The sequence below is a fragment of the Phyllostomus discolor genome, chromosome 13 (assembly GCF_004126475.2).
Source record: "Phyllostomus discolor isolate MPI-MPIP mPhyDis1 chromosome 13, mPhyDis1.pri.v3, whole genome shotgun sequence".
Lineage (NCBI taxonomy): Eukaryota > Metazoa > Chordata > Mammalia > Chiroptera > Phyllostomidae > Phyllostomus > Phyllostomus discolor.
In genome coordinates this window covers 8,632,956-8,775,324 of record NC_040915.2, presented here as the reverse complement: position 1 = coordinate 8,775,324, position 142,369 = coordinate 8,632,956, and the positions used below count along the sequence as shown (strand labels likewise).

The following is a 142,369-nucleotide window of genomic DNA, read 5'->3' as shown; positions in this document are numbered from 1 at the left end:
TCCCTCTTTATAGAGTTATTTTTGCTGTGGAATTTTCACTGGCCTGTAAAATATTTTTATATTTATTACACGTTTAATGGGAGCTCCTAGAATCAACAGGGTGTAAATAATGAAAACTAGGGCAGTAAAGGCCTCAATAAACCTCGCACCAGCCCTTTGATGCTCTCTGGGAGCTCCGGTTTCTCCTTCCTCCCCAGGCCCCAGCCCCTTGTCCCAGAGCAAGCCCAGAAGGCCGGGGACCCTCCGCAAGCCCATCTTTGGCTCCCAGAAATTAGGCTGACCATTGGCAGCCAGGGCTGTGCCATTAGCAGATTCCGCTGAATATGCTGACTGAGAAAGGGCCTATATGTGCTCGGCCAATGCCAGCTCATGGGAGCTAGACCAGGAGAAGACCTGATGGGGGGCCCCTCCCCCATGGCCCCTGATGGCTCTTCTATGCCCAGGTCCCAACACCAGCCCCCTAATACAGAATCACACTGGAATGTCAGGTTTCCAAGGCCACTGAGTCCCAAGCCTCAAGAGAAAGTGTTCCATCTACAGATACTGACCTTGCATCCGCAGCACCCTGGCCCAGCATGCCTGCGTCCTGTGCCCAGGGAAGCTCCAGAGCCTCCGTCTGCACTCCACTCCCCAGGCCCCCTTGTACCACCAGGGCAAGGTGTGGAGGAAGCGGGACCTTATACCCGGTCCCAGTGGGAACACAGAGAGACACAGAGAAGGAAGAGGCGGACCCAGGGAGTGGGTGCCAGTTAGTGGCAGAGCCAAGACTAGCCTCGGGGCTAGGGACCCCAGGCCCAGGGAGAGAGACCCTGCCTGAGCCCCTCCCAGGAACTGTTCCCTGCACACGTCAGCAGCAGAGACCCTCCCTCTGCCTGCCAGGTACCCGGCGACCGGGGACTCGGTCCCTGACCACTCACCCCTCCCTTCTGGCCATCTGATTGCCAGCAGCTGTGACAATCCGTACTGAGCCCACCCCTGCCTCCCCAGAGCTCAGCCCTGCCGTCTGCTGCCTCCTCCATGCACACCTGGGCACAGGTAAGCACCCCTCCCCTATTCACTCCCAGATCTCAGAGCGCCCCCACATGACGAGGTGCCGGACTCCTTGTGGTGTCAGGGATCCCAGGCCTGGTACAATGAGGCACCCACCCCAGGTGGACACACCGTCCCCTCACCCAACAGGACACTAAACATCTATCCGTGCATTTGGAGGTTTTCATGGACATCTATTAAGCAGCCATAACACGTGACGAGCTGACTCCACTTTGCTGCCAGGATCCCTGCCACTGAGTCTGGTGTATCCCGCCACAGACGGAAACTGGGGACTGATTTCCTGAATCTAAGCCCGACACTGCGTCTGTCCTCAGTAAAGCCCCGCTCCCCGGCTGTGGCCACCTGGAGCGAGCCCAGGCCTCCTTGGAACCCATGTGGCCGCAAGCTGGCCCTTCCCGGCGCAAGACCACACAAGGTGCCTGTCCTGCTCCAACACTCACGGTGCTGCCCAGCCACATTGGACCCGGGTCACATCCACAGCCCTGCCCCAGACGGGGGAAATACCTGGGGGCCAGGGTCAGACAAGCCTCAGGTGAAGGGTGCGACCCCAGCAGCTCTGCAGACACGAGTCAGAAGCACTCCTCTCAGGGGGCAGGCTGGCCGGAGTCTCCGGCCCACAGCTGCTTCACCACCGGGAGATTCTTGTCTCTCAGCTCAGATAATTACAGTCCTCGGTGCTCGGTTAACACCCATGTCATTGCAGGGTGCCGGAGCACACAGGGGCTGAGCGAGGCAAGTTAAACAACAGCATTTGACAAGTGGGCCCTCCCCTGTGGCACCGTGCTGAGCCAGGCTGAAGGGACAGAGGCCAGGCCTTGCCGGCTACCCCCCCGGGAGGAGCCCTCTCCTCGAGGCAAGAGGCACATGATGAGTAAGACAGTAGCCTTCTTGGGAGAAGCCCAAAGTGGGTGAAGGGAAACCATCAGGGAGCCAGAAAGGGGGAGGGGTCGGGCAGGCCCCTGGTAGCCACAGGGGCGGGTTCAGGGGCACAGCCGCCCCAGAGCCGCCTGAGCAAGTGAGAAGCATCCTCCCTGGGTGTAAAGCAGCACCCCACTTCCCCGTGCCTGGGAGATGGTGAGGTCACAGAGGACTGTGCCCAGCACTTCCCACACCTCACTGCCTCGGCCCCTCTCAGCCTTCCCACACCCCAGGGAGCTGCACCCCAAGATATCAGTGCTGGGCCCCACATGCAGGGGCTGCTGAGGGGACACCACAGGCCACCGAGTCCCCAGCTGGCTTCATCACCAAGAATTCATCCCGCATCCCCTGCCCCAGGAAAGATTCCAGGTCTCATGGTCAACAAACAGTAGTGCGGAGCCAGAGCCCTGAGTCCACTTGCTGCAAACAGAGGGTCTGCAGAATCCTAGCACCAACCACTCACATGGTCCTGCATCTCATCACCTGCACCACACCGCGCCCACCCACCTCACCCCAGGACCAAACTCAGGCCTCCCACGGAGGCCCAGAGACACGGCACACTGAGCCGTGACCCAGCAAGGCTCACCACACATCAGTCGCCAGCCCCGTGCAGGCACCTGTGGCTGCTCCCATGTAACCTGCCTCACAGTTGTCGCACCTGTCCTATTTCATAGGTAGGAGGCTCACTGACTTGTGGGAAGTGGTAGATTCGGGATTTAAAGCCAAGTCTGACTTTCTCCACACCCCACAGGACATCTGAGGACAGTCCAAGCATCTTGTTGTTTTTGAGGGCAGTCCAAGGAGACCCCCAGCCAGCTCTCCCTGAGCCCCCCGTCCTCAGGGTAACCCCCAGCTGCTTGCTTACCCTCCTCCTGTGCCAAGGTAGGGGATGGGGACGGCTCCCCCAAATCCCACCCAAAGCGAGGTGCTGAACAGCCTTCAGCTTCCGGGCGCCCGCCGTGAGACAGAACACATGTTTCCTGAGCCCTCTCCCTCCTCAGCTCCCCCGGCATGCTGAGGATATTATTATTATTTATTGTTTGCTGAGTGCTGACAGTGTGCTGAGCATCAGGCCTGGGAGCCCCGGCCCCGCCCACGCAGCTTGCAGTCAGCTAGCCAGGGCGACAGAGCTTCTCAGCAACCCAGATGTGCCCCCGGCTGCCGGGCCTGGGTGCTCAGGACCCAGCCTCCCGGGGCCTCCTCTCCTGCCCGCCACCCCAGCAGCCCCTGCCCCTGGGCCTCTCACACACCCAGGAGGGAGATGTGTTTAGTCCAACCAGCCAGACGTTCCAGAGGCTGGGCCTCCAACCCCACAAGCAATGGGGAGATTCGAGGGGGGGGGGGGGGGGCAGGGCAAGAGAAACCCCTGCCATCAGCGCCTCCTTCCCAGCTCAGCCCTGCTGGTGACCTCGGCAGATCCTAAGGGAAACCAAGATGGCCACGTCACCAGCCCCTCCTCTCCTGCACACTCAGCTCACGTCCACCCTCTTCCTCCAGAGAGAGGACCAGAGGCCAGAGCGAGCCCCTGCAGGCGTGGAGGACTCTAGGACCCCACCCTTGAGGCGGGGCCAGGCCCAGAGGGAGGCAAGTGAGGCCCAAAATTTAAGAGACACAAAATGTAAGGAGTAAGGGGGACCAAAAACCACAGACCAAACTAACAATATTCCCATGCAATATTTTTAAAAAGCAAAATTAAGGTGAAAATCCATGATGAATAAAATAACAAAAATTTAAATGAAGACAGAACTGGTATTACTGATGTTTCCTTTGCCTCCAGCTCCGATATGGCTGGAAATGGCCACTCAGACCAGGGAGGGGCAGAGGGCTCCCTCCCGTCACTCCACTGCAATGTCTCCCTGGGTGAGAACTCACCAAGAAGATGTGCCCCGAGGGCCTTCCTGGAGGAGGAAGCGTCCAGAGGTCAGTGGGAACTGGCAGCATCTAGGGCTGGGACAGGGAGAAGATGTACCTTGGAGCACCTGGGCTGCTCCCCCGCCTCAGAAGCGGGTTCCCAGCCTGGGGCTCAGGAGCCACTGTCCTCTGCTGCTCAAGTGCCTGTATCATTTCAGCTTCCTTCCCCACCCCGTGCCCAGCCCCAGGCTCAGACGCACTGCAAAGAAAGCCAGAGGAGAAGCCCACCCGCGGGGTGGGACACGCCCGGGAGAGGCAGGCCTCACAGTCAGGACGGACGCTCCCACCGGACCCCTGTGGGTGGGGCCGTGTCCCAGCTGCCCAAAGCTCCCCCATGCGCACCACGCACTGCCTGAGGCCACGGGGACCGGCCCGAGGGAGGCCTTGCAGCCCTTCTCTCCTGCGGCCGGGCCCACCCACGCAGCTGGAAGGACCTCACGCGAACCAGCCACGGTCCCCACCCAGGGCAGCTGGCGGGACCAACCCACCCCTCCTCATCGTCATTCCAAACACCCCCAGCCTCATTTCTTTCTTTATTCCCTCTCTGCTGAATCATTCTTTTATTCATTTCTTTCAAAAAGCTCCTCAGTCACAGGCCCAGGGCCAGGCCCAAGCCGGCCTCAGAGGTGGAACAGGCCTGCCCCGCCTTCGGGGGCCCGCAGTCAGGTGGGGGAGGCAGGGACCAGCACAGGAGGCCCTGAGCACACGGCGGGGGGTGCCCCACCCCAGCCGGACTCAGAGGAGGAGACAGGGCAGCCTTCCAGGGGGCTTACCAGGGACACACCGGTTTCCACCAGCGCGGGGTGAGTGGGGAGTGGAAGGAAGAGGGGTCCAGGCAGAGCAAACGTGTATAAAGCCCAGAAGCAAAATGGAGCCTGGCAGGTGCAGGGAGCGGCAGGCAATGGGGTCTGGGCAGGGGCAGAGGGGCAGGGGAGGCAGGGGAGGTGGCCATCGGAGGAGAGGATCTGCCACGGTCCGGGGGGGGTTTATGAGGACCCCCCGCTGGGAAGCCAAAGAGAAGTCACATGCTCCCTCCTTCCTGGCTGTGGCGATCCCCAGGTCTCCATGGATGGCAGAGTGATGTCTACTGCACCCCAAAGATGTGCACCCCTAAACCTGCAATTACATCACTTCTGTGGCAAAGGGGGTTTCCACAGATGTAAGTTTAAGGGTCCTAAAATGGAGAGGTCTTCCGGGATGGCCTGGGTGGCCCCAATCTGATCACACAAGCCCTGAAAAGTGGGACCTGTTCCCCAGCCACAAGCAGAAAGAGGCATGACAGTGGGAGGGGGCCGGAGGAACGTGAACCTGGCCGGGAAGATCCAGGAAGGGGCTGCGAGCCAAGAAATGCAGGCAGCGGCCCCTAGAAGCTGGAAGAAGCTCGAAAGCAGATCCTCCCCAGAGCCTCCAGATGGAACCCGACGCTGCCAACACCTTGATCCTAACCCCATGAGACCCCGTCAGCATCTGACTTGCAGGATTGTAAGACGATGGGTTTGTGTTGTTTTAAGCCCCTAAATCTGTTGTAATTTGTTACAGCAGCCATAGAAAACTAATACTGCCCCAGGGCCCTCCACTGCCCTGCTGTCCACCTCCTTGTGCTTCTTCAAGGAAGGGCCCGCTCCCGGGAGGCTGCGTAAAGAGCTCAGCTCTGAGACGGATGCAGCCGCTCTCTGAGGGAGGGCTCTCTGAGGGAGGGCCGAACCCATGCATAGAGCAGGCCAAGCCCACAGCGAGCCTGGCCCCTCACCCACCTGTTCCCTGGAGCCTCTCAGCAAGCCTGTGCTCCACGGCAAAGCCCTCTCCCATCAGGCACCTCAGTCTCCTCACACCTGGCACCAGGCTGGCCCTGGACCCAGTTGTCTATCTGTAGGAGCCTGGATGACCCAGCCTGTCATCGCTGACACTGTCCCTCTCAGATGACCCCGCCACGTGCCCCTTCCTGGAACAGCAACTCCACGTCTCACCGCCCCGAGCTCCCCAGTGTCTGCAGCACTGACACCCAAACCAGGCTCCCAGAACCCCGGGGAGGCACTCGGATGGGTATCTGGTATGAAAGAAGGTCACTAGTAGCAAAGCTCAGCCTAGAGTCCCCCCCTCACACCCCGGCAGCATCAGGGCTTTTGTGTCTGCTGGTGTGACTTTGAGGTCACTTCTGTCTCCCTCTGTAGAGTGCGAGTTCCATGGGAGTGGGGACCATGTCAGCCCTGTCCCCCCCTCGGAACCACAGAGTCAAACATGGAGACTGGGGCTTCTGACCGACTAACTGGATGAATGAGTTGATGAGTTAGCAAATGCTCTCTGCACCTACCTGCCTACACACTCACACATACAGCGTAGCCTGAATCGCTTCCCCAGCCTCCCAGCACCTTGCCCATGGCGCACAGCTAACAGACAACTTTCCGGGACCCGTGGCAGCCACACTGGATCTGCTCTGGGGGTCTTGGAATGGAGAGAGCTGTGCTCATCTCCCCTCCTCAGAGCTTCCCCAGCTCAGCGCTGGCCCTGTCCGAGGTGCTAGCAACCCCAAGCGGGCGTCCACTGTCAGAGCCAATGTACAGGTGGGACCAGGGCTCCCCAGTGTGTGTCCACCACCCCCGCTCGGCATCCCGCCTACCTGCTGCTGCCGGCCTGCCCTTGCAGCATCCCCTCACAGCCCTGGGCTTGGCCACCGGTACGGGGTCCACATGCACTTCCACAGCATGGGCCACGGCGTTTACAATGGAGAGGCCAAGTCTCCCCTGAGCACCCGCCCTCCCCTAGTGCCCTGCTGGGCACAGGACCCCTCATGAGCTCTGAGCGTCTCCTACCCTCTGAGCCACCATGAAGGGATGGGGGAAGCCCTGGGGGGCCTCACGTGGGCTTGGTCTTAACATCGAAGGCTCCTACCCTGAGCCTTCATGCTCCTGGCAACAGACACCTATCGAACACCTACTACGCACCAGGCCCTCTCGACCCAGCCACGCCTGTGCACAGTAGGCACTCGATTCTCCTGCCTGCTGCAGCAGCTGCTCCCCAGAAAACTTCCCTGGGCCAGCTGAGTGTGAGTCTTTACCGGCACGCGCCTCCTCATGCGCCAGCCAGAGGCTCCGAGGGCCTGGGAGATAGCATCGGGGAGCCGTGATTCACAGCCAGAGACGTCCCTCCCGAGGCTACTGCGGAATTATCAGCCTCACCATCTTCAATTACGAGGCTTGTCACTCATCTCTGGCCATCAGAAGGAAGTGCGTGAGGAGATTAATGTGTTTTTAAAAACCACTTTCATCCCTTAAAAGGATTCCTCCACAGACACCATTTGCATTTCTAAGAGGAAGGGCTCCCCACCCCTCAGCCATCTTTGATCAGCCTGTCCCTCCCAAGGCCTTCCCAGGGCTGCGGGGCCTGGCAGGAAGCCCTTCACCGAGACCTGGGTGGGCTCCCGACCAGCACCTGCTTCCCCAGGTCCCAGCAGCCCCACCCCCACCCCCTAGCAGCAGAACCCCTCTGGACGCCTCTCAGGAGAAAGGGGGCAAGCCCACGAAGTGCCGAGTCCGGCAATTCTGCACAGCAGCTCCCAAGCCTTTCACTCAGGGAGTTTGTTATGAACCTAAACGTGCTCCCCAGGAAGACAAGTTGAAGCCCCAGGCCCCCAGCACCCCAGACTGTGAGCTTATTTGGAACAGGGCCATCACCAGTACAATCAGTTAAGATGAGGTCACTGAAGCGGGGAGCCCTTCCTCCACCGAGACTGGTGGCCTTAGAAGAAGAGGGGACCCTGGACGCAAACCCGGGAGGGAGAACGCCACATGCAGACAGGAGCAAAGGCCGGCGGGATGCGAAGACAAGCCAAGGGGGGCCGGGTGTCGCCAGAAGTGGACAGAGCAGCACGGCATGTGGCACAGTGTCCCCCTCGAAGCCCCTACAGTGAGCCAACCACGGGGGCGCCCGGGGCCAAACTCCTGACCTCCAGAACTGTGAGGGAACACGTTCCCATGGTTCTGAGCCACCTCATTTGCGGCACTTCACAATGGCAGCCCCAGGGGGCCAATACCAAGTCCACGGCCACTGCCACCCCCTTCCTCTAAGGTACCTCCACTCCAGCCACGTCGGGGAGTGGGCACTGAGAACCGAGTGCAGAGAGACTCGTGCGTGGTCTCGAAGGCCGGAAAGGCCCCTCCTGTCACCAACATGCTCCCAGCTACTCAGGTGGCCTCACTAAGAAACTACCGTCACCTCGGTGCCCTCCGCCACAGGGCTACATGTTCTCCAGAGGTTTAGTGCTGAGGGGGTCACCAAGCTCGAAGTCCAGCCGCCTGCTCAGTCCGCCCAGACACCATGCAAACAGGTAGAGGCCCAGACAGATGGAGGGTGAGGAGGGCCTGGTGTCCTCAGGAATGCCCAGGCCACCCCTCGGCTCAAGGGAAATGCAGGCGCCAGGCCTGCGATATAGGACGAGAGATCAAGTCCACACCAGCTGACCGGGCCATGCCCCACTGGGCAGGGGCCGCTGTGCCCCCAGTGCCCAGCAGAGGCTCAACCAGCAAGAAGAGCTCCCTAGGAGTGTAGAAAATGAAAGCATTTGCTGAAGGAGAGGCAGAGAAGACAGTACTCCTGTCTCCTGCATGGCAAATAGCATGGGAGGGAGAAGGAGACAGAAAAACGTGTCCGATGTGTCACTAAGACAGACTTGGAAAAGCCCCTGCCCACCGGCCATGCATTCATGCGAGGCTGCCAACAGCCTCTGACCCCAGGACCCACCAGGCGTGCAGCTGCCCTTCACTTACCAGCAGCCAAACACCTCCCTGCCTGGGAAGAAAGAAGCAATAATATGGAAGCTTGCGAGCCTGTGTGTATAGGTTCAAATCCCACCTCATCTGCTTACTTGCTGTGTGACCCGGAACAAGCGACTAGCCTTTGCTGTGCCTCAGTTCTCTCATCGGTGACATGGGAGGGTGAGCACGTCGGTCTCATGGATCGTGGGAGGGTTCAAGGGGCTAACACCTGGAAAGCGCGCCGTACAGCCTCTGGCACGTGGTGCATGCTTGGTGGGTGTAAGCCGACCCAATTCGCTATCCTCACCTCCGGGGAGTGGATCTTCCCACTTGTGTCGTTGGCTCTTCTCTGTATGACAACACCCAGCGGCTATTTCTGGAGAAGTATGCCCTGTGCCAGGAACACAAAGGAAAGTTACCAAGACCCAGTGGGAAAAGCAGACATGACGCTCTGAATTCAAGGCCACAACACATCGTCATCTGTGGAGAAAGAGTGGACTGGAGGTCACACTGGTGAGGCGTATCAGACCATGAGACATCTGGGCTTTGGAGGTTGAATAGGAGTTTCTCGGTGACTCTCCCCAACCCATAGCGGGTGTTCCATAAACACGAAGTAATTAAACAAGGCAGAGCGGAGCACGGGCATTCCAGCCTGAAGGAACTGAGGATTCACAGTGTGTTCAAGGATTGCTCAGGGACGGGGCATGGTTCAGCCAATGTAGGCAGCACGTGGGCAGAAAGGCAGAAAAGTAGGTCGAGGCCAAGTTGGGGAAAGGTCTTGAATGCCACACTTGGGGGCTTGGCTTTATGCACAGGCGCTGCAGAGCCCACTCAGAGGAAGGGGGACAAATCAGAGCTGGGTTTAGAAAGACGGCTCGACTCGCAAAGCAGGTGACACGAAAGACCGAAGACAGCAGACCAGGGAGGAGGTCATGGCAGCCCCGTCTTCCCCAGCTGAGCTCTGCTCTCCCTTTGCCCTTGAACTTTCTTCCTGGTAGAGATGTTCTCAAGTTCACACCCCCACAGACCCCACACTCTCAGCTGTTCTGGTGAAGGACACGGTGCCCAGAGCTGCCTGCTCTGGGAAGCGGCCATTGGCCAAGACCTTCTGGGGAGATGTTCGTGTCTCCAGGTAAATCCCCAGCTGACAGATGGCGCTGGGCTGAGAGACAAGTTCTCGCCATACACGGGAAGCCCCCGGTAGCAGGCTGGCTCCTGGAGGTCCGGAGGACGGACTTCCCAGCGCTAGGGCCTGCAGCCCTTCCTCTCCCTGGCCCCTCCAGGAGGCCCCTTCCCTTCCACTCAGCCCAGGGATCCTGGCCGCTGGATTTCTTCCCAAACGAAGGTGGTGATGTTCTCAGCCATGGACACTTGAGACTCCCCAGGGGCTCTGTGACCTATGCAGCACAGGTCCCAGGCTGCGCTCTGACCTTATCAGCCTGGCAGAGACGCTGCCAACACGGCCGACACCACCCCGACCGTCCGTCTGCCTGGCGACGGGGGCCGCACTGAGGCAGCTGCCCCGGCAGGCACTAAAATTAGGTGACCCATCAGACCTGGGACACAGGGCTCCTGGGCAGGCTGGCAGAGCTGCCCAGAGGGTCACTCCTCCCAGCCCAGGACTCAAGCCAGGGCCAAACGGCAGCAACCCGGCAGCCCCCCTACAGAAAGGGACACTGGGGCCTGGAGGAGAGCAGGGACCGCCTGGGGGGCGGAAACTCGGGGTTTTGTCTATTCCCTCGGGGACCATCCCTGAGGATGAAAAGTAATACACACCCTCTCACAGAAATGTAAAACAGATCCCACGAGGAGATAAGAGAATTAAACATAGTCCCGTCACCTGAGCCAACTCCACTTACACGCTAGTTTTACAAACAGAAAACACCCTTCACAGACTCGTAGAATGTTCCCTTCCACTACTTAGAATCGTTTTGACAAAATCATAACAATTCTTCATAACACTCCTGAAACACGTCACGTCAAGTTGCAGTCGCGTGGACTGTCCCACCGTGTGAGTGCGCCACAGTTCATGCAACAGAAACCCCTGCTGCCAAAGTCACCTCCCCTCTGCGCTGCCACGGATGGCACTGCGGTGCAGGCCCAGGCCCTGCGTCCCCGTCCGCATCCGTGACGGCCTCCTCGGAATGGGTGCCAGCGGCAGAGTAAAGGGGCCACATGAGAAGCGCACGCTAAGGTCCTGAACTTAGGCTGCCTCGTCGGTTTCCGAAAAGCCAGCCCACACGCAGCTCTGTGGCTCTGGCTCTGTCCCTGGCTCCTTCCACGCACAGCTCGCTCCTCCCCAAGATCATTTCTCTCCAAGGGGGTTCTGAGTCTGGAGCGCAGGCCTGTGCAGCATGGCGGACGGCGGACCAGTGCATCTTGTCATCGTGACACTCACCCAAAACTGACCCCCGTCCAGGAGACACGGGGAATGACCAGACCCCAGACCAGGGACTCACAAGAGCCACTGCTGCTGCTGCTGCATATGTGAGCTTTAACTTAGGGGTCCAAGGGAAACCCGTGGGGCAGGTCCCTTGAACAAGCCGAGCAGTGGCAGAGGCCACTCCCACTGACCCCGAGGCAGCCACCCAGGAAATGGCGGCCATGAGTGGAGCTGCCCTTCCCCGGCAAGGTGAACTGATGACCCAAATTATGACACCAGACCTAAGCCAGAGCCCATAAAGCAACTTGGCCGAGAATTGAATTGCCTCTGCGTTTCCCGGCAGAGAAACTAAACTCCGGGCTCTGTGTAAATAGGCTGTCTCGGCCCGACGTCAGCTCGCGGCCGGCGGGTTATGGATGGCGCTGCCGTCGCACTCGTCATAAATACAGCCCCTCGGCTAAACACAGCCGACAGTTTTGCACCAATAACCTCTGGACCACTCAAGCCCAGTGTCAACTGTATTTGTCTTCAAGCTGAAGTTTACTCTAGCCCGTTTGCTAGATCAGGGCTCATCTGTGGAGATAATTCAAATATATTACAGGCAGCAGGCAGATACGAGGCCTCCCCCGCATGGCCTCCCAGGGGTCTCCGCCACGGCTGCCTGCATGCCACGTGGCCCCCTCAACACTCGGCAGAAGAACAAGAAACAAGGGACAAGAAGTTTCAGGTGCCGAGGTCAGAGCGTCGCCCTGGCCCTGCCGCCAGCCCTCTGTGCCACCACCCCAGCCACGTGCCCTGGCCACGGACGGCCCGTTTCCCCCTGAGCAAAGCAAGTGCCCCGATCCTGAAACGAGCAGCGCCTGTTCTGGGAGGACTCTCACATATTGACTCAGCCCACGAGGCATCGGCTAAGGAAAGGGACAGCCCCGGAGGCACAAGTGCGGAGGGGCCCCCATGTGGAGACCGAAGCCCGCCAGTCTGCTGGGCTGAGGAACAGCCAGTGTGCGAAGGCTCTAGCCTGACTGGGGCGCGGGGCAAGGCGGGTGTTCTTCGCAGATATGATAAAATACACAGACACCTTTTAACTGAAACAGAACAGAAAGGAGGCCGCTCTGGCCAAGGCAGGTGCAGTCACCGTGGCAGCGCCAGGCTGGGCTAATTTGTGCAATTAGCATTTCCTGAGCGCCTGCTGTATGCTAAGCCTTGGGCTGCTGCCAAGCAAACAGGAACTCATGCAAGGTCCATGGACCCAAGCCAGGGCCCCCCCCCCCACTCCCTCGGACCACCCCCACCCACCACCTTGGAAATCTGGGGCCCTCTTGGCCATACCCAGAGTCCTCTGGGATGCCTCTCAGCATTTGGGGGGCTTTGCCCACCCCCAGCCACAAGCCGCCCCACTGGCAACAGCCCGACCACCCCCAGGAAAGGAGGGAGAAGGCCCAGGACCACCTCACTCTGCTTCCTTCCTTTCATGGCTGTGAAGCTGGTGGTGGGACTGGGGACCGGCCCAGGGCCAGGACGGGAGGTCTGGGAAGCTGAGGGCTGTGTTTAGATGATCTGCCGTGAACCTCTCTTGAGAATGGATGAGAAGACACTCAACAAGGCAACCTCTGCAAGGATTGCAAGGGGTGAAGAGAGAACTCAGCTGTGTGGTCATGAGCAGAGGCCCTCGCCTACGCCTGTGAGCACCCCAGTCCCCTTATCTGTAAAACAAAAATACCGTTCTTTGCCCAGAGTCACTGCAAAGATCAGACCCAACAGGCCGCCCCAGCCCCCCGCCCAAGAAACGTGCGGCACGCACGAGGAGAAGGGGTCATCGCCAATGCGGTGGGAAGTTAGAAGGCTGTGGCAGAGGAGCCACAGATCCTCATTCTGCTCCCGGTTCCGCCTCAAACTTGCTGCCAGACCTCAGGGAACCAGGAGAGACCATACAAGGCAACCTCGAAAGTCCTTTCGGCTCGGAGATGCAGGTCAAGCACCGAGGCCAGCCCACAGCAAGGTGTCTCCTGCCCATCAGTATCTCGGGAGTCGAGGGGAGGATGCTGGCAGGACCTGGGTCAGAGTTGTCACCATCACTCACCTCTCCGGAGCTGCTGGGAGCCCTCCGTGTCCAGGGCTCCTCTCTGCTGGCACCTGGGAGGAGGGAGCGCCGGCTGACCAGGGAGAGCGAGGCAGCAGCGCCTGTGCTGAGAGGGGAAGGCAGAGACATTTATAAATGACCCTCTTAGCTGTTTACGAGACACCTTCTGAGAGAAAGCAGAGGAGAAATAAACTTGAAGTAGGGAGACCTGGCCGGTGTCCGAGATGAGCTTTGATAAGCCGCTGCGCCAGCGTTTCTCCGGGTTTTATGGCCACCTTTAGGGCCCTGTGTTTGGGCTCTTTATCAGGGGCCGGAAGAAGACAACAAGCAAGATCCAAGGCAAAGAGCCTCCCCAGCAACTGCGCCAGCAGACGCCAGCAGACGCCGCCTCAGCTGGAGATCGAGATAACCCCCGTTTTTCTCCCAGTGCAGGCGGCTGTCCCCCAGATGCCCAGCTCTGGGCGGACAAGGAATTCCTGAGCCCGGCAGTAGCTCTGCAGAGCCAGGCACCCCTGAGTGGGCTTCAGCCACAAAGAAACGGGGCTGGGACGGGGGTTCTCCTCCAGCCAGTAAGCAGCCCCCATCAGGACACTCTGGACCTCCTGAAGCAGGTAGGGTGTCTCAGGGTGCCCTCCCCAGTGTGACCTACTGCTTCCTGCTGGGCCTGGGGGGTCACACCCAGGCTGGGGCTAGGACTCTACTGCCCCACCCCCCAAGTTTGCCAGGATTCTAAAACAGTCAAAAACATGGCTGGGTGGGACCAGGGAGCTCTTCCATCAACGCCAGGTCTGAATCCCAGCTCCTCCCTTGCTGCCTGGGGCAATAACACCATCTGGGCCTCAGTTTTCTCATCAGGAAAATGGCCTGTGGGCAGTCCCTAACCTGGCAGGGTGGGACACAGAAGGAGTGCAACGGACAGGGGCAGCTTTGCACCGGGTGACAGGGCCTCCCTGCAGCAAAAGGACCACAGACACCAGGCCTCGCTGCTCATTTGCCAGACCGGCCATGCCCCAGGAGCCTGACACCTTCATACCAGGCTCACCTGCAGGACGGTGATCCTATCCCCAGCCTCACAAGTACCGCAAACCTTCTTGGGCTCCCAACACAGGCCCCTGCGCTCATGGGTAAGGGGCAGTGTGACAGAAATGGAGAAAAGCATAGTCCCAACCCCCCTGGAGCCCCCCGTCTGCGGCCAAAAATAAGCCCATGAACACAGGAAATGCTAAGCACAAACTTAGGGGTTGTGCCCAGGGGCACGCCCTCAGATATAGGCAGGGTCGGAGGAGGGGCACGGGGAAGCTGCTCTGAAGAGGGGTCTGTGGGCTGGGCCTGGAAGACTGAGTGGGAGCCGGCCGGAAGGAAGAGGAGGAGGAGGAAGAAGCAATTCCCTGCAGTGAGTAAAGGCTGGTAGTGGTGGGTAGTTGGTGGCCCCCCGGAGCAGAAGCTCGGGCAGCTGGGACTGGCAGCAGAGGGTTCGAGGAATCGGTGGACAGGCATCCAATTAGCAAGAGCCTGAATGGAGGCGGGGCAGCCCCTGCCTGGGGCTGAGCATGCACGTGGGTCCAGGGCAGGGGGAGGCTGTGGAGCAAGATGGAGACATCAGTTCAGAGTGCTTTGGGGGAACTTCTCTTGGATCGCAGTGGTGGATGACGGGTAGGAGAGGATCCCAGGAGAGGAGACGAGGAAGCAGGTGACGCTGAGGCCCCAGCTGTGGGAATGCCCAGGAATCTGGCTGGAGCGTCAGCTGTGTGGGACCAGGGAGTCGGCCCTTCGGGAACTGCATGAGGCCAGACCACTCACCCGCTGCCTGCGCTCCTCCGACAGAGCTGCTTCTCAACCTGCTTCTCAGGGCGACTCTGAGGCATGCCACCCAGGCCCCACAGCAGTCACCTGCCGCTGGGCGGCCCAGGCACGGTGCAGCGCAGACTCCCTGCACATGCCTCTCATCTGCTCCACGACACCTACAGCCCTGGCTTTGAGATGCCTTTGGAGGCAAAAGTGCACGCCTCCTCCTGCCTGCTCTCCCTGGGCACAGCTCAGCCCAGCTGCCCCAGCTGCCCCCGGATCCGGCGGCAGCCAAGGGCCTGGATGGGCTCCGGCACAATCCACTGAGAACGTGCTCCTAGCTCCTAGCCCACAACCCTGGGTCTCCCTTCCGCCACAATGGCCCCCGAGCTCCTTCCTCTCCAGGGTCCCCCAACAGCTCCTACTGTCCTCTGTGGGGACGTGATCTCCACCCCCAAGCAGAGCCCCAAACCGACTCCAACGTTTTATTTTGAAATAATATAGCTTGACAGGAAGTCGCTAAGATAGTGCAGACAGGCCTGGGCGCCCTTCCCCCAGCGTCCCCCGAGGGTTACAGCGTCGTCCTGACTAGAGGACAGCACCCAGGAAGCTGACCGGGGTGTGAGGCGTGTGTTCAGTTCTGTCGTTTTATCACGTGTGTAGATTCATGGAATCGCCACCGAAACCAAGATACTGAACTGTCCCATCCACCCAGTATTTGAAATGGCCTTTTTTTGAGTATAACAATAAAACTAAAAACAAATCAATAAATCTGGAGAGAGAGTGGAAACTGAACTTGAGAGATGTAGCACTGGGCGCCCTGGTCAACCCGTCCGTGCCTGAGCGGGGGCGCGGGGGGCCTGCCTCCCTCTTCCCACTCCCCCGCTGCCCGGCCCCGCCCCCAGGCCCACCAGAAAATGAAGAGCAAACAGAGTTCGAAGAGGCAGTGGGGAACCCAGTCACGCGGGCCCAGGACCCGGCTTCACAAAGGCCAGGGCCTGCATTCCTCTACCCACACAACCCCCCACCCCGCCCGGCAACAGGGTGAGCCACCTGCTGTCTGGTGTCCCTGCCCCTTCCCCTGACGCAATCCCCTGCCATATGTACAGCTCAGATACTACCCAAGTCCCTTCTTCCCCTCCCTGAAGGCTGAGGGGGACTTATCTATTGCCTCACCATTGCCACTGGTGGACCCCCGGCCAGGTGGGGCCCCAAAGTTGCTGAATGAAGGTGCATACGTGACCTTGGGTGAGTCCTTTCCTGTGTTAAGCCCTGAGGCCCAGCCCCAACCCCAACCCTAAAGTGACATGCCCAGCCAGGGAAGCTTGGACAGTAACTCTTGGGGGGGCCCAGGCCGGGGCCCAGGAAGGCGAACAGCACCTAGCCTTTGTCTGCAGAGCCCTCTAGCCACCATCCCCATCCTGGGGGCCCCTGGGTGGGCTCCCTGCAGAACACTGGATGCACAGTCAGTGGGTAAGCACGGAGACAGCGCCCTGGCGTGGGGCCCGAGGGTCCAGAGGCCGGGGCTGCAGGCTGCCCCCACTCGGAAAGAAAGGAGCCCAGCCCAGTGACACAGGCCGGGTCAGGGAGGGAAGCCAGGTCTGGCCTCCCCCGGCCCTACCCCCGCTCAGTCCAGGGCCTCCCTCCCCAGCCCAGAGGCAGCAGGAGCAGAGGAGGAAGCCAGGGCCCCCTGCAGTCCACCTCCAGCCTCTCCCCTAGACCTGCCTCAGGGGGCCCTGGCACGCTCCCTATCATCCAAAGCAGAGCCCTGCTCAGGCCACTTTTCAGCCGGGCCACCGTCCACAATCCCCATCTCCCTGGGCGAATCCCTTGCCCTGGCATTCGGAGCCCAGACGTCCTCTCAGCCCAGCTCCCATCCACACCTCCTGAGCACCCAGGCTCAGCCACACCGAGGCCAACCCAACTCGCAGCCACTGGAACACGCCCCGAGCTCCCCTGGGGGCTCAGCTGTTCTGTGCACTGACCTAGATGGATGGCCCCCCCCATCTGATAGGAAGAAAGCCTTGCCCGTGTCCCAAGACTCAGTGCAAGAGGCAGCCCCTCCAGGAGCCCCTCCAATCCTCAGGCCAGCTTGGGCCCCTGATGCCCACAGGAGCGCTGGGGCAGGGGCTGGACAGGGATAAGCTGAGGAAACTGAGGCCCGAGGAGGGAAAGTGTCTCACCCTGACTGGTGTGGCTCGAAGAGCCGGGCCTTGTCCCACAAAGTGAAGGGTTGCCAGTTTGATCCCCCCTCTAGGTACATGCCCAGGGTTGCAGGTTCAATTCCTAGTCGGGGCACAAACAAGAGGCAATCAATCAATGTTTCTCTCTCACATTAATGTTTTTGTCTCTTTCCCCCTCCCATCCCCTCTCTCTAAAAATAAATAAATAAAATCTCTTTTTAAAAAAAGAAAGGGTCTCATCCTGCCACCCGGTACGTCTTCTGTTCTGTCCCCTTCCCATGAAGAAGCAGGTGGCCACGTCTGTCTGGACTGTGGGCAGAGACACAGCGCATCCTTGGGTGAAGGGGGGGAGGGGAGGCTCAGCCTGGGTACATCCAGGTGCCACAGGTCCCAGGGTCTAGTGCCAACCTAGCTCTGCCTCCTCGGGAGCTTTGCCACAGTGGACTGGAGCCAAACTTCCTTGTCCCCAGAGAAAGAAGGACCTTGGGCTGGACAGGGCACACTGGCTCCCAGTGCACCTAGCCCCTCGGCGGCCCAGCACCCAGCGGTTCCCAGGGAGACAAGGCTCGTGGTCCAGGCCCTCAGCCAGCAGGCCCAAAGCCTGTGGAGAGGATGAAGGAACCTTCAGCGGGGCCACCAGCCTGGGACAGGGTCCGTGCAGCCTCCAGCGGCCGCCCCTCCCACCTCGCTATTCATGGCCCTCTGGAGACTGCTCTCCCCTTTGTCAAAAAAGCCGGCTCCCGACCTCCAAGTCAGCCAGGGACTTGGCGACATGTGTCGAAACTCGTCCCTCGCTTTGTGTTTGTCTGCTCAGCAACCTGGGCTCTGTGCACGGACAAGCTTCGCCCCACAGGCTCCAGGTGCACCAGGGTGGGAGTCCCTCCCTCCACCCTGCCTGAAATGCCACCGACCTCAGCATGGCGCATGCCCCCCAGGGCCAGAGCCCCGTGCAGGCACTGTCAGTCACGTGATCACCCCTGGTCACACCTCCGTGGCAGTGAGTTTGGGGTGTTTGGGAGAGGGGAGGCGGGGGAACCACAAGGACTCAAGATGTGTGGTAGTGGGAGCTGAGTGTGAGAAACAGAGGGCAGGGGAGGCAGGAGCAGCCACCACTGGCTCCCACGCTCCCCCAGATCTGGCCTCCATGCATCCTGAACTCCTTAGGATGGTGCTACCCAGCCCGCCGAGGTCAGTGTGCCCTGGTCAAAGCTACCAGATGGGCAGACAGCACCCAGAAAGGCAGCTATTCTGCCAGACTCTGATCTCACAGTCAGCACCAGGGTGCAGACAGATGGAAGCCTGTGCCAGAGGGAGGCCCCAGAGGGCGAGATGTTCTGAGGTGAGTGGGTCTCTGGGCCTCAGTTTCCCTACATGCATAGTGGGAACAGAGGGGAGGGAGCTCATCCACCTGTAGCTGCCTCAGACCCTCAGACCCTCAGCACCGGGCAGGGCCAGGACAGAGGGAAAGGCCCGGGTAGGTGCAGGTCCAGGGTCCAGGCAGGTCCTCACGTCTCTGGGCCTGCACTTCGCAGATCCCCGGGGAGGGACCCAGCATCCGCTCTATAGGTTCGCCCTGAGAACTAGAGGAGCTGATGCGCAGATGTCAGCGGAGGCCTGGCACAGCCCGGTGCTCAGTCCACAGGAACAGGTGCTGTTGTTACTGTTATTCATCATCTTGGGCAAGTCCTGGAGCCCCTCCCAGCTCCCACTGGCTCCCACTGTGAGCCACCCTCACCTGTCACCCTGGGCCCCGCAGCAGGTTGTGACGAGGAAATGACCCGACACAAAGGGCCCCGCGCAAACCTAACCTACAGCTGGTGCTCAGAGGACCTTCGCCCATCCACATGCATCCAGTAGGTATTTAATATGTGCACATGGACTTGACTCACAAGCAGCTCCTGGGAAGTATAAAAGGAACAAGAAACAGGAAGCCCATGGCAGTCCTTCCACTGGGATGGCAAGGGGGCACCGTGGCCATCCTGAGTGCAGGACTCCCAGGGACTGGGGAGAGGCTCCTCACCCTGCGGCTTGCAGGCGGTGGCCCAGGGAGCCCTGGGGCTCACCAGGGCGCCTTAGGGCAAGAAGGGGGCCAGATGAGCTCACATCTACACCCTCAACCAGAGCTGCACAGTGTCTCGCCAGTACGGGTCCTGGTACAAGTTCCATTTGAAAAATGTGCCCTGCTGCTAGAAGTCATCCGATCTGTTTCTTGAGTGAGGAATATAAAGCCCAGAGAGGCCCTCAGGTGAGGGACCCCGCCTGTGGGAGCCACAGAAGCCCTTCCCCTTAGGGTGCTCCTCGTGACACCCAGTGAGGAGGACACGGGATGGGGGGTGAGGGGGGCATCCTCAGGCAACAGGGATATCCAGACTGAGCCTCCTTTCACTCGCTTTGTCCTGGTTCTGCCCCCACCCCGGCTGCAGAGCAAACTCCTGCTATCCCCACAGCTCAGGAAGGCCACTTCCTCCAGGAAGCCTGCCCTGACCCCCAGGTTAAGTTTGCTGCCCTGTTGTGTTTCCCACAGCTCCTGACCTGCCCCACTTCGAAAAGATGCATCATCTTCAGATCCAGCCCCTCAGGAAGGGTCGCCCTGGAATGGCCATCATCCCCAAGTCCCCGGCCCCACCAGTGCCAGAACACAGAGCAGAAGCCCAATAACTGCACCTGGAAACAAGGAATGAAGTACGGCCTCCATGTTCCTCTCTGTAAAATGGGTAAACACTACCTCCCAGGATAAGCAAGCCACTCATTGCTACTGGCAAGTCAAGGGCTCACACAGCAGCCATCTGGGGCAGGTTCTGAAGGCAGGAAGCCAGCAGCCATGACCCATCAGCTTCCTCGGCTGTGGCTGAGCCTCATCTCAATGAGCAGAGACCCAGGCCCATGATGCGGGTCCCTTACCCGAGCCCCCAGGGCACCTCACCCCGCAGAGGGCACTTCCAGGCCAGCACGCTTTCCCAGCACCAATGTTCATTTAGGATTGGCAGGGAAGGGGAAAACACAACGTACTTCAAAGCACTGTGCAGAGCAGAAAGGACCACAACGTGCAGGGCATCCAGGTCCCACAGCTGGCCCGGGGCTGGCCCAGGACCTATCAAGGGCTCTTCCTGATGGACTCTCGAGCCTGTGGCAGGGGCCAGGCCTGACGCAGCTGGGCACCCCTCTACCTCCCAGCCCTGCTGGGCAGGAACTCTCTCGGCAACTGCCCCCGCCCCTGCCCTGGCCCCCACTGAACAGCTGAGAACACAGGTTCACAAGGACGGGGGTGGAGCTGGGATTCCCACCCAGCCTGATCCAGACCAGCCTGAGGGCCAAAAAAGCTGGGAGCTGAATGTGAGCACGCATCTCAAGTCCCCAGGTTCTGTCCTGCTCAGCCCTGCAGTGGTGCGGGTCCCCAAGCCCCCCTCGCAACTCGACACAAAAACACTCCTGTCTCCTCACAGGGCAGCCAGCCTGGGGAGCCCCAGGGGAAACTGCAGTCACTCTGCAGCCACCAGCCCCATGCACCCACAGTTCCGGCTGAGGGGGAACAGCCCCATGACACCAAGCAAACATCAATATTTCATGGGCAGATGCCTCCTGGCCTCCAATTTTGTTTTCAATTGTCGTGAAACAATTCAGAGTTTCCGACTCGGGGCTAATAGGCTGCTGTCAGCCAGGCAGCCAGAGCAGGCAGGAGTAATTATTTTAAAAGCTTCCGACGGGGCTGCTCCCTGTGCTGGCTGCCCAAACTGTCCGTCTGCGGTAGTGGCTGTGCCCCTTGGCCCCAAGCACCCAGCAGGCAGACATCCGAAAGGCTGCCGAGGCATGGGCCACAGAACCTGAGAGGATGGGAGAGGCGGACCGGGCTCCCAGAAGGGTAAACTGAGGCCCCCTAAGGGGCATTTCTAGAAAGGCAGGGGCCATAACTTCTCACTTTTGTATTTCCCGTTCCAAGCTGTGGCCTCCTGTGCTCAGGGTGGATGGACGGACTGACAGACAAAGAAACAAATGGATGCAGTGGCTGAGCAAATCAGGTCGCAATACCCCGCTCCTCTCCCACCTCCTCAAATCCATCCTCCACTGGCCGGACAGGGCAGCCCTTCTGAAACACACCTCCGACCAGGTCTCTCGCTGTTTAAACCTTTGGCCTGCTCCTCTCTGCCTTCAGGATGACGTCCCCCCTCCTAACACAGATCTCGAAGCCCTGTAGTATCTGGTTCCCACTCAGTTCACCAACTTCCTCTTCGCCCATTCGCTGCCTCACCGCCCGCCCCAGGGCTCTCCCAAGGAGATGGGGTTGGGGGTAAAAAACCATCCCAGTCAAACTTAATGTCAGTCACAGCCCATCAGCACCAGCTGCCAATCTCCTCTCCAGCACTGCACTCCCACAATGTTTATGGGTTGATGTGTCTGCCTCCTTAACTCAGCCCAAAGAGCAGGGGCCAACCATCTTTGTATCTCCACCATCACAGGCACAAAATGTGTTCTCTCCAAGCTTCTGCTGACTTGATAGAGGCCAGTCCAGGAAGGCCCCCAACCAGGGCTCTTTCCACTATTCCAATGGAAAAAAAAAAAACTTGAGATACCCAAATGGTTTCCATTTTTGCTTTGGCTGCCAGGAAGCTCAGAGTGCAATATAAAAATGATTAAATAAATTAATACCTTACCGCATCCTAGGAGCTCCTCTCTAACTCTAGTGCTTCTAACTCCACAGATGAAAAAGGGAGTTCAAATAGATGCCCTTTCCTGCTCTATGGACCCATCCCCACAGGGAGCCAATTGTCCCTGCGCCACCACCCGGACTTATTGGTGACCCTCCACATCCCCCTCACAGATGAGTGCAGGACCAGTCCTGAAGGACTTCAGACTCTCCCAACAGAGCCAATGCCTCCCCGCCACTTTGGAGTGGACTCTCTCCCAACGCCTTCAGCAGTTCTCTGAGAACCTTCACAGAGCAGGGACCTCCCCGCAGGCCAACCCATCCCCTGCCACCAGCAGCCCAGGGGCCTTGCTCCAGGACAGCAGCCAGTGTTCCTGAGGGAGGGTGGTGAGTATTCCTTAAGATGGTGAAGCTCCCCTTTTACCCTTCTGAGGTGGAGCCTGTGACTCTAGCCTGGCCAACCACAGCCCTGAGCCACTCTTCCCCACAAAGTGATTGGTCTGCAGGAGGCAACTGAGTGACATCCAGCCAATCAGCATAACAAAATCCCTTTGCCCGCCCTAGAGAGGGTCGTGTGGTTGGCTACAGAGGCTCCAGGCCCTGCTATCCGACTTGCAAGTGATAGGAGTAACAGTGATTAATCAATTACTACACAAATATTGATTTCAATACTACTGCAATGAGCGCTGCGAAGGGAAAGGACGATCTCCCTACTTTTACTGGACATTGAGATAAAAACGCTGCTTGAAGAATTGTTATCCTTTCTGTGTTATCTATGGCTGAGGACATTTGCCCATTATGTTCCGTGTGAGCCCATGCCACAAATTCTCCTCGGGAGTCCTGTACCGGGGAGAGCAGCTGCTGGTGAGAGGAAGCAGGTCAGTTTGGAAGGAAAGATACAGCAAGTGTGCCCGCCAGTCTTGCTGGCCTTTCCTGATTAGGTACCTGGAGGCCAACACAACGTCCAGAACGCTGTCACCTCTGCTCCTCGTGGGTCCAGCTCCATTCTTCCCCTTCCTGCTGCCCAAGCTCGCTGCCTTCCAAGTGCAGATGGACGTGCCCAAGATGTCAGAATCTAAAGGGAAAGTACAAAAATTCTTTTCGAAAGAAGGAAAAAGAAGATCATAAAAAGCTTGGTTGCCCTCCTCCATTCACCAAGAACTTCCAGGCCTTCGGGCCCTGGTCCCACCCAGCCAGCCTGCCCAGCTTTCCTGCCCCGAAACCTCCTACTGGCTAACGGGATGAGGGCAGATCTACTAAACCAGAGGAGGAGGCTGCTACCTGCCCAAACTGCCTGACCACCCAGGGGAGAGGAGGAAAGGAAAATGAGAGCAAACTGTTTCAGGGAACAAAGCAGGCCGACAGGGGTTACCATGAACATTCGGCCTGGCTGCCCCCGCCCCCCCCCCAACACACACACACACACACACACACACGCAGGGCCACACCCCTTGCCTCCATCCTCTCTCAGATTCCTCAGTGCGGGGAGACTCTCATTATTCTCCCACTTCCCAGGCAGGGCAGCTGAGGCTGGGAGAGCTCATGCGACTTGCCCAAGGCCACACAGCTAATAACAGACACAGCAGCAGGATTCCGACTCTGTCTTCGGGTCTCAGAGGCAGCCCTCTGACCCCAGGGGACATGGGCATGCAGAGAATCACAGGCACACGCCCAGTCCCCGTTGGGAACAAAGCCGGGAAAATCGCTGGTGTGGTGAGGTAGGAAGATGCAATTTCCTAAAGCAAGCGCCAGAGTGAAAGCCACCCCAGAGAGCGACCTGCTGGGGCCTCCATACTTAGTAAGGGCCCAGCGGTTGTTTTTATGCCGGAACCGGCCTGGGCACCTGGGGTGGTCGGAAGTGGCTCAGCTTAGCAGCCCTCAGGGCCAGACACACCTACAGACCAGTTCCACACATAAAATAGCCCCTGTGGTAGTGCGGGGAGCAGAGGATAGAATTCCCAAAGCACAGGGTCCCAGCCCACATTGCTACCGCAGATCCAGGTCTGAAATCGCAAGCCTGGGGAACTCAGTCCTTCACCCTCCTGGTCCTGTGTGCGCCCAGCCGTACACGCCAGAGAGGTGGCTCTGCTGTTGAGAGCAGAAGGGAGGCTGTGGCATCCCCCAACATCAGGACAGGGTTCAGGGGCCACCCCTCAGGGTCTGAGCCCCACAGCCTCTCAGGCTTGGGTCAGGCCTCCTTCCGAATCTGGGTGTTCAGAGAGGGGTCCTGGGTTGCTGTGTTTTAGGTCATGGGCCCTGCAGTTGCTGGGGAGCTGGGCGCCTGCCCTACACGGGCTGGCGGCCTTCTGCCGCAGCAGCTGTCAGGGAGAAACAGGCAGGGAGGCGCCACCACTGACAGCACCTCATGAAACTCTGACGCCTGGCCACGGCACTGCCATCTCCTGGCACCTTGGGCCAAAGCCGCAGCCCCAGAGCCCTGAAGCTGCCTGTCCGTGGGCAGGCCCCCAGCTCGGTCCCTCCTAACCGAGAGGGGGGACCCTAAAGGATTGACCCACCAGACTGGTGTCTCACCCCAAGGCCCCTGCAGCAGCAGGCTCAGACTAGGCGCTTAGGGGAAGCAGGAGCCTGTTCAGCCACTTGGCTTCCCCCACGAGGCTTCCCTTCCAGGTTACCTGGCCATGGGCAACACTGGAGAACAGTCACCTGCAAATGGAACTCAATCTCCGCCAAGTCCTGCCCATCTCCCAGTGGCCACCAGCCAGGGAGAGGCCAATAAGGCCTCATGCATGGCTTCGTCCCCTGTGCCAGGGCCGAGAAGGGCCACTGCTGGACGGCGAGCAGGCGAGGAGCTGGACTAGGGGCCACAGAAGCATCTGTCCTTGTTGGGGCTTCTCCCAGTTCCTCCTCAGCCCAGCCCCTGAGAGGAGGGTGAGGGAGGGGGATCCTCCAGGCAGGGCAAGTCGGGTGGTTGCCCCTCCCCAATCGTACACACACCCTGGGGTCTGTCCTCAAACCTCCTAAGCTGCCGAGCTCTGTGCCAGCGACTCTCCCGGCCAACACGCAAGACCAGCTCCCTCCCGCAGGCTGAGCAGAAAGGGGAAAAGGTCGAATCGCAGAACATGGTCTTGACCGTCACCTGGCAGGACCCAAGGAAATTCTGACCAGACCCCGACTAAAGGGAACTCGCGGTCAGGTGGGAAACTGAGCCCCAGGGAGAGAACGTGCAACAGGTCAGGCCGGGACTCGTCTCGGCTTCGTCCGAATGCGGCCGGGCCCCTCCTCCGAGAGCCAGTTCCCAGGCTTGCTCCCGGGCCTCAGGTCCTGGCCACTGCCGCACAGACCCCTGCCTGCGCCCCGAGGGAGGCCCGGACCCCTAGCCCGCAGGACGGCACGCTGCCCCCTCCCCGCTAGTCCAGGCCAGCGCCTCGCTTCCCCTCCCCACTTCCCGCCTCCCCGCCCGTGTCCCCGCCTTCCCCGCGGGCGACGGGCGGCGGCAGCGGGAGGAGCGGGCCCAGCCGAGGCAGCCCCGACCTTGCACGCTGGGATGTAGCGAACCAGCGGGGGCGAAAGTGCGCGTGGAGCTGGAGGCGCAACTGGAGCTGGGGCCGCCGGAGTCGAAACCTGAGCCGGAGTCCCTGACGACCTGACGACCGCGCACAGAGCACACCAGCCGCACACACAGCGCATTCCGGGGTGGGGTAAGAGTCGCTGGGACGCGGGCTTTGGGTCTCCGCGGTATTGGAGCTGCGGGAGGTGGTGGGCGGGTTCCCCGCTGTCGGCGCCCGGCGTACGCGGGGCCCGGCGGGCGGCGGGACTACGCGCAGTGCTAGGAAGCCAGGCGCCATCGGGGCAGCGCAGGCAGCGGGTTTACGCGCCCAGCTCAGGGTCACAGCTGCCACTGCCCGCACTACCCCACCTAATTGGCGGACCCACCCCACGCTTCGGTCCCGGGCACCGCAAAAGGGCGGAAGCTTCGAGGGCACAGCCCCGGACGGCTTCCGCAGCCCCTCCTGGCGGCAGGGGCCGCTGGGGACCTCTAGGAGAAAGGGAGGGCGGCAGGGCCGCCTGCCCTCCCCGCTGCGGGAACGGGCCCCAGCACGAGGGGAAGCGATGGCCCCTCGGAACGCCGGGGACTTCGGCCTCAGGTTCGTGTCAAGAGGGTATTTTTCCTAAACGAAACTGCTTCGTTGGTTCGCTTGTTCGTTGGGGCAGCTACGCCACAGAAAAGCCACAGCCATCGGCCTCGGCTGCAGCGCTGCTCGCCGCGGACCCCGACGCCCCAGAGGCGCTCCCAGCCCCGCTGCCTGCCTCGCTGGCGCGGGTCGGGCTTTTTCTTACCCTGAGAGAAGCCCCAAATGCTCTTCGCAAAATTCAATAAAGACATTCCCGGGGCTTCTTCCAGGGTGTAGTTGTTGGCGCAGCGTTCCCGAGCACACAGCCGCTTCTCCAGACCCGGGTCTGGAGTCCCGAATTTGACCAGCCTTCTGAATCCGCGCGGATTCAGCGCGGGCCAAAGGAGAGCCCCGCAGAAATGGGAGCCCCAGGCTGGAAGCCTGGTTCCGAGGTCTTCCTCTTTAGGCATTCCCTTCCTCTTAAAATATTTAAGTTGACTTCTCTGAGAAACGGAGCTTCAGTATTCTCTTGGCATCCCACGGTCTCTGGCAGCCAGGAGCGCCAGAGGGAGGCAACCCGGGTTGCTGTCCACTGGGTGGAGGGTGCAGATTCTGAGGAAAGGCAAAAGCTACAGGCAGCAGGGGCGGCGCAGGAGGGGGCTTCCTGGGCCCCTGCCCCTTCTCCAGGCTTCTTGGGGACTCCTGATCTTTACCGGGAAAAGGAAAGAAGGCAGACTGGGACAGGGAGACCGGGCTCCTGGACTGTAGGACACAGAGGCGGCATTCGCTGACCTCCCAGCCAGGCTCAGAGTGCCCTTCTCCCTGCAAAGGAGATCCTGGGAAGAGGAGGCTGTGATACCGCAAAAACCGACCCTCTGCTCCCCAGTCACTCGACCAGCCACTGCCACTTTCCTGGCCTTCTCTCCTGCTCGGCTCAGCTGCTCTCAGGAATCAGATACCCACGGTGGAGTTGGGTGAGCCACGAGCAGGGACACCAAGGGGCCCTCACCAGCTGCTGGCAAGAGCTCTGAGTTCCAGGGTCCCACGGGCACCCCACCTAGCCATCCTGCCTGAATACACCCCAGCTCTCTCCCCACCAGGTCAGGCGGGGAAAGCCTAGTTGACAGGAAGCTTCAGGTCGGGGTCCCCTGAAGTCTCAAGAATGCAGTGAGATTGCTCCCAGCGCCTACCTGAGCGCCTCTTTCCCCCCTCACCCAGTAATTACATTCAAAGAAATAAAAGCTTTTATTGGGGAGGGGGTCTTAGACCAGGCGGAAGGCCGTAGGTGGTCCCGTCTGCACTCCCAAAAACTGGGTTTTCTAGTTTGAACTTCTCCATGGCCTAAGAGGCTTAGGGCTGGAATGTCCCGGAGAGCTGTGGATGGCCCTGGGGGCAAGCCCCGGCACATTCCTTCCCTTTTCCTAAAATCCCTCCATTCATATTTGAAGATTAGGGCAGGGCACCCCCATGAATGGGTGGAAGGATGCCCTCCGTGAGGACCCTCCAACCACCCTTCCCAAATAAAAGTACCAAACCATTCCTGGGAGCAGAGCCTGTCTCGAGGGAGCCCAGCCCCAGGAGGGGTCCCCGAGCAAGTACTTCGACCCCATGGCAGCCTGGCTCCTCTCTGCTCGGGCCCGGCCAGGACTCTAAGTCCCAGTTTCCCTGAAGTCACAAAGTCACTGATAGCTCTGTGTGGCCTGGAGGGTGGACAGCAGGGCACCTGGTTCCGACTCCAGAAAGCCCCCTTCCCTCCTCTCCTCATGTCCCATTGTCCAGTGCGCTGGAGGCGGAAGCAGCAGGCGGGGATGGCTGTGTCCCATTCGGACAGGGGAACTGAGGCACAGCACAGGCTGAACCTTGCCCAAGGTCACACATCAAAGCCAGGGAACACTGGACCCCCACATTTACTCCTGAAAGACAGCTGCCTCCTGTCCCGTTTGTGTGTGGGGGGGGGGAGATATCTGTGACAGTGAAAGAAAGAAGCCCCTGCCCTGCCTGGGGTATCGGCCTGCGGAGGGTGTGGCTGGGGACAGAGAGAGAGTTCGCCCAGGTCCCTTCTCTGCAACACCCGGGAGCAGGCCAGGGGCCCCTGCTGGTTCGGCACTGCCCGGATCCAGCAGAGCAGATTCGCCAGGGCAGTCCCCCAGAGGCTCAGCCCCTCTCTGGGGCTCAGGGCCCTGAACATATGAAGCATCGCCCATAGTAGCCCCAGGGCATTTCCATCCACAGAGCAGGCATCGATATCCCCAAATTTAGGGAGTATTTTGGCTGCCAGAGGCTTGGGAGCAGAGGGGCACACAGCAGGTGCTCAATAACTGCATTAAATCCATCAAGAGTGAGTGACGCAAGCCCCCAGAGTGAATAGTTAAAGCTGCAGAGTCACAAAACAGTCCCCATTCATGGAAGGCCTGACTCTTAAGACCCTCTGGGGAGTGGACAGGCTGTGACCCTCAACCCTGTGATACCCACAGGCAGACCATTTATCCCGGGTCCCCACCCAGAAGGCACTGTGCTTCCCACCTTGGCCTGAACGCACCTCCTTTCCCCTGCCGGCCAGGTTTTGTGCCAAACATCGTCGGCATTCTGGGACCCGAGGCCCGGTGGTGCATACACCTATGTGACTGTGCTCAGCAATCTGTGTGAGGATGCAGTGAGTACGTGTGTCTGTGGGTACACAGCACACTTGTATGTGTGTGCACCACGTAGGTGTGTGCGCACGCTCCTGTGCCCTGCCCGTGGCAAGCTGTCCAGTCCCAGTAAAAGCAGCCACAGCATAGTAGGTGAAGGGGCACTCCCGGGCGGGCGCGCAGCAGCACCTGGGGACTTCCAAGGTACCTGCTACCTCGGAGACTCAGCCGAGAACTGTGTGGTAAAAGACGGGGCTGATGACAAATGCTGAGCAACCATACCTCACCAAGTCCCCCTCCTACCTCGCCCCCACACATGCTGGAGGGGGGGGTGCTCAACTTAGAGAAACTTCCGTTCGGGAGGAAAGGGCAGGATCAACTGAGACTCCCCAACCCCAAGTGCGAGATGCTTCTGGCCTCTGCCTCAGACCCTGCCCCTGTCCTCATGCACAACCAGTGAGCGTGGGCCAGGCCCCGAGGAACTGTGCCTTCTCCCTGGGGTCCAGAGCTGCCGGCCTCAGGGTGAAACCAAGGGAGTCTGAGGCAGCCCGGTTCCATCCTGCGCCTATGCCTGCCCCTGCCCCTGCCCCTGCGGTCCTCACCAAGAGCTCAGCTTGGGGGAGGACCTCTGAGGGGAGCCAGGGTGAGGGCTCAAGGCAGTGCCTGCAGAGCACCCCAGAGGCTGACAGCTTGCACGTTCCCCCCAAGCAGGGACACCCCCCACCCAGGGGGAGACAAGGATGCACTGCGCCCTGGGGGAAGGCAGCGGGCCTGGAAGTAGGACCGTGTTTGTCCCCCGGCCAGTGTCCAGCCCCGCTCTGCTCCTGTCTGGGGGGCTGGTAAGCAGGCGAGGAGCGGAGGGCGGCCCAGGGTCCAGCTGTGGCCGGGAAAACAGGTCAGGGTCGCACCCTACCGCCCCAGCTGTCACCTGTTTACTCAAGACTCTGCGGACTCAGGGCCAGTTAACAATTGCTGAGCAAAATCCTTCAACAAACTCCACGGAAGGAGGAGGACTCCAGGAGGGGATCATTCCCGGGAGCAGGGAGGGGACCGTGCCCAAGAGAAGCTCCACTGGAGGCCTCCTGGCTGCGGCCGCGGTTGTGAAAGTGCCCTCACCTGGCCTCCTAGGCCTGCACGGGGAGGCCCCAGGCGGCAACGAGCCTGCCCTGAAGGGGGCAGAGGCCCACCCTGTGCTTGGTGGATTTGGCCAGACGGTTAAAGGTGCAAAACGAGGGGAGAGAGCCCCACGGAAGAGGCTGTGGAGCTCAGTGGGGTTCTGGGGGTCTCCTGCTGCACTCGCCAACGGCCTGGAGCCAACAGAAACGTTTCATCTGATTAGAAGCCATCAGTTCTATCCCAATCCCGGAAAATTGACTGCGGTGCAGAGGCGGGGGCCTAAGAAGCAGCCTCGGGGGGAGAGGGTCCAAGCTAATTAGGAGGCAGCATCCGGGGGCCCATTAGAGCGCAGGCTGCTGTCACTCAGCTGGGCTCCGGTCCCCGGAGAAGAGGCTGAGGAAGGAGGGGCCGGTGGCCCCTCGACGAGGACGCTGCTGGGAGCTGGCGGGACGGGCCCCGGGCTCTGCCCCTGCCCGGGCCCTGGCGCGGAGGCGCCCGCTCCGTGCGGTCCTGCTTAGTGAACGTGCACTCGTCCTGAGCTGTTCTCGCCCGGGGGCTGGGAACTTCTCGGCCCAGATAGGAGTCGATTCTGAGCGAACCAAGCCTTTCGGGGCTCGAGGTGGGCGCGAGACGTGCAGGCCAGACGCGTTTCTTTTGTGCGGCCCAGGGAGAACTCGGTGTGTCACCGGGGAAGGAGGGAGAGGCCGCGGGGGGTGGGGAGAGGGGGCGGGGAGGCGAGGGAAGGTGCCTGGGAGGAGGGCGCGGGCGAGGCGGGGAGGGAGGGCGGCAGAGAGGGCGCGCCGGCGGCGCGGGCGGCTCGAGGCTGGATTCCGCCCGCGCTCCCTCGCTAGCTCGCTCCCGCCTCCCAGCCCCCTCCCACCCGGGCCCACCCCACCCACCACCCCTGGCGCAGGGACTGCTGGAACCTGGCGGTACGCGCTGTCGCTTTAAGACAGATTCTGCCGGCGCCGGCCGGAGCCTTAGAAACCGGCCCCGGATCGGGTGCCGGAGCCGGGGCCGGGCGGGCGGCTGAGGCCCGAGCGGCGGGAGCGGAGCGCGAAGCCGGGCGCCGGGTCGCGAGGAACCGCTGCTGCTGCCGCCCGCCTGGCCCCGCAGCCCCAGGCGGCCCATGGGGCGGGCGCAAAGACGCTGCGGGCGCGGGCAGCCCTGGGGGTTGGCCGCTTAGGCACTGCGCTCTTGTCCCCTCAGGTCGCAGCCAGGGCGGCCGGGCGGCCCAGCCCCGGCCCCTGGAGCGCCCGCTGCGGTCCCCGCCTCCATGGACGCCTTCAAGGGGGGCATGAGCCTGGAGCGGCTGCCGGAAGGTCTGCGGCCACCGCAGCCACCGGCGCACGACATGGGGCCCGCCTTCCACTTGGCCCGCGCCGCCGACCCCCGCGAGCCGCTCGAGAACTCCGCCAGCGAGTCGTCCGACACGGAGCTGCCAGGTAAGCGCAGCTCCCGGGAGGCGCACACGGAACCCGCCCCGGCGCGCGGGGGACAGGCCTGGCTTCCACGCTTTGGGTCAGGACATTTCCTTCTCCCGTTCTCCATCTGCCCGCGAACGCGGATATTCACTCGCTCCGTGAAGCGGACGTTTAGTGCCGTTCGAAGGCGCTCCCACGCGGTCCCCACTCCCCCTGAGGCCAGCCGATGCGCGGACGGACCGCCCTGGAGGCGAACTGACAGCCCCCCTTGACCAGGAGCAGAGACCGGGGGAAAGCTAGGTTCGCGCAGCGGGCGCCGCGGGCCGCCGGGGCGAGGGGAGCAGATCGAGAAGGGAAGGGGGCGGCGAGCGACAGAAAAGCGCCCAGAGCGACACAGCGGGACAGACACGCCGGCCGTGGGTGACCGACGGAGAAGGGGACACCAAAGCGAGGGGGTGGCAGGAAGAGTCAGGAAAGCAAACTTGGGGGCGAGACGGGGCGACAACCTCAAGGAAAAGGAAAACAGGGGACAGTGAGGGACAGCGGGCCGCTGGGTGCCGCGGGGCTCGGGGCAGGACCCCTTAACCTAGGGATCCCGACCCCACATGTGTCGTGTCGCGTCGCGTCGCGTCGCGGGAGCCGGGGGCCGCCGGGCCGCCCAGCCAGGGCCCGGACTCTGCTCAGCCGCGTCTCCCTCGCCACTGCCCCACTGTTGGAAGTCCGCTCTTCTCCCCGGCCGAGCCGGCCCGGGGCGGGCAGTGTGAGCAGGCGCGGCCGATCCCTGCCGGCCTAACCGTCCGGGTCCCGCTCAGCTCCCGCTCAGCTCCCGCACTCGCCGCCCTGCCCCGGCGCCGCCTCGGAGCTCCCCACTGCCCGCGCCACCCGCCGCTCTGCGCTCATTCTTTCCTCCACCGCAGAGTGCTTCTCCGCGGGTTTTTAATCTCTATTTGTTTCTGTTTTGCATCCCTAAGTGACTTTCTCTGAGAGGTTCTGTTTGCTTGGTTTTGTAAAACAATGCTGAACTGTGCTTTTGTTTTCAAAAGTTTTAAGCGTGGCCTTTGCTTAGTTTTTATTTTTAAAGCCCAGAGAAACAGTTATAGGTTGTTTAAAAAAATGTACGAGGGGAAATTTAAATTTTTGACTGTTTTTCTATACAGAAAGAATTACCCTAATAGGCATATTTCTCTGGAATTTAAAATATCTACATGCAACATTGTTCTTCGGGAGGTTCTTAAAAGTCAATCCAAAATGGCGCGTTTCTCAGTAGTTTTTCAAAATCCATTTCAAAATCCGGTGTTAACTGGGGAATTTAAGTTCTCTAACTGTGGTGTTGTATTTCCCCGGGACTTGAATGCTGCCTCTGGACGGACGTTACTGAGACGGGGTTAGAATGCTCGCCCCATCCGCGCACTGGTTTTTAAGTCCCAGAGAAGTGAACGCCGCCCGCCTGGCGGCTGTGCACCACGCACTGTGTTTGGTCAGGGGTGCGTTTCTGGCGCCTTGCTTTGCATCTGCTCTGTGTTCCTACCGGACTCTCTTTAAGTTTGTGGCCCTTTCTATGCTTTTAGGCACAGAGCTGTGAACTTTTAGGGGCTTCTGTGTTTTGCCGAGTTCTTTTTTTATGTTTCGCTGTTTCTACGACTGCTTGCGTTTTGTGTAGCTACGAAGGAGAGGCCAGAAGAGCACCCAGGTCTCCTAGACAGAGTCTGTCCGCCTGGCTGCCTGAGCTGCAGCCTGAGAAATTTCCTGGGCCTTGGGACGAGAGGCCTGGAGCTGAGGCCCAGGACGGGGCTGCCTGCGTCTGCCTGCCTGCCTGCCCGCCCCGTGCGGCCCCCAGGCAGCCCTGGAGAGAAGAAAGTGGAGGGGCTGCGGGTCACGCTGCCCGGCTCGGGCTCCACCGACCCACTAGCTTCAGGCTAGAAAAATTTGATCCCAGTTCAGGAAAGCAGAGACTTCCTTCAAATTTAGACCAACTCTTGAAAATGGTACATTTGCGGTGACATCAGAAGTAGGGCTCAAGCCTAAGCCTGAGCCAAGCTGGGAGAGCAGGCCCTGCCCTGCCAGGAGCCCAGGCCCGCGGCGGGGCTGCTGGGCTGCCGGGCTGCCGGGCTGGGCTCTTCTCCAGGCACCCCAGACCAGAGGCGACTACTGACCAGAAGGCGCCTAGCGGGCTCTTCCCAGTGGAGACAATTCCAGGGCCCCCGGCAGGAGGGAGGGCGCTGATGGCGGGTCCTTCGATGGAGCCGGGATGGGATACACCAGGGCATAGGCACAAGGTGACCGGAGCCCCATTCTGCCTGCCTCAGAGAAGGAGCGCAGCGGGGAACCCAAGGGGCCGGAGGACGGTGGTGCTGGCGGCGCGGGCTGCGGAGGTGCGGAGGACCCCGCCAAGAAGAAGAAGCAGCGGCGGCAACGCACACACTTCACGAGCCAGCAGCTGCAAGAGCTGGAGGCCACCTTCCAAAGGAACCGCTACCCCGACATGAGCATGCGGGAGGAGATCGCCGTGTGGACCAACCTCACGGAGCCGCGCGTGAGGGTGAGCCGGGGCGCGCGCGCACACACACGGCTGCCGGCGCCTCGGCCGCAGCCCTCCGAAGCTAGACCCGCGCTCAAGCTTTCACTGTTCCTCATCACACAGACCTGCTCCCTCTTCCCAATGTAGCAGATTCCACCCTAGGCCGTGTCTGCCCTGCTACTGCCAGGCCCTTTGGCCGCTAGCACCCTCGGCTGCTGGCGTCTGGGATCCCTCTGACCCGCATCCTACAGACCCTCTGGCTCCACCGCAGCCCCAGCCCAAAGACCTGTGGCCCCAGGAAACTTTCCGTGCCCTATATGGCCCAGGGCCTTCCCCAGCGGGACCACCCTAGACAGCGCATGTGGTTCCCCACCGCTGGGGACCTCAGAGCTGCTGGTGCCCCACCCCACCCCCCAAAAAAGGGAAAGGCGGGTCCTGCCTGGTGGCCTGCCACAGGCCTGAAAGGTGGGGAGTCTCGGGGTCTCAAAAATTCCTGGACCGGTGGTCCCATCCATCCCAGCTTCTCCAAAATTGCTGGGCTTGTCTCCCTGACTCGTCCCTCACCATTCGGCCAGTCAGTAGCTGGGCCTTTTCCCTAATTCCATTTCCTGTAGGGATGGGGTCAGGTGTGGGGGATAGCTCTGGTGAGCGAGTGACTGCCAGGTCCAGTCCCTTTGGAGATACAAGGTTTCCTACCAATACCAAACGGCACCCTGCTTCTCCTCGCCCTTCCGTTCCCAGTGAGAGAGCAAGGCTCTCCTACCAACGCAGCAAGGGAATAATTTCGTCTCTGGTGCACAAATATTTAATCATATTGGGAGCACGTCTCAAACCAAACCCAAGTCCCACCTGGGCTCCCTGCTACAACCCCAGCTCCCACTCCTCCCCCCTCAGGCCTGCCAGCCTGGTGAAAGGCACTCCACAGTCCTGCCGTTTATGGCGGGGTGGGGGAGAACCAGGCAGCTCAGTGCTGGAGACTGAGGAAGGCTGAGCTACAGGGTCAGCCAGGCAGCTGCGGAAACACAGCCCAGGGCTGGAGGGCTGCCAGGGAGGGCAGAGGGCATGCAGGGGAAGATGGGCGAGGACCCACCAGATAGGTGTGGAAAGAAGGGTCCTGAATCAACTTTGTGGGAGAAAGTGGAGGGGGACATTAGAGAGCAACTAGTGAGGAGTGGAAGGAAATTAAATATTTGCAGAGAAACATATTTGGCATACACTTAGGTGGCAGAGATAAAATTAAATATTTAAGGGAGAAGCAAAAGAAACAAGTATTTGAGAAAATAAAGAATCAACTATTAAGAGAAATCGGTGAAGGTCAGATATTTGGAAAGGAAGGAAAACACTAAATATTTGGCGAGGAATCAAAAGCATCAAAATGGGGGTAACGAAGAAAATGGACTGTTTAAAAAAAAAAAGAAAGCGGTTCGGCTAGCGTGCGGACCAAACGAAAAAAAAAATTGGGAAAAGAAATGAGAATATCAAATATTGCAAATAAAGATGGAAACAGACCATATGAGGAATGGAAAGCAGGTTGGAGAGTGGGGAGGAGTCGGAAGATCCTAAGTTTCAGGGAAGAAAAACACCTTTTGTATTCGAGGGAGAAGAAACCAGACTGGCTGTTGAGGAGCTAGCTCGGGCCGGTTGGGGGAGAAAGTGAGAGACGGCCTGGTTGAGAGAGGAAGGAGAAAACGAATATTTGTTAAAACTAGAGGATCCATAGTAGTAGACAAAAAACGGATTTAATCTGGAGAAGAGGATAGAGATCAGGAATCGAGAAAGGCTAGTATCTTCTGGGGACAGGAAAGCGACCATTATGGAGAACAGGCAGGGGCGGAAATATCGAAGAAACTACGGTCAGAGCGAAGGAAGTGAGGGGGGGCAGGGGGCGCCTTCCCGCCCCGAGCAGCCCTGACCCCTGTCCTGCCCCGTTCCTCCAGGTCTGGTTCAAGAACCGGCGAGCCAAGTGGCGGAAGCGCGAGCGCAACCAGCAGCTGGACCTGTGCAAGGGCGGCTACGTGCCGCAGTTCAGCGGCTTGGTGCAGCCCTACGAGGACGTGTACGCAGCCGGCTACTCCTACAACAACTGGGCCGCCAAGAGCCTGGCGCCAGCGCCGCTCTCCACCAAGAGCTTCACCTTCTTCAACTCCATGAGCCCGCTGTCGTCGCAGTCCATGTTCTCGGCACCCAGCTCCATCTCCTCCATGACCATGCCCTCGAGCATGGGCCCGGGCGCAGTGCCCGGCATGCCCAACTCGGGCCTCAACAACATCAACAACCTCACCGGCTCCTCGCTTAACTCCGCCATGTCCCCGGGCGCCTGCCCGTACGGCACGCCCGCCTCGCCCTACAGCGTCTACCGGGACACGTGCAACTCGAGCCTAGCCAGCCTGCGGCTCAAGTCCAAGCAGCACTCGTCGTTCGGCTACGGCGGCCTGCAGGGCCCGGCCTCGGGCCTCAACGCCTGCCAGTACAACAGCTGACCGCCCGGCCGGGCCACGCGGGCCGCAGGGCGCAGGGGCGGAGGACGCACGCGGGGCCCAGCTAGCGGCTCCCGGCCGCGTGCCTGCGCCGCCCCCTCTTCCTTCACCCCACTCCGGGTTGGTTTTGTGTTTGCTTTTCTGGACCCCACTCTGCCCTCCAAAACCAGTCAAAACAAAAAGACGTCGGAGCGAAATGCCGCGAAAAAACGGATGAGTTGCAATTTCCCTCGGGATGGTGCGGAAGGTGTGTGCGTGCTCCCCTGGGCTTCAGCAGGCCCCTCCGCGCAGAGGACGTGGCGCGGGAGGCAGGCACTCAGGCCCGGAGGCCCGAGAGGAGGCCCTCGTAGCCCGCGTTCCTGCCGCGCTGGCCCCCGGCTGTGCCGCCGCGCCAGTGAACTGGACGCGCCCGGGACCCGGGATCCTGGCCCCGGCCCAAGTAGGAACCAAGATGCCCTCTCTGAGCTGGGCCTGGCCGAGCGAACCTTAGCTAGATCCGGATCCGAGTTGGAGCGGGCGTTCAGCCGGGGATGACGGTGTCTAGCCCGGGACCAGGACTCGCCCAGGAGCCTCACGCGGCCCTAGCGCACCCCGAGAACCATCGCCTGCCCGGCGCCCGGGAAAACTATTGTAAGGCTACGTAGCCGCAGCTGGCGGTGAGAGGATGGTGTGGGCTGGCTCCGAGCACCCCAGCGTCTCCGCAGACCCAGGCCCTCTGCTCCGCTCCCAGGCTAGGAGGTGGCCCCTCGGTCCCGGCGCAGAGCCTCCTCACCGCCCGCCGTGCAAGAGTCGAGCCGGGAGAGCTCGGGGCGCGGCCAGGGCCTCGCGCCGCGCCCACTTTGCACACCCGCTCTCCGGCCCGCTCCCCTGTTTACAGCGTCCCTGTGTATGTCGGACTGACTGTATAGAATTATAAATCTGTCTATATCGACTTGTCCATGTACGTCTATTAAAAACATAGTACCAGCGTGCTAACCACTGCCGAGCCCCGACTCTTTCTTTCATCTGAGGAGGGAGGCGGGTAGAAAGGGAAATTTGCCACCGGGGGCCCGAGGGTAGGAGGGAAGAACGGAGACGCACCCCGCCAGGGCCTGAGCCCCTACTTCCCCACCACCGTTCCAGACCTGTCTGCCCGGCTCCCGTGAGGGCGCTGCCGGGCACTCCAAGTTCCCAGTCTGCCGCGCTGGGCGCTCACCCGTGGGGCTACTCAGACTTGGCGCTGCTGACGCTGGCCGCCTTAACCGGGATCGCCTTAACCCGGACCGCCTCCCAGCCCCGCTCAAAACCCGGCCACCGGCCTCTGCAGGTTTTTCCTAGGCTGGCTCTGCAGTGACCCTCCAGGCTCTCGGGGTGTGCACGACCCTTGTCTGCCCAGCACGTAGGGGTGGGACTGCTGAGACCCTCTCTGGGTCTGGGGTTGCCTTTTCTCCTGTGGGCCCGGGTATCTCCACCTTGGAGCCCTGCCCTGGCTATTTGAGGGGGACTGTGAATGTTAGGTCCGCCAGTCTAGCTAGGGCCTCCCTCCTCCCCTCACCCGCCCTCAGTCCCATCCGGGGGTGTGTAGCTTTCCGCAGAAAGTGTCCAACACACCGAACTCATTTCTCACTTCCCTTCCATCCTAACTTATTGGAGGCTCCGGGCTGCCTCCACCTTCCCCCAGCATTTGGAAACTACTGAACAAGACCAGCCTGTAAACTGCCTGTAAAATTCTGCTTTCCTTAAGTCAGTCACCTCTAATGGCAAAACAAAATATTTGCAGCTGCAGCAGAGGGAAAGGAGTCGGTAATTCTGCTTCAGGATCACCTTGGGACTGGAAGTGGCACTGCCCCGGAGCTGGACAGAGGGAGGCCGGCCGGCCGCGCCGAGCTGGGAGTGGGCACACCCGCAGGCTTAGCCCCGAGCTAATGGCTGGAGAGCCCCGTTCACACGTTCTCAACCAGGTCGGCACCGCCTCTGAGGTCAGGAGTGTTGTCCCTGCTCCTCAGGTGACCCAACCGAATGGAGGCTCCGCTGCATGAGCCACATGATGTAACTGGGCCAAGCTCACACAGAGTCAAGTCTTTAGATCCCAAGCCAGGCACCTTTCCGCTGCTTTTCTCACCCTCGGATGAGGAACGAGGCAGGGTCCTTCCCAGGAGGATGGCCCAGCCTGGGGCTGCAGGACTTGGAGTGTGGGGTTCTGAGAGGAGCAGGGCCAGATACACAGGCTGGAGGAAGGAGGTGGGGGAGCGAAGGCAGGGGCAGGGGGCTAGAGCCAGACCACTCCTCCCCCAGCGGCTCCAGTCCAGAGCTCCGACCCCTCACTCTCTGGAAACATAAACACAATCACATCTGGACTCTGAGCGCCTTCCCCAGCCTCACACATCTGCCAAGGCCAAGGGGCCCTGGTCTCAGTTGAGGGCAGGAGGCAGGGAGACCTAGAAGGAGGTAGGACTGGAGGCAAGTGGGAGGCAGAGAAACTTCTCCAGAAAAGCCCTGCTCCAGGTGAGAGAGGGGCAAAGACGGGCTCTGATGGGGACTGGCTGTGGGCTCTGATGGGGACTCGCTGTGGCCGTGGGGCCACAGGCCAAACAGCTGCAGAAGGGCGGGGAGGTCGAAGCAGCCCCAGAAGGAGCCCATCACTCATCGAGGATCTCGGCCAGCAAGGTGAGTGTAAGACCCAGCCTCGGGCTCCATCCAGCTGCGCTGCCCCAGCTGCTATGTGGCTGGCACAGCAGATAGACTCCAGCCCTTTCCAGCTGCACCAGCTGCAGGTTCGGCTCTGGAGGAGGGGCTGAGGAACACTGAGGGCTCTGAAAGCCAAGTGCTCTGAGAAGAGGCAGAAAGTCCTACCCCTGCTCTGCCTGAAGAAGATGGGGGAGGGGTGCCAATCATTCAGCCAACATCTACTGTGTTCCTGCCCTTGGTGCTGGGGGTCGGGCGGTGAAAAACAGACACAGTTGCTGCTCTTGTGGACAAGTAAACAAACGTGTGTATAATTACAAACTGGGCTGAGTGCTCTTGAAGAAAAAGTGCTGAGAGTCAGAAAAAATGAGAGTCCTGCTTTAAACAGGGTGTCAGGGAAGGCTGTTCCAGGGAGGAGACTCCTCCTGTCCTCAGTGGCAAGCACGCTCACTCATTGAGCCCGTTTGTGGCCCAGGGTCCTGTGCTAAGTGTACACTCCTCACTGATGAGTCCCTTCACCTACACACCAACCCTATAAGGAAGGGTCCCCATTAACTCCTTTCCCTGATGAGGCCCCAAGACTTAAAGAGTGCAGGTCATTTGCCCAGGGTCACACAGCCAGAAGGAATGCAGTGGATTCAAACCCGGTCCGTGTCCACTCTCTGTACTGGGCTGCCCCAGGCCAAGCGCCATGGGCAACAGGGACTGTGGAGGATGACCTTGAAGTGACTGGCCCCCAGGAAACAGAAGCTCAGGTTTGTTTCTACCTGGTTCTGGCAAAGCCACTCCCAAAGGGCAGCTGCAGGTTTAGGGAGGCCATGAGTTAGGGGCAGGGGGGCAAGGGGCTGGCACCCGGCACTGTGGGCACTGCAGGCTCCGGGGGCACCACAGGAATGCCGGATTAGCCACTGTGCACAACGACCCACAGCCTGGTCACTCAGGGACAGGTACTGATGTCCTCCCCTAGCATGTGGCCCATCTTGGCTGCAGGACTCCCTGGGGCCACAGCATCCAAGGGGAAGCCACAGCTGGAAGACCTGCCTTGGAGGGAGCAACGCCCAGGGAGTCCAGGCCCTGGAGGGGTTCTGTGACGCCCTTCAGGTCCCCATGAGATAGCGGCAGGCCCTCGTCACCAAAAGGGTCAGTCTGGGAAATGAGAGTCAGGGAGGTTTTATGCCCCTTGACCTTCCCATTTTCTGGGCCAGTCACTTGGCTCTGATATCCACAGGAACCTCCGATGGGGTCTTCGAGACAGAGGGTTTAAGTCCTGGCTCCACCTCTGAGTTCCCTTGGGCAAGAGACTTAATGTTTCTGAGCCTCTGTTACCTCTTCCATAAAAGGGAATAACAACAATCACTTCACACAGTTGTTTAAGGATTAAATGAGATAATACATATAACACATTCATTGAGGTGCTGGTATAGTAAGTGCTCGATAAATGGTTACTATTAATGGTGCTGTTGTTATTATTAAATATCATTTGGGGTCCAATCTGGTTTCCTTGCTCCAGCTTTGTTGGGTGTATCATCAACGTGAGTCGTCGCTGACAGTCCTGCCCACTGACTTGCCCACTCCATCCAGGCTTCCCCTCCCCCCAGCCCTGGACCCGTCGCCCTCGACGTGTGCCCTCAGCAACCCATCCTGGGAGACCCAGAGGAACCAGGCCCAGTCTCTGCTGGGCACCCGGCCTGGGGGCAGGCAGGTCAGCAGCCAGTACGGGCTCTGCAACATAGGATGAAGGTGACCAAGTGCTTCTTTTTGTGTTGATCATTTCATCAATAGCTAACATCAGGCCCTTACTGAGCAAGAGCCAGGCTTCTTGCAAGCCCTTTATAAGAATTTCAACATTCGCTCCTCACGGGAGGGTGGGGCTTGTTATTCTTACACCGGAAGCAAGGGGGGCTTGCGGGGCAAGGCTAATTGGAAGAGTCGCTCTTCCTCTCTTCCTCGTGCTGCCTACACAGGTGGCAGCTGTCCCCTACTGGGCGCCAGGGCTGCCCTCAGACCCTTGTGAAGCCCGAGATGGTGGGAGAGAGGACCAAGGAGTTCCTCCGGCACCAGTCAGACTGGTACGTCAGACTTAAGCGTGACTGGCAGAGACCCAGAGGCAATGACAAAAGGGTGAGTAGCAGATTCAAGGGCCGGACCTTGAGCCCAGTGCTGGCTAGGAGAGCAACAGGAAAACAGAGCCCATGCTGCCCTGGGGGCTTGCGGAGGTTCCTGGTCCACAACGTCAGGGAGCTTGACGTGCCGAGGATGTGCAATAAATGTCACTGTGCTGAGATGCTCACAACGCCTCCTCCTGCCACCGCACAGCCACTGCGCACAGAGCAGCCCAGCCAGCCGTCAGGGTCGCCAGCCCCAATGCCAGGCTGTGCAGCGAAGAAAATGAATAGACAGCTTGTGTGCACACTGTGTTTGTGTTAGTAAAACCATGAAATTCTGCCATCTGGCAAAAACAATAAAATAGAGTAAAACACATAAGAGAGAGTCAGGGCCTGTGCTCAGGCCCTCCGACCAGGCCTGCGCTCCCACCCACTGCACTGCACGGCCTCTAGAAGGGAATCCCGTTTGTCCTGGGGGTCGGGCTGGGGCCCAGGATAAACGGTGATAATTCATGTCAAGAGGCTGGCTCAACTGGGCTCTGGGGGAGAGCAAAAAGGCAGCAGGCCCCAAGACTGGCCCTCAGCAAGTTCACTCCCCGGACAGTGAGACAGGAGTAGAGGCACGGGTGACAACAGGGACTGAGGACGCCCTAGGGTAGGGGCTGCAGAATGGGGAGGGCAGGCAGGGCCCTGGAATAGCCACCATTAGATCCAAACTCCCACCTCATTCGGTATTACAAGTTTCTCAGATCTAAGACAGGGGCTTCCAGTTTGCCTCCCTCTGGAGGAAACCTCCCGGGCTTCCTCCTAGCCCTTGCCCCTCTCACCATGGGAACCCCACTCGTCAGCTCCTGTGTTGACTCTGCAGGGCCCTGGGTCTGTCTCCCAGTTGGCAGGTGTTGCCCACTATCAAGTGGCTGGAGGGAGCCCGAGTCAGCCAGGGTGGAGGGGGCTGCAACCCTGTGAATCAGGACACTGCAGAGGAGCAGGTCAGGGTGCAGGAAGCTGCACTTGGAGTGGGGTGGAGGCCAAGGGCAGGATGGCCTTAGCGCAGAAGCAAAGCTGCTCTGGGTGTCCCAGGCACGTGGCCCCATGTCACGTGCTCCATCCCCTGCTGTGCGCTGGACACACTTAATTTCTCTCATGAGCCTCATCCTATAGACAAGGAAGCTAAGGTGCAGGGACATCAGATAACCTGTCCAAAGGCGGCTGCAGGGACTCAGGCCCTAGCCTGCCTGCCCACAGAGCCTGTGGGGGCCCGGAGAGCCAGGACGCAGGGCAAACAGATACAGAGAGCAACACTTGGAGAAGCGTCTGCACACAGTTGGTGCTCAATAAATATTTGCTGAATAAAATATTGAGGGGCTGCCTCCCCTCCCCCTTCACTCCACAAGAGATATTTTGGCCCTTTCTTCCTTTCCCCACTCCTTTCTCTCCCTCCACTCACTCCTCCCTCTCAGCACAGCTGGCTCTTGGCACTGCTTTTAAAATTATGTCTGAACAACCACCACCAAAAGACCCCAACAACCCAATCCAAAAATGGGCAAAAGACTTGAACAGAAAGTCCTCCAAAGGAGACACACAAATAGCCAATAAGCAGATGAAGAGATGCTCCACATCACTAGTCACTAGGGAAACGCAAACCAAAGTCACACTGAGATATCACTACACATCCATGAGGATGGCTGTGCCCCCAAAAAAGAACAAAACAAAAAAACAAAACCACCCAAAACAAACAAAACAGAAAACAGGAAGTGTTGGCAAGGATGTGGAGAAACTGGAACCCTTGTGTATTGCTGGTAGGAATGTAAAATGGTAGAGCCACTGTGGCAAGCAGTATGGCCATTCCTAAAAAACTTAACACAGAATTATTACACGACCCAGAAATGCACTTCTGGATAGAGACCCAAAAGAAAGCAGGGGCTCAAACAGATTTTTGCACACCCACATTCACAGCAGCATGAACCACAACAGCCGAGAGGTCACAGCCCACCAAGGGTCCCTGAAGCGATGAATGAACGAACCCGTGAGACCCCTGCAATGGAGCAGCGCTCAGCCTTAAAGCAGAAGGGCGTCCTAACACACGCTACAGCGTGGGGGAGCCTCGGGAACGCTGCGCCAAGTGAGATGAGCCAGTCACAGGAGAACAACGGTTGTGGTTCCACTTAGGTGAGGTGCCACTGAGTTAGGGCGGGCAAACTCAGACAGACAGGAGAGAGAGTGGGGCTCCAGCGGCAGTGGGGACAGGGGGTGGGGAGCTACTGTTTCATGCGTTTGGAGCTTCATCCTGGGCGGTAACCCAGTTCTGGAGGCGGACGGTGGTGCCGGCTGCATAGCAATCTACTAAATGTCACTGAACTGTATACTTTTAACAGATTAAAAGGGCAAATTTCACATTGCATGTATTTTTCAACAACTTTAAAAAAAAGTCTGTTTATGCCCTACCTCATCCGGAGAGGCACTCAGAGGCCGGTGCCCAGAATGCCCGTCAGAGCTGGTCTGCGGCTTGTTAGAAAACCCGTCCTCGTGGCTCCTTCCACAGGCAGCCCTGGGGAGGCCCCAGGGACAGCTGACCTGCTCAGCCCTCACCCCGAGGTCCACCCCTCTGTTCAGGGTGCAGTGGGACCTCAGTAAGGACACTTCCCTTACTGAGCATCTACAGTGTGGGCAAGAGGAAGCAACTGGGAGGGTGGCTTTTCCCTATAAGTTGAGCATAAAATTAAATAATAGGTTTGCCAATACTTTATTTTTATTTTTATTTTTTACTGAGCTCCCCTGTCTAAAAAACAAAACAAGGCAGGCTGCAAAACCTCCGAGCAGAACACTGTTGCGATTCTTCCACACGCACAGAGACTCCTGGATGTGCCCAGGGTGTCAACACCAGCAGCCTTTGTGGGGGAATGGGTTTTATTTCCATTTGTCTTCTCCAAGCTTTTTGCACTGCACATACATCACTTCTGTACTGAGGGACTGAGACAATCGATATTTTTCTAAACACAGAAAGACCTGCAATCTGTAGGGCGGGCGGTGGTCTTCTGCCCAAGGTCCCGGCCCTCACCCCGGAGGTGGCAGTCACCACCTGCCTGGGATGGCGTGTCAACCCTCGGGATTCAGCCGCATTTGGGCAGAGGTCCCTGTGACCGGTGTCAAGGAAACATTTACAGATTTTTACAGAAATGAAATACTGTTTTCAAATACATTCTCCTTGAAGAAGATATTAAATCAGTGGGTACCAAGAGGAATATTCGAAGATTAACTTGTAATGATCTTTCACTGCTGAGCAAAGAGGGCTCAGAGTTTAAGAACAGTTACCGTGAGAGGAGAGTCCTTCTCTCCCCTCACTGCACACCCCATTCCACAATGCAGTGGCCCCTCTGCATCCCTACCTCTCGCGCGCACACACACACATACACGCACACACACACATGCGCACACACACACACACACAGTGTGCCTGCCAGCCAGAACGGTCATGGAATCTTTATTAAAGAGGTCCAAATTACCAAGGTTTTACTACACTACTAAAAATAGTCATGCTTACTTAGCCTTACTCAGGGTTTAACAAGCACACCGTTTCTCATTTTTCTGCCTGAGCACCCTGAAACATCCCTCCAGAAACGCGTTCTTACCGAAACAGGAAGGCTTGTCCCCTTCCGCTTGTTCACACACGTCTCTCCCTCCGCCCCCCTGCCCCCCTTCTCCGTGCCCTGTCCCCACCACCTCCCCGCCCCTACTCATTTTTACATTTCAAGACACAAAGGGGAAAGTAACAGTAATTTGGACTTGGCTTCCATGCAAAATGGACCAATTTCTTTAAGTGTTGGTAATTTGTCCTGAAAATGGATATAGGGAGTTGGGCTGGAAAGGCTTTGAAGGGGGGGTTTACGAGTGGAAAATGAGGCCTGGGCGTGTGAGAATGTGGGCTGCGCCTCCCCTGCGTGCCTGGGACAGTGCGGGCACGTGCGATAACCACAGCTAATAGCTCCATTATTGCTATTATCACATTACGTGATTATTCATCAGAATCGGACAGAGTGTATTAACCCACTTAATTGAACCAAGGGCTTAATGTCCCAGTGACTTCACAGAAAGTGCTTGGCAAACCCTCCAAGACATTGCCGTCATAAAGCGCCGGCCACTCTGTCGCTTGCCTGGCTGTAGCCAGGCCGGCAAGGGTTTCCCCAAACTGTTCCCGCCTGTGGCCTCTCTGGGCACTTTCCAGAACACACAAGGATGACTGCTTGTCCCCACCCCTACTGCAGCCTGTCATGCACACACCTCTCCACCTTCGGGTAAACCGGACCTCACCGAGGGTGTATTTACACACCAAGACACGCAGTCACCAAGGACCCCTCCTCCACCCCCATGCTGGCACCCTCATTCAGTCGCCAAGGCCGGTACTGGGTTCTGGCACCTGCAACTGGTGGTGAACGCCTGGCTTCTCCAGAGCTTGGCACCCACTCCTCCAGAGCTTCTCGACTCTCCACCGTCCAGAGCCCAGGGCGGGGCCGCAGAGGCCAGGGCCAGCATCCCCCAGGCTCACACAGACAGCCCGGCCTGTGGGGGCACGGCCGACAGGGGTGGCCAGCAGAGGTCATGCCCCTCTGGTCTAGTCCCCACACTCGGCTCCCCCCTGGGACATGGCCAGCCGGCCTTGAGCCCAAGTTTCCCTCAGGCTTTGAAGACCCCAGATGTGACCAGCAGGTAAGGCTTTCAGGTGGGCTGTTGCTTCAGAAACAAAGCTGGCCCTGATCACTCAGTAGCCCCCTATGTCTGGAGGAGCTCTGAGTGCAGAAGCCCGTGCTCAGGCAAGGTGCCCAGGCCTCTCCCGCCACAGCGCCCCTGCCAGCTGGCCCCACAGGGAAACACCTCACTTTGCCTCGAGGAGAATGGCACTCTGAAGTCCCCCACAGGGAGACCGCACGCCCCCATATCCTCCACGGGGTCACCTGAGTGAGATGGCATCACCTTCCTGCCCCCGAAGTCCATTTCCACTGGGCCTGGGGCAGCAAGGCACAGGACAGTCCCGCCTCTGGCCCAGTCCAGCCAACCTCCAGCTGGGTGACAGCCGGAGACAAGTCGACCAGGGTTAAGAGAATGGACTTAGGAGTCAGTGCCCGGGGTCGACTCAGTGCTGCAGCTCACTGCCACAGGACCCTCTAGGCCTGTTTCCTCATCTACGAAATAGGGATAAGTATGAAAATGTATGTACAGTGTTTGGCGCTGTGCCTGTGACCTAATAGGCTCAAAATCACTCCTGGGTCTCTCTGCCCACTTTCCCCTCCCCCATCATGACCCTAAAGCTGGTGTGTCTCAGGCAGCCCATCGCTGCCACCCATGTGTCAGGGCATGATCTCTTAGTCAATGGCCCTGACCAACTGGTGCTAGAAGAAGAAACAACTATGGGTGGAGGAGCTGAGGCATAATTTAAGGTTGGGCCTGAAGTCAAGGGTGAGAGTAGAGGAAAGTAGAAATCAAGGCTAACTGCTGCAATCCAGAAAGGCTTCCTGTTAGAGGGGGCCTGGTGCAGAGTGTAGAAAGACAGGCAAGATTGGAATGGGCATGGAGGATGGGGGTGAGACTGAGCCAGGCAAAGGGGAGCCCTGGGAGTTATAGAGATGGGGGGGAGACAAAATAGGGGAGCCTCAAATGCCAGCTGAGGGGGGTAAGGCCACTCGCAGGGAAGCAGCAGAAAGCAAACCTGGCCAGGGCAGGCCGCTGCCCTGCTTGCCCCTGACTCCCCGCCACTGCGCACTCCCCGGTGCCTCGCCCCCACCCCGGGCTTCGGGCCGCAACACCACCACCTTCTGGGCACTCCCCACCCCTCTGTCTCTGTGCCTGCGGTTCCTTCTGCCCGGAACACGCTTCCACGCACCACGGCTGCGGCGCTCACACGCTCTCACTGCCCGACATTTCTTTCAAGGTGAAAACTGCGATTCTTTCCCGACTATAAAATACATATTCATTCCTAAAATTCAAAATGTTCGTCATGGTGTGAGGACAAGAAGTCACCTCCCTCGAACCACTATGACTGCGCCCACCCCCGCAGATACCCCTCGGCTCACACACCTGAGCCCGTTCCCTGTGCTCGCCCACCGCTACAGGACACTCTGGGAGCCACCGTTTCCACTCAGTACGAGGTCCAGAACATCCGTTCTTATCCACGGATGACTTTTTAAGTGTGCGTTTTCATGTGTGATGTTTACTACGGATTCACAGTAATTGAACCGGTTTTCTCACCGTGGGCATGTGGGTGACCCATTTCCTCTCGCTGTGTTGGTTGTAACAGGCCCTGTGAACCTCTTTAGCCATGCGTCTGTGCTTTCGTCCCTCGGCTCCTTAGGGCAGTTTCGACAAGCAGAGCTGTCAGGACGCATGAACACACGCCTCATGCGGCCGCCCCTGTTCGCGCTGCCCGGAGTGGACGTGGCGCCCGCCCTCTCTCCACACCCTGGCCAGCACCAGGTTAGTCTACCATCTTTGCTGCCTGAAAGAGAAAGTTTCTAACACTTTGTGCGGTTTTATGTATTTCTCCATGAAAAAAAAAAGGCAGATGTCATTATGTTCAGCATGCAACTGGCTTCTTCCTCCTGACAACCCTTTAGGCCCTTCTCCACTTGCTCATTCGAGGGTCAGGTAAAAGCCATCTGCCTGGGCCCAGAGCCTCCCAAAGCGCCCCCTCTGGAGGCCCACAGCTTCTACCCTTGCTGACGTGTTATCCGTGAGTTATCCGTGGGTGCACAGGCAGGCAGAGGGCCAGAAAGGACAGACTATAAAGAAAATCTCAACCTAAGAGGCCAACTTTCTGGGCGTGGGGACCACTCTGCAGAGGGCTGGCAGGCGGCCTCATCCTGCCTACTCAGCACCTCCCACCTGCTGGGCTGCTTTACAGACCTGCAGGGAGGGCAGCGTCTCACCAAGCCCCACTGCTGCCCAGGCAGTAACTTCCTGATTCGGGGCCACAGTCACTACCCATCCGTGCACACTGGTTGCTTCCCACCGCCTCCACATCCCTGGAGCTGCCTGGGCTCCCGGGGCCCAGCCAGGAGCCCCATGGGCCAGCAGACTTCAGACCTCACAGCCTCGGCCAGGCACGGGGGAGGCGCCAGGAGACTGGCAGACGGAGGCCCATCTGAGCGACCACACTCCCTCCTCCCAGAACCAGGCCCTGCCCAGAAAAAAATCATGGCTAGATTTTTTAAGTTCAGAAAAACAGCTCTGAGCCCTGGCCAGGTAGCTCAGTTGGTTAGAGCACTGTCCCTCCAGGTCAGGGCACACACAGGAATCAACCAATGACTGCAAATTAAGGAAAACAAAAAATTATTTCTCTCTCTCTCTTTCTACTCTCCTCTTTTCCTCTCTAAGAAAAAAAAGTCAATAAAATGGTTGGTCTCTTTAAAAACAATTTTTAAAAAATAACTTTGAGCCCTGGCTGGTGTGGCTTGGTGGACTGAGTGCCAGCCTGAGAACCAAAAAGTCGCAGGTTTGATTCTCAGTCGGGGCACCTGCCTGGGTTGCGGACCCGGTCCCCAGTAGGGGAATGCAAGGCAACCAATTGCTGTATCTGTCTCACATCGATGTTTCTCTCCCTGTCTTTCTCCCTCCCTTCCCTTCTCTCTAAAAATAAATAAAATCTTTAAAAAATAAATACAGAAAAATAACTTTGAGAACAAGGTTGCTGTAAGGCAGCAGAGCAGAGGGGCCCATGTGTGGCCTGCATTCAAATACCGCGTCTGCCCTTTAAGGACAGTCTCGGCCAGGTGACAGTCTCTCAGAGCCTGTCCCCCTGGAAAGAGGGTATCGAGTCCCTGGAAGACTGGTGCACAGCATCATGGCTGAGCAGCACAAGGGCCACACATGCTTGGTGGCGAGTCCTGGTTCCTCCCCTCATTGTAGTCTCAGGTCACATCACCTCTTCGAACCTGTTTTACCACCTGTTCAATGGGAATAATTAGGATACCTAAGAGTTATTTGGAGATTCGGATCAGGTATGTGACAGCACCTTGTACTCAGAAACACTGACTACCCAGAAGGCATTCTGTCCACAGCCAACCAAGAGAGCGCTGTCCCTCTGGAGCGGGGCCTGAGCTCCACATGGACCCTCCGTCTCTGGCCCAGTGGCGGGTGTTGAAGAAGTCTCTCCACCTCAGGCCCCAGTCCCAGGCATCAGGGTCCCCCTGGGGAAGGAGGGAGTCAAGGGGCGATTGGGCTCTCAGAATGCTGATCTGTGGGGTGCCCCTGCTATGCGAATGTCATTGGCCCCCCACCGGTTTACAAAGGTGGGGTCACCTCCAGTTTCCCAAGACTCTTCATCCCCCTCTGGCCTCGCCCACACTTCCTTTTGCCACTTCAGTTTCATTCTCCGAAAAGCCAGTTCCACCCGGTGCCGCCGCCCCCGGAGCACCTCACTCGGGGGTCTCCGATCCCAGCTGGGGGCTCTGTCGGTGGTTTGTCGGCCCCTCTTACACTTCCCAGTTTTAGCCTGACAGGTTTCTGTTCCACGGGGCGATCTTGATGCGCCCCGAATATACCACAGACACTGCACGCTCAAATCTATTCGTGGGGCTCCATTTATTTAAGGTATAGTTCAACCATCAACACTCATCTTTAAACAGTCCCAGCCATCATTTGCCTCAGAGAACGTCGGGGAGGGGCCAGCTCTTACCCTACCAGGACACCTGTCACCCCGCTTCTCCCCTTCCCGGGTCTCAAGGTCTCACACTCCAGCCACGTCGGAGGCTCTGTCTGCTGGTCTCCGTCTCCCAGGCCTCAGCCTGGCCCCCTCCCCCTTGTCCCAGCCCCTGGCCACACAGGTCCCTGCAGCCTTATTAGCCTCCAGGCAGATTTCTCCCTGTTCTTCCCACCGCCCAACTCTCTGCCAGGGAGGAGCACCCAGGAGCTGACCAAGGAAGCACAACACTCCCTTTCCTTGTAGCGCTCCGGGCCTGGCTCTCCCTGTTCTCCAGGTGCTGTATCGCACCAAGCTGGAGGCAAAGCCAAAACCAAAGCCAGAGCCTGGGGAAGGTGAGGCATGTGGCCGGCCAAGGACAGATACCATTCCTAGTGGCAGAGCATGGGGAAGAGCGGGCACTCCATCACATCTTGTTCCTTTGTCCCCACCTCCCATCCCTGTGACTGGAATCAGCAACCACCCCCTCTCCTTCCTGAGTAGCCTCCTTAGGAATTCAGGGCCATCTCTCTTGAGTCTGCGGGACAACGGAGCAGACCCAGGCCATTTGGGGCTAGGGACAGGGAGCAGAACAGGGGGAGACACCCCTGAGAGCAAAGCCTGCCCCGGTGAAGGGCAGTTTGTTCTAGGAGGTGTCTAGCCTCCCCCACACTGGAGGAAAACAGAAGGCACACATTCCCGGCATCTCCACGCTGGACTGTGGAGCTGCGGGAGCAAATAGGAAGCGTGCGTTCTCAGGCACTGCCTGGGTCTCCCTGATACAGGAGCAGCTTCCTGCTGGTAGAACCAACAGCAGTTTGAAAAAAAATCTGGTCACCTTCCAAACACCTCCAGCCTTGGATTCCAGATCCTTCCTACAGAGCTGGGGGAGGGCCTGGGTGTGACCCAAAGATTCAGGCCCAGGTGCCCCCTGCTTCTGAGTGCAGCCCCCAAACCCCCCCACTGGCAGAACGGAGATGAGAGGGCCATTTGGGGACAGCTCTGCTGGATCCCGGGGTGTGGGGAGGGCAGGAGGGTCCTGCTTCCGCTGCCTGGACAAGCAGAGCCACTTCTGCCCCAAGCAAATCAATTCAAAGCTTGGCCAAGCCTGTTTGAGTTGGTGAGAGCCCAAGTGGGAATTCCAGCCTACCAGTGTTTGCTCTACAGGCGAGCGGAGCCAAGCAGAAATGCTGCTTTGAGAGTTTGCGCCAAATATCCGCCAGCTCGTTCTGCCAGCCGTGTTGGGCCAGCCCTCCGCACGTCACCCTCGCACAGTTCTCTGCTCCGTGACAGCCTTCTGCCTGTGCCCTTAGAAGCAGCTTGCCACAGGCCAGTGGCCCAGGCACGAGGCTTCCCTGCTGGGCCTGGAACCCAGACCTCCCACCCGGGTCTGCCTTGCTGGCCACCCGCCCTGCACCAGCCCCACCCCCCACAGGTTCCTGACCTCTACTCCCTGCTCTCAGCTCCTGACCCTCCTCCCGCCACCTTGACATTGGCCCTGCCCCTCTCAGCCCCTGGCTGGCACAGCCCACTCTGCAGCTGGCCGCCAAGCAGCGGCAGAGCTGACAGCCAGAAAGCACACATGGCTAAGTCGACCACATCTTGTTTTACACCATTCTATCCGATCCTTAAGGTCTTATCAGCCCACTTCTCGGAGCAGACAGCCGAGGTTTCCAGGGCCTGGACGCCTTGCCCACGGTCACCGATGAAGGAATCCCCGTCTCCTGACTCGGAAATCAGGGTTCTTTCTAACTCCCTGAGGCAAGTTTTAAATCTTTCGCTCGCTCCCAGATCCCTGGGGCAGTTCCCAGGGCTCCGGCGAGAGCAGCTGATGTGTTCTCGTGTTCCCCGGAGCAAAGCTGGCACAGCCGCTGCGAGCCCTTGGCCACCTCTGTCTGCTGCGTCCCCGCGCCGAGTGGGGCCTCTGCCCGGAGGCCTGGCTGCCCTGCTGACTGCGCTCACCCACCCCAGCACCCCTGGGAACCCCAGCCGCATGGAGAGGCACTGAACACATGAGGCCCCGCACCTCTCCCCCTGCCACGAAGGGCAGGGGCACCCTGCTTCCTTCAGGCCCGGCTCCCGGGCAGTGGCACGGCGCCCTCCCCACCCCCAGGGGCAGCCAGGTTCCACTCCCTGCCCTGAGAGGTCTCCCCCACAGCAGGGCAACAGGCCTCGCTCTCCAGAGCAGCCCCAGGCACTGCTCACAAATTCTCAGTTTGGTCCCGAGAGGTGAACACCCGCAAACGGACACGATGTGAGTACCTAGCGGATGCGCGCTCCCTGCACTCAAATAGGCATTGTCGCCTCCTCAGGAGACTTCCTCGTCCAGTCTCACTGGATCTCCTTCTCCCCTACTCAACCGTGGGCCTCTCTTCACAGAATCCTGGCACCCAACAGCTCAGTAAATGGTAGTCAATACAGAAATGAAACCATGAATATAGGTTCCTACCTGCCCTCGTCCTGTGGCCTCAGGGGTGCTATCCCAGGCCCGGAACCCACGGGCTTACCCATGGCACCCTCGTGTCCAGCCGCTCTCGACTCAACCCCATGTATTTTCTGCTGACCTGACTCCCCAGTGTGGGTCCTGGGTCTTTCTGCACTTGGCTGCTCCCAGAACCCACCCCCTTCTGTCTGAGATGTCACTGCCAAGGTGACAGGCTTCAGAAGTATTCCCCAGCCATGGAGCAGAGGGGAAACAACCAGACCTCTGGCCTGGCCACTTGGGGGCAAGGGGTAGCAGCCCCCTGCCCCACCTGGGCCTTCAAATGGCTCCATTATGGCTGAACCAGCAGGCCCCAGGGCCCCAGCAACTCTGGCAGTCACCTGGCGAGGAATGTTGCAGAAAAGCCCACCTTTTCGGTGAAGAGTCCTAACTGACCATAAAAGGGGAAGCAGCCCAAAGTGCCTGAAGCTAGCCAGCCAGACCAGCCTACCCCGACCTCCATGCCCACACAACAGAGCCCTGCCAGTCACGGCCACCCCCTCAGAGCACCACGGCCTCTGTGAGCCTAGGAGAAAGCAGGGACGACTTCCAAAGAGGGTACCCAGGGCAGTGGGCCCACAGAGAGAGATGTAGCTCTGCCAGGTGTGGGGATGACCCAGAGGTGAGCGCTGCAGAGGTTCCAAGAGGGAAGTAGGTCACATCAGCTTGGAGGAGCCACACATTCGTAGGGGGCTGCTAGGTCTGGGCCCTTCTGGGGCCGGGGTCCTCAGGCAGCTTCCCCAGGAACACAGTGGGTCCCTGCACTGGGTCAAGGGAGGAGAGGTCCAGTGTGGCCTCTGGGTGTGCCCCCTGGCCAGGACAAGTCTTGAGCCTCCTCCTGCCACCCCAGAGATCTGGCTGCATCATGGGGCGGGGGGTGTTGGGGAATCGGGCGCCATGGCACCTGCCCAGACCCAGCCCTCAGGGTGGGGAAGCGCCGTGACACAGCAACAGTACAGAGGCCAGCCCAGAAAGCCCGTGTTTACTGGGGCCCCTCACAGGCTGAGGCCCTCTGGGTCTGGGCGCCCACACCAAACTACGTGTCATCCGCCTTTTCTGAGGAGTGGGACTGCTTCTTCTGCGGTGGGTCTTCAAGCATCAGGCCCAGCACGTGCACGATCTCGTAGTACAGCTCTTGTAGCCTGAAAGCAGGGCAGGAGAGGGGGCTGGAGCTGACAGGGCCAGGCTCTGAGCCACCCGGGCCCCACCCACCACACCAGGCGGCCACCACACCTAGCAGGTGTGGGATCAAGAAAGAGGAGGGACCTCAGAGCCCAGTCGGGCTGCACTGGAATCCGGGTCGGCTGTTCCACCTGTGGCCCCTGGAGTGAGCTATTGTATCACGTGAGTCAAGGTAGAGACAACACACTTCTGGGCTCTGCATGAGGTGACCAGGCGGAAATGACAGACACCGCCTGGTCCCATCTGGGCCCAGAGGAAATGCTCCCTGAGGCCCCTGGTAGTTCCTTTGGTCCACGAAGCCCTCCAGGAGACTGCTGTTCAGAAACCAGGTTAATCGAGTCCTTCCTTGTTCCAAGAGCCCACTGTGGCTCATAGGGCCACACTCAGGTCCCTTTTCCACAGAAATGGCCAGGTACCACCCCGGCTAACTTCACCAAGCACAGCCCTGGGCCAGGCCAAACTCACAATTTCACAGAATCAGCCACACAGCCCCTCACATGACAAGTGGGAAAGGGGCAGAGATGGGCCTGAGTCCCAGAGGAAGGCAGTGGCAGAACCAGGCCAGGGGCCTCAGCTCTTGACTCACCAGCCATGCTCTTCCCTCTGCCCCTGGACAGGGGTCAGTGAGGGCAGGCCGGAGAGTCAAAGGAGCCACATTTGAATACAGTCCAGTGCAGGCTGGGGCGGGGAAGGGGGGCAGAGTCACCCCGTCCTGGGCCTGTCCACGCCTCAGCCCAGCCCTGTGCATACACGGGACCCTCACACCCAAGAAGGGCCTCACTCCACCCAACCTGCTCATCGGCCATTGTACCCCCTACTGTCCAGGGACCAGATGTGGCCCTGCCTCAAGGAAGCAGGGGGCCCGGAAGTGCCTGGTCTCCTTGGGCCAGGTCGGCGGGGCCGGGACTGACTTGTAGATCGTGGTGTCCTGGTTGTCCAGGGTGGATAAGTAGACATCGATGAAGGGCAGGCTAGTGCCAAAATCATCCAAGACCATGGGGTCAGTATGCCGCAGGGTCCTCCTGAAGTTCTCCACCAGCTCAGTGAAACTTCTGTAGTCAACGTTTTTCTAGAGAGGGCAGCGTGAAGAGATCAACGATAAGGAAGGGGTGACATCTGAGACGCACAGAGGCCTGGGGACCCTCCACAGGTGCCCCAGGAGCGCTGACCCTGACCCCAGGATGAATCCTGAGCCTCGCCCCAGTCACCCGGCCCCTCCCAAGCCAGGACCCCCTGACCGAGGTAGCCTCATGAGCCACCATCACTGAGGTGAGGACAGGTGACACAGGAAGGAAACTGTGGCAGCCTAAGTGTGGCACAGCATGGTCTCACCTGCCCTGAGCAAACCTTAAAACACAGCCGAGAAAGGCAGATGTCTCTCTGCCTCAGGGAAGAGGCTGAGGAGGGAAGCGCTGACCACGTGGGGGAGGAAGGGGCAACAGTTCCGAATCTGGCAGAGCACTCGGGGCTCACAGCCCAGCCTTACAGCCGTATTGTGCCCGACACTCTCCAGCCTGTTGTGCTCTTCGTGTTCAGTGTAGAAAAACTGAGGTTCACACCACCTCTGAATGGCCTCATCCACTCAGAGGGTGGGCGCCCGGGGCCTGCTTGGGACCCAGTGAGCCCTCAGTAACAAGAGCACGGCAGGCAGAGGGCCCAGCAGCGCAGCTCGGCCCGGGAAGGAGGGAGAGGTTACAGTCACAGCACCCCGCATGCTCACAGGGCCAGAGAAATACAGAAGTGCCGAGAATGAAGCCTGCCCTCCCTGCAGGCCTCAAGGCTCCTCTTCCTGGCCATTCACCCAGCCTGACTGCCACGCAGCTGTGTGTCTGCCGCCAGGGGAGGCCGCGCACCTGCATCTGCATCAGCCTGCTGACCTCCTCCTGCTGCCGTTTCAAGATCACCTGCTTCTCCTTCAGGAGCGTCAGGTGCCTCTCCAGCATCAGCTCCCGCTCAAACTTTTTAATGGAGTCCTGGAGAGTGGGGCCAGAGGTGAGGCGAGGGCTCTCCCTGCACACCCACCTCCAGACTTTCTTGCTACCTAGCCTTGCACTGCGGCTCGGACCCCTCAGCAGGAGGACCCCAACTCAAGCTGCCAGTGCAGCTGCAGTGACTTCCCAAGCCCATGTCCTGCTGGCCACCACCACGAGGCAGGGAAATGCACTGGCTCAGGGAGAAGAGTAGGGCTGGGTAGAGAGGGCCCCCTGGGCCACCGCCCCTCCACTTTAGGAGAGGGCCGGCTCAGGGTCCTCCCTGAAGATGTGGGCCCACACCTGAGCCTGCCTGCCACACCTGAGCCAACCCCCAGTCCGTACACACACAGCCTCACCTCAGTGTGGATGATCATCACACCCACGAACATGCTGAGGAAGATGAAGGAGGCAATCAAGATGAAGGTGATAGTGAACGCTCGGCTCAGCATGAAATTCCGGTTGTCCAGCTTCTCCTGCAGGTCTGTCCAGCCGTCGACCTGCTCGGGCAAGGGAGGGCGTGCCGAGTGCCAAGGCCCAGTGGGGTGGGCTTCCCACTCACCGACCTTATGGAGGCCTCGCCCCACTAGAAGGAAGTTGGTTCTGCCCCCATACAAGCCCCTCGGAAGTCCCCAATCCACTGACTCTAGTGCATCCTGGTGGCCTGGGGGTGCAGGGCACCACTGGGTGGGGGCGCTTCTGGCCAAGGCTCCCCGAGGGCTCTTCTCCTAAAGGCTTCCCATCCTTTCCCAAAAGACTCTGCCTCTCTGCCAGGAAACTCCTTGGGAAAGACTCCAGTCTTTCCAGAGCCCAACAGAGTCTAGGCTTCTGGACTCGGGCTTTGCAGGCTTATTCTGGGTGGGTCTGTGTGGTTTAGTCCGTTCCAAAAGGCTAAGTGACATGGGCTTCACTTATTGGATTAAATTAAACTTAATCCAAGTGAATCATCTTTTGCGAATGCTGTGACATTTTTACAGCTCTGTGAGACAAATGGGAACGCTCCAGGGAGTGACAAGATTAGAGACAGAGACGGACCCCTGGCCGGAGCACTCACTGCTGCCTCAGTTTCCCCGCCCAGCGAGGTATCTGAACATGCGGCAGGCCCCACGGGAAGCCCAATGTGTCCACACACCCGCACCTGCTGGCGGTCCCTTCCCAAGGACCCCGCCACCACTGCTCCCGGACACAGTACCGTCGCCAAGCTAAAGAGGGTGAAGAAGGCCCCAGCCAGGTTCTCCCAGTTGTTCAGGTCGCCCCCTTCGGGACCTCCAAACAGGCAGAAGCCCAGGACGGCAAAGATGTACATCAGGACGAAGAACAGGACGAGCACGGAGGCCACGGTGTAGGCTGTCTGCCCGATGGCGGTGATGAGCGTCTGCAAGGCAGAGGCGCTGGGCTAGGCCAGGCTGCCGGCAGGGCGGGGTGCAGGGGACAGGGTCCAGCCCACCCAGCCCACGGCTGTCCCCAGCACCCAGTGCCCTGCCTGCCCACAAATGGTTGGACGGATGGAAGGAGGGAAGGGAACCCTGCCCAGATCAAGGGCCAGTCCAGTCCCACAAGCCCAATGCCTGGCCCCCACCTTCTGTCGTCTGTGGGCACACTGTGTGTGCTGTCTCAGGTCTGGGGGAGCCTCCCCATCAGCACCACGAACTGTTCCACTCGAACCCCTGTCTGGCTTCATGCTCATGCCAAGGTGGCCTGCTCCTGCTTCCCACCGAGGCCCAGCCCTGGGTGCCCTTCCAGGACTAAGAGGAAGAGGGGAGCCGCCCAGGGAGGGGGAAGGAAGAGGGTGAGAGGATCGTGGCTTCCCATCCTTCCTGGGCCCCTCTTCATAGGCAGGCCTCTGTCCTGTGACCTCAGCCTGACCTCCCACCACACTGCCCAGAGCTGGGGAGCACTCTGCGGGGTTCCTCATTGTTCATGCTTCAGGACCCGGGGTCCTGCATATAATTAGTAGGTGCTCCATACACGTTCACCTGCCTAGACGCTGTCACAGGCATCGTGTCAAGGTAGGTAAGGGTTATAAATCTTCGCACTGCAAGACCAGGGAGCAGAGGCTCCGAGAAGAGCATGGCTCAGCCAGGCCCACACCCACGGCACAACGGGGCCCAGCTCTCCAGCCCTTTGCCTCATGCCGCCACCTTCAGCCACTGAGGTCCCTTTTTCTAAGCTAGGAAACTGTCGATTAGTTTAACATAGGAAAGGAGGGGCCTGACAGAGAGAGCTGGGACACAGAAGGGTGACGTCTGGGCAGTTAGGGGTAATGCGGGAAGCAGAGAGACCACGCGGGAGCACCCGGGCTGCCCTGCACGGGTGCTGGCTGGGCAGCTGCCTGCTGGGTGAACACATGTCAGGTGCCTCCCTCCTGGCTCAGAGGAGGAAGAATATCAGGGCTTTGAGATTCATTCTGAAAAAGCAGAGATATGAAAAATGGCCTCCTTCCCTGTGAGCCAGAGACAGAACTTCTTTCCCGAGAGCTATTGCAACTGAAGAGGTGAGTCGGCAGAGCAATGCACAGGGCATGTCTGCAGGTGAGGTCTGCCCAGGTGGGGAAGGGGGAGCACAGAGTGGCAGAAGCCGAAGCACTGGGGAAAGGAGGAGAGGCCCCAGCTGGGTCTCCCACCTCCAGGCTAGCTGCCTGAGGTCAAGGCCAAGCAGCTTTAAGAATGGCCTTGGAGAAAAGGTCACACTCACTGGAAGCCTCCATGGGACTGACACCTGACAACAGCCTTGGCTGTGTTCTTCGAGCACAACCAGGCAGGACCTATTGGTCCCCAACCCGGGACGTGCAGCAGCATGGTCCCCAGGAGCTGGCCCAGATCCCCCAGGCCTGCAGTTTCTTCCTCAAGGAAGCCCCGGGCTGTGAGGTCTACAGCCTAGCCCCCAGTAAGTTCCTGACTTTGAATTCCCAAATTCTTTAAGGAAACAATACCTAGCCTTCCCGGGCTCTGGGTCAAGCCCTGGGGCATTCTGGGTATGAAGAGGACCTCCAGGCAGGGCCCATGCCCAGACCCGGCTGCTCTGATGTGGGGAAAGCGATAAGCCCCAAGGAGGAGGCAGGGAGGAAGGTGAGGCTGATGCTCCCCCCCACAGCCCAGCTTCTGAAGGTTGTTCTTCGGACCGAAATGCAGAGAAACGGGCAGTGTGGCCCTCGGGTGCCCAGCTAACAGAACTTCTGTGTGTGGAAAACAAGAAACTCTTCCCTCATGGTGCAAGTTTACTGCACCATGGCAAGTTTACTGCCATAAGGTGGAAGGCAGAGCACCGTTTTGATTCATCAGGGGACAGAGGCTAAGAATGTGTGGAAGCGCCAGCTCTGGGCACGGAGGCTGTGGCTCTGTTAAAGCCTCATTCAGACGCCAATGAATATAAATAGCACAGAGCTGCAGGTCTCCACCTTTGGTGCCTGCAGCTCCCCTGGCCAGCTGGCCAGGCCAGTGTAGCCAGGGCACACACTTCAGAGTCACTTCTGAACCCCTGAGGACCTGCAGTCGAGTAATATCCCCAAGGTCACAGAAGAACCACAGCCAGGGAGCCTGGTGATCCCCAGGTTCGGGTACAAGACTCTGCTAAATAACGGAAAACCCAAGGTCAAACACGGGCCGTATGTCAGTGCGTACGTTGTGCCTGCGTGCCCACAGGTCTCTGTGCAAGTCCTCGGGGGCCAAGGCTGAGGAGAAGCCTGCAGTCACCAAGCAAGCCAGGCTGAGCTCTGCGATAAACCTCGGCCAGTGGGGCGAGCTGTGCTCCCTGCACTGGATCCCTGGGCTCAAAGGATGGGCTGTCCTTGCCAGGACCTAAGCCCCAGGCAGCCTCAGCCTTCGCCTCTGACCAGGCTGTCAGGACAAGGCCCAGACAATGTACTCAGCAGGGAGCTGGTGCCCTCAGCCTCTCCAGGTGCCAATATAGGTCAGTGCCCTGGCCCCCAACCCCCAGGACAGAAGTCCCTACTGCCCCAGTCCTTTCTGCTGCCCTCCTCTCACAGTCCAGTGCCACCACCTCCCTCCTCTTGTGACTTCGCAGGTCTCTGGCTCCTTCTTTCCATGGCGAGCCCTCTCCTGGCCTCACCTGAAAATCCTCTCTTGCCTGAAGGAGGCTGCCTATTCCCCACAGACCTGACTCAGGAAGCTGCCCACTGCCTCTTCCTCGGAGCCCCGACCCCTGTGGACAAAGCCCCTGCTTCTGGGCAGAGCCGACCTTCCAGCTTCCCCTGCACCTAGTGTCTCAGAATCTCTGTCAGGCCCCACCTCATCCTGCTGTCATCCTGGGGGCCTTCAGCCTCCCGCCACCCCCCAGGCCTCCTCATCCCTGAATTCCTCAACCCCAGCGACCCTTGAGCCATGTGAGGCCCCTCCTCCCTTAGTGCCCAACACCTGGAAAAACCAGGCCTCACTTCCCACTGTCTGATCCCTTCTCACTCTGAGGTGCCCACCGCCTGGCACTGACTACCCAGAGACCTCCGGTTTTCTCTCCTGGCCGCCTGCCTTACTCTCGAACCTACCTGACATTGACCCCTATGCCCAGCACCTCAGACACTGCTTTCCCATTCCTAGGTCACACTCCAGGGTCTGTCTCTAGCCCACAAACAAGGGGAGCCAGGCTCAGGTCTCAAAAGGGTGTTGTGATTTCATGTACACCTTGGAGATTCCCCCAACTGCTGGGGCGTTTTGATCCCAGAACTCCCAGTGGTGTGGGAAGCCATGGCAGGAGTCGCGGTAAAGGTGGGGGGTGGGGGGTGGGAAGTGATGGCTATGGGAATGAAAAGAAGTGGACACTTGGTAACTATGTAGGAAGCCATGCAACAGGACACTGGGAGAGAGGAGTCAAAGCTAACACTCCAATGTATTACTTGGAAGGTGAATTGGGTCAGGGGAGTGCCTTTCAGCAAAAGACAAAACACAGGAGGAGGAGTCAGGGTTTGGGGATTTGAGAGTCGGGGCCAGGGGGCAAGCGACGACTTCCAGCTGAGACATGCTGAGTTTAAGGAGCAGGAGGCAGTTGGGTGTGAAGGTCAAAGAGAGAGGCATGGGAAGGTGAAGACTCCCAAAAAGTAGAAAAGATCACCCAAAGAGAATATGCGGAGAAGAGAACTCAAGACATAGTTCTGAGAAAACAACAGTTAGAGTCAGGCAAAGAAACATGTAGCCCAGAAGTCATGCCCAAGAGACGGAGGCAAACCCAGAGAGAGCAGTGATAAGGGAAACGGCCAGTGGGCTTAGTGACAAGGAGGTTGCTGGCAACCTCAGAGGGACTAGTAACTTGGAGTGGAGGGAAGGAGCCAGGGCGTAAATGACAGATAAGGAAGTGGGGGTCAGCAGTGCAGACCCCTCTTTCCAAAGCCTCGCCACAGGGAGGAGGCGGCGGCTGGACTACATTGTGTGGGAGGGGACACACACCGCGTGACTACATGAGGGAGAGGAATGAATGAAGGGGGCTTTGTGGCAGGGGGAGTCCTTCTACATGGTCCTTATCTTCTCCCCCTGGGACCGGGGCTCCCCATGTGTCAGTTCTAGGCCCTAGACAGACACCAGGCCAGGCCAGGAGCAATCTCAGCCGAATAGGCTAGCATGCCCTCACTGGTCAAACAGGTCCAAACCAGCCCCTTCCTACAGAAGCATGGACACGCAGGGTGCAGAGCCAGGCCAAGCATCCTGCACCCAGGCTGATGCCTACGAGCACGTGGGTCAGCTCTGAGAACTGAGAAAAGGCCGGTCACCGCATGACTTCTCAGCAGGAGCCACACTTCCAGAGCAACGAGACTGTTCCCATCATGAGCAGCAGATTTCTAGCTGTTTGGGGAAAGCGGTAAAGAGCCCGGGCTACCAGAAAGCTGGACTCCTCCTGCGCACCGTGTTTGAAGAGTCTGTGCCTAAGAAAACGGTGCACTTTGCGGCATGGCAGAGAGGAAAAGCTCAGGTGACTCTAGAGTCAGACACGCCTTTCAGATCTCAGCTCTGGCTTCTCATTGCTGAGTGACTTTGGGTCTCAATTTCTTCATCTGTAATATAGAGCTAATAATACCTTTCCTACCACTGCTGTAAGATTAAATGAGATAATATCAGTAAAGATCAACCTGCCGTACAGTAGGACTCACCGCCTGGATGATAGTAGTACAATTATTATTTCATCAGGGGCTGCTGAGCAGACAGGCCCCGACCCCTGCACTTTCAGACCCACAGCACCCCAGGTGACTCACCCGGATGCCACGGCTATAGGTGATGAGCTTGAGGATGCGCAGGGACTGGATGCCATCAGCAATGTTGAGGTAGGGATAGTGCTTGCCCTTGATCTTGCAGAGAAAGTAGGGGATCGAGAGAGTGATGATAATCACCACATCTAGCAGGTTGTAGCCATCCTTCCAGTAGTTGATGGGGTCCACATAAACCTTCATGTAGAACTCAACGCTATAGCCAGTCACAAAGATCATCTCCAAGATCTGCAAGGGTGGCAAGGTTTGCAGGATTAGACATATATATATATTTTAGAGAGAAGAAGGGAGGGAGGCAGGGTAAGGGGGGAGAGAGAGAGAGGTGGTTTTGTCGTTCCACTTATTTATGCATTCATAGGTTGATTCTTTTATGTGCCCTGACTTGGGCTTGAACCTGCAACCTTGGTGTATCAGGGTGACACTCTAGGCAACTTAGCTACCTGGCCAGGGCCTCTAAATACTTTTCTATGATTGCTGAACAAGATGGAGGTATATGTAGGTACGCTTTGCCTCCTTACACAACCAAAAGAAGGACAACAACAAATTTAAAAACAAAACAACCAGAACTGACAGAAAATTGAACTGTATGGAAGTCCAACAACCAAGGAGTTAAAGAAGAAACATTCGTTCAAACAGGTAGGAGGGGCAGAGATGGGCAGCCTGGGTGGAGAGGACTTGAGGCAAAGCGGCGCATGGCAGAGTGGGCAGTCCCACATATGCATGCAGACAAACCGAGTGGAACAACTGGGGAATGAGACAGACAGTGCAACCCAGGGTTCCAGTGCAGGGAAACAGAGCCTCAAAACCTCTGACTGATAAAACCTGTGGGGGTTGCAGTGGCAGGAGAAATTCCCAGCCTCACAGGAGAGTTCATTAGAGAGACACACAGAGTCCTATAACATACACAAACCAACCAATGGGGAATCAGCACCAGAAGGGCCCAATTTGCTTGTGGGAAGCCACAGAAGTGACTGAAAGCCAGCAGAGAGCTAAACAAGTGGCATTGTTCCCTCTCAGACCCCTCCCCTACATATGGCACCACAAGACAGTAATGTGGGTTGTCCCACCCTGGCAAATACCTAAGGCTCCACCCCTTACTACATAACAGGTGCACCGAAACAAACAAAAAAAACATGGCCCAAATGAAAGAACAAATGAATGCTCCAGAAAAAAATACAACTAGGCAACAGAAAAACAGCCAACCTATCAGATGCAGAGTTCAAAATACTGGTAATCAGGATGCTCACAGAATTGGTTGAGTATGGTCACAAAACAGAGGAAAAAGTGAAGGCTATGAAAAGTGAAATAAAGGGAAATGTATAGGAAATCAACAGTGAAGGGAAGGAAACTGGGACTCAAATCAACAATTTGGATCAGAAGGAAGAAATAAACATTCAACTACAACAGAACGAAGAAACAAGAATCCAAAAAAATGAGGAGAGGCCTAAGAACCTTTGGAATAACTTCAAATGTTCCAACATCCAAATTATAGGGGTGCCAGGAGAAGAGAGCAAGATGTTGAAAACTTATTTGAAAAAATAATGAAGGAGAACTTCCCCAATCTGGCAAAGGAAATAGACTTTCAGGAAGTCCAGGAAGCCCAGAGAGTCCCAAAGAAGTTGAACCCAAGGAAGCACACACCAAGGCACATCATCATTACATTACCCAAGATTAAAGATAAGGAGAGAATCTTAAAAGCAGCAAGAGAAAAGGAGATACCTACTTACAAAGGAGTTCCCATAAGACTGTCAGCTGATTTCTCTAAAGAAAACTTGCAGGCAAGAAGGGGCTGGAAAGAAGTATTCCAAGTCATGAAAGGCAAGGACCTACATCCAAGATTACTCTATCCAGAAAAGCTTTCATCTAGAATGGAAGGGCAGATAAAGTGCTTCCCAGATAAGGCCAAGTTAAAGGTGTTCATCATCACCAAGTTCTTATTATATGCAATGTTAAAGGGATTTACCTGAGAAAAAGAAGATCAAAGTTATGAACAGCAAAATGACAACAAACTCACAACTATCAACAACCAAACCTAAAAAAACAAAAACAAGAACAAAAATGAACTGAGCAGACAACTACAACAGGGACACATTCACAGAACTAGAAATCACATGGAGGGTTGTCAGTGAGGAAGAAAAGGGGGAAGAATGGGGGGAAAGGTACAGGGAATAAGCATAAGTGGTAGGTACAAAATAGACAGGGGGAGGTTAAGAATAATGTGGGAAATGGAGAAGCCAAAGAACTTACATGTATGACCCATGGACATGAACTAAGGTGGGAAAATGCTAATGGGAGGGGGTACAAGGTGGAGGTAAATAAAGGGGAGAAAAAAATGGGACAACTTGAATAACATAATCAATAAAACATATTTAAAAACTTTTTAATATTTTGTTATTAGAAGTGTTATCTTTTTTGTTGCTGATTTATTAAATATATTTAAATTTATTTATTAATCATATATCCAGCAAATTTGCTGGGCTTTTTATCTATTACCTTTATTAATAATTCTTTCAGGTTCTTTTGGAATTTCTATGCAAAAATCACATCACCTATGAATAATGAGTTATTTTCTTCACTTTCTAATCCTTAATGCTTTTTATTTCTTTTTCCTGTATTATACATTAGCTAAGACTCTAATACAAATTTTAGCAATAATAACTGGAATACTGCTAGTTTCACGACTAATTGTAGATTTTGATACAGGTTTTCATGGGTACTCTTAATCAGCTTAAAAACACATCCTTCCCATTCCTAGTCTGATAAGTTCTTTTTTTCAGTTTGCTAAGTTTTTATCATGAACAATATTCATGATAAACTTTTTTTCTGCATCTCTTGAAATGATCTTACAAGGTTTTTTTCTTTTAATAGTTTAAGCTAGCTAATAAAATGTGTAGATTTTTCTAATATGCACATCCCTGAAAAAACCCAACTTGGAAATGGTGTACTATCTTTGGGATGCGTTTTTAAAATTTAGTTTCCTGATATTCTGTTTGGAAATTTTGTGTCCAACTTCATAACGTTGGGTACAATTTTCCTTCTTCATACTATCCTTGTCTAATTTGGCATGAAAATTCACAAAGTAAATTGCCTGTGGGCAGGGCAGATATTTATTTAATTACTTAAGGTGTCTTATAGGTTTAGAATTATATGTTCCATGAATATGAAGCTATCCAGTCCAGTTGTTTTGGGAGATGAAAAATTTTAAATACTAATTCAACACTTTATCACCATTAAAGAACATATATAAACATATAAGATCATTGCAGGTTTTTGCCTTTTATTGAGTGAGTTTTGTAACATTTTTTTCTAGAAAATTGTCTTATTTCAGCTAGGTTTTCAACTATATTGGCATGAAAATATTAGATTTCTGATATCAACAACATCTGTAATTCCTTTTATAATTTAATTCTTAACAGATTTCAGGGCTTCTATTTAGCTTACTTGCCTAATGAAGAAAGTTATTTTAATTATTTTCTATGGCCTGACTTTTAGTTTTATTGATACTTTCTATTGAATCTGTTTTCTATTTCATTCATTTTGTCTTATCTTTATTATTTCCCTGTATCTACATTCCTTCTTTTTCCCCTTCTACATCTTCCTTTTTCCTTCTTTTTTTTAATAAAGAGTTTATTTATTTATTTTTAGAGAGGGGAAGGGGAAGAGAAAGGGAGGGAGAGAACATAAATGTGTGGTTGCCTCTCACACACCCCCAAATTGGGACCTGGCCCGCAACCCAGGCATGTGCCCTGACTGGAAATCGAACCAGTGACCCTTTGGTTTGCAGGCTGGTGCTCAGTCCTCTGAGCTACACCAGCCACGGCCTTTTTCCTTCTTTTTTGATATTATTCTGTTGCTCTTATATAACAGGTTAACTCCTTAAGTTTCAAAATTGATATATACTTCATGTACCATAAAATTACCTTTTTAAACTGTAAAATTGAGTGTGTGGAAGGTTAGTTTTGAGTATTACCTTTGTTTTTGATTGTGGAAAAATATACATACCATGAAATTTCTATTTTTAACCATTTTTATGTGTACAATTCAGTGGGAATACGTATATTTACAATAATGTGCAACTATCACCACAATCCACGTCCAGAATTACTTCACCACCTCCAACAGAAATTCTGTACCCAACGAACAATACCATTTATCACCTCTCCCCTCCACTCCTAGTAAACTCTATTCTACTCTCTGTCCATATGAATTTGCCTGTTTCAGGTACTTCCTTTAAGTAGAGCCATACAGGATTTTCCCTTTTGTTTCTGGTTTATTTCTCTTAGCATAATGCTTTCAAGATTCATCCACATTGTAGCACATGGAAATTTCATTCCTTTTAAGGCTGAAGAATATTCCATTTCCTTGATCCATGTGCCAGTTGACAAACACTTGGGTTGCTTCTACCTTTTGGCTATTGTGAATAATGCTTCTATGAGCACTGGCGTACAAATATCTGTCTTCAGTTCTTTCGGGTATATACCTAGAAGTGGAATTGCTGCATCATATGGTAATTCTATGTTTAACTTTTTGAGGAACTGCCAAACTTTTTTATGGTGGACGAAACCTTTTATTTCTATGAAAAATGCACAGGGTCCTACTTTCTCATGCCCTCATGAACACTTACTTTCCATTTATGGTCCTTTGTCTTTATACTAGCTGTTAATAATGGACATAAAGTTGTATCTCATTGTGGGTTTGATTTGCATTTCCCATTCTAATGCTTAGTGATGTCAAACATCTTTTCATGTGCTTATGGGTCATTTCTGTATTTTCTTTGGAGAAATGCCTATTCAAGTCCTTTGACCATTTTTTGGAACTGGGTTGTTTACACTGTTGAGTTGTACAAGTTCATTGTGTATTCTGGATATTAATCCTTTATCAGATATATGATTTACAAGTATTTTTTTCCACTCTCTTGATAGTGCCCTTAGATTCACAAATGGTTTTGTTTTGATGAATCCAAATTATCTATTTTTTCTTGTTACCTATGTTCTTGATGGCATATCTAAGAATCCATTGACAAATCCAAGGTCATGAAGACTTATCCCTGTTTTCTTTCAAGAGTTCTAGCTTTTAGACTTCCGGCAAGATGGAGGCATAGGTGCACCCACCGTACCTCCACGCACAACCAAAATTAGAACAACAACAATTTAGAGCTAGAATAACACCCAGAACTGATAGAGAATTTATCTGAATGGAAGTCGGACAGTCAAGAAGTTGAAGTAGACCCGTTCATCCAGACCAGTAGGGGGGCTGAGAGGAGGAGCAGGCGCGGGTCATGGCGGGGGTTGCGGCGCGCAGAGATTGGGGAGAACTGGGCGCATAAGGCACTGGGAGCGCGTAAGCCATCCGGGGCGCACAAGATTGCAGCAGTGGACCCTGAGTACACAAGCGGCAGTGGCAGACCCAGTGAGGCAGCATTGTGGACCAGGGCAGAGCACGCAACCCAGGGTCCCAGAGAAGGGACTGAGGTCCCAGGAGAACGGAACTACTGCCATTGTTCCCTCCCTCCCGCCCTCGCCCCCACATACAATGTCACAATCTAGTGACTGGGGTGCCCAGCCCTGGTGAACACCTAAGGCTCTGCCCCTCACCATAACAAGAGTGACCAGGCGGGGGCGGGGGGGGAGGAGAGAGAAAGACATGTGTCCAATAGAAGAACAAATCAGTCCCCAGGACTCATCCTTTTGAGCGACCAAGAAATAGCCAATCTATCAGATGCACAGTTGAAAACACTGGTGATCAGGAAGCTCATGGAACTGGATGATTTTGGGCGCAAATTACATGAAAAAAATGCAGGTTACCATAAAAGAGATGAAGGAAGATGCTATGAGAACCAATAGTGAAGGGAAGGAAACTGGGACTCAAAACAATAGAGTGGACCAGAAGGAAGAAAAAACCAACCAAGCAGGGAAGAATGAAGAATAAGAATTCCAAAAAATGAGGAGAAGCTTAGGAACCTCCAGGACATCTTTAAACGTTCCAACATCCGAATTATGTGGGGTACCAGAGGGGAAGAGGAAAAGCAACAAATTGAACACATATTTGAACAAATAATAAAGGAGAACTTCCCCATTCTGGTAAAGGAAATAGACTTCCAAGAAATCCAGGAAGCTCAGAGAGCCCCAAAGAGGTTGGACCCAAGAAGAAACACACCAAGGCACATAATTACATTAATTACATTAGCCAAGGTAAAAATGAAAGAGAGAATCCTAGAAGCAGCAAGAGATAAGGGGAAGTAACCTACAAAGGAGTTCCCATCAGACTGTCAGCTGATTTCTCCAAAGAGACCTTACAGGCAAGAAGGGGCTGGAAAAAAGTATTCCAAGTCATGAAAGACAAGGACCTACATCCCAGATTGCTCTATCCAGCAAAGCTCTCATTTAGAATGGAAGGGCAGATAAAGTGCTTTTCAGATAAGGTCAAGTTCAAGGAGTTCATCATCACCAAGCCCTTATTTTATGAAATGCTAAAGGGACTTATCTAAGAAAAGAAGATAAAGAAAAAACATGTATAGTAAAAGGACAGCAAACTCACAATTATTAACAACCACACCTAAAGCAAAACCAAAAGAAACTAAGCAAACAACTAGAACAGGAACAGAACCACAGAAATGGAGATCACATGGAGGGTTAGCAACAGGGGAGTGGGAGGAGAGAGGGGGGGAAAGGTATAGAGAATAAGTAGCCTAGAATGTAGGTTGAAAATATATAGGGGGAGGGTAAGAATAGTATGGGAAATGTAGAAGCTAAAGAACTTATAAGTATGACACATGGACATGACTAAAGGAGGGGATATGGGTGGGAGAGGGTGTACAGGGTGGAGGGGAGAGAAGGGGGGAAATGGGACAACTGTAATAGCATAATCAATAAAATATATTAAAAAAGAGTTCTAGCTTTTATATTTAGGATGTTGATCCATTTTGAGTTTATTTTTGTATATGGTGTGAAAGGGGTCCAACTTGACTCTTTTGTATGTGGATATCAAGTTGTCCCAGCACCGTTCGATGAGAAGACTATCCTTCTTCCCACTGAATGGTCTTGGCACCCTTGTGAACCAACTGGCCACAGACAGTTGGACTTACATCTAGAATCTCAGTTCTGTTCCATGGGTCTATGTGTATGTGTATCCTTATGCCAGTAGCACACTGTTTTTAATACTTAATCTTTGTAGTAAGTTTTGAAGTCAGAAAGTACAAGTCTTCCAACTTTGTTCTTCATTTTCAATATTGTTTTGGTCACGCAGGGCCACAGGCATATCCACAGGAATTTGAAGACCTGCTTTCCAATTTCATTTTTTTTCAAGGCTGTTAAAATTTTGATAAGGCTTGCAATGCATTTATGGTTTATTTTGGACAGTTCTAAGTCTTAAATCTTCTAATCCATGAATAGAGCATCTTCCCATTTATCTAAGTCTCACTTAATTTCTTTCAGCAATATTTTATAACTTTCATTATACACATCGTTCATTTCCTTGGGTAAACTTACTCCTGAGTATTTTATTATTTGGGATGCTATTGGAAATGGAACTTTCGTAATTTCCTTTTCAGATTGTTCACTGTTAGTGTAGAGAAATCAACTGATTTTTCTTGTTGGTCTTGTATTCAGCAACTTTGGTGAATTTGTTTGATAGCTCTAATAGTTGTGCATGTGCATGCATGCATCCTTTTTAATTTTTTTTAAACCTTCACTGAAGGACACTTTTTCCCCCATTGTTTTGAGAGAGAAAGAGAGGGAAAGGGAGAAGGAGAGAGAGGGGGAGACAGAGAGACAAACACTGACGTGAGAGAGAAATATGGATCGCTGTCTTCTCAAATGCACCCAGCCCTGGGACCAAATCCCAGGCCTGGGCATGTGCCGTGACCGGGAATCAAATGCATGACCTATCAGTCTATAGGATGACACTCCAACCAACTGGGCCACACCAGTCAGGGCACATGTGTGTATTCATCAGGATTTTCTATATATAAGATCAAGTCATCTGCAAATAAAGATAATTTCAGCTCTTCCATTCCAGTTTGGATACCTTTTATTTCTTGTCCTTGCCTAACTATTTGGTTAGAACTTCCAGTACAATGTCTGATGAATGGTGAAAGCAGGAAGTTTTGTCTTGTTCCTGATCTTAGGGGGGAACTTTCAGTCTTTCACTATGGAATATCATGTTAGCTGTGAATTTTTTCATAAGTATCTACTCTCAAGTTAAAGAATTTTCCTTCTGTTTCTTCTTTGTTTTAGTACAGCCAAAAAAGCTGTTTGTTTGTGTCTATTTGTATGGAATAACTTTTCATTCTTTCACTTTCAACCTATTTGTATCTTTGGATCAAAAGGTGTGAGATTTTCTTCAGCATCAACTGAGGTAGTCATGTGGATTTTTGCCTTCATTCTATTTGTGTATTACATTGATTTTTGTACAATGAACCTTGCATTATGGGATAAATCCTGCTTGGTCATGGTGCATAATCCTTTTAAGTTGCTGCTGGATTCATTTTGTTATGATGGCACTGAGGATTTTTGCATTTATATTCATTATATTTGTCTGTAATTTTTTTAATCATTATGTCTTTGCCTATCTTTAGTGTCAGGGTAATGCTAGCCTCATGGGATGAGTTTGAAAGTAGTTCCTCCTCTTCTCTGTCTTGAAAGAGTTTGAGAAGGACTGATGTTCATTCTTTTTTAAATGCAAGGCAGAGTTAACAAGTGAAGGAATCCGGTCCTGGACTTTGCTTTTGGGGAAGTTTTTGATTAGTGACTTAATCTGTTTACTTGTTATGGTCTATTTCAATATGTCTGTTTTCTATTTCTTCTTGAGTCAGCCAACTACTCTTCTTGAGTAGTTGGTTTGTTTCATCCTAGGTTATTCAACTGTTTATAGCATTCTCCTATAACCTTGTTTTATTTCTGTATGGTCAGCACAGAAATAAATGGTCAGTAATAATGTCCTAACTTTCATTTGTATTTTTAGAAATTTGAGTCTTTTGTTATTTTTATTAGTCAATATAGCTAAAGACTTGTCAATTTGATAATTTTGAAGAACAAAATTTTTCTTCTTCTCTACTGTTTCTCTATTCTCTATTTCGTTTATCTCACTCTAACCTTCTCTATTTCCTGCCTTTTGATAGCTTTGGGTTTAGTTTGCTCTTTTTTGTGTAGTTCCTTCATGTGTAAAGTTAGTTACTCATTTGAGACCTTTCTTCTTTCCTACGCAGGCTTTTATAGGTATAAATCTCCCTCAGAGCACTGCTTCTGCAGCATCCTGTAAGTTTTATTACGGTGTGTCTTCATTGCGTCTTGTCTTAACGTATTTTTCTACTCTCCCTTGAGGTATCCTCCTTTGACCTACTGGATATTTAACAGCGACCTTTAGTTAAATATGTTGTTTAATTCCCATATAGTAGAAAAAATTTCAAATCTTACTGCTGTTATGGAGTTTTAGTTTCAATCCGTTGTCAGAGAAGATATTTGTGTGATTTTAATATTTTTTAATGTGAGACTTGTTTGTGACCTAACATATGGTCTACACTGAAGAACGCCCTATACATACTTGAGAAAACGTTTTATCTTCCCAATTAATCAACCCCTTTCAATATACAATGTTCTTCTTTGCCTCTTTTTAAGTTTTTCCCTCAATGTCTAGTTTGTCCGATGTTAGTACAGCCAACCCAGCCCTCTTTTGGTTTCTATTTGCATGAAATATTTTTTCACTTTTCACCTTCTACCTATTCATATCTTTAGATCTCAAGTAAATCTCTTATAGACAACATACATGTAGGCTTTTTGATGATCCAGTCTGTCTTAATTGTAGAGTTTCATTTACACTTAATTAATGATAAAATAGTTCTGCTATTTTGCTATTCTTTTACATATGTCGTATCTTTTTTGTCCCTCAGTTCCTCCACCATAGCTTTGTGGGGTGTGTGTGTGTGTGTCTGTAGTGCATCATTTTCATTCCCTTCTCATTTGTTTTTCTGTATATTTTTATTTTCTTGGTAGTTACCTTTGGAATTATAACTAGTCATGACACCTGAGATGCTAGGATGGGCTTTGAGATGAGGGTCCCCCATTTTCCAGGGTGCTGGCACCTGAAGAAAACCACATTCCTTTACATCAGCACCTGCCTCAAGTATTGCTTCCGAAGTGGCGGTCAGCCAGACCTGCATTTTGTTACAGATCCTTGTATGTGCCCTGACCAGCGAAGAACCCGCAACCTTGGTGCATCAGGACAACGCTCTAACCAACTGAGCTACCCAGCCAGGGCCATATTCCCAGATTTTATTTTTAAAGTATTTTTTGTTGATTATGCTATTAGTTTTCCCAATTTTCCCCCTTTACCCCCACTCCACCCTGCCCACCCAACCCCCCAGCATTACCTACCCCTTAGTTCATGTCCATGGGTTGTACACATAAGTGCTTTAAGTCCTCTGTTTCCTGTATCATCTTTTTATCTCCCCCATCTATTTTATGCCTACTAATTGTGCTGCTTCTTCCCTGTACCCTTTCCCCCCATTCTCCCTTCCCCCTCCCCGCTGAAATCCCTCCCTGTGATCTTCATTTCTCTGATTTTGTTCCTGTTCTTCTTGTTTGCTTAGTTTTTGTTTTCATTGTTTTTTTGGGGGGTTCATTTGTTGATAGTTGTGAGTTTGTTGTCATTTTACTGTTCATAACTTTGATCTTTTTCTTAGATAAGTCCCCTTAACATTTCATATAGTAAGGGCTTGGTGATGATGAACTCCTTTAACTTGGCCTTATCTGGGAAGCACTTTATCTGCCCTTCCATTCTAGATGAAAGCTTTTCTGGATAGAGTAATCTTGGATGTAGGTCCTTGCCTTTCATGACTTGGAATACTTCTTTCCAGCCCCTTCTTGCCTGCAAGTTTTCTTTTAAGAAATCAGCTGATAGTCTTATGGGAACTCCTTTGTAAGTAGCTATCTCCTTTTCTCTTGCTGCTTTTAAGATTCTCTCCTTATCTTTAATCTTGGGTAATGTAATGATGATGTGCCTTGGTGTGTTCCTCTTTGGGTTCAACTTCTTTGGGACTCTCTGGGTTTCCTGGACTTCCTGGAAGTCTATTTCCTTTGCCAGATTGGGGAAGTTTTCCTTCATTATTTTTTCAAATAAGTTTTCAACTTCTTGCTGCTCTTCTTCTGGCACCCCTATAATTCGGATGTTGAAACATTTTTGTTTATCCCTGAGAATCCTCAGCCTCTCTTCATTTTTTGGATTCTTGTTTCTTCGTTCTGATCCTGTTGGATGTTCATTTCTTCCTTTTGTTCCAAATTGTTGCTTTGTATCCTGGTTTTCTTCTTGTCACTATTGGTTCCCTGAATATTTTGCTTTATTTCATTTTGGATATCTTTCATTTGTTCTCTCATTTTTCAACCAAGCTCAATCAGTTCTATGAGCATTTTGATTGCCAGGGCTTTAAATTCTCCATCAGATAGGTTGGCAATCTCCTCATCACTTAGGTCTCTTTCTGAGGTTTTGCTGTGTTCTTTCACTTGGGCCATATTTCTTTATCTTGGTGGACCTACTAAGTTGTAAGGAGCAGAGCCTTAGGTATTCACCAGGGCAGGGCAACCCTCTTTGCTGCGAGGCCTGTTGGGGGAGGGGTCAGAGAGGGAACAATGCAGCTTGCCTGCTCCTCTCTAGCGCACTTTCCAACAGAATCTCATGTGAGCCTGGAAGAATCTCCCATGAGCAAGCCCAGCCCTAGCCCACAGTCAGCTGAGTCTCAGTTTCTCCCTGAAGCCAGTCCCTCCCATGCAGCTCTGCCAAGCCCCATCTCTCAGCCTCCTGGCCTCAGTTTTCCTGAGTCGGCCCACGCCATCCGCCTTACAGGTCTGGTTGTTCTGGTTGATTTTTTTCTTTCATTCCATGATTGTCAGAGTTCCATGCAGTTTGATTTTCTGGCGATTTTGGTTGTTTATTAATTTTAGATTGGTGGTTATCCTCCTTTTGATTGTGTGAGGAAGTGAAGGGTTTCTACCTACGCATCCATCTCTGCTGGAACCCCACATACTCCCAGATTTTAGAATGTATTTCAAAAGCCCTTAGAATTTTTTACAGAAAATTATCTTAAATGAAATGTCTTAAAAATTGCCTAACATTTTCAGAATTAAAATAGGTGAAACAGAAAAAAAAGAGGATCCATTTTGTCTGCTTACCTCAAAAAGTCTGAACAACTTGTATCTTGTTTTGTAATCAGTACACAAGACCACCACAAAGGCGTTCATCGAGATGATGCTGATCATGATCATCTTAAACAGAGGACTCGTTATGATTCTCTTCACAAATGCCTGACACTGAGTGTCTTTCCTCCTGTCAGAAAGTCAAATAAGAAGTATGATTATCTCACAACAGAGCTGGGTCCCCAGACAATGCATCCTTTTTTGTAGGGACTAGGTCTTCTTTCCCCTTCCGTGAGATAAGTTTATATATACTTTCAAATTGCAATCGAATACTGACTGAATGACCCCTGAAATATGTACAATGATCATCTAGTGTGTCTGTCGTCACTCAGTTTCTCAGTTCTTTCTCTCTAGACTTCTGAAACAGAATGGCTACCACTACTTCTCAAGCAAAACAAAGCATCAACTTCATTTACTCATTCAGCAAATTTTTACTGAGTAACTACTACATGCCAGGTGTTACAGCAGGCACTGCTGATATAACATGAGCAAAATTAAATATTGTCAGTCTAGTGAGGAAAATGGATAATAATTAAATAATCACCCAGACAAGTGCTTACAAATCAAGAATAAAAAACTAAACACTCTAAGAAAAAAATGGGCAAAGACAGTCAATTCATAAAACAAATACAATGGCAATAAACTTTCCCAAAATGGTCAGCAGTACTACTAATCAGAAAGATAGAAATTAAGTAAAACCATCCTTCTTGCTTATAAAATCAGCAAAGACTCCATCGTGATAATATTTAATGAGGCAACAGTGTGGTGTGATTGAGCATTGTCATAAACTGCAGGGAGGAATGTAAATTGACACTTTTCTGAAAGGCCTTAGAACTGTTCATATCCTCTGACCCAAGGAATCTACCACAAGAGAATACAATCGGAAATGCAAAACAGTGACTTGGGCCAAATGTGTTTATCGCAGCATTATTTACCAAAACAATGTAAAAGTCTTAACAAAAAAGACTGGTTACGTAAATTATAGCATATCCATCCCATGGAATATTACACAGATATGAAAATGTCTATGTATTTTTCATGATTTAGAAAAATGTTTATGATCCACTGAATAGCAAAACATAAAAACAAGATACAAATTCTCTACTCGTTATCACAACTGTGCAAAAATGGGTAGAAAACACTTGGCAGAAAATATGTCAAAATGTTGATAGTGGTGAAGTGGTAGGTGATTCTTTCCCATTTGTCCATATTTATCTGTGCTTTGCAAATTTTCTCAAAGAGTATAACTTCTTTCCACTATATGTAACAAATGAACACATTCTCACAACAGTAAAAAAAAATACAGAATGAATATACTTCTTTAATGCATAAAAGCAAGATGTGTAATTTTCATGACCTGATTTGAGATAGGATTGGTTACCACACCCCCACAAAAAAAATAAAAGCCTTTAAATTATCTAACACAGTTAACAGGAAAGGACAAAATGAAGTCAAACTCGTCATTCAGTCCACGGGCCAAATAAGAGCGTGATCAAACATCTGCCTTAACCAGCCAGTCCTGACACTAAACCCGAACAAGCAACGTGCGTGCCCTTCCCCAGCCCTACCGCTCAGAGGAACCAGCCCACCAAGGACTTGCCCCTCAGTCTGGGGAGTGGTCAGCGCCCACAGCGGGGAGGCTGAGCACACTGGCATCCTGCCCCCACCGCCAAGTGCCCCTTCCTAACAAGCAGTAGAAATGGAGAGCGTTTACTGGAACGTCCGGCATCTCGCGCAGAACACCGCCAATGTGTTGTCCAACAGGGACCTGGACACGACTCTGGTGCGGGTCTGGTGGTACAAGTGTCGAAACATTCTCCAAACTCTCGCTTTTTATTCCTCGCTCTTATCATCCAACAGAAAATCTCTGCTTAGGGAATCCTTGCCATCTAAATTCTGGAGGCCACAGAGAAGGGTCCTCGGAGAGAATTCATGCTTTGTGAGGTCACCCTTGGGCATTCCAGCATGTTACTAGCCTGCAGGCCCCTGGGTGGCCAGCCTCCCTGGACCATCTATGCAGAGCTCCTCTCTTCCCAAGGAGAACAAGCACCTCAGTTCAGCAAAAGGGGTTATGAGTGCCCCGCAGCTGTGAAGCTCCAGGCTCAAGTTAGGAGACACCAGAGATGGGCCAGGCGAAAACTCCTTCTCCACCTAGTGTCCTAATGGGCACAGGCCCTTAATAATATGTTACAATAAGTTAAGGTTCATAGAAGGGGAGAAAGCAAAGTTCTCTGAGGTTCTAAGAGCAAGGGCACAGCCTTGGAAACACCTGGAAGGGCAAGGAAAGGTTTTGATGGGTTTGGAGCCAGAACATAAGAAACCAGGCTAATTAGGGGTACAGACTGTACATGTATGAGCCACCCAGAGTAGAATGAGCCCATGGGGCAGAAATGCATTAGGTACAAGAGCCAATAGGATTTTTTGCCCTGTTCGCTTCTTGGGATTAATGTATTCTCCTTGCTCTTCTACCCCTTTGGCTTTTAAGGCAAATCAAGACAGAAGGATCTAGGCAGCCCTGTGTTGTACTAAACCTTCAGTTGCTAAATTGGTCAAATTCCTGGAAACCTAAGTTCTTGGGCCATTTAGGAAAAAAAAGCAACCACCACACTGTCCCAGATATTCTAATACAAGTGCAAGTGACCATTCCTTGTATGAAAAGACTTTTGTAGGCAACCAATATACTACACTGGGAAATAACATCTTATTTACTCAATTTCTCTATTTAAAATCAGGAAGCTTTAAGAATCACTTTGATTAACATCCCCCGGATTCATACTTTAGTCTCATCTTCTCAGCTGACATTCTCTCTCTTGGGGATCAGCTCCCCCTACACCTCCTACTGCCTCCTTTGGTCACACGCCTCCTTCCACCTTCTGGGCTCCTGCTCAACGTCCCCACAGTGGTGGCCTCTTGGAGCAGCTGCCTGGAGAGAGCCTGGGTCGGTTCTGTGTCCACCTGCCTCAGCACATCAACATGCCAGATTCCATGAGGGACATACAGAAGGCCCTCGGTAAGTGTGTGCCCTGTCAATATACAAATAAATAGCACCAGGTCCTTATGCTCACTCCTGTAGCTGAGCACAGTGGAACTCCCCCTTCAGGGACCCCAACAGTACACTTCTATGCCCTCTTTAAGCACCAACGCAATACTTTTGGGGAGAACAGGAGAAGAGAATAAGAATATAAAGAACTCAAATAAGTATAGACTTCCGGCCAAGATGGAGGCATAGGTGGACGCTCTGTACCTCCACACACAACGAAGATTAGAACAACAACAATTTAGAAGCAGACTAACACCCAGAACTGACAGAGAATTTATCTGAATGGAAGTCGGACAGCCAAGAAGTTGAAGTAGACCTGTTCATCCAGACCGGTAGGAGGGGTGGAGACAAGCAGCCAGGTGAGGGTCGCAGCATGGGTTGTGGTGAGGAGAGCAAAGAGAGTTGGGCGCATAAGGCATCTGGGGCGCGCAAGGTCGCAGCAGGTGGACCCTGAGTACACAGGCGGCAGCTGGCGGACCCAGTGAGGCGGTGATTGTGGAGCAGGGCAGAGTGTGCAACCCAGGATCCCAGGGAAGGGACTGAGGTCCCATGGAGAACGGAGCTACTGCTATTGTTCCCTCCCGCCCCCGCCCCCACATACAATGTCACAATCTAGCGACTGGGGTGCTCAGCCCTGGTGAACACCTAAGTCTCCGCCCTTCACCGTAACAGGAGCGACCAGACCCCCCCCCCCCCCCGAAAAAAAGAGAGAGAGCGAGAGAGAGAGACATGTCTCAAACAGAAGAACAGATCAATGCCCCAGGACTCATCATTTTAAGCAACCAAGAGATAGCCAATCTATCAGACGCACAGTTCAAAACACTGGTGATCAAGAAGCTCACAGAACTGGTTGATTTGGGGCACAAATTAGATGAAAAAAGGCAGGTTACCATAAAAGAGATGAAGGAAAATACACAGAGAACCAATATAGTGATGGGAAGGACACTGGGACTCAAAACAATAGAGTGGACCAGAAGGAAGGCAAAAAAAAAACACAAACAAACAGGAAAGAATGGAGAAATAAGAATTCAAAAAAACGAGGAGAAGCTTAGGAACCTCCAGGACATCTTTAAACATTCCAACATCTGAATTATAGGGGTACCAGAAGGGGAAGAGGAAAAGCAACAAATTGAACACATATTTGAACAAATAATAAAGGAGAACTTCCTCATTCTGGCAAATGAAATAGACTTCCAGGAAATCCAGGAAGCTCAGAGAGCCCCAAAGAAGCTGGACCCAAGAAGAAACACACCAAGGCACATCATAATTACATTAGCCAAGGTAAAAATGAAGGAGAGAATCCTAGAAGCAGCAAGAGATAAGGGGAAGTAACCTACAAAGGAGTTCCCATCAGACTGTCAGCTGATTTCTCAGAGACCGTACAGGCAAGAAGGGGCTGAAAAGAAGTATTCCAAGTCATGAAAGGCAAGGACCTATATCCCAGATTACTCTATCCAGCAAAGCTTTAATTTAGAATGGAAGGGCAGATAAAGTGCTTCTCAGATAAGGTCAAGTTCAAGGAGTTCATCATCACCAAGCCCTTATTTTATGAAATGTTAAAGGGATTTATCTAAGAAAAGAAGATAAAGAAAAAACATGTATAGTAAAAGGACAGCAAACTCACAATTATTAACAACCACACCTAAAGCAAAACCAAAAGAAACTAAGCAAACAACTAGAACAGGAACAGAACCACAGAAATGGAGATCACATGGAGCATTAGCAACAGGGGAGTGGGAGGAGGAGAGAGGGGGAAAAGGTACAGAGAATAAGTAGCATAGATTGTAGGTTGAAAATAGATATGGGGGAGGGTAAGAATAGTGTGGGAAATGTAGAAGCTAAAGAACTTATGACACATGAACATGACTAAAGGGGGGGATATGGGTGGGAGAGGGTATACAGGGTGGAGGGGAGTGAAGGGGAAAATGGGACAACTGTAATAGCATAATCAATAAAATATATTTAAAAAAAAAGAATATAAAGAATTCTTCACACCTGGCTGGCGTAGCTCAGTGGATTGAGTGCGGGCTGCGAACCAGTGTTGTAGGTTCGATTCCCAGTCAGGGCACATGCCTGGGTTGAAGGCCACAGCCCCCAGCAACCACACATTGATGTTTCTCTCTCTCTCTTTCTCCCTCCGTTCCCTCTCTAAAAATAAATAAATAAAATCTTAAAAAAAAAAAAAAATTCTTCACAATGTTTGCAAGGGTGAGGAGAGGCGGCCAGCTGAGAGTAGCAGAGAAAAGCCCAGCTGTTCTTAGTGCACTGTGCTGGCACAGCCAACACAGCAGACGTGGTTTCTGCAGTCGCCCATGAAGACATTCTGTCTGGTCGGGAACTCTGGCTGCAGAGTGGCATCGGAGGTAACCAGCTCATCAGGGTCTTCTGAGTTTGGCTCTTTTCGGGGAGACTCAGGCACCCCAGGAGAGGGAGCCACAGGGGCACCTGTTCCGCCAGGCAGCAGCAACTCACACACCGCCTGACGGGGGTCATGGCACTCAGCAGCACTGGGCAGGGAAAGTCAGCAGTCAGCAGTCAGCAGGCACGGCTGCTCGGCGACTCAAGTCTTCTGGCCGAGAGTCCTCCCTTTGGTAGTCCCACGACATTGGCACTGAGACACAAAGCTGACATATTATAGCCAGACCCTGTAACAGTCCTTGCTGTTTTGCAGGAAATTTCAAAAACCTAACAGTTAGAGTTCGCCTGGCATATTTTTGAACACTAAATCAGTGTGAAGGCTGCTTCACACCAACGCAAGTTGTCCAACTTCAATACACTAGGTAAGGGTCAGGTTTGTGTTAAAAAACATAGGTGCCACTGTTTTCTGTCTAAAGCAAAAACATAAAAACCATGCCTATCCTATGTACCCGAAGATTTCCTAACTCTTATCAGTGTCAGGAAGGAATCATTATTTTCAGAATTTTCATTAGCTTCATTTTAGAAAAGGAGACCTGTTAACCTGCTGGCCCTGGTGTGTGATCTATGGAGGTCACGCAAGGGGTCATAGGTCATGCCTACTGCACTCCTCTCTACTCCAGTGATCGTTTAGGAAGAAAATGGAGGAAAACCAAAACTTACCACATCAGCGACACCGGTGCCATCACACAGACTTGGACCAGAAGGGAACTTGAGGACCTCCAACCTTGCCAATGTCCCTTTTAGGTTGAAATGCCAGTTACCTGAAACAAGTCCAGGGACTCTTCCTTTGCAATTTACACAGTGAGTATTTCCATACTCTTGGTGTGGGACCTTCGGTCCTCTCTAGGAAAGTTTGTGCGTTCCAGCAGATGTGGCACCCTGAACACGAACCTGCTGTCAAACCCCCCAGACAGATGCTAATTAGCAGCTGCACTCTCGGGTCTTCACCGCCGCAGCTACGAGCCATGCCCCACTTTCTCTAGGGTGCTGTATGCGACACATGTTAACAGCCAAGGAGTTGAGCCTCTCAGGCTTACAATACATTCTAAACAGGGGAAAAGGTTTCCATTCAGGGTACAATGAAACAAGTTGACCTGTACCACAGGAGAGTAGGCAAATGAACCCAGAAGGTGGAATACCCCTGACCCAGTTCTCGCAGTAACCAACAACGTGGGGAAGGCGGGGGGGAGGGAGGAGAGCGTGCCTGCTCTAGACGACCAGATGTGATGGGTGGACTTCATGTGGATCCTGATTAGAACAAAATTACTGTCCAAACACATTCTTGACCTTCAGGGCAATTTGATTTCGCCAGGGTGTTAGGTGATACCAAGAAATCATGGTTTATGTTGTTAGGTATGATAGTGGCATTCAGGTTTAATCACAAAAAATGACCATATTTTCCAGAGATATTTACTGAAGGATATAGGGGTAAAATGAAATGCTGTCAGGGATCTGCTTTTAAATACTTTAGCAAAGAAAAAGGAAATGGGGAATTATATGAAGTAATGGGCAAAATCTTGGATTCAATGTACTATTCACTCCTTTAAAATATATTTTCCCCATGTTTAACAACTCATGTAAAAAATTGAAGTATTAAACTAAAAATATTTGATAATAAAATATATAGAAGTCCCTCAAAAATCTGTAAGTAAGAGTTTATAAAAACACATAGATTTGCCTTTTCCTCTAAAAAAAAGCACTAAGCAGCACAGGTTGGAGTACCCTGGCTCTGCCCTCCCAGCAGCCACAGCGCCTGGGCAGCCCCTTTTTCCTCCTCATACACTCCACACCCACAGGGCAGATCGGCCGCGCCTGCCTCTCCCAAGCCAACAGAGCCAGCCAGGAGCCAGCTGCAGAGAGTTCGCCTTGTAACGTGCCCACAGGGTCCCTTGGACTGGAGGCTGGGGTGGGGTGGGGAGGGAGCTTTCTGGCCTCTGAAGTGAGGTGGGTTACAAAGATGAGCCCCATTAAATCCTACCACAATAATCTTTCAAGGGATTAACACATGTTCCTTGGATAAATATATACAGGGTGGGCAACAGTAGGTTTATGGTTGTGAGAACACGAAACACGGAGTTTATTCTGGTGTTATTATTTATTTATCACTTACTGTTCTCATCTGTATTATTGCCACATGAACAACTATAAACCTACTTCTGCCAACCCTGAATGCATTTTTCAATTTGCATTCTAAGCTCATTAATAAGTATATTCCTGAGTTCCTCCACAGAATGCTATTACTACAATTTTTTATTATTTTTATTTTTTTAATATTTTATTTTTTTAAGATTTTATTTATTTACTTTTAGAGAGATGAGAAGAGAGGGAGAGAAACATCCATGTGTGGCTGCCTCTCAGACACCCCCCGCCACTGGGGAACCGGCCCAAAACCCAGGCATGTGCCCTGACCAGGAATTGAACCAGCGACCCTTTGGTTCACAGGCCCATGCTCAGTCAGCTGAGCCACACCAGCCAGGGCCGGACTTCATTTATTTACGTTTAGAGAGGCAAAGGGAAGGACAAAGAGAGGACAAGAACATCGGTGTGTGAGAGAAACACCAATTCACCGCTTCTCGCACGAGCCCCACGGGGGACGTGGCTGGCAGCCCAGGAATGGGCCTGGACTGGGGACCGAGTGGCGGTCTTTCAGCTCGAAAGCCCAAAGAGCCACATGAGCCAGGGCCACAATTTTTAAATAATAGATAACTTTGTGTTCCATTTTACTCCTGTCCGTGACAAACACAGTAAATAGAGCTCATTACTGAATAATGCCCAAGCAGCTTCTAGCTCAATGGCTATGGAGCTTCAGTTCAGAGGTCACAACAAGCAAATAACAAAAAAAAAATGACCCTTGGTTCCTCCTTAACTCTGTAATTCAAATAATGACCTAGTAACTTGGCCACTTATGATTGTGAATCCTTCTATTTTCCCACCTTTCTAGAAGCCATGGACAAAACACTTGTTCTCTCCCTTCAACAAGATAGCTCAGCCAATTTTTGTGACTTTGTAATCTAATTAACTACATAATAACAGCAGTTAAAGTTCAAATTCATAAGAATTATTATAGATGGCTAAAACCCTTTACCTACAGAGTTCTTTATTATTTTTCTATCTTACGACTATTCCCCAACACAATGCACGTGTAAAGTCACAAGGACCACCTGAATTTCTAGGTTAGAAAATGTGTAAATGCTCCCCCATCTAAATTTCTGATCTTTATGAATGCTATTTCTCTCTCTCTCTCTCCCTCTCTCATGAATATGGTATTATTAATATAATTACCTAGGTTGGTCTGTGTTACATATGTGATTTAGATATAATAAAAAATACCTTAGACTCAAATGTAAATCCGTTTATATTTAGCATTGATTTGACAAAACGTGGTCTATAAAGTTGAACTTCAATTTACAGCTTAATTTGTTCATGTTCATCACCTTCAAAATATACTGCACCTGAGATGTATATAAGATTTTTACATGCATTTTGAAAGAAATCACACAGAAGTAGCTGCTTTTTCAATAAACTTGGCCAGTTTCACATCTCGTTTGGTCAGTTGGCCACAGTCATGCGAAGTGAGAGTTATCTGGACCTACAAAAGAGAAAAGCAGTTTTTAAAACCCTGACCTGTGATTCGTGGTTTTCTCCTTTGGGGGTTCAGAAATCAATCTATACTCCAACATTCATATTTAAGAACTGAAGAGATTAAATGGTTCAGAAAACATGAGTAAGCACAGCATTTCCAAAGCCCAGCAAACTCCAGGGGCGCAGTCTGCTTCAGGCTGGGCCCAGAGGTTGTCCAGGCACAAAAAGGTTCTCTCATATGAAGGGCCCTTCAGCTGCCAGAATCTCAAATCTTGTCTCTTGGAAAAGAGAGAGACTGAGGTTCCAGCTGAACTCCCATTACTTTAATTACACCCACTATTTTCAAGCCACTGAGGAAACCAAGCTATCAAATGTAGTGTCTCAGCAAGGCTAAAAAAGCTCATTTCCAAATTAGGGGAGTGAGGTGGGGGTGGTACGAAGGAACAGATTCTTGCTCCTTGACAAACCAATTAAAAGGCAAAAGCAAAGTTATGGGCAGAGAGAGGCAACTGGGAAAAAAAAGTTTACACTGATACCTGCATGCTTTGAATCATCCCAATAAATCACAAAAATATGAAATGTTCTCTTTATTCACAGAAGACTTTCAAAGAGAACAAAAGACTCCACAGAAATCTAGCTTATAAGACATTCTAAACTGTAAGACCATAAAGGCAAGGACATTCGGGGGAGGGGGGGCTGATTCTCCTCACTGTGTCCCCTTTAAAACTGCCTGATGGAGTCTTGTCACCTTGCTCTTTGTCTCAAACGAGAAGGTCAGTTCCCACTGAGGATACAGCACTTAATAAATCATCATAAATCATTATTATTTAAAGCACAGATCTTCAACATATTTGTATCAATGAGATAAATAAGGCCATAGCTTTCTTATTTGCTACCTTTTCTTTCAGTAATTTACTTTAAGAGGGTTTAAAATTTTATCTACGTGGCTGATATTTAAGTTTAATTCAGGAGCCTGATATAGCCCAACTTTCATATTAGTTTCAATAGAAAACAAACATGAAAATACAGGGCTTAGTCACTGTTCTCCAGAAGATCCAAAATTCTGTTACTAAATTGCAGTAATACACAGAGATTCTGAGAAAGAAAAAAAAAAAAAGAGAGAATACTTTCCTAAGCACAATGACACTTAGCTGCACAGGATGACAGGGGGAAAAAAAGTTTCTTAAACTCCCTAATTAAGGTGATCCCAAAATAAGGCAATTTCATTACCTTGTTGTAAGCATTGAACCATTCCGGGTGATGATTCATCTTCTCTGCTTGCAGAGCCACTCGGGACATAAAGCCGAATGCCTGCAGAAGATGAAGTCGAAAGTGATTCCTGACGCTGCCCTCTGCCCTGGACCTGAGAGAGACCCCAGAGCACTCCGACCAGATAAAGGCACGGCCAGGACCCTCAGGGAAGCCTGGAGAAACCGAATATGAAAGGGATTGCTCTCTGCAGAGCCTGGGTAACAGTGTAGCAGGACCGTGACCTGCTGCTCCGTGGTGAAAACAATCAGGCTCAAATAAACAAAGCAGGAAATTGGTCTCACCCAGTGACCTGTCTGGACTGTTTAATTGTCCTCAGGACTAGACTCTCCAAAATAGCCCGGGAATAATTTCCCTCCAACCCAGCGCCCTGGACCCAGCGCCTGGCCCCAGATCTCGGGAGCCCCTTCTCTCGCAGCTCTGCTCCTTTCATTTTCAGGGCCGGGCTGCTCCCGAAGGCGTCAACACTGGAACGTCTTCTGAGGGCGTCCTAAGCCAAAGCGGGGGCAGAAATGAAGCACTTCACTACTCCGTCTCTCAGACAGGACAGGAGGGGATGAAGGACTACTTGTATTAAAACCCGGGATGAGCCAGAGGACTGGCTTGCCTGCTCCGGGTCCCTTTGCCATCGCCCTGCACTGCCACTCAGAGGAAAAGGGCCCCGCCTCTCGGCAGAGGGCTCGGCAGCCACCGCCACCGGTGTAGGGGGGACCTGGGGGGCTGTCTTCATACCATAGGGAACTGCACACCTAATTTTGTTAAGCAGAAGGCAAACTTGTCCTGAGAAGAAAAAAAGACTTTTTTGCCTTTCAAATTTTTATGAGGGTTTTTGCAAACAATAGGAGAGTCTGTCTCTATTGTGCCCAGAAGGCAGAAATAGTTGGTAAGACTCTAAGGTAAGGGCACATTAATCACAAAGTTACAGCAGAATTCACAGGGCAGTCCTCACTGCAGCCACAGAAATAAATATTTTACTTTATCACAACATCCAGAAAAATCAATCTAATGTTAGTTGTGTTGTTTTTGAACCAACAAATGCCAACAGAGCTCATTTCCAAGTTAACAGTGAGAAATATGGAAGATGCCATTTTAAATAATTTTTGTCATCCACAATGGTTCCTATCGCCAAATCCACTTTATTCAGCATAAAGGTGTCCATCTTGACATTTAAGGCCTGAAGGCTTTTCCCTGTTCGGAAAAGGAAGGAAACTCAAGCAGAACCCTGTAACCACATACGGAGTCACCAGTGGGAAGGCAATCTTCACTCTCCCACCCTTCACTGCTTACAGTTCCCCACCTTATCCACAGTTTTCCCTTCCATGGTTTCAGTCCCCAGCGGTCCACCACGGTCTGAAAATATTAAATGGAAAATTCCAGAAATAAACAATTCATAAGTTTTAAATTGTGCACCGCTCTGAGTGCTGTGATGAAATCTCGCACTGTCCCACCCCACCCCACCCAGCACACCCCCCCTGCGCACACTTTCCACCCGTGGTCACCCAGTAGCCATCTCAGCGGTCAGACAAGGGAGACCACGTTCCCATCACCTCTGTGACAGTGTATTATTACATTGTTCTGCTGTACTAGTAGTTATGCCGTTAGCCTCTTACTGATTAAACCCTATACACTAAATGTTATCAGAGGTACGTATGTGCAGGAAAAACATAGCATACGTGGGGTTCAGTGCTATCTACAGCTCCAGGCACCCACTGGGGTCCTGGCACGTGCTGCCCACAGATGAGGGGGGATGCTGTAATCTGACTCTCTAGACTGTGTGAAGGGAAGGGACAAGGCTAATGGAAAGGCCCATTTTAACTACTCAACCACAGAGCTGACCTGTATTACATGATGCATAATGAGAAATTTTACTGTTTGTCTCTCATGCCTTACTCTTGTTTAGCTCTAGAAGACTTACAAGACCAATCGTCGCCTCTGAGATGGTAATCCAGGTCAAGGGCATGTGTTTTGAGCCAGTGAGTCCTGGATTCAAACCCCAACTCTACTACTTAACTGTCATGTAATTCAATTCCAAGCCTCAGTTTTGTCATAGATAAGATGGAGATGATAATAAAACACTCCTGTAACCATTCTACGAGAAAATGAGACGGGGCATATAAAAGCACGCTCAACACGTCACTAGGCGCAGAGTAAGAGACCCTAGTGGCAGCACCGCTACCACTCCTGCTTCCCGTCAAACCTCATCAAACAATGGCAGGTAACAAGCCCTCCCAAAGCCCTGAGAACCCCAGATTCCAGTGGCTGTCTCCCAGAAGAGCAGCCACTCCTCTCCCCACATGCCAGGACGAGAGGCCGACACACGTGTAGCTGACAGATGACACACTGCGGGGCAGCGCTGCAGTGCACACTTACTGGGGGAGGAGCTTAACAACCACGAACAAGGCGGCCAGTCAGTCACTGCCCAAGCTCTTAAGCCTGTGGCCAAAATGTCTTTGAACCATGCTATGCTAAAATGTCCAAGTGGTGCTTAGAATCCCTTACCATTTCCCAAGAGCCACATGGACCAAATGGGTGATCTGAACACGGGCACACACGCTCCTCCAGTCTGACTACGTGTGCTCTAAGTGTCAGCATGACGGCGAAAGCTGTGTCATCAGAGACGTGACTTAAAAGAGATCACCCACACCCAAGAGGCACACTGACCAAAGAAAAGCACCTACCACATCTACATCCAATGTAAACAGGGGGCACACCCGAAGACCCTCTAAATTTGTATTTTCCTCGGCTCTATATATTTCCCTCAACTGTCACCTGATATTTGCATTTAATAAAACATCACCAAGCCTAATAAAGCATTTACACAAGATTTACTCCTAAGTCCCCCTCAGGGAGAGAACACACAAACTGCTCTGCGGACAAGGGGGCAACTCCACAGCCCTTCTCCCACAGAACAAAACCAAATAATCCCCAAAATATTTATCTTTGAATCCACAAATTAAAAACATCCGTAACAATACACATTCAAATTAAAGTAGAATTTCTACAAAAAAAGTTATATGAGTGGATAGGAGAAGAAAAAAGTAAAACCTCAAAAGGGAATTCTAATTATCTGAAACATAATAAAGACGGAATATGACTCAACAGCAAACTTGGCAGATGATGAAGAGCATCTGTCCCTTCTTTCTAAGATTTTTTACAGCCCCACCTACTTGTTACCAGGATGCCAGTTGGAATCTAAAGGGCCTGAACTAGCTAAACTCGCAGACTTTCTAAACCATTCCATAAAGATCTAATCATTATGTTGTATAGCAACTGTAATCAAAAATAAAAAGTATTAAAAAAAAAGGCTGCAAACGGCCCAAGGCAAAAGAGACACCACTAACTACCCAATAAGGAAAACAGAACTGAGAAAATGGGCAAAATAAAGTAGAAACAACAAAAGTTTATAAGATCAGAAAACAATACAGAAGACAAAGTAGATTTAACATATAGACGATTATTATTAATGAGAACAAGAAAACCAGAAAAATTAGAAATGTAATTCAAGAAAAACATCCAGCAATATAAGATTTAAATCTCCAGATGTTAAGAATTCAATCATGTATATACAACCATTGAAGAAAAAAAATCCTTTGAAGAAAAAAAAGATCAATTCACCTACAGGGATGAAAAGAGTCTAATTGACTTCAACCTTCTAGACAGCAACATTCAACATAGAAGTCAGAGGAGCAATGCTTATCAAGAATTTAGGAAATGTGCTCTGGCTGGTGTGGCTCAGTGGATTGAGCACTGGCCTGCAAACCCAAAGGTCACCAGTTCAATTCCCTGTCAGGGCACATGCCTGGGTTGAGGGCCAGGCACCCAGTTAGGGGCATGTGAGAGGCAACCAATTGATGTTTCACTTGCACACTGATGTTTCTCTCTCTCTCTTTCTCCCTCCCTTTCCCCCTCTGAAAATAAATAAAGCTTAAAAAAAAGAATTTAGGCAATGAAAGTACAAAAAATTTTATACCTAGCTAAACTGTTGTTCAAAATTAATACAAGAGACAAATTTTTTAATGCTGTAATTTAGGGAATAATTCCCATTCATCCTTATTAAGGAAATTTTTATTTAAAAAGAATGAAATAGCCCTGGCTGGTGTGGCTCAGTGGGTTGAGTGCCAGCCTGTGAACCAAAGAGTCATAGGTTCAATACCCAGTCAGAGCACATGCCTGGGTTGGGGGCACTTGAAAGGTAACACACACTGATGTTCCTCTCCCTCTCTCTCTCTCTCCTTTCTCCCCTTTCTAAAAGTAAATAATAATTTCTTAAATAAAAAGAATGAAATATAACTAAGAGATGAATTAGAGAAACCATACCAAAGGTACTAACAGTAAGCAATAAATTCACTCAGCTCTAGGAATACATTAAAAACAATTGTGGGGATTATAATCACAGAATAAATGCAAGAGTTATAAAATATTAAAAGGACTGAAGGAAAAAGGGAAAGAAATGGAGAAGGTAGATGAAAGTTTAAAAAGTCTTGAAAGCTGAAATGTCAAATGTTACAGATGTAAGTATAAAGGTATAAAATATAAGTAATAAAACTAAAAATAATATGAATTAAAATTGTATAGTAAAGGGAAAATGGAAGTATAATTCTGATATTGCTTAGTGGAGAGACCACTATATAAAGAAATGCTATCTAAATGCCATCTAAACAAATAAAGAATTCAGTTTGCTATATAAAATCAGAGTTATAATGTCATCCACTAGAAGAACCAAAATGAAAATAAAAACATTCACAACTAAGCAAAGAAAAACACAATTAAAATGAAGCAAAGAAAATACAATCCAAACCATGATTTAAAGGGGTATATTGGTTCTGCAGTATTTTATAAGACCAAACAGCTTTTCAATCAATACACTGAAAAACCTAAATCCAACCAATTAAAATAGAAGAATTGACAATGCATCACAAAGCAAAACCCAACCACTAAAAAACAACAGGACACAGCCAAATGTAAAAAAGATTTTTTAAAAGAAATCATAAGGGTAATTTACAATTATAAAGCATATCCACAATAATGATTAAATCATTGTGAGTATTTATACTACAAATAACAAAGCGCCAAAATCAATGAGGCAGAAATGACAGGAAATATAGGACAAATAGAAACATGCATAGTTAGAAACTTTAATTCACATCTCTTAATCCAGGGCTGATTAAGCAAGCAAATGTAAGGATATTAACTACTTAAATACCTAGTTTAAAAGGTAGACCTAATCGATATATTTTATACTCTAAAAGCTGAGAATATATCTTTAAAAATATCTATCAAACATTCACAGAAAGATTTGATTTGATTCAAATCAAAATATATGATTAATATATTAGCCCACAAAGAAAATCTCAATACATTCCAAAAAGTAGAAATAGTACTGACAACATTCTCTGATAAAATTAAAAACGAAACTAGGACCCAAAAGCAGAAAACTACTACATGGAAAATTTTTTAAATCTTTCTTTTAAAAATCTTGAGCCCCCCCCCAAAAAAATCTTAAGTCAAAGAAGACACCAAAACTGAAAAAGAAATTAATAATGTAATAAGTATATAGGATATATCTATATATAGGATACATCTAAATAGCAATAATTAGAGTAAACATTTTAAATACTTAAATTACCTTAAACTTACGAACATGATAGAATAAAAATAAATAAATTAAGCCTTGGCCTGTGTGGTTCAGTTGGTTGGAGCATCGTCCCATGCACAAAAACGTTGCAGGTTCAATTCCCACTTCAGAGCACACACCTAGCTTGCAGGTTTGATCCCAGGTTGGGGCAAGGACAGGAGGCTACCGATCGACGTTTCTCACTCACACTGATGTCTCTCTCTCTTTCTCTCTCTCTCTCTCCCACTTTCTCTCTAAAGATCAGTGGATATATCAAAAGGGAAGGGGGGAGAGAGGGAGGAAGGAAGGATTCAACCAAGAAGGTAAATAAATAATAACAAAATAAACTTAAGGAGGAGACCAGGAAATAATATAAGAGAAAAGCAGATGTAAATCAATTAGAAAAAAGAAAAATGGTAGAATAAATCAAAAGGCCATATCTGAAAAAATTATACAATAGAAAATTGGTTACTTCATCTAAAAAAACAAAGACAAAGACAAAGACAAAGTACACATAAACAAAAGGAGAAATGAGAATAGGGAAGTGCTAGAGATAAAAGAAATTTTAAACAAATACAAAGTTTACTCAAATTGTAAAACTTAGGTAAAATAGTTCCATGAGAAACAAAAATTATCAAAACTGACCTCAGAAGAGAAAAATACCTAAACAATTAAACAATTATAAAAGAGAAGTATGTCTAAAGATGACACCAGAAAGTAACAGCTCCCAATCATTTCACAGAAGAATTCTACAAAGCCTTTAATCAAGCTAACTCTAATATTAATTGAACAGTTCCAAAGCATAGAAAAAGAAGACCATTTCCAAGTTATATTTATAAACTATAAATCATAACATTGTCTCCAAATTCCCACAGAGATAACACATAGTAATAAAACTATAAATTAATCTCATACTTATTGAAATGTTAATAAACAAAATTTAGCAATACAGTGAAAAAACAAAACACCATAAGCAAATAGGACTTATTTCTTTTTAAGATTTTATTTATTTTTAGAGAGAAGGGAAGGGAGAAAGTGGGAGAGAAACATCCATGCGTGGTTGCCTCTCCAGTGCCCCCTGCTGAGGACTTGGCCTGCAATTCAGGCTTGTGCCCTGACTGGGAATTGAACTAGTGACCCTTTGGTTCACAGGCTGGCACTCAATCCACAGAGCCACGCCAGCCAAGACAAGTAAATAGGATTTAATACAAGAATGCAAGGATGGTTCAATATTAGGGACTGTATTGATATAATTTATCACATTAATTAAATTCATGACTTCTATACATTCTGAATATATGATAAATTCAATATTTACTATGTATTAAAATTAATGGTATAAGAATACATGAATCCCTCCTTAAATGAATAGAATATATCCTCAGTATCATTCTTAATAGGAAAACACCAGAAGAATTCCCATTAAAGTCAAGAATAAAATAAAGCCAAAAATATTCAACATCCTCTTAATATAAACTATTAATTAGAAAGTACACTGGAAGAAAAGATCCACCTAAAATGGCTCCAAAGATTATCTAGGAGTAAACTTAATAAAAATATATAAATTCCATATGCAGAAAACTTTAAACCACTACTAAAAAATAGATAAATCTCACTACATTAATTTTTTTTTCTGTATGATAATAAAAAGCAAACAACAAACAAATTAAAACACACACAACAAATTGTATTTGCAAATTAAAACTAAGTTGTGAGTCAATTATATCTCAATAAAGCTGCAGGGAACTAAGTTAAACCTATCAGTTTGGTAAAGATCGAAGAGTGTGATAATATTCTATTGGTGAAGACAGGAGGCACTCTTGTGCATTGCTGGTGAATATAAACTACTAATGATAGCAATAGAAGAGAATTTGACAATGTCCATCAACATTTTAAATGTCCATGCCCTTAGGGGAAAAAATGCCTATGCCTTTAGGCCCAACAATCTCACCTCTAGGAATTTGTATACAGACAAACTCAAACACAAATTACAAAAATGGTCACTGCAGCACAGCTGCTACTAGCCATGGACTCAAGAGAGCCAAATGGGCATCAAGAGGGACCTGATTAAATACATATATTATGGTACATTTTTTACACTGGAATACCATACAGCCATTAAAATGAATGAGGAAACTGTCTATCCTGACATGAAAATACCTCCAAGATACATAACTAAATAAAAAGTTTATGAATTGTATGAAAAGGAAAGAAAGAACACCATATGCATTCACATCTCTGGAACGAGTAATAGTGCGAATGATGGCGGGGGAGGGAACTGGGTGGTTGAGAACAGAACAGGAAAAAGCTTCTATACTCTTTGGAACCTTTTGAACTTTGTACCACATACATACCTGATCTAAGTTTAAAACTTAGTTTGGGGAAGAATGAAGAAGCCATGCAAATGAAGGTCTCACTGGAGAGGCAGCTGGGATCCTGCAGTCCATGTAACCTGGTTCATATTAAAATATTTTGGCTCATGTAAACTTCTTAACATATGCCTACCTGTTTAGGTGGGTTTTTAGTGCCAATTTACAGCATAGTTTGTCTATGAGCCATGTTCTGTTGAGCCACGGCCATTTCAAACAAACATATGGCCAACAAATAACATATAATGGCTGATAATAGTTTCAGTCTTTCCTCTATTGCAAATTACAAACATTTTATGAACAAGTCCATGAATGCATGATGAAGTATGACTTTTTAAGTCACTCTGCCATTTTAAGGAATGTAAGCATTACAATCACAGCAAATTGGGCCAATGAAGTTTGTCATTTGGAAATCTCCAAACCATCAGCAATTAAAAGATTTTTCCATGAACCTCAAATCAAGTATTCTTTGGAAACTTTAATTTTTCTTAAAGTTCCTTTTGTTTCACTTTATTCCATGAAAATATGAAAGACTATCAGATGCACGAAACCAAAACAAAAATCCTGTATCAATCTGTGAAATGTTTAACAGCACCCTGAATTTAAAACGCAGCTTCAGCCAAATCCCATGTATGATTTATTAAAGTTCTAAGACTTAACTTTGCACATATTTACAATATGAATCTTTCATTACTCAGAGCAGTTCTCTTTGATATGTTCTGTAAATCAGCTGCCTTTTATATTTTGATTGTAGACTATTTTAATTATGCACTAAAAAAGAACATATCTCCCACTAAGAAAATGAGCACCAGCAACTCCAACGTAATTCCCCAGTACAATCTCCATTAAGCCTCTAAATACTTCCTTTGCTAATTCAATGAATTAGAACTCCATTGTTTATGAATCACCTTTATGTTTGTGGGCCCATAACCCTTCTTTTATAAAACACAATTGCTATGGAAGGAAATGATATTTATGTCTGATTAGAAATGAAAACACTATTACATAAATCAGTTTGGGCATTTCTTCACGTCTTGAAACATGATCGGCAATTTAGTCTAATTGGTGATCAAGGAAACTATCTTGTGATCAATTAAAGTAATTACCAGATTCCGGCAACACAACCTACCTTAATTTTGGCTAGAGTCTGTACTTCTTCAACTTTAATTAAAAATAATGAAAATTATTAAGGAAAATACATGCCAAGATCATTGCCAAGCACGCACATGTCACAGGACGGGACCTTCCCCGGGTGTTGGTGTCTGATCCATCACATAGAGGTTGCTGGGTGCACCAAGGGGAGGAGGTCTTTGCCCCAGAATATGATTACGTGTCTCAGCATGACTTTCTCATGGAAAACACTGTTAACTGTTCTAGCCACTGCAACGGGAACATCAGATCTTAATTTGTGGGCAAAAAAAATATTCTCGACTAGCAACATGAGAATTGTCAGAAACAGACCCAACCAAAGATGCATTTGATCCATGCATTTTTCTCCAAACTGTTACCCATATTTTGAACACAATAGTCAACTGCAAAGACCAATAGCATCAGAGACCTAGGTTCAAGTCCTAACTCTGCTATTCACTAGCTATGTGGCCTCAGAGGAATTACATAACCTTTAAAATGAGCCTCAGTTTCCTCATGCATAAAAAGGGGCTAATTCATGTAACATGTTTTACAGTATGCCAGTCATCCTATTAGGCACTCAGTTAGTGCCTAGTGATTTTGCTAGTGATTATTATCATCACCAGCACTTTAACATTTAACATATATGGGGTCTAACCAGAAAGTATCCAGCCATGTAATATGAAAAATAGAGACATTTACTGAAGAAGATACAAGATACAAGAGACATGGTACATAGGCCAAGATGCCTCAGTCCCCTTCAAAGTAGGCACCTTGTGACCTCATGGGGTTCTCCCAATCGCTATCAGCTGCCCTGTCATATGTTCCTGAATCTCATCGATGGCACGAAATCTCTTCCCTTTCAAAGGTGATCTTACTTTTGGGAAAAGTCAGAAGTCACGAGGCACCAAATCTGGGCTGTAGGGGGCTGAGTCACCTGGGAGATTTGATGTTTCAACAAAAAACTTCATAAGACATGATACACGAGTGGGTGCACTGTTGTGATGAAGCTGCCAGTCACCAGATGCCCAAAGCTGTGGCCTTCTAAATCATCCAGATTACTTCCACAGAGAAACACTCAAGCTTAATGCAAAATTTGATGGTCTACTCACAGTCATTTTGAATGTGACGACCACACAGTACACATGCTCACTCAACCACATCTACTGCTCCCACTGACTAGTACAGTGAGGTCATCATTGTTCACCATGCACACTCCAATCCACTCTCCTTGGCTTCCAGGTTACATCAATGTCACACAAGCTGTTCTCATTATATTAACAATGGCTGGACTTTTTCTGGACACACACACACAAACACACACACATACACACACACACACACTGCCCTGCAGAGAAAGAATTCCTTTCCAAACCTATTACAACAATTGGAAGGCCAAAGAAATTCACCTTTGCAGGGCTGAGAAACCCAGAAACATATTTCTTTTTTTTTTTAAGATTTTATTTATTTATTTTAGAGAGATGGGAAAGGGAGGGAGAAAGAGAGGGAGTGAAACATCAATGTATGGTTGCCTCTAGCACACCCCATACTGCAGATATGGCCTGCAACCCAGGCATGTGCCCTGACTGGGAATCAAACCGGCAATGCTTTGGTTCACAGGCCTGCGCTCAATCCACTGAGCTACACCAGCCAGGGTCCCAGAAACATTTAAAACTGGTTCTCTAAGTGGCTATCCCCTCAGGAAGATTTCCAGTGCAACTGGCAATCTGTCAGTGAGCATTTAGCCAAGCAGGTGACTCATGTCTCCCTGAGAAGTCAGACTAAAGGTCTCACATGATGACCATTACCTAGGCAGTCCAGTATGGGGGGAAGGGCAGGCACAACCCCCACCAACTTCAGGCCACTAGTCTCACCTGCCTTCTACTTGACCCACTTAGAACACAACATTTCTGATGACTCAGGCCAAAAGTATCCAACTCTGAAATTAAAACTGGCTTCCCTAGGCACTGAGACAATGTCCACAAGTCCCTGGAGGAGCAGCCTGCTCTGCTGTGCCCTCAGCTAAATTAGTGCCCCTTCAGCTGGTGGGAAGTACACCCCCTATGAGAGAGCATGTTCACCTCTCCACATTACATTCAAAGCTGCACTCACAACACCATAACATCTTAGAGCCTTAAAAAAAAAAGAAGCTCTTAAGTCACCATATTTGGAAATTAGCATAATACCCTCAAAACCCACTTGGAAAAATAAGGCAGCTCTTTTAGCTAATTACACAGTAGCACCTTCAAGATAAGCTGTTCAATGAAAAGGCAAGGTGCAAACCCAGTGTTCCTTTGCAGAATTACGATTTCTAATTACACTAGTAAATTCCTCCTGAGTTCCTAGGTGAGGAAGACAGCCCTTTGGGAGAGGTCTACTCTTCTCCAGGCAGCCATCTAACCAACGTAAACACCTTACACACGACTTTACCTGAGGTCTCTTCGCTTCTGTCCCATTCTTAGTGAAAGTTCTCCAGACAGATTCCGCACGGCTGATGTGCGCCACAAGGCATTCTGGCCAAGATGGTCACGAGGTGAGAATATCACTCCCCTGAGAAGATACTACGCATTTCCGAATTTGTTTGCCTGTAAGCTGAAATTATAGCTCCCTGTATCACCATCAGCCAGCTACTCCTGGGCAGACCAACAGCTTAGTCTGATTAGGTCCTGCTAGGATCTCTCAGAATCCAGTTGTGCTCTTGATCAACACATTTCACCGGTTTTCTATCCATCCTTTCCCCCTAAAGCAGACTGAGACACTGGTTTCAAAATTCACACCAAGAGAAACCGTTCACCCAGAGCTCCCAAATATCAAAGTGTCTCCTGAAGACTCACTGCTCACTCATGCCAACCAGCTGCCCCAGGAAGTCCCGTCAGAGGTTTTCGTTCCTGAACGACAGATAACCCACCTGTATTTGTTGCCTCTCAGGAGTCTTCTAAGGTAAGAGATGTTACAGAGACCACCAAAGTTCTTTGTTTCGTTTTAGCAATCCTTTAAGAATTAGAATTTACACTCCTTGGTATCATTATAAAATTTATATAAAATTCAAATTTATATAGAAAAATATCTCTTCAACTTCATGCACCCAAACCACTAAGATATATGGAGTATCTGGACAAATACATTTTTAAAAACTTAATATGCCAAATAGCACTCTAGTCTCTGCTTTGTCTTCTTTATAATCAATTGGCTCCTTCTAGAGATACAGCTACTACTCACACTATATAATTCCAGTTTACATTGACATAAAACTGTCTTGCCTTATTATTGTAATAAAAAGAATCTATATGCACCTAATTTTAAAAAGAGAGAGAGAAAAGGCAAAAAGCCTCCTGCTCAAACTGGAACCCGTTAAATTAAACTGCAAGTCAAGACCCTACAACAATAACCAAAAGGGCAGCGGAAAAGGAGGGCTTGGGGGAGTGGGGGCACGCAAAGACATTTCAATGACACGAGCCAACACCTACCTTGGCTCAGTGGTAAATACATGTCTATGAGCAGTGTGTGCATTTTGTAAACCAGTCTCATCCCGCTGCACAAAACATCAGATGGTATAAAAAGGTCTGCAAAACATAAATAACTTACATATTTACCTTTTCTTTTACTTATTTTTAAAAAGGAATCAATTTTATTATTAAGAGTTCTTAAGTACAGTTTTGGCAGCACTGCCGATATTTTCTGTAAGAAAAATACATCACCCAAATGCGCAAGCCTGATCAGACGTGCTGGTATGGCCACAGACGACCTCCAGGGAGAGCTGGCTGTGAGGCATCACTAGGAGAAGGCAGCCTGCCAGACGCGCTTCTCAGAAAACGGTGCCAATCCAGAAGAAGCCGAGGAGGAAAGAGACCATCTCATAAGGTGTCTGTATTTATTTGTTTCAAAGTGCACACCCAGGTTGTGAACTCGGAAAGGTCCCTGAACCTGTCAGTCTTCAGACGCTGAGGTGAAGCAAACCACAATATATTCAGAATTTATCCCCAACCTGCTCTGAGGAGGCTTAAAAAGAGATCTATTGCCACCCTTATAGACTGAAGCGAGGTAGGTCCTTGTTTTTGCATTTCAAACAGTATTACTACAGAAAAAAGAAAACTCTCAGGGCTTGAGACACACGGAGAGTAAAATAAGCTTGGCACTTACCCTGTGTTTGGTATCAAAGACTCACAAGGTTTGGTGAGCGGTATCACCCGCCAAAAAAGTTCTAATCCTCCTCTGTCTCATGCCTTGCTTGAATCCTAATCTCTCCTCTCTCCTAGTCTCTGGAAGCTGGAAGCTCCACTCCTCTTCAACCTCGCTGTGTGAGAAGGTCGCATGCAAACATGCGGAGGGCGCTGCACAGAAAGGTGCTACTGTGGAACGCTGAACGGGTTCCAATTTGCCTGGGTCCTACACACAGTAATTTCACGCCTTTTTTTAATCTAGAAAATTTACTCCGTGTAGCCAAATAAACTTAGTTACATCCTGAATACAAGTAACTACAAGTCTCTGTGTTAAAAATTCACAAGTAAGGCCAATAACTCAGAAAATAGTAATGAATAGAGGAAACATTTAAAAGAATAAATGCTTCCTTAAGTTGAGTCTTTTTGCAATCATCCAATGTAAATTACCTTAACTTGAGCTGTTGATCAACTAGAGTTTGGGGGGTTAGGGTTTTGTTTTGTTTTGTTTTTTTAAATAACTTACAAAATCCTGAAAGGAAAAAATGGTTTGTTTTCCTGAATGGACAGAAATGGAACTGCTTGTTTCTGTCCTCCTTAGAGCAGGCTCCGATTCAGCCGCCCCCACCCCGCCCGGGGCAGGCATCCCCACTGTGCAGGTGAGGGCGGAGGGGCTGGTCTCTGCACCGGACACTGACTGACTCGTTCACGACCCGCCAGAGGGACAGCACACGCATGACCAGCACCAAAGCACAGGGACAACGAAATGCAGGTACCGAGTGGGAGGAGTGAGAGTGCACAGCCATTTGATGCAGTTACTAAAGAGAAATCCTTCCCCTTTGTTTTTAGTTTTTTATTTCATACCTTATGCAAATCATACTTTATCTATTAGGCAATAATATTTGAGAAATACTCAAGTCAAATTAAAGGCTTCAATAGCCTTGCCAAAAGCACTGTGATTTTCCTATAAAAAAATTATTCCAATTTGTTGATCTTACATAGGATGAAACATACTGTAACAATCTTCGTAATTTATGTCCTGTTGGGACACAATGATTTAAAGTAACATAATACAGAGCCGCATCACGGCTAATCTAAACCACCTGACCAGATAAACACCAGCTTCCCTTCTCTCTTCAGCAAGGGCATTTCTGTTTATTGTCATATCATTTCCTCATTCTAGGAACATGCAGCATAGACGCAGCCAACCTGCATTTCAGTGGGAGGCTGAGCTGGCCTTTCCCATGTCCGGAGGTTTGTGTGCACACAGGTACCAGTACAATGTCAAGGGCTTACAAGACAGAAAACAATCCAAGAATTCCACCCTCAAAATCATTTACAACGAAGCAAATATGGATTCATCCAGTACAATCTGGACCAGGTGTGGTGTTATAAACCACAATCTTTTGGAGGTTTTTTAGAATGTCACTGAAGAGGTAATTCTTTAAAACAAATTATGGGGCTTACTATGAGCCAAATTTTTATAAATGCTTCAATCATGCCTCATGCCGTGGTCACAGGCACTGCTGGTCTGATTACCCAAGCTGAAACACCCAGATGAACCCATGTCTTTGGGGACAAGGAACCTGGTGGAAGAGAAAGACAAAGAGTCCACATGGTAGTAACCATGGCCCTTTCTGGGACACGACTGCGCAGGCAGATTTCAAACTGCGAGGTTCTCCAGGGTCCAAACCCCTTCCCTCCTCATATGGGCAAACCTCACTGGGCAGGGAGGTTTTTAGGAGGACTTAAGGAAAGGGTTTAAAGTTTCAATCGTGAAAGAAAAAGTGCAGAAACACATGTGCATTCGGCAGATAACAATTCACTGAAAATATTTTAAATCAAAACAAAATGCCTGTCTGACCAAATTTTTATAAACTTGGTTGGGGAAGAGGAAAACAAACAATTGTTTAAGAGTGGTTTTAAATACTGCTTTCTGCTGTTCCTGAGAATTTTCAAAGCTCTTCATGCTCCATTGGAAACGGCTCTGTTTCACAAGCTGTTCTGGTCAGTCCTGCCAAAGAAATGGTCTGATACACCTTATTACAAGCTTATTGATTTGCTTACCCAGGCAAATATATGTAATTATCTTTGCCCATAAAGACCAGCGTAAAACAGGATTCCTCCACTGAAGGCAGTGAGCTCCTCAAACACAACTGGAAGGCGTGGGCCTAGCAGAGACCAGGCGCCTGCCTCCCACCTCCAGCTCCACTGAGGTCCCCACCGCAACACCCTACCTCGAGTCCAGCATATGCAGAGCCCATTTTTCAGTCTCACCGGAAAGGAGACAAGTAGTTACATTTCTGTCACAGCTTGGACCCTTTTCAGTTGGGAAATTAAAGGGAAAATATCACTTTCAAGTATTTTTTTCCATCAACATTCAGTAACTCAGGTTTGAATGTAACACTACGCACAACTGTAAAATCTCGAGGTAACAGAGTACGAATCTGCAGTATTGCTGGTGACCTTCCCAGTCAGTGCTGTCAACAGTGACCTTGGTAAAGAATGTAGGAGGGTTGTTTTTGCCCTAAGGCACTCACAACCCAGCCCAAGGCCCCACACATCATTCCCGTTCCCGTGATCTTTCCATTTCATGCGTACCTTCCTAGACTTCTGGAACCACTCGGAAATCGGCTCCCGGTGCTCTGAAGTCATGAGGGCTCAGGTAACCCTGAGTTACACTGGCCTCACACATGGGCAGGGATTTCCTGATGGCGATGAGCCTTGTCATCACTGGGCTGCAATGGGACTGTCCCAAAGCCCCGACCGTCTCATAATCCTGAACCTTCATTTTTTTATTAATTGTGTGCCAGAGGGTTATCCCACAACTTCAGTTTTAGATCTAAGGGAAACGCTGACACCTGTACTCAGGGAGACCTGAGGATGCTTGTTACAGAACTGATGTAATAATGAACATCTTAAAAAATCCAAATGTCCATCAATAAGGCAATGGCTAAACTGTGGTTAACATATTTACATTTTTACTTGATTTGCACAGGACTAGACCATTTTATTTTATTTTAATTGTATTTTTTCATTACCATTTATCCCCCTTAAACCCTATCCCTTCTGCAATCACCACACTGTTGTCCATGTCCATGAATCTTTTTTCCTCCACATCCCCACCCAGCCCTCCAACCCCAACAGCTGTCAGCCTGCTCTCTGTCTATGACTCTGTCACTATTTTGCTTGTTAGATCAGCTTGTTCATTAGATTCCACATATGAGTGAAATCATATGGTACTTGTCTCTCTCTGACTGGCTTATTTCACTCAGAATAATGCTTACCAGGTCCATCCATGCTGTAGCAAAGGGTAAGATTTCCTTCATTTTTATAGCTGAGTACTATTCCATTGTGTAAATGGACCATAGCTTTTTTATCCACTAATCTACTGATGGGCATTTGGGCTGCTTCCAAATCTTGGCTGTTGTAAATAACACTGCAATGAACATAGGCATGTATTATGTTCTTTTTTTAAAAAAAATATTTTATTGATTATGCTATTACAGTTGTCCCATTTCCCCCCTTCTCTCCCCTCCACCCTGTACCTCCTCTCCCACCCACGTTCCCCCCCTTTAGTTCATGTCCATGTGTCATACTTATGAGTTCTTTAGCTTCTACATTTCCCATACTATTCTTGCCCTCCCCCTATCTATTTTCAACCTACATTCTATGCTACTTATTCTCTATACCTTTTCCCCCTCTCTCCTCCTCCCACCCCCCTGCTGCTAGCCCTCCATGTGCCCTCCATTTCTGTGGTTCTGTTCCTGTTCTAGTTGTTTACTTAGTTTCTTTTGGTTTTGCTTTAGGTGTGGTTGTTAATAATTGTGAGTTTGCTGTCCTTTTACTATACATGTCTTTTCTTTATCTTCTTTTCTTAGATAAGTCCCTTTAGCATTTCATAAAATAAGGGCTTGGTGATGATGAACTCCTTGAACTTGACCTTATCTGAAAAGCACTTTATCTGCCCTTCCATTCCAAATGAGAGCTTTGCTGGATAGAGCAATCTGGGATGTAGGTCCTTGTCTTTCATGACTTGGAATATTTCTTTCCAGCCCCTTCTTGCCTGTAAGGTCTCTTTGGAGAAATCAGCTGACAGTCTGATGGGAACTCCTTTGTAGGTTACTGTCCCCTTATCTCTTGCTGCTTCTAGGATTCTCTCCTTCGTTTTTACCTTGGCTAATGTAATTCTGATGTGCCTTGGTGTGTTTCTTCTTGGGTCCCACTTCTTTGGGGCTCTCTGAGCTTCTTGGATTTCTTGGAAGACTGCTCCCTTTGCCAGATTGGAGAAGTTCTCCTTTATTATTTGTTCAAATACGTGCTCAATCTGTTGCTTTTCCCCTTCCCATTCTGGTACCCCTATAATTCGGATGTTGGAACGTTTAAAGGTGTCCTGGATGCTCTTAAGCTTTTCCTCGATTTTTTGAATTCTTATTTCATCATGCTTTTCTACTTGGTTGATTGTATCTTCCTTCTGGTCCACTGTATTGTTTTGAGACTCAGACTCCTTCCTTTCACTATTGGCTCTCCTCTGTGTATCTTCCTGCATCTCTTTTATGGTAACCTGCATCCTTTCATCTAATTTGCGCCCAAAATCAACCAATTCCGTGAGCTTTCTGATCACCAGTGTTTTGAACTGTGCATCTGATAGATTGGCTATTTCTTGGTCGCTCAAAAGGATGAGCCCTGGGGGACTGATCTGTTCTGTTGGAAACATATATTATGTCTTTCCCTGTCTCTCCTTTTTTTTTTTTTCGGTCTGGTCGCTCCTGTTACGGTGGGGGGCGGAGCCTTCGGTGTTCACCGGGGCTGGGGACCCCAGTCACTAGATTGTGACGTTACATGTGGGGGCGGGGGCGGGAGGGAATGGCGGTAGTTCCATTCTCCTGGGCTCAGACCCTTCTCTGGGATCCTGGGCTGCGAGCTCTGCCCTGGTCCACAATCGCTGCCTCACTGGGTCCCCCAGCCGCAGCTTGCATACTCAGGGATCACCGCTGCGTTCTTGCGCCCCGGGTGGCTGTCACGCCAATTTCGCGCCAAATTTTCCCCGACCTCCGCGCGCCACCAACCCGAGCCAGCCCCGCGCCCACACGGCTCGTCGTCTCCTACCAGTCCAGATGAACGCGTCTACTTCAACTTCTTGGCTGTCCGACTTCCATTCAGATAAATTCTCTGTCAGTTCTGAGTGTTATTCTGTCTGTAAATTATTGTTGTTCTAATCTTGGTTGTGCGAGGAGGTACGGTGCGTCCACCTATTCCTCCATCTTGCCGGAAGTCCCGGCATGTATTATGTTCTTTTTAATTAGTGTTTCATGTTTCTTTGGATTTAGTCCCCAAAGTGGAATCACTGGGTCAAAAGGCAGTTCCATTTTTAATTTTTTGAGGAAACTTCACCCTGTTTTCCACAGTGGCTGCACCAGTCTGCATTCCCACCTGCAGTGCAAAAGGGTTCCCCTTTCTCCATATTCTTGCCAGTACTTGTTGTTTATTTACTGATGATGGCCATTTTGACAGGTGTGAGGTGATATCTCATTGAGGTTTTAATTTGCATTTCTCTGATGATTAGTAAGGATGAGCATCTTTTCATATGTCTATCGGCCATTCCTATGTCCTCTCTGGAGAAGTGTCTTTTTAGGTCCTTTGCCCATTTTTAAAATTGGAGTATTTATTTTTTTTGGTGTTCAGTTTTTTAAGTTCTTTATAAAGTTTGGAAATTAACCCCTTATCAGATGTGTCAGTGAATATGTTCTCCCATTCTGTGGGTTGCTTTTTTATTTTGTTGATGGTTTCCTTTGCTGTGCAACTTTTTAGTTTGATGTAGTCCCATTCGTTTATTTTTTCATTTGTCTCCCTTGCCTAAGGAGATATATCAGAAAAAATAGTGCTATAAGCAATGTCTGAGATTTTACTGCCTATGTTTTCTTCTAGGATTTTATGGTTTCAGATCTAAATTTCAAGACTTTAATCCATTTTTTAATGTATTATTATGTGTGACATAAGAAGATGACCTAGTTTTACTTTTCTGCACATATCTGTCCAATTTTCCCATACAACCAAAGCAATCTATAGATTCAACTCAATTCCTTTCAAGATACCAATGATGTTATTTCACAGAACTAGGCCAAATATTTCAAAAATGTATATGGAACCACAAAAGGCCCCAAACAGCAATCTTGAGAAAGAAGAACAAAGTTGGAGGAATCCCGGTACCTAATATGAAACTATACTACAAGGCCATGATAATCAAAAAAGCATGGTACTGGCATAAAAACAGACACATAGATCAATGGAATAGATTAGAGAACCCAGAAATAAATCCACATCTTTATAGTCAATTAATATTTGACACAAGAAACAAGCACATACAATAGACTAAAGATAGTTTATTCAATAAATGGTGTTGAGGACTAGAACATTTTAAAAACACATCTATTGTATCAGAAGCAGTGCAATGAGACAAAAAGGCTATCCAGCATACAAATCTAAAACCTGGGCTCTAAGCCCAGATGTCAAACAAGCCATCATTATACATGCATGACTTGGCTGGGCTGACATTCCCATCCGGGCACAAGGAGGTAATGTGCACCAATCACACAGAAAAGTGCCCTTACACACACAGTAATGTTCAAGAAAATAGAATATTAGGTTATAGTAGTTGCAGCAGCATCTAGTAGGCACAAGGAACAGGATATCTCTGATTACTTTTGGATTATTTCAGCATCAACCGTAAGTTACTTTATCAATAACATAGAAACACCTGAGGAGACTCTTTTCTGATCAGGTGGCACCTTCTGAACATAACTGATTCTTCCTGACTATGGACCTTAGTGTTTCTCAAGGCCTGAGATCCCACTGATTCTCACTGCTCAGTCCTATGGACGAAGAAGGAAAGGGGAAAACATGACAGGCGTTCACTAAGTAACGAGGACAGGGCTAGAGCTCATACCACCTGCGCACAGACCACCGCGCCCATTGTACAGAGCAGAGACCTAGGGCTCGGCCAGGACCAGTCACATGCCCGCAGGCACGCCCTCGTGAAAAGCGAGGCTGGGATTCCAGTTCAAGTGTGTCCAACTCCCAAGTCCCCACCCGTGCATTTAGGACAAATCCCTGGCACCAGAATATACATTTTCCATTTATTTCTTTTACCTCAATGCTAATTATAGCAAAAATAAGTTTCCTGTTGTAATTTTAAAAATTTGATTGCAAGAGAAAATAAAGCATTACAGAGGCTTAGAAAAAGCTATTATATATTTTGTTTTTAGTTTTTCCTCCTGCCTTTTCCCACAACTGTAATGATAATATTTATTGTGTATCCTGAGCTTTCTTTTGACATGAAAACATCCTACTCATTTTCCATGTGGCTCCTGGTCTTCTTTACTTATTTTTTAGAAGCTGCACAATCTCACATAGAATGGGTAATTTTCTCTTTTAGAAATCATTTCATGTAAATAGTTAAATCATGTAGTAGAGAGACATGTACACCAAATATATCTTTTAAGCCTGGTCTTCTGAATATAAAGATTCCTTGAATTCTCTACCAGTATACATGGAGGAGTTTCAGGGGCAAAATTAGAAGAGCAACTATTTAATTGGGGATTTATGGAATAAATTAGAAGTTGTTTTTTAATTCTTTTTTAATGTCCAGTGAAAACATTTGATAATATAATAAAACCCTCTTTAGTTCAGCACCTACTAAAGCAACCAATTAGTTCAGGTATTAACAATCTGCTGTGACAAAACCCTAACACTCGAACCTGGTAGAACCTCCACCCACCACACTTGAAACGACAGGGACATTGTCAACAAATTCTCCCACCTGCAGGCAGTGTGTCCTGGAGAAAGATCCCCCAAACAGGTTTCTCTGAGACCCAAGTTCTCATCCTCAAATACTTCTTCCAGCCACACATGTGACTGTGGGCATGCCACCTGCAAGTTGTGGGCAATTTCCACACTCAGCTCCTCAATTTGTCCAGGAAAGGACCAAGGAGAGGCAGTGAGGACCTGTCAAGGAGTCAGGGTGAGCTAGGTACATGTAAGAGGAGCTCTCATTCACTGAGGATGGGAACGTAAAGTGGTAAAGCCACTGCAGGAAACAGTATGGAGGTTCCTCAAAATATTAAGAACAGAGCTACCTTATAACCTAGCAATCCCTCTCCTGGGTACCTACCTGAAAACTTTGAAAACATTTATTCATAAAGACACATGTCCCCCCATGCTCACTGCAGTATTATTCACTGCATGGTGCCGAGACATGCAAACAACCGAAGTGCTGACAGATAGAAGACTGGATAAAGACGATGCGGTACATGTGTACAATGGATGACTAGTCAGCCATAAGATAAAACACTGCTATTTGCAACAACACAGATGGATCTTGAGACTATCATGTTAAACAACATAAGTCAGACAGGAAAAGGCAAGAACCACGTGATTTTACTGATGTGCAGGATAGAAAACAGAAAGCAACAAACAAACAAAAACAGCATGGTGGTTACCAGGGGAAAAGAGAGAGTGAGAGCAAGCAAGAGGAGGGCAAAGGGGTCAAATGTATGGTAACGGAAGGAGATTAACTTTGAGTAGTGAACATACAATGAGACATACAGAAGATGTATCATAGAAGCTGTACACTTGAAACCTATATAATCTTATTAAACAGTGTCACCCCAATAAAGTTAATTTTTTTTAAAAGAGCTTCATGTATTTCTGTCCTTAGTGCTTAGACAACAGAGCACAGTCAGCCCTCCACACCCACAGGTTCCACATCCAGAGTCAACCACCCATGAATCAAAAAACAAAACAAAACAAAACAAAACCAATCCCACAAAGCTCCAAAAGGCAAAATCGGAGTTCACCGCTCCACAAGCACCACCCTGAACCCACACGAGCAAGGTGCAGGCATGTCTTGCTGCAGCCCTCCGCCATTCCACAGACACTCGGTCTTTCTCCAGCACTCACTCGAGCGCTGTTCACCCCACGTTTAGTTCACAGGCCATTTTATATAAGGAACCCCACCAATTTTGGTATCTGTGAGGGGTCCTGGAAGCGATTCCCAGCAGTAGTACCAAGGGACAACTGACTGCTGTGAAACTATCTCCATCCTAACTTTTCCAAACTGTGATATTCATAGCGTTTCACAATGAGGTCAAAGTCCCCATTACCCTCTTAGCCTGCCTAATCTCCTCCTGGGACACCCTGTGCAAACTCGGGGGCCACGCACTCCCTGGTGTTCTGAGACGTATTCGTCATTGCAACCTTGAGAATTATGACCATTTGCAAATCTAGAGTTAAAATAAAACAAAAACTATGCTGAGCTGTGAATCTAGGGAGTGGGCATGAGGTCAGAAATAAATCGGGGTGTTTTTGAAAGAAATGCATAATCCAGACAGCCCGGCTTCCTGAGACCAACAGAGCTGGCACCGGCAAGGGCTGCGGCAGTTGCCTGGGCCAAATCCCCAAGGCTCCAAAAAGCAGGCCTTAATGATTTTTTTGTCTCAATTTTCTGTACAAAAGGTGTTCTGCCTTAACATTAAACCTCTCTGGGCTCACACAGAATGTTATACAGAGGTGCTGAATAGTCTTGTGACAAAGAGAGTCCCGGAAGGGAGAGGGCACATGGGGTACAGGCCTAGCACCCCGGCCCTGCAGAGGGACTCCTCTCAGCTGCGGCTTCCTCCACAACAGCAGGGCTCCGCCCATTGTGCCACGTGACCAGCGCAAAGTGGTGAGTGCTGCATACCCTGGTGATTTTTTTTTTTTTTAAAGATTATTCTCAGAGCACAGACTGTGTCTCCCTAAACCAGCAATCAGATTGTTGTTAAAAGTGAGGGTTTTGATTTTCCTGGTAGGGTAGAATCAAGAGTTCTCTCTCTGACATGAATGACCTACGTTGTCCCTCAGAAGTGTTTTTACAAGCTCTACTATGACTTTAAGGCAGTGAAGTAGCCGATTTATCTTTCAGGTTCATACAATGTAAGAGCAGACCCCAAGGCACAAATGTCTGTCTCAGCCACTCTGAAAGAGCACTTTTGAACCCTCGTACGTGTTTCACCTGTTGCCCTCCTTACATGCACCAACGGTGCAAGCCTGAAGCCTTCGCGCACACGCACAGTGGACGCTGCATAGGACTCGGTGCCTCCAATGTACTACACAGACTGGGCGCTCCGAGTCCCTGTGTCCTGGCTGCCTGGGGTTGCAATGGGACCCGTCAGTGCTGACGGAGGCTCCCACGACCCAGCAAAGCGCCATGCACACGACATGGGCGTCACAGGTCACGGATACAAAGTGCTAAAGATTTCAAAATCTCCAAAACCAACAGACACAATAAAATCTGAACGTAAGAAAATCAACAGCTCCATTCACACACACTTGTAAAACAGGTACACATCCTGTGCAGTCACCTCTGTGTGTGCACCACTTTCCATAACAAGGCAGGGTGGTCCCCAATTGCGACAGCTGAAAGGAACTTGATGTCACTATCTGGAGAAGGTTCCAGGTTGGTGTTTCCTCTCAAAATTCAATACTATTCGGTACTTCCTTTAAATGGTAAAGATAATCAGGTATATTCCAAATATGATATTTTTAAAACTAAAAACACAGTTATGGTAATGCATTTATGAAAAATCTGCTCACAAATCTGACAACAGAGAAAATGAAGGTAAATTAATATAGCCAGTATTTATATTATTCATTTAAGTAAAGCCTCTGGATTTTAGAAGTATAGGTAAGCCCTACTTTATTTTTAAAGGTTTTAAAATTATGGCTAAATAAAGAGATGTTTTTGGTGTAGCACCTTTCTTCGGCCACTTGTAATTCTGTGAGTTAATTATAAATGACTTTAGTTACATCAGAATAAATGGGAAATGGTTTGGGTTTCAATGCAATTTTTTTAAAGGTGGTTATAAATTCCTCTAATAGCATTCTAAATATATATATATATATATATATATATTTAAAAAGCAGTTAAATTTCCATGCTTAATGCTTGGATTTCAGGCAGCATTCAGCATTCCTAATTTCACAACCTCCTGTGTTCTTTCCCCGCCCCCCCCCCCGCCCCCAGCACTACCTCAGCCTCCACGCTCACACAAAATTAGGTCAAAGGTTAATTTCTAGTCTAAGTCATACTCTGATCCTGTGCTCCCCAAGTACCCCACCCAACACACGCAACTACCATGTCAACAGTCTCTTCTCCAAAGCGGGAGGGTTCACAAAAGGATGACGACACTGGACAGATAATGAAAATCAGTTACAAAACTCAAAAGTTCCACTGATCCCCACACCATGTTACAGACAAAATGGTCAGCCAAAAAGCTGTTTTGTGTATCTCTGCTGCCACTTCTCAATGAGAAAACGACTTTTAAAGCTTGTCAAAGAATGTTGAAGCTAAAGAACTTATGACACATGGACATGAACTAAAGGAGGGGAATGTGGGTGGGAGGGGGTGTGCAGGGTGGAGGGGAGTGAAGGGGGGAAATAGGACAACTGTAATAGCGTAATCAATAAAATATATTTTTAAAAAAAAGCTTGTCAAAGAACCATGAGAGGCAAGGCTAACAGCGCTCCTGACAGTTTTGGTGCTGATGCCCAAAGCCGATGGCAGTGGTGATGGACCCTGAGATGTGCCTTGTGATAAAAACTGAGACAGCGACATCATAGGCACGGACACCACAGGAACTACAGACCAAAGACCAAAACCTCGAGCCCCACACTCACAAAGCTAAAACGTTTCCTCGTGTGAGAGACAAAACCGCCACTAACAACTTTTGGAAATAATATTTGAGTCTTGGCTCAACTGGATAATTTTGTTCTGCACCAAAAACCATTCCATTCAAATTCCCAAAATCTACCAGCAGATTCATACTAATATTGAGACATAGTTTCCTTCCAAACCCAATGAAATGGAAGGCAGAAACCAGCAAAAGAAAAAATTAAAAAACATATATAAGATGGTTTGCCATTTTATGAAAAACAAATGAAGAATTACACTCCCATCACACTGATAAACTGAGAGGCTGCCAGTGGCTTTCAGGGCAGATGTAACATTTTAACAAATGTGATTGTTTGTGAACGAAATAATTCTGATCAAAAACTTAATTGCAGCCAAAGTGAGCCCTGGGCTGTGTCACCATAATCCATCCTGACAGGAAGCAGTGAGTGGAGATCCCCACTGTGAACGGAGCACATGTGAAAGGTCAGCCTTGGCTGGAACTTCAAAACCGTTAACGTGTAAAACAGTGTGCATTAGAGCCCGGAACGGCGAACCACTGGATTAGCGGATGTCCGCTGTGTGGGTCTGATGTGCTTGTGGCAGGTAATCGTTAATTTGTAAATAGGCAATGGATTCTAACATTCTTCTCTGCCTCTTCCCAACATTCACCAGCAGAGCCCATTCTTTAATTACAGTCCAGAATATCACAGTCCTAGCGTTATAGCGTGGCCTCATTGTAGCAGTTTCTTATTTTTAATAATTTAGTGAAAAAAGGTTGCATGTATTTAAAAAAATAAATTTGTATTGATGTAATGAATGAAAATTTTTTCATGTGAAATTAATATATTTGTTCATCAAATAGCAAGTATAACAGCCAAAATTTGCCAAATGAGGAATTCATTAGAATAAATACTTTACTCATATACTATCACATGAAAAAACCAATTATATAATACTATGTTACATGGCTTAAAACAAAATTTTAAATAAAAATGCAGTTAATAGCAGTTTCTATTTTTCAACAAGATGTTACTTATGAAAGAACCAAGGTAAATATTATCTTATAAGCAAATGTATGCAAAAATACTGTATACATACTTAGTGCTAAAAAATCGGTCCACTTGGCTTTCAATTAGCCATTTCTCCTATATATAAACCACTTAAGGTAATACAGCATTAATGAGTGATAAAAGCTGACACTGGGTACTTCAAATCAATGATTATTTTAGGGTTAACTCATTTCTGCATTGAGTTGAAATACTTCTCTGAAAAATGAGGTCTTCTAAAATAAGTTTTATTTCTGTTCTCAAAATCATCCTCCTAAGGTTGTGTCTTGGGCCACTGAGAGACGCTGCTCCTGGGCCCTGTGGAGGCTGACCCCTGCGGAGACTGACCCCTGGGAGCCTGAAGGCGGCTACATGGCAAGGGGAGCCACATCACCGGCACACTCATGGCTCCTGTTCCCTTCACAATGCCAACTGACACCTCTGGAAACAGAATCACATGTGCCACCAGCTGGAATGGAAGACTGAGAACAAGAATCTGGTCAGCAAAACAAGTCACCAATTTCCTATGTTTCTGGTCACCATACAAGATCTGAAACCTTTAACGTATCTGGAAGACTCAGAATCTTCCTAGTAGTCTGTGCCTGAAGGTGTGGGATACATTTACCCATCTGCTGCCCTGCCTGGGCTCCAGGTCCTGGGGCACAGTCCCTGCCCCTCAAGGAGCTGACAGTGTGGTGGGAGAGGGCAGAGAGGTCAACCGTGGAGATGAGTTAAGAAGTAAGGGCGGTAGAGGAGGAAGAGATCAGAAAGGCTGTGTGACAGACTGGTGCTGGGCATGTATTTGCAGCCTTCCCTTCCACAGAGTAGAAACTGCAGCAAGTTCACAGAGGGCACCTAAGCTCCCCTAGGAGCTGACTTGACCCTAGGGACACAAATACAAAAGAGATGTCATAATTCACCCAAAAAGATATTTTACAAGCCTCCAAATTGGTCATTAATAGGTATTTCCTCATACCTTTAAGTGATTAATTACACCTGGTAACACACTAAATATATATAACTATAATTCTGGCCTCGCTCTTCATCAGTTTTCCCATCACCACAACCCTTTCCGCACAGTAATTCTTGGCTACCATTTCACTGCCTTGGTGAGCCCCAGGCTCAGAGAAGACAATCAACTCTTCCAGAACAACAGCCACACTGAGTCCCAATGCCAAGCAGACATGCCTACTCAGGGACACGGGCCGTGCGCTAAGACGCTGCACGCTGCCCTACCCTCAGCGCCAGCACACCATGGGCCTCTCTCTCAGGAGCAAGGTCATTGCTAAGGCAGTTAAAACTACTGATTAAGAAAAAGATGTTGCTTGCTTCTTAATTGGCTTATTTTTGTTCACATGCCTTAAAATACTAAGTGTCCCGAAGGTTGAACTTATACTTTAATTCAGTTCTGAACTGTGAGTTACTTTTCACAAATACAAAGAAAAATGTTACCAGTTTCATTTTAAGGATGGAGGTTCGGTTGGGAGGACACCAAAGAAATTAATCATTCAATTCTTACTTGTAGGAGCAGATTCCCTGTAACTTGTAAGTTATCTTGATTTACGGCAAATCACTATTGTATTCATAAATGCTGGAAAATCAGTGAACAACATGATATAATGACACCCCACAATAACTTTATAACTGCAGGTGTGCAAATCATAACATGTGGAAGATGACACGAAGGATGATGGGGAAGAAAGCCATTTAGAAAGGGTCATGTGGAGCGGGGGAGGGATGAGGACACATCTCCAGTTGTCCAGGAGGCCTCTCAACCCGCCTTCCGTCCCAGCAGATGCGGGGCGGCAGTCAGGCACGGGCGGCAGTCAACAGTCGCACTGAAACAAGCAAAGGCAAAACGCTCCATAATTTACGACAACCCAATCACACCACTCCTTCTCTTGAGGTTAAACGCTACTGACATAAGCTACACCTGAATCCAATCAGCGCAGAGACGCTGAGAAGATTCACACGAAAGGACTAAATTTGTCACAAATGGGTTGGTTTCCGATCTTAATGTAACCAAGTTGCTTTACTCTGACCTCCATTGAACAAATCAACTTAATGGGCACTAGGAGTGCTATAAAACTTAACAATGGAGTGATTTTTAACTTTTAAAATATAGTTATGAAGCAAAATGTTGGAGAGCTTCTACAATACTGGAAATCAAATTAAATCTAGATGTTTTTTAACCGTCTTGACAGATATAATCCTAGTTACCATGTAAATTTATGGTAAGCTGCTGTGATATTAGCCACAGGTGCTACTTTTAATATATGAGCTGCATCTGGCTGGGAATAGAATTTCTCAGAGGACTGAAAATGACCTCACTATCAGACAATGGAAGGGGGAAAAAAACGAGACCACTGTGGCATAGAGAGACCTGAAGATGTGGTCCATGACTAAATATTTCACATGAAACTCATTTTAACTCTGCAGTTGTAGATTAAAGAATATTATGTTTTCAATATTTAAAAGGCATAGATATATTTCAACCAAATATCCAAAAGATTAAGCATGTAAGACAGTTACGAATACCCTGGCTACGTATATAATGCTAGTTTTCCGACCTTTGATCAAGGTTGGAAAAAATGATGCACTAAGACTTGAAAAGAAAATTATTTCATGGTTCCCAAGCACGCGACATGATCAGACGCCGCCAAGCACACCACACCGAGATGCAATGGTTACCGGTCTCTAAACGGCAGCCGCTCCCCAGCGCCTGGCCAGCGTCACTGGTTATGTTTTGAGGTTCTTCGGAGTCATCCATCGCACCCAAGAAAACAATCTCTCGGAGTGAAATTTTAAAGTATCACTACAATGGATCATTACCATTCTGAGTTTGAGAACCAGCAGCATCAGCCAGAGACAAATACAAAGGGAAAATACAAGTTTCTCTTACCTATCCAATCAAAAATAAAAAGATAACTACGTATAAAACCCAGAAGTGTTTCCTTTTACAAAACTCTTCCTGAACTGTTTGTAAGCCATCACTGGCCAGAGACCTGGCACACGCGGAAATGTGATAGAGGATTTGCAGAGATTTAATTTCCTATGATATAACTCTTCCTGAATTAAACCGGCCTTCTTTATCTGAAAAATAAAAATCCCTAAAATAGAGAAACATTTCCATTAAAATACTCCCTACATCATCACTCCACTAAGCTGTGAGAACAGCGGCCACAAAGCCCTACAATGCTGACATTTTTTTCTGACCTTCTCAAGGAACTGGAAAAGTCTTGATTTTTTTTTCAGCTTCAGCAGATCAATTCAATCTAGGCGATGATGTCTATTTAATTGTTTTTAAACGAGTAAATGGGATCTCTGCACGGTCTCGATAGGCATCAAGGCCCTGAGTGTGTTTAGCAAGAACCTGGTGTGACTCCCTCAGGTCAATGGCATCTATACGGAGCATTCAGAAAAAGTAGGCTCATAAAGCCCAACCTGTGAAGACAGTTAGTTACCACAGAAAGGTATTGGCTAAATTAAATACAGCCTTTCCCTTCAATGGAATACAGTATACATTCCAACATTAAAAATCATCAAGCAAAATATTTTACTGACAGGGAAAAATGTTCACCATACATTAAGTGAAAATGCAACTGAGCAAAAAAAAAAAATCTACAATGTGACCCCAGATATATGTTATATACACGAACAGTCACAAAACACACATTCACACATGCTGTTTTTTAAATGAACGGAAGAATTACGGGTACTGTATTTTTCTTCTTTTCAGTTTTCTGTTTTCTATACCATAAGCCATACTATGCAATCAGGGGAAAAGATGAAAAATGTTCTATTTATTAACAAGCTAAACATACCATATAAAGTAACATGGTGGTACCATTCCTGTGAGATTGCGAGGCCAGCCTGACTTCTGTGGCATATGAGTAATCCATAAACATCAAACCCTTCTACGTAACACTTGCAGTTTTAAACAAACAGGAAGATGGAGAAGACTCACACTCAAGCTCACATAACAGATTCGTACTTTCGGACACTCAGAATTACAGTGGCCCTCTCTTCCACACATCTGTACCCAAAGCTGTATGGTCAGTAGCTCAGAAAGCTGGGGTCTCTCAATACATGACAAGTTTATCTTCTCTCTACAGAGTTCCGACTTGCAAAGTAAAGTTTTCAGCTGCTCTCTGCAGGCCAATCTGGAAGTGACTTTCCACTCTAGATAGGAGTTGAACTCCAATCTGTAATCAACTTAGGACAAATAACTGATCATCCGAGTATTAGAAACGAATGCAGCAATTCACAAGTCGAATTCCTATCGGCAGCTGGCTACCCATTCCTTCAAAGTGTGCAAAGGACACACAGCCCCCTTTAAGACCTCCAAAATCAACATTTTTTCCCAAACAGAACAAAGAAACAGGCTCAATTCTGAACACAGAGTTCAAAATCCATGAACAGAGTTGTTCATTCAAAGGTTTAGGACATTCCAAAACAACTGCAATCCCCACCCTGAAGTATCCCTCAACCCTTCAGAACACAGAGTTGGGTTGGAGGAGAAGAGCTGTGGCCGGGGGTAGGAAGCCTGGCCTTGGAAGGATGGCCCCTGCCTGCTTCCTCTAAGTTCAAGCAGGTTTGTAACTTCCCATTAGCAGATTGGGGTTACTAACCCTAACCTTGCAAGGTTCTGTCATTTCATAGGTCACCTAACAAAGAGCTACAAATGCTTCACAGACACTCACCATTGGTTCAAAAAACACTGTGTGACTGACCAAACTGTCATGAAGAAAACTGATTTGGGTCTACAGCCATACCACCCTGAATGCGCCCAATCTCATCTGATCTCAGAAGCTAAGCAGGGTCGGGCCTGGCTAGTACTTGGATGGGAGAAAACTGATTTGGCTGCACTTCAGGTAAATGATGAAACATTAAGAGTTACCTGGCCCTGGCTGGTGTGGCTCAGTGGATTGAGCACTGGCCTGTGAACCAAAGGGTTGCAGGTTTGATTCCCGGTCAGGGCACATGCCTGGGTTGCAGGCCAGGTCCCCAGTAGGGGGCACATGAGAGGCAACCACACACTGATGTTTTTCTCCCTCTCTTTCTCTTTCCCTTCCCCTCTGTAAAAATAAATACATAAAATATTTTTTTAAAAAGAGTTACCAGTACACAGAGTGGCCTTAAAGCAACATTTTTACATCAAAATTTCCAAAAGTAATTCCAAAAAATGTATCCAATAGACTGTTAAACTTTTCTAGCTAGAATGCACCAAGTTCTGATTTCTAAAAAAAAACATCAGCCAAGAGTGCTGGGCCACAGTCACAGAAAAGGGAAGGGAGGGGAAAACAGGATCCGAGGCGAACAGAATTGTCTGGAAACAAGTGAGTGCCTAATCGAACGGGCCTGTGGCCGTCTCCCAGGGTGAGACTGTGGGGAGTCTTGGAAGAGTCTGCCATGGACACCAAGAATCTGTCCTCAGGACACCAAGATTCACAAGAGACTAGCTGTGGGTAGCTGAAGCTGTGCAGCCAAAGTGCAAAGTGCCAACCTCGGGCTCTCATTATCGGAGGCAATTTCCTGGAGATGCCCTAAGTGGCTCCTTTCTCTGATACTTCAAATCTGCCTGCAGAACAAAGGCACGGCCACTGCTGCTCTTTTGGGAAGCGCACCATTGCACTGCAGATCATCCCGTCACACACCGCAACTCAGTGGCCAAGCAAACTGGTTACCATCAGGAACCATCTGCGTCTAGGAGTGAGGAAAAGTCCCCTGGTGAGAATGGGTTTCAGGCAGTTACCTGTAGAAGACAAAAAGGCAAAAACCACTATGTCCCCTCTGGGGCTAAGGACACTGACTAGGACCACCCACCATGAACACAATCCAGGGACCCTGGATTGTGTCTACAATCTTCCTGGGTGTACTAAAAATGCAGCCAGGTTAACACTGGGCTAGGTGCAGGAGATGTGCACAAGCACAACCCAAGTCTCTGCCCTCAAGGAGCTTCTACCCTCGCTGGAGGGAAATACAGGTGAGTAGTTACATTTCTCTATTGCACAATCGAAGTCACGCTTAGTGACATCCCGATTCTGCCACTGGTTCATTGCCAACTTCAGCAAACCACTTCACCCCTAGACCTCGGCTGCCTCATCCCTTCTAACCCTAATGTTCACAGGGTCATTATTGAAACAGGGTTGGGAGAACATCACAAACAAGGTAATCCACAGGCTGAATTCTAAATGGGAAAAAGAGACAACAGACTAATGAGTGTGGCTATTAGGATCTGTGGAGGGCACATGAGCCCCACTTCCTCTCCAGGCTGGCGGGCACCCCACCCCCCAACCATCCTTGCTATGGTCATCGATGACCTGCGTGCTGCTTAATCCAGCGGTCATCCTTCAGTGCTCATCTTACTTGAGGTCTCAGCAGAACCCTCCCTTCTTTTTAAAACAGCATCTCCTTTTGAATTCTGTGATGTTACAACACTGGCCTAATTTTCTCCCCATGTCGCTAACAGGTTTTTCTCAGTCTCCTGCCAGTAACTCCTTTTCTGTCCAACCCCTGAATCACTGAGGCCTGAGCCCTCCTCTTCTCACATGACAAGCTGCACCTGAGTGACAGCATCTATTGTCTTGCTTTCTTCGACACACACCTGTGACTCCCCAGATATCTCCATCCCAGATCCTTACCCTGGGCCCCTAACTCAGACATGAAACTACCTTCTAAAGTTCACATGTAGATGTCTCACAGCAAATCACACTTAGCAATGTCCACACCAGAAAGCTTGATCTTTGCACCCCATCCTGTCCCTCTCGCACAATTCTCCAGTTCAGTAAACATCACTTCCAGTCACCCATTTCCTCCAGGTCCTAAATCTGGGAGTCATTCTTTTAAAACCCCTCTCCTTCCTCATAACCCATCACCACTTCTCCCTAGAGACACTTGGATTTTCTCCTAACATTTGCATTTTCTATGGTTCCTCTGGTTCCTGCTCATGTAAACCCCAAAATATTGCTCCAACCTGTACACCTCTTTGCTTCCCTTATGTCGCTGTACCAGTCTACAATCTCCTAGTGATGATACCTCACCTGGATGAATGCAACAGGCTCCTTACTATTTTCTCCATGCAATGTTTACTCCCTACCCCTCCACTCCTCCTGAGTCCTCTGACTGGTCTTTTCAAGAAAATGCATCAGCCCTTCACCCACCTCCTTCCACTAGGCAGTCTTTCTTTGGAGGGATTGCTCTGTTGAAAGTCAGGCAACAGCCCTTCCATGTCATTGCACGCTCTTCCCTCCATCCCTCCGTACCTCCATGACGGTGCACGTGAATGTCCTGGCTGATGCTCTCAAGAGCATCAACAATGCCAAAAGGAGCGGCAAATGCCAGGTTCCTAGTAGACCATGTTCCAAAGTCGCTGTCCAGTTTCCAACTATGATGCAGCCTGGTTACACTGGTGAATTTGAAATCACTGAGGATCACAGAGCTCGGGAAATTGCTGTGAACCTCACAAGCAGGTTAAACAAGTGTGAAGTGAACAGTTCCAGATTTGATGTGCAGTTCAAAGATCTAGAAAAATGCAGAATAACCTGCTCCCACCCATTGTACTGTCTACCTCAGCTGGCATCATAGACCAGGAGGAAAGAAGGCAAAAACACACAGAACAGAAAGCCCTGGGATTCTTTTCCTAGGACATAATACATATGCGCAAATAAAATGCCTCAATGGGCAAAAAGAAAAAAATGCATCAGCGCATTGCTTCCTGAGGCCTCCCCGGACCACTTCCCTCACACAAGTGAGGTATTCCCCTGATCCCTTTCCAGCACTCCTGTCCAAGAGGCGGCACTCGCACTGGCAAACAGCAGGGACTGCCTGGGGTCAGTTCCCAGCTCCACTGCTCCATAAGTGTTGTGTGTTTACCACCCCAAGTCAAGTCTCAGTCCATCACTATTTTTTCCCCCATACCTCCCACCACCTTCCTCCCCACCCTTACCCTGGCAATCACCACAGTGTTATCTGCATCCATGAGTTTTTTCCTCTTTTCTTTTTTTTTTAAGATTTTATTTATTTATTTTTAGAGAGAGAAAAAGAGAGGGAGAGAAATGTCAATGTGTGGTTTCCTCTCATATGGCCCCCTCTGAGGACCCAGCCTGCAACCCAGGCATGTGCCCTGACCAGGAATCAAACCGGTGACCTCCTGGTTCACAGCCTGTGCTCAAACCACTGAGCTACAGCAGCCAGGGCTCCTTTTTCTTTTTTGCTCAACCCTCTACCCAGTCCTGCCCTGACAGCTGTCAGCCTGCTCTCTGTCTATGAGTCTGTCACTATTTTGCCTGTGAGTTCAGTTTATTCATTAGATTCCACATATGAGTGAAATCATATGGTACTTGTCTCTCTCTGACTGGCTTATTTCACTCAGAATAATGCTTACCAGGTCCATCCATGCTGTAGCAAAGGGTAAGATTTCCTTCATTTTTATAGCTGAGTACTATTCCATTGTGTAAATGGACCATAGCTTTTTTATCCACTAATCTACTGATGGGCATTTGGGCTGCTTCCAAATCTTGGCTGTTGTAAATAACGCTGCAATGAACATAGGCATGTATTATGTTCTTTTTAATTAGTGTTTCATGTTTCTTCGGATTTAGTCCCCAAAGTGGAATCACTGGGTCAAAAGGCAGTTCCATTTTTAATTTTTTGAGGAAACTTCACCCTGTTTTCCACAGTGGCTGCACCAGTCTGCATTCCCACCAGCAGTGCACCAGGGTTCCCTTTTCTGCACATTCTGGCCAGCAGTTGTTGTTTGATGACTTATTGGTAATAACCATGCTGACAAGTGTGAGGTGATATCTCATTGTGGCTCTAAAGAGGTGCATTGTGGTTTTGTTGCATGTCTTTGATGATTAGTGATGCTGAGCAACTTTTCATATGTCTATGGGCCATCTGTGTGTCTTTTTTGGAGAAGTGTCTACTCGGGTCCTTTGCCCATTTTTGAAGTGGATTGTTTGGGGGGGTTTTGGTGTTGAGTGTCATGTTCTTTATAAATTTTGGGTATTCTCCCATTCAGTGGGATGTCTTTTCATTTTGTTGATCATTTCCTTTGCTGTGCAAAAACCTTTTAGTTTGATGTAGTCCCATTTGTTTATTTTTTCTTTAGTTCCCTTCACCTGAGGAGATATATCAAAAATATTGCTATGAGAAATGTCTGAGATTTTACTGCCTATGTTTCTGTTTTAGGATTTATATGGTTTTGCATCTAACATTTAAGTCTTTAATCCATTTTGTGTTTATTCTTGTGTATGGTGTAAGAAGGTGGTCTAGTTTCATATTTTTGCATGTACCTGTCCAATATACCCAACATTATTTATTGAACAGACTGTCTTAACTCTATCATATATTTTTGCCTGTTTTGCCAAATTTAATTGACTATAAAGGTGTGGGTTTGTTTCTGGGCTCTCTATTCTGTTCCATTGATCCATAATGTCTATTTTTATGCCAGTACTATGCTGTTTTGATTACTACAGTTTTATAGTATAGTTTGGTATCAAGAAGCATGATTCCTCCAACTTTGTTCTTCTCAAGATTGCTATTGCTATTCAGGATCTTTCATGGTTCCATATAAATTTTCAGAATATTTATTCTAGTTCTGTGGAATAAACCATTGGGATCTTGGTAGGAATTGCACTGACGCTATAAATGGCTTTGGGTAGTGTGGGCATTTTAATTATGTTAATTCCTCCTATTGTGAATGTGGTATGTGTTTCCACTTATTTGTATCTCCTTCAATTTCTTCAGTGTCTTATAATTTTCCAAGTATAGGTCTTTTACTTCCTTGATTAAATTTATTCCTAGGCACTTTATTCTTTTTGAGGCAACTGTGAATGGAATTGATTTCTTACTTATTTGATAGTTCATTATTGGTATATAAAAATGCAACTGATTTCTGGATGTTTATTTTGTGTCCTACTATTTTACTTAATTCATTTATTGGTTCTAGTAGTTTTTTGGTGGAATTTTTAGGGTTCTTTATATATAGTGTTATGTCATCTTCAAGTAATGACAATATTCCTTCTTCCTTTCCAATTTGGATGCCTTTTATTTCTTCTTATCTGATTGCTGTGGCTAGGACTTCTAGTACTAAGTTGAAGAGTGGTGATAGCAGACATCCCTGTCTGATTTCTGATCTTAAGGGGAATGCCCACTGAGTATGATGCTGGCTGTGGGTTACTCCTATTGGCCTTTATTATGTTGAGATATGTTCCCTCTATTTCCACTTTGCTGAGACTTTTTATCATAAATGGGTGCTGAATTTTATCAAATGCTTTTTCTTACTGATATGACCATGAAGTCTTCATCCTTCATTTTATTTAGGAGATGTATCACACTTATGGCTTGGTGGATATTGTACCAACCTTGCATCCCCAGAATAAATCCCACTTGACCATGGTGTATGATCTTTTTATGTATTGTTGGATCTGGTTTCCTAATATTTTGTTAGGATTTTAGCATCTATGTTCATCAGGGATATTGGCCAATAATTTTCTTTCTTCGTAGTGTCTTTATCTGGTTTTGGAATTAGGATAATGCTGGCCTTGTAAAATGAGCTTGGGAGCCTTCCATCCTTTTGAATTTTTTGGAATAGTTTGAGAAGGATAGGTGTTAGTTCTTCTTTGAATGTTTGGTAAAATTCACCTAGAAAGCCATTCAGTCCAGGACTTTTGTTTGTTGGGAGTTTTTTTATTACTGCTTCAATTTCACTAGCTGTAATCTGTCTATTCAGATTCTCTGATTCTTCCTGATTCAGTTTTGAAAGATTGTATGTTTCTAGAAATTAATCCAATTTGTCCAGATTGTCCAATTTGCTGGCATATAGTTGTTCATATTTTCTTACAATCCTTTGAATTTCTTTTGGTGTCAGTTGTCACTTCTCTTATTTCTGATTTTATTTATTTGTGTCCTCTTTTTTGGGGGGGGGGGGTCTGGTTAAAGGAATGTCAATCTTGTTTATCTTTTCAAATAACCAGCTCTTGGTTTCACTGATCTTTCGTATTGTTTTTTTTTACTCTATTTCATTTATTTCTGCCTTGATCTTTAGTATTTTCTTTGATCTTTATAATTTTGCTTTAAGCTGTGTTGTCCTTTTTTTCAAGTTCCTTCAAGTTTAAAGATAGATCGAGATTTTCCTTGTTTTTTGAGATACACCTATAATGCTATAAATTTCCCTCTTAGGACTGCTTTTGCTATGTCCTGTAGATTTTTTTAGATTGTTGTGTGTTCTCATTGTCATTTGTTCAAGGTATCTTTTGATTTCTTCCTTGATGTCATTGTTAACTCATTCATTGTTTAGTAATGTGTTATTTATCCTCCCTTGTCTTTGTGGTTTTTTCCATTTTTTTTTTCTTGTGATTGATTCTAGTTTCATATCATTATGGTCAGAGAAGATGGCTGATACGATTTCAGCTCCCTCCCCAGAGCCACTAACTGCAGACTCTCCTCACACGCCTCTAGTCCACTCCTCCCTCCCTCCACAGGAGTCCAGGGAAAGCGGCTGTGAACAAAATTTTGTGTGTTGGCCCTTTAAGATGGTGTCTGAATGTCTAGGAGACTCCTACCTCTCCCTGGCAAACAGAAACCCTGCTGCTTTTCAGAGCCAGATGTTACATGGGTGCTTCTTCCTGGCCCTGGTGCTCTGGGCTGGGGAGCTGGCTTGGGGATTAGACCCCATGCTTCTCAGGGAGGGCCCCCACAGCTGAGACATCACTCTGAAACCTCAGCTGCTGCCCACAGGAGTGGGGCCAGCCCTTTTTGTGGCTCTGCCCTTCCTACCAATCTTGATGTGGCTTCTTCTGTAATCCCTGGTTACAAGACTTCTCTTCAGCTAGTCTTCAGTTGGTCCTTCGGGATGACTGTTCTATAATTTAGCTGTAATTCCAGTTTGGTCCTGCGAGGAGTGAGTGAAGCTTCCACCTGCTCTGCCGCCACCTTGGATCTCCCCCGTAAGTGTTCTTTGAACATCAGCTACTAGGAATTTCCTTCACGGCGCTGATCACACTTTGCAATTATATATTCATTGTTTTCTTTGTTTGTGTTCTCCCTCCCACACTATACTCTGAGCTCCGTGAAAATGGGGGCAACACCCGCTTTGCTCACCACTGCACTCCAGTGTCTACCAGAGTGTCGAGCCTACAGTAAGCGTGCAATAATTATTAGTGTTGAGTGTGTAAAAGTCAGGAAAAACTTTCTAGAAGTGAGTGGGATGTGGAAAGATCAGGGCAAGACAGGTGGGATGCCACACAGGAAGGTGAGGAACAGCTGGCATAACGGTGGGAAAGAGATGACCTGAGATGCCGGGGCTCTGGGGTGCAGCTCCAACATTAGGGCGGTCCCTAATGTTCTGGGCCTCCCCTGTCTGGGCCTTGGTTTCCCCACTTCTTCAATGAGGGGAAGGACTAGGTGACCCCTCAGGTATCTTACAGTTCTAACCTCGCACAGAGTAAAGCGGCATCTTGTAAGGAAGTAATGAGAGGCAGAATTAGGGCCAGGTTGTGGGCAGCTTTAAAACCTTCTGAGAAGATGCATCTTACAAAGTGTAATAAGAAAGAAGTGGGATTTTTCTGAAACCAACTCGGCCACCAGAGCAGCCTGCAGGCCACTGGAGGCAGACAGGACCTACAGGTGACGGGCTGGTGGGAAACTCCTACAGCAGTTCTGGGGCAAGTGGTGCGCCAGACCGGAAGCAGTGAAAGACACTAAACAAAGACTGACCAGTTCTTGGTGACTGGTGACCAAGGTAAGTCTTCAGTTTCAGGTCTGGGTGCTTGAGAGGATAGTGGTACGGCTGAGAGAAATGAGCAAGTTGGAGGCAGGACACAAACACAAGAGTTGGCTCTCAGATACTCTAAACCCGAGGCCACACCAAACCCAGAGAGAGCGAAGGGACACTGGCTGCCAGGCTTCGGCCCCGTCACCGAATCAATCTGAGCAGCCTCACGTCCCCAACACATTGCCAACCCGATGTGCCCTCTTCTTCCCTGTGACCTATGCCACCTGCTGACCTCCCCCTTAGCTCTTTTCCTAAAAAAACAAAAACAAAACTTACCAGACCTTTGAAGACCAACTCAAAACTCCCCTTTCTCCAGGCAGCCATCCTGGAAATACACCTCCCTCAGCTTATTACTACTTCACACATTAGCACCTGGTTAACAGAGCAATTTTAAAAATCAAGTATCCTGTACAATTCAGATGTGCCACCTCCCCAACAAAATGGGGAGCCCTTCTGGGCAGAAACAGAATCGTGTCCTTCTTTTGCAGCTTCCTCATTCTGCACCTTGGGCCCAGAGCAGAGCCAGCCCTCAGTGGCCACCAGCCCAAGGATCTCACTGCCTACCGATCCTGGCAGAGCTAGGATTGCTAGCTCTCAGTGGAGAGACCACGAGGCTCTCAGCTCAGCCCTGACTGGTGTACTCCAGGCGCCTGGTACTTGCCCACAGCCAGGGATGCAATGACAAGGACAGGTCACAAGAAGCCAGTCTGATGAACAATACAGAAGAAGGCCACCATCCTGCCTTGCCAAATGAAAGCCCAAAAGCAAACAGATACATTAGTGGTGTTGGCTGTTTTGATGGGATTGATTTTAATGATATAATTAAATGGCTTTGATTGCTCAGCAATGATACCTGGGTTACTCCTAAACAAGTACTGCTTTGTTTCAGCTGGTGAATAATCCCTTTCTTAAACCCATTTAAGACAGAAGAGTAATCCAACACGTAGCCCTTGGAATATAAGATATCTCCTATGAAAAAAACAAAAACACCCTTCATCAGAGCAGAATCTAACAATGTTGCTGTAGGAACCAGAGATGTGAGTCTGGCACCTACTAAGTGTGACATGACCCAGGGTGACCTTGAGCAATACCATGATCTCAGTCTGGTTCGGCATCCTGTAAAATTCAGTGAATTAGTTAGAATGGCTCGTTCCAGCCCTGGATTGGAAGGGCAATGTGATGGTAAATTATCTGCAAACAAGGGGAACAGATGTACTGCTTTGTTTTGTTTAAAAGGATGTAGAAAAGAGAGCAGGACACAGAGAGCTCTGAGACAGGGGAGAACACCCTCGCCCACTTGTCCACCCAGGGGCTGGGGGCGCTGAGTCATTCCTGAGGACAGAGGGCAACTGGTCAGGACCCTGCCACAGAAAGTGCGGCACTGCATCTGCTGCCAGGAGGAGTTGAAGCCGATGAGGCCACTCCATCAGGACCCAATACCCGATTTTTTTTTACTGATTTTTAGAGACAGAGAGGAAGGCAGAGAAAAAGAGAAACATCGATTTGTTGTTCCACTTATTTATGTATTCATTCGTTGACTCTTGTTTGCGCCTTGACTGGGATGGAACGCATGCCCTTGGCATATCAGGATGACACTCTAACCAACTACCCAGCCAGGGCAACATCCAGTATTTTAAAACTGCCAGTGCAAGTTTCTATGTCACGGCCGTAACACACCGAAACCCTACTGACAGCACTTGCTGTGCAAACCTGAACACTCTTGACAGTGGCTGTGCTGCAGCAAGGGGCTGGCATACCAAGGAAAACCAGACACAGAACAGAAAAGCACAAGACCAAAACACTTTTATGTTATTATTTAATGTCTCCTTTAAATTATTGTCTGTAATTACTGAGCCATGCAGTCCATTGTTATTAATTCATGTCCAACCTATTTAAGCAGCACCAGCAACATGGGCTGCAAACAAGTGCCCCAGCAATTTCCTCACTTCTGAGTGTTATTTTCTTGTCAGTTAAATTTAAAGCAACCCATTTGTGACCACATTATACCAAGTTAATCTCATCTAAAGTGCTTCACAAACCCTAACAGCTACACTAAGGTTTTATACTAATGAAGGCAATTTACATAAATGAAATTTATGTCAATGCATTTCATGACAAATTTTTTATTTTATAATGATTATAGTACTTATATGATAACATCTGTTGATATTCACAGTCTAAACCTGGCAAAGATTTAAACTCACATTTTCCATGCATCATGTGCATTATCTGTGAAAAGTAATAAAAAAAGCAATGAATGCATTAATCATACAATATCATCTGCAAAGCATAAATCTGAAATACCTTTCACGTCAGTTCAAACTGCCTTCTATTTTTTACACACCCGATTTTACACCATCTGTAAAAGGGCAAGACAAAAACTGTTGAGGAAATTATATTTCTTGGCTGTTTGACTTTTACAAAATACTCAGGCTAGGTTCTGTAAACAGAAGATTTACTATGACTACGAAAAAAACGATGCAGTTAAAAGTCCATTTTATAAAGGCCGGTGTAATGGCCACAGCGTTTCCCCACTGCCATGTAGTGTCCTATTTGCATTTTTGACACCTGTTTTACATTTCCCCTCATCTACCTAATGCATGTGTTTCACAAACACACATCGGGTCTAAACCCGCTCTGTAACCTGAACAGCAGAAGCGAGGCTCCCAATGACAGCATTTCTGACTCTCATTTCTCACCCTGGTGAACGCCAACACTGATGCCCCGCCCCCACCCAACAAGGTCAGTGTGGGCCTGCCCCCACCTCTCACCCTGTTTTACTTCACTTGGGTACAACTTCTTTCCAGGCAATGCCAAGGAGAGTGGGCCCCCACCAGTGCTGGGCAACCCGACAGGCAGGTCTGGCATAGAGTTAGGGCCCCAGCCAGACAGGGGACACTAGAGTAACTCCAAAGTGAGCGCCAGCATGGACACACCACCCGGGCCTTTCTCATCTCTTCTCATACCTCCGGTAAAGGTCTGCTGAAATGCTGGGTGTCTCCAGTCTCCGTACATGACAACCGAGGGCACCTTTCTCAGGTTTCCAGGTTGCTGTGGTTACGGTGGACATGTGCTAAGCGCAGGTTACCATGTCTGATAACAATCCAACTTTCACTTTTCCTGGCTCCCAACACACAGACATCAGCCTATACTTTCAAAGCAAAACACAGACACCCCCTGATCTGTGCACTGTATAAGCCTGGGGACCATCCTCTCAGGGAGAGCGTCCTTCCCTCACCAGGCAGAGTGAGTTTTCGCTTTCAAGAGTGCTCAGATGTGACACTTATATTATTGCATTTCTGATTCATAATTCAGATGTGCTTGGTGGCTTTGGAGCACAGCAATACACAATAAACCTGAATGGATCTGTTCCCAGTAAGAGCTGTTGAGACCTCCACCAAGTCCTGCAGGGGACTGACGTTTCCCTCAGCAGTTGTCTCTCTCCTAATGTCATCAAGCCTCTGACTTCACTCAGGGTTTCAAAGTGCTAACCATAGCCTATTACCAACTTCCTCACTAAAACACTTTTATAAAGAAAGTCAGCAATAGCAACTTTCAACTGATCTACAGCAGCAGCTCTGGGCACAGAAGAAAAACATTTTACAAACCCCAGTTCACATACAGTGTTACTGCTGCTAGATGCACAGACCACCCACCACCGTCACTGCCACCGCCACCACGGCCTTGGCCCTCAGAAGGCCCCTTCCCACTACGGCCGCAAAACTCTTTTAATGCAGCAGTTACAATAACCAAAATGTGGCAAAAGAAGATATGTGCTAACTAAAGCTTGGACTTGCTCCACAACAGACGCTACACTTTGACAAGCTATCAGACTAACCCACACAAAGTAGGTCAAAATTGGCCGAATATCAGCCATTTCATATGATTCGATCTAACAACATGGAGTGCCCTGCAGGCCCGCCCCACCTGAGAAAGGACAGACAAGGGGCGGCAGCCTCCAGGAAGGCAGGGCACCACAGTTCTTTCTCGCAAAGCTCAGTCCCTTTCTCCTGAATCACAAGTGTTCTCCGTCACCACCTGGAAACTCACATCCTCCACCCAGAGCTCTTCATTCACCCAAAAAGTACCAACCAGGCCAGGTGCCCCGCCACAGCTGCTCGCCTATCCCTGATACTAAGCTAATATTTCCACGCAGAACAATGGCAGGCCCAGCATCCAGGAGTGAGAGAATGGGGCCAGCCTTCCAAGGAAGGTGGCCTTGCGACTGACCAGTCTGGACTCCTGCCCTAGAGGGCTCCACCTGCTGGCACCTGGAGTAGCTGTCTCCTGGGTTCCAAAGCCTCCCCTGGTGCACCCACTGGACAGCTTAAAGTTTCCTCTGATTTGGTAAGCTTCCCGCTTGTTCCCACACATGACAACATGCAACATTTGTCTTTCTGGGACACTCACACTCATATTTCTGACATTTTCTTCTTTTAACACAGACACCCTGCAGTCACCAAACACCTAAGAGTAAGTTTATATGTCACTCAGAAACCGCTCCCTCCTTATGTACAACACACACACACACCCACACACACACAGAGCAAAACTCCTTTACAAATACAAACCCCCACCCGAGTCCAAGCGCTCCCAGTACGGAACTTCCTGCCTCGAGTCCTGGCACTGCCGCGCTCTGACTGCCCGCGGAGCCTCCCCATCACCACCTCGCTGCCCACCAAGGGGGGGCAGGGGCCAAACCGAAGCCTATGGCCACTTCAGCCACCCACACAACTGGAATTCCTGGGAGCTTTCGAGTTTATATTCTCCACGTCTATGCACCCACCTGAGCTATTCAAATGCATGTGGACTATTTGGAACTAATTATAGCCTGGAAATAAAACCTCAAAGAGAAAGAAAGTTTATACGTATTTTGCTGGTAAATCTAAAATAACCCAAAGCTTTGAACAATAGGTTTTTCATCCAGGGTCACTGAAAATGCTTCTAAAATGTATGGTTCATTTTCTACAGTAATAAAAGAAATGAATTCTAAAGCAAATTTGTGATACCATTTTACACACACGACAATAAGCAAACCATTTAAATATCCTAACGCCCAACCAAGTGTACTCTTACTCCTGCAGATTTATTGTAGGTAAGACGAAAATACTACTAAAGAACTGAAAAATGTCCATAATCTAGTGAACAAATGAAACACAACATGTTTTTTGTCTATATGTTCTGCAAAGATTTAAAAATATATCTGCTACCACCACCCAGTATGGGCTGAACTCTCTTAAGGGCGGGGACCAGTCCTGACGGTGGCTCCCTCAGTTTACAGAGCTGAGGCCAGAACGGGTGAGTGGCAAGGAGCACCCGGAGCACAGCCGGCCTCCCTGCTGCCTGCCCCCCTGGGGGCGGAGCCTCAGTAAGGGAGGTGTGGTCTCCCCTGGGGTGCACGTGCACAGGAAAACGCCTGCCCCAACACAAAACTACAGGCTCCCAGAGCTAAAACAGACGTTTCACATATCATTTTGCACTCACGCGGGACTAACTCTAGCTAAATTTCTAGATTAGGACAATGGGTATGTGCATTTTAAAAGGTGACAGACTTTGCCCAGCTGCCCCTCAAAAAGATTACAGGAAGTGACATTCCCACCTCCCCACAACCCGCCTCTCCACATCACAGCTGCCCCGCCCTCCTCACCAGTTGGGACTCCTTGGCCCAGCCTTCCATCTCTCTTGCCCTGCGTTCCTCCACTGCATCATCTGGCAGAAGTTCAGCCCCTTGTTAAGCACCAGCTCCAGTACCTACTCCAAGCCTGTGCCCAAGCAGCTGAACACAGCTGGATTAAAACACTCGAAACCTTCACTTTAAATGTCGACCATAATCTCCAGTGACACAGAACCACCAGCAAATGGCCCATTTCTCAGTTAGTTCCTGTCCCCCTCTCCAAGTCCAAGACGACTTTCCAGCTCCTCTTCCTGCCTTCCCAGCTCGCCAACACTCCTCCCTCTCGCCTCTTCTCCCCTGCCTGTATCAAATGATGACCTCACTGGAAAAAAACAGGGGCAGTCAGGAGAGATTCTCTTCTTCCTGGGACAAACACAGCGGCCCACTCCACCCACGCGCATCCGCTTTGCCTCCTCTTCTACTCCAGGGGATACAGGGGACCCCAGCCTCCACCCACCCACTCCCCGCTCACTCCCCCGCTGGTCCAGGACTGTGCTCTCACCACGTCCCCCTCGACAGCCCTCAGACTGACGCCTCCAGCCTGCACACCAACTTCATGTTCACCTGCTGACCCGAGAGCCACCTGCATGACTGACACGTGTCTCAAACCTAACACATACAAAACGGGGTTCTCAACTCCTGCTCTGCCCTCCACACCGTCTTCCCCAGCTCAGTGAGTAACACCAACCGGACCACCCTTCACCCACAGCTTGATCTAAAACCCTAGGATCACCTTTGGCCCTCCCCACATTCTTCTAACAGGAAGTCACAATGTTCTAGCTCCAAAATACGTGGGGAATCCTACATTTCTCTCCTCTCCACCACTCCCTTCCAGTCTCCCATCACCTCTAGCCTAGCCTGCTGCAATGGCAAGCTACGCAGTCTGGCCCTCCAAACTGTTTATTCTCAGCAGAGCAGCCAGAGTGATCTTTTTAGAACATACACAAATCACAGCACTTCTCTGCTGGGAATCCTCCAGTCGCTTTCTTGCACAGAATACAATCCGAACTCCTCCCCACATTCACAAGGCTTCAGTGTGCCTCGCCCCCTCCCTCCACAGGCCTCATCTCCTACAGCCCCGTCTCCTTCCTGTCCACTCGAGGACACTGGCCTCCCGGCCCCTCCCACGGTCCACGCCCAAGATCATGCCTGCTCGGGAATCTTGTACTTCCGGAACTTTCCAGAATGCTCTTTCTTTGGGTCTTCACATGCTGAGCTCCGTCACGTTATTCAGGCCTCAGATGTCCCCTCCCGGAAGGGGCCTTGCCAGACCACTCCGTCCTCTCCACTGCAAAGCCAACTAGAGCCTCCTCCACGGCACTCATCACTGCCCGAAATCACGCTGTTTACTCACTTGTTCTCTGTCCCCTGCCCCTAGGATGGGAGCTACAGACATGAGCTTATAGTGCCTGGCACAGGGAAAATGCTTAATAAACGCCTGTTGAGTTAATGAATATTACTTTACAATAAAAACTAATTTTTAAAAATTTAACTGCATGTACCATTGCCATATTGTAAACAACTGGACCTATGAAGAAAGGCTAGAATACTAAAAAAGTAAAAGCTAGTTACAATGGGAAAACTTTTTATTTACCAACCTATTTTAATGTTTTATGCTACTGTTTATAATTTTAAAAAACAGAGTGTCTACTCTAAGTGCAAGATAAGGGAGGATCTGCCGGTGCAGAGGGTCACTAACACCGATTCTGAGAAAGACAGCCCTGACCCCAGGAGCTGGCCTGGGCCATCACCTGGGCCTTGGTACTGAATGTAACCACTCCGGAGTGCACGCCTGCCTCCCCGAGGCCACCGGGACCCAGCAGACCCCCTCAGAGAAAGCTGCAGGAGCCCCGCGTGGGGCGTTGGGCCACGTGTCACCAACCACCAACTTCTACGTCTGCCTGGTCAAGTCCTGCACTGCGCTGGATGGGTAACCAGACTGCCTCTGGCAAATTAAGACAAAATAAGGACTGCCCTGTAGTGACATCTGAGTACAGACACACATGAACACCCACCCACCCCCAGCTCACGAGTGACTACGGTTTTTTACTCATTTCCGCTTTAGTCTCTTCTCCCTATTGGTAAAATTTATTAAAATACTGAATTATCAGTATACCTGAACCTAATATAACTAAGATAATATTGCATACCAACTATACTTAAATTTAAAATTCTTTATAAAAGCCACTTCTCCAATTTAAGGGAAAAATACTGAACTACAGAGTTACCCAACTTTCTGACAGCACCCATTTGTGGACAAAAGGGGCCACATGCTAAGCCCTGACAAGCTCAGGGGCAAGCCTGTGTGGCAGTCTCACTAACTCAGAGACCCTAAAGGAAGCACGAAGGCTGGTCTGAAATTAAAACTTACTAAGAGCAATACGTCCTAGGCTAGAATCTTCCCTGACAAATGTCAATCTTTACCTTAATGAAGCCTGTCTATTGTCTCTCTGCGATAACATACCTTTGGAATGCCAAGTAACTTCTTTGTTTCTGGACCCCTCAAAGCACAGATAGTGACCAGTGCACTGAAGGGGAAGGACCACACATCCCTCGTTGTTACTGGTTAACTGTCGACTGTTGACTGTCCTTTACCCACCAATGTAAAAAAAGTCTATCATCTTTTCTTTTATCCAATCCCAGAAATTTCCCTGCTTTGCTTTCCTCCCGCTTTCCCTAATCTGTCCCCCAGGGATTTCAGGTGACCCACCTACATCCTCCCTTCGATTGCGTGGCACCAAAGCAGGGGCAGAACTGCCATTCTCTGGAGCATTTTCTCTATCGCCTGAGTTCTTGCTTCCCAGCAGTTGTCGTCAGTTTGGCTCAATAAACTCACAAAAATTCTCTTCAGGTTTAAATGTTTCTTACGTTGACAGCAAAGCCCCCAAACCCTCCCAACTCACTAACACGAGCCAAGCCCTGTACTAAGTCTGCGGCAGCGTCCTGAGACGCCCCGCCACTTCCCACGGCATGGGTTCTCCCCTGCCCGGCCAAGCAACAAGCTAACTTGTCCAACCGACAATATGTTCCTGGTAGTCTCTGCCTGGCGGGAAGTGACAGTTGTCAGGGCATCAACTGCCATGACAGGCCGCTATGCACGCAGAAGTCATAGGAGCCCGGCTGGAGAAACGACTCCAGGACACCAACTCAGGGCTGGTTCTCTGAACACATTCCCTGACATCAGCTGCTTTTCTTGTCATCTGCCTCTTTCTCCTAAAGCTGGATGAAGTGGGAAGAAAAGTCTAGTTAATTCGATGCTGCCCTGGACATCTTCCCTTCCCTTCCATTTCCAAGTCGCCCTGGCACAAGGTTACAGAGTGGCTGGACGACGGACTCATGGGCAGAGCCCGAGGCAACGCTACCCAAGTACTTTAAGCCACATGTTCAAGCCAAATAAATTAGCCAGGCTTAAAGAAGTCAGGCTGTACGCATGTAAGAATTTAATAAGCTTGGAAATGCTACCTAGAGCTTATGCGCGAACTTACTGTACCAATGGGATTCCCTGCCACCGGCCACGGAGTGCTAAGCCCCTGACAAGAGCTTCTGAGCACATGGGGCAGCAGTGACAGGCAGTCGGCTTGGTCCAGGTTTCCTCTGGAGTTGGACACTCGCAGCCAAAGGCTGGCAGCCAGATGGATGGAGAGCAGAACAGGGCGCGCAGCTCGGTGGAGCCAACGGCATTTACTAGGAAAACATGTCGGAGCTTTCTTGGGTGGAAATCTGGTCCTCACACACCCTTCCAGAAACAAGCAAACACTGTAATCAGTGTCTGCATTTATCAAGTGCCTGTTTGTATGCAGAACTGTGTTAGGTACAATAGAGAGTTATTTAAGCAAGCATGGTCTCTGCCATCTAGATGCTGACACCTAATATAAATAAAAACAATAAATCTGTCCAGAGGATTACCAAACTAACTGAACAAATACAAAAGAGTCGAAAGCACTCACCTTATACAAACGCAGTGGAGTAAGAACTGCGGGGCAAGTCATGGGAGATGACTCTCTAAACAGGGCGGCACCCTAATGGAACAGTTACCTTGTTAAGGCTGAGTCTCCACCTGGAGATGGGCTTTTAAGAAAAGCTTCAAGGGCTGGCTATGGGCTTGGGGGAAACGAGCCAATCAGAGATGAGGGTGCAGCTTGGGAGATGATTTAGACAGAAATACAACTAGAGGGAGAAAGAAAATTTGACGACTGTCCAAGAAGATTAGGAGAAATCAGTCAAGTCAAGCTGGTGTGTGTTTCTTAACTCTTGTTACTCATGCTCCCTTCTGATAAACATAAACTCACACTCTCTTATCACATTATTTAAAATTTAAAAGGAAACTAAATCTCCTAACCAGCACCAAATCAAAGCAAGAGTGGTTTCAGAATTTGATTTTCCAAATGATAAAACACCTTCCTCCCCTAGAGCTAAGTGAGAATCGCTCCCTCAGCCGGGTGGTATCGAATGCCAACGAGGGCTGAATTCTTGCAGAAGAAGGTGTAGGTCCTGGATCCACAGGGGATCGGACGGCCAGCAGTGTTACGAAGTTACAGCCTGAGCAGACAAAAACGACCATGGTACTAACACGAGTATCAAGGATTACCTGATTAAAGTTTTTGAAGGAGAACTCTTTGTAGATGGCATCTCTCTCTTGTAATTTCGACCCTGCTGCTTGAAGGTCAAGGATAGCTTGGCTCCTCTCCTCTGCTGTCAACAAGTGAGCATCTGCTGACTGTGAAAAGAACACACTCAATATCTGAAATGTAGAGCTTTAGTCAACTCAAATCAACTTGTAACTCTTCCTTATTAAAGATGTGCAAAAAGTCTTAAGAGCAACAATTTCTAAATGTCTTTGGTTCCTTCATTCTCAAAATACAAAGTTTTCAAAATATAGAAAAAAACAAGGCCAGCTCTACACCACATAAGCTGCCTGCGCGGGACGGTGTCTCACTGACCCTCACCTCTGTCTCGCGCTCGCACTTCGCTTCTCCGGTGTATTACAGCTACAGCTGAGGTTGGCCAGCACCACTGGCCACCTCACCAATGACCATTAACAATGGCCAGCACTCCAGTTCCTAGGAAACTGAGGTGGACACTCCCACCCAAGGAAGCCCTGAAAGTCCACTGGCAGGACAAGGATTAGAACCCAGGTATTTAGGCTCTAAATACTTGGTCTAGTGCTCTTTGGATGGTCCCACAAAACCTCAGTAGCCTTCACTGCTTACTGACGTGGGACTTAACGATCTGGGTTCACTATCCCTTTCAGATATAATGAAAACTAATCCCAGAGAGTAAAAAACCAAATGCATATTTACATAGGATTTTGATAATAACGTCTGGGGGGTCAACACACCCTCTGGACTGACTGCAAGTAAAAAGCCTTTTACTTCAGCAAAGTGAGTTTCCTCAGGGCCCCAGTAAGACCTCCCTCCACAGTCTGGCCAGAGCGCTGCCCAGTCCCAAGCACTGGTGTGCACTGTCCACCTCACTCCTGTTCCCACTGCCCATGAAATTCGCAAACCCAGAGTCCTGCCAGTTAAGAGGCCCACACTTCCCATACTACTTGTTTTTTAACTGAAAGAACTCTAAGCATCATGGCCAGAGAGAGAAGAGAAGGGCACTCCATTAAAAGTCAGAAGAATTTTGTTCTCATTCTGCGGAAGTGCCATCCAAAACTCCTGCCTTACCTATCTGCAGGGCTACTGTAGATTCAGGTGACAGGGGGACCCTAAAACCTTTACCACTGTCATTAAAGTAAGAGGACAGGCAGAAGACTTTCTCTAAGACAACGTATTCTAGAGGCTCTGGTCCAGAGGGCGGAGTAGGTGAGCACCATGCTCTCCTCCTCCCATAATCACATCAAAATTACAAGTAAATTAGAGAACCACCAACCTAGAGAACCACCTGCGATCTAGTGAAACAGAAGTCCTGTAACTAAGGATGTAAAGAAGCCACTATGAGACTGGTAAAGAGAGATGAGAACGCAAACCGGGCTGACCCCACACCCACGTGTGGCGGTTGAGAATCGGGAGGACATCTCAGCTACAGAGGCCCCCCACTGAGGAGCAAGGGGTCCCAGCCTCACAGTGGCGTCCCCAGCCCCATGCACCAGTGTCAGAAAGAGGTGCCCCCACACCTAGCTGTGAAAATCAGCGGGGATTCCAGCCATCTGATGACACTGAAGGCTGCTGGACACCCAGGCATCCTCTAAAGGGCTGACACACAGACTCACTCACTCACAAGCCCTCTCACTCCGGGCTCCTGCGGAGGGACAGTGACTTGGGAGGTATCAGAGACACACAGGAAGAAACTGGTTGTGTGGCGTCAGGGTAAGGGCTGGAGGATGGCCACCATTGCCCGTGCTGAGCTCCCTCCTGCACAGTTGAAGGGCACCACCGTTCCTATGCTGAGAGCCCCCACACACTCACAGCCAAAAGTGAATCTGTACTGGGGAACTGTGCTCCCTCCACCCTGATGACCACCTGAGGCCCCACCACACCCAAATCAAGGACCAACAGAGGCTATTTCGCAGTGGCAGCCAGACCGCGCTGCAATCTTTCTTAAAAATTCTCCAAGGGCCCTGCCTGGTGTGGCTTTGTGGGTTGGCCATTGGCTTGCAAACCAAAGGTTGCTGGTTCAATTCCCAGTCACGGCACATGCCTGGGTTGCAGGCCAGGTCCTCAGGTGGAGAGGCAACCAAGCAATGTCTCTCTCACACAATGATGTTTCTCCCCCTCTCCTTCTCCCTCTCTTCCCTTCTCTCTAAAAATAAATAAATAAAATCTTTAAAGAAAAAATCCTCATAGGTCTGCAGGCCCTGGGGGTGGCTGCTGGCCTCAGTGTGCCCCTCGCTGAATGGACCCAGGTTTGGCACTGGTGCCATTCAGAATTCTCATTAACCTGGTAAACACTACTCTTCCCTCCCTAGTGACTCCTGAGACCCCACCTCACACAACTTGCACACCGCCAAGGCTCTTTCAGTGACTGACCAGCTGGCAGGCAGTGGCAAGCCTCACAGTGCCCTGTGCCTTTTGCTGAGCTGCCCCAGGTCTGGTACTGGTGGAAGCCGGCCTCAGTCCGCAGTGTCTGGCACAAACAGCTAGCGACCACAGAGAGCTGTGTAGCCCCTGCAAGGTACCCCGGGCCAGTCACAGGCAACTGCTGAACTGGGTCTGCACTGGAGCCCTTCCCAGGAGACCTCGGCAACAACACACCTGGTGGCCAGCTTCAGACCACAACTGACCACCACCCAATTAGCTCCGTGAGTGGCATGCCCCAAGGAAGATCTCAGCAAGCAAAAGAGCCCCCTGGAGTGAATCCCGCTCCATGGGGTCAGCCCCCTGCACAGCAGCTCATTCACTGTGGTTGTGACCAATCCTCACAGTTGTTGCCGACAGCACAGAGACTCAACTCCACTCTTTCCCTTCTGGTACACGGTAAGCTACTTCGGGAGCCACGGGTTTCAGTGGAGACATGGCCAAGTCCAGGAACCACAGCACGCAACAATGAATCTCAAAAATGGTCCCGAAGGGCATCGAGAAACTCCAATCACAAAAACACACATTTCTTCAGGGGGGGAGACCTCAAGTTCCTGAGAAACCACATGCCTTTGCCAAGAAGCACAAGAAGGGCCTGAAGAAGATGCAGGCCAACAAGACTAAGGTCATGAGCACACATGCTGCAGCTCTCACGGCCCTTGTAAAGCCGAGGAGGTCAGGCCCAGATCCCAGAGGGCAGCAGCCACAGCTCAGTCACTTGCCTACATTAGTCACCCCAGCTTGGGAAACGTGCTCATGCCCACATTGCCAAGACAAGGATAGACTTTAAAACAAAAGCTGTAATGAGAGACAGAGAAAGGCATTTCATAATGATACAAGATCAAACAAGAGGATTTAACCTCCTGTAAACATTCATGCACCCAAAATAGGAGAACCTAAATATATAAAGCACATATTAATGAACATAAACAGAGAGACAGACAGTGATACAATCACTAGTGGGGACTTTAACACCCACTGACATCAATGGACAGATCTTCCAAACAGAAAATCAACAAGGAAATAGCAGCCTAAATGACCTCTGGACCAAATGGATTTAATTAATATTCTTAGAGCATTTCACCTCAAAGCATCAATATATATTCAAGTGCACATGGAACATTTTCCAGGATAGACCACATACAGGTCACAAAACAGTTTAATGGTATTGAAGCTGGAAAAAGTTTCATGAAAAAATGCACACACAGAGGCTAAATAACATGTTACCAAACAATGAATGTTCTCATCAACAACAAGAACAAAGCAGAAATCAAAAGATACACTGAGACAAATAAAAATGAAAACACAACCACCCTAAATCTGTGGGACACAGTGAAAGCAGTTCAAAGAGGGAAATTCATAGCAATACAGGCCTACCTCAGGGAACCAGAACAATCTCAAATGATCAACCTAATCTTACACTTAAAGGAAGTAGAAAAAGAACAACAAACAAAGCCCAGAGTGAAGGAAGGAAGGCAATAATAAAGATGGGAATGGATTTAAATGAAATAGAGTCTAAAAATATAAATATTAAAAGATCAATGAACCAAGAGCTTGTTCTTTGAAAGATAGACAAAATGATAAACCTTTAACCAGACTCATCAAGAAAAAGAGAGGACTCAAATAAATAAAATCAGAAATGAAAGAGAAGTGAAAACTGACACCAAAGAAATGCAAAGGGTTATAAGAAAATACTATGAACAATCATATGCCAACAAATTGGACAACCTGGACGAAACAAATTCTTAGAAACATACAATCTTCCAAGACTGAATCAAGGAGAAACAGAAATTCTGAACAGACTGATTACTACCAATCAAATCAGTAATCAAAACACTCCCAATAAACAAAAGTCCTGGAGTAGTTGGTTTCAACAGGTGAATTTTACCAAATATTCAAAGGAGAATTAACACCTCTCCTTCTCAAATTTATTCCAAAAAATTCAAAAGGGGGGAAGGCTCCCAAGCTCATTTTACATGGACACCATTACTGAATCCAAAACCAAAGAGATTTTAAAAAAGAAAATTATAGGCCAATATTCCTGATTAACACAGATGCAAAAAACCCTCAACAATGCACATCAAAACCACAATGAGCTATCACCTCACCCCTGCAAGAATGGCTCTCATCCACAAATCAACAGTAAGTGAGGACAGAGATGTGGAGAAAAGGTGTCCTTGCGCACTGCTGGTGGTACTGCCAATTGGTGCAGCCACAATGGAAAACAGTTAAAAGTAGAACTAACTGATGACCCTCAATTCAACTTCTGGGTATTTATCCAAAATAATCCAAAACACATTTGAAAAGGTACACGCACCCCTATTTCACTGCAGCATTATTTTGCAGTAGCCAAGATATGAGAGCAACCTAAGCGCCCATCAATATACAGTTGGATTAAGAAGCTGCGGCACACACTGTATTTGCCGTGTATAACATGCACTTGTTTGCTCAAAACTTTTGAGGGAAAAATAAGGATGCGTATTATACGTGGCTAGTACTAAGTCAGTATCTATAAAAATGGTTTTAATTCTTTTATTTATGCTTATGTGTTAAAAGTGTAACTCTAGAAAGCAATGATGATATCCACATGCAAAATAATACCTGGAATATGACTGTGGATTTGGTTTCTAAGTATAAATAAATAAAAAATTGAATTAAAGAATTAAAACAAAAGGTTTTTTTTCCTGAAAGTCTGGGCCAAAAACATGGGTGCACATTATACATGGCAAAATATGGTGTACGCAGTGGAATATTATTCAGCCATAAACAATGAAATCTTACCATTTATGGCAGCATGGAAGAACCTATAGGGGTACTATACTAAGTGAATCAAGTCAGGCTGAGAAACACAAATACCATATGATTTCACTTATGTTGGAATCTAAAGAACAAAATGAGCAAACAAACAGAAACAGCCTCATAGATAACAGAGAGCAAACCGAAGGCTGCCAGATGGGAGAGGACTTGGGGGGCTGGGGGAGAGGGCAAAGGGATTGAGTACACACTGGTAGTCCCAGAATAGTCCCAGGGATGTAGAGTACAGCACAGGGAATATGTAGTCAGTAATGTTGTAATAACTGTGTGTGCTGTCAAGTGAGTAGGTTACTGCGTAAATTATATTAATGTCTAACCACTATGCTGTACGCCTGAAACTGTTATAATACTGAACGTTGTTGACTGTAATTGAAATATTTAAAAAAATTATAAAAGGATAAAAAGACAACTTAGTCTATGAAGAGGAAAAAGGATGTGAATGAGCCATTTTTCTAGTTTCTTTTCTTTACTAGTTCAGCTACCCTTACCTATAACTAACAAAAAAGAAAAATGAAAATACCTCTTAATTAGATAAAAACATTCAAAGACTTGTTATTAAAAACATTTACTGCTACGAACCAAAATATCTATTCATTCTTTAAAATGACAGTTTCTGAAACTTTTTGCACAAAGACCCACTACAAGTAATAATATAACATTCTTATTAAACACTTAAATATTTTAAGTCAACTCAGACAATTTTGGAAAAGAAACAGAACTATGTGCACCCACCCTGAATGGCTGTGAAGAGAAGGACTGAGGGTGTAGTAGGTAACGCACCCGTCACCTGCAGTCAGTCTGCGGGGCCAGCGGAGCTGTCTTGTCCTCCGCCTGCCACATCCCCAAGGAGGTTGCCAGCACGCACTCTGCCAGGGAGTGCATTCAGGCCACGGACCTCCGTGGGAACAGGGATCCCGTCCAGGACTGAGAATGGAGCCACTTCGTCTACACACAGAAGTGGCCCCCTGGGGACACACCTGACGCAGAACCCTTTGTGGTGGGCTTAAATTTTTTCCGTGGGAGTTGGGGATAGGGACAGGGCAAAGCATAGCATCTGAAGAGCATAAACCTGACTTAAGGCCTAGCTTTGTTACTTAAGCTGCAGAATGCTGAACAAATCACTGAGCCTCTCCGCACACCAGCATCCTTGTGTCTATGACAGGGATATTACAGGAGCAACCTGACGAGATTTTTGAAAGGTTTCAATTACAGAGATCTTGAATGTGAAGGCACCCAGTATAGAGCCTGGCACGTGGCAGCCCCCTCAAATCGTATCTGTTTATTCATTTCTCCCCAGCACCCGAATTTCACTCAATCACCAGCCCTGGATGCGAGTTCCGCCTGGAGACGTGCCTAGGTGGCAGTAAGCACTCGGCTTGTGTTCTCACCTTAACGCCCCCAAAGCGAGAGGCTTATCTTCCTCCATCCCCGATATATTTTTAATTTCTTCTATCAAAAAACTGCAAATTGCCAAACGGGCCCCAACAAGCAACTTAAAATGAGTTTAATGCAACGTTTTCCCACTAGGTGGTGGTGCTGCACGTCAAAACTTTCACTCGTTAATTTACCACCAACACTTGTCAGGCAGGATAACTGAAGGACGCCTCTCGTTAAGGGGAGAGAATGGATGTGTCACCAAAACCAAAATTTATTAATAACTTCTCAAAATAACACCAAAACAAACTGGTTAATTTAACATCCGGTCACCCCATTTACAGCGAGCGCGCCGCGGCCGAGACGATCCCTGCTCTCACCGAGCGTACCAGACAGCACCTTCAGTCACTTCAAGTGACCTAAACGTCAAATATTTTTACAAGTACTTTTATATTTAAAAAAAAAAAAAACAAAAGTCGTCCCCGTTCGTTTTCCGTTGGAAATTGCGTAGACTGCGACGGGATTTTTAAGCCAAGGGAAACTGGAGGATGCTGCGGTGACGCTAGTCCCAGCCAGACCAGCGCGTCCGACAGGCGCGGCTGCCAAAGTCCCACTCGGGGCATGCGCGGGTCCCTCCCGCCCCTCAGCCGGTGCCACGGAGCTTCGACCTCCTTTTGCACCGCCCGCCCTCGACACCCACTCACCATGGCCACGAGGCCGGGACCCCGACTGCGCAGCGCCACCAACCAGCGCCGCATAGGTCCCCGCAGCCCCAGAGCCACCGCCATGGCCGTCCTCCGAGAGCTGCCCGGCGCACTGCCTGCCCGCCGCCTGCCACCCCGGCCGCCCGTCCGCGGGCAGCTCCCGGCGGCGGGCCAGGCCGGCTGCAGACCAGGCCGCCCGCACTGCCCGGCCCCACCGCGCAGGCCCGGGTGCGCGGCCCCCGGAGCTTCGATGCCAGATCTGCGGGCAGCGAGCGGGGCGCGGCCCCGCAGGCCCCCGCAGGCCCCCGTGCTTTCAGAGGCCGCTCTGCGCCCCTTTTGGTTTGTCCCGGTACCGAGTTGCCTCACTTAAGCCGGGAAGCGGGGCGCTGAGCTTCCCTCGGCGCATAGTGTTGACACTCGTGGACGGTCTGACGGTGCTGGGCTCCCTCCAGGGCGGTGGAGCGAACAGTCCGGTGGGCAGGAGGATATCGGGGGCAGGGGAAGGAAGAAATGAGCTGCGGGTGGGTGCCTGGGAACCACTCCGATGTTCCCGGAGGGAGGGGGGGTGCCGGTGAACCATCGTGATTCAGGTCAGGGGCTTGTATAGGTTAGGGGACCGTAGGTTCAAATCTGAGCTTGCTCTGTGGTTCCTTAGCTGCCAAGGCCCTGAGGCAAGTTGCCTCATCTGTATTTGCTAGATAAAATAATCCTTATTTGCCTTTTGTCTTTTTGAGATGTAACTCACATTTAACAAAATTCACCCTTCAAATTGTGAAAATCATTGGTTTTTATTATATCCACGTGGAGTTTCTTAACTAAATAAGCAAACTTATAAGCCGTTTTGCAGTGGATATAACAATACAAGAATTTTTTTTTAAGGATGAGGCCATGTGAGTGCAACTTGATAGTTACTAGCAGTTTTATTTCTCATATGGACTTGGGAAAAAATAAAGCCTTTTGGCCTCAAAATAGCCTAAAACTAAAACTTACAACCCAAACTCACTTTTTGCCCACTCGCTGAAGACTCAGGGAGGAATCTCACTGGAGACCCTAACCAAATGCCACCGGTCTCAAGGCATTTATCTCAGATGCTATAGTTTCTCTGCCTTAGGTGGATAAAGACTAGGGGTGGAATTAAAGGTTGTATTTCCAATATTTACCTTGAGTGTTTAAGACCATGAAAAATGCACACACTGCTCATTAAAGTAAAAACTGAGCCCTGGCTGGTGTGTCTCAGTGGACTAAACACTGACCTGCAACACAAAGGGTCACCAGTTCAATTCCCACTCAGGGCACAAGCCTGGGTTTTGGGCCAGGTTCCCAGTAGGGGGCCAGGGAGAGGCAGCCACACACTGATGTGTTTGTTCATTTTCTCTCTCCCCTTCTCTCCAAAACAAATGGGGGAAAAATGTTTCTTAAAAAAAAAAAGAATGAACTGGTAGGTGTGAGGCCTGAGGTATTGTGATTTATATTCGGTCTTCCCTAAGTGTTGAGTGATAAAGGTGTCTTGTTAAAATGTTAATGAGTTCACCTTTGGAAAGCACCTAAGGATAAGGGCTGGTGGCCCCTGGAGCAAACCACGTGGTTAGTGTTGAACCTTTCAGTCCCACCCCCTGACCTCTGGGGAGGGGAGCCACCTTGCTGAGACCCAAGCCCCTATGTATGCATCTCTTTATCTAGCTATTGATTTGTATCTTTAATACAATTTGTAATGAACTGGTCTAGTGAGTACACAGGTTTTCCGAGTTCTGTGATCCTTTCCAGCAAATTAATCAAATCCAAGGAAAGGGTTGTGGGAATCTCTGATGTACAGGCAGTCCATTACAACAAGCACAATCTTGGCTTTTCACTGGCTTCTGAAGGGTGGGGGCTGGGGACAGCCTTCTGGGACTGAACCCTTAACCTGTGGAACCTGATGGTATCTGGGTAGTGTCAGGATTGAGGTGAATTCTTAGACACCCTCCTAGTGTCTGAGAGTTGTTTGTTGGTGAGGGAAACCCCTCCACCACACACTGGAAATTGGGTCCAGGAAACCCTTTAAAGTCCCCTCATCATTTTCATGACTTTCTTTTCTTTTGATATGCTCTTTATTTCTCTTTTTAATAGGCACAATGTTTTCCTTGGCTCTAATGTATTAGCTATCTGATTAAAAAAGAGCTTTATTGAGATATAATTCACGTACCATGTAACCTGCCTATTTAAAGTATACAGTTCATCCCTGATTGGCATGGCTGTTGGTTGATTGTCCTCCACAAAGCAAAAGGTC

General features: G+C 49.8%; 3 protein-coding genes, 2 long non-coding RNA genes and 1 pseudogene across 7 annotated transcripts in view; 3 read left to right on the top strand and 3 right to left on the bottom strand.

Annotated features, from left to right (window-relative positions):
* Window positions 1–3,292, top strand: part of LOC118497935 — a 6,215-nt gene extending 2,923 nt beyond the window's left edge. Inside the window, exon 3 of the long non-coding RNA XR_004900455.1 lies at window positions 880–3,292. This is a non-coding gene — a long non-coding RNA (uncharacterized LOC118497935). The remainder of the gene's footprint in view (window positions 1–879) is intronic.
* A 21,880-nt stretch (window positions 3,293–25,172) lies between these two features.
* PITX1 (paired like homeodomain 1) lies at window positions 25,173–36,919 on the top strand. Of its 2 annotated transcripts, XM_036013745.1 has the most exons (4): window positions 25,173–25,362; window positions 30,732–30,967; window positions 33,253–33,485; window positions 35,402–36,919. In XM_036013745.1, the coding sequence occupies exons 2-4, from the start codon at window positions 30,799–30,801 to the stop codon at window positions 35,942–35,944; spliced, it is 945 nt and encodes a 314-aa protein (XP_035869638.1). In that variant the 5' UTR covers window positions 25,173–25,362; window positions 30,732–30,798; the 3' UTR covers window positions 35,945–36,919. The 2 variants fall into 2 exon arrangements, with proteins under 2 accessions (XP_035869638.1, XP_028384626.1); XM_028528825.2 differs by lacking the exon at window positions 25,173–25,362 and having other exon boundaries at window positions 30,459–30,967.
* Window positions 36,920–49,284: 12,365 nt separating this feature from the next.
* CATSPER3 (cation channel sperm associated 3) lies at window positions 49,285–132,838 on the bottom strand. Its single transcript, XM_036013776.1, has 8 exons — window positions 132,778–132,838; window positions 73,382–73,535; window positions 61,209–61,448; window positions 56,205–56,387; window positions 55,372–55,512; window positions 54,896–55,015; window positions 53,954–54,111; window positions 49,285–53,002 (listed from the first exon to the last, which is right to left on the bottom strand). Exons 1-8 carry the CDS (start codon window positions 132,816–132,818, stop codon window positions 52,897–52,899), a joined length of 1,143 nt encoding a protein of 380 aa, XP_035869669.1. The 5' UTR covers window positions 132,819–132,838; the 3' UTR covers window positions 49,285–52,896.
* On the bottom strand, window positions 82,201–140,258 carry PCBD2 (pterin-4 alpha-carbinolamine dehydratase 2). Of its 2 annotated transcripts, none has more exons than XM_028529082.2 (4): window positions 140,104–140,258; window positions 132,778–132,906; window positions 83,676–83,756; window positions 82,201–82,452 (listed from the first exon to the last, which is right to left on the bottom strand). In XM_028529082.2, the coding sequence occupies exons 1-4, from the start codon at window positions 140,185–140,187 to the stop codon at window positions 82,357–82,359; spliced, it is 390 nt and encodes a 129-aa protein (XP_028384883.1). In that variant the 5' UTR covers window positions 140,188–140,258; the 3' UTR covers window positions 82,201–82,356. The 2 variants fall into 2 exon arrangements, with proteins under 2 accessions (XP_028384883.1, XP_035869671.1); XM_036013778.1 differs by lacking the exon at window positions 140,104–140,258 and adding an exon at window positions 137,993–138,054.
* Window positions 113,717–115,578, bottom strand: LOC118497854. The gene is made up of 2 exons (XR_004900363.1): window positions 114,859–115,578; window positions 113,717–114,637 (listed from the first exon to the last, which is right to left on the bottom strand). It is a non-coding gene; the product is annotated as an uncharacterized LOC118497854 (long non-coding RNA).
* Window positions 116,801–117,460, top strand: LOC114509327 (annotated as a pseudogene).
* Window positions 140,259–142,369: the final 2,111 nt, after the last annotated feature.

Excerpts from the sequence above, each read along its gene's own strand:
- PITX1 (XM_036013745.1), top strand. The coding sequence starts at position 30,799 with ATGGACGCCTTCAAGGGGGGCATGAGCCTGGAGCGGCTGCCGGAAGGT. Across the intron at positions 30,968-33,252 it reads GTCCGACACGGAGCTGCCAG|AGAAGGAGCGCAGCGGGGAA; the intron begins GTAAGCGCAGCT and ends TGCCTGCCTCAG. Across the intron at positions 33,486-35,401 it reads TCACGGAGCCGCGCGTGAGG|GTCTGGTTCAAGAACCGGCG; the intron begins GTGAGCCGGGGC and ends CCGTTCCTCCAG.
- CATSPER3 (XM_036013776.1), bottom strand. The coding sequence starts at position 132,818 with ATGCCATCTACAAAGAGTTCTCCTTCAAAAACTTTAATCAG. Across the intron at positions 56,388-61,208 it reads CCTATAGCCGTGGCATCCGG|ACGCTCATCACCGCCATCGG; the intron begins GTGAGTCACCTG and ends TCTGCCTTGCAG. Across the intron at positions 55,016-55,371 it reads TGATGATCATCCACACTGAG|GACTCCATTAAAAAGTTTGA; the intron begins GTGAGGCTGTGT and ends CCCACTCTCCAG.
- PCBD2 (XM_028529082.2), bottom strand. The coding sequence starts at position 140,187 with ATGGCGGTGGCTCTGGGGCTGCGGGGACCTATGCGGCGCTGGTTGGTG. Across the intron at positions 83,757-132,777 it reads CCTTCAAAAACTTTAATCAG|GCATTCGGCTTTATGTCCCG; the intron begins GTAATCCTTGAT and ends CATCTTCTGCAG. Across the intron at positions 82,453-83,675 it reads GGTTCAATGCTTACAACAAG|GTCCAGATAACTCTCACTTC; the intron begins GTAATGAAATTG and ends TCTCTTTTGTAG.